At 44.8% G+C, this 144,179-nt stretch overlaps 1 protein-coding gene across 2 annotated transcripts; it reads left to right on the forward strand.

Annotated features, from left to right (window-relative positions):
- The first annotated feature begins 13,720 nt into the window (after positions 1-13,720).
- On the forward strand, positions 13,721-82,308 carry LOC138582074 (ras-related C3 botulinum toxin substrate 1-like). Of its 2 annotated transcripts, none has more exons than XM_069653023.1 (7): positions 13,721-14,262; positions 60,507-60,578; positions 60,883-61,000; positions 73,397-73,459; positions 74,535-74,694; positions 75,289-75,424; positions 80,713-82,308. In XM_069653023.1, the coding sequence occupies exons 1-6, from the start codon at positions 14,222-14,224 to the stop codon at positions 75,420-75,422; spliced, it is 588 nt and encodes a 195-aa protein (XP_069509124.1). In that variant the 5' UTR covers positions 13,721-14,221; the 3' UTR covers positions 75,423-75,424; positions 80,713-82,308. The 2 variants fall into 2 exon arrangements, with proteins under 2 accessions (XP_069509124.1, XP_069509125.1); XM_069653024.1 differs by having other exon boundaries at positions 13,762-14,262; positions 75,289-75,460.
- Positions 82,309-144,179: the final 61,871 nt, after the last annotated feature.

Raw genomic sequence — 144,179 nt, forward strand, 5'->3', positions numbered from 1 at the left:
CATTGCTTCACTCAAATGTATTAATATGCATTTCAACTTTAGCTGTTGTCCATGATCAACAGAATTCCCATGGAAAGTTGAGAATGCTGTACAACATGTGCCGTAGTGAATGAACAAACCATGCATTCCATAGTGAGCACAGAAAGCCTTACAAGTTGAATTGATCGGAGAATAATGTACTTGTCAACAACAGACAGGCAAAACGTTTACAGCCTCAGGACCACACTATAAAATATACTGGTGTGTGCTATTTAAGTTTGTTGAACAATGAGAACTGACTTCTTTAGATCAAGCAGCTTTGTGGGGGCCCCCTCCAAGGTGGGGGCCCTGGGCAAGTGCCCCTTTTGCCCTCCCATGAAGACGTCTCTGAATTATCGTTATCAAACCCAGCCGATAATGTGGGAGAACTTGCAACTAGTCTGTGGCAGCATGACCTGCCCAACTCTAGGTGGCAGGGTAGAAGCCAGTAGTCTTCGACTGATGGAGGAAGGGGCTTTGTTGGTTTCATTTAAACCGTGCATCCCATAACGATACGGTTGGAGGAAATAAGAGCTCAGCCCGGAGGATACTTTGCCAGAAAATGATTGCCAAGAGAGATGTACTCGAGATTCAAAATGTTATTAAGCCACCTCACTCCCTCCGCCTTATGATGCTCAACTGCTCACCAACTGCGCTTTGCAGGAGCTTCACTGGCGCTAGCATGGCTGGTTGTTTTGAGTAGAAGGCTCCTCCTCCACATTCCATCAATCACTGATTGTAAGTTGCACAGGCAGGCTTCACCAGCAGAAACGTACCACAACTGGTGCCCTCACACGCCAACTGAAATGTGCAAGCACTTCCTTGGAGAACATTTACATTGGAGCCATTCTATTTTTATTTATGACATTTTTTTGCCAATACCAGGTTGAAGACATTCCCTTCTCACTTTGCTATTTTGTTTGTAGTGTGAGGGTTAGGATAGAACGCTTGGACACAAGGACGGCTTTTGATTTCTGACATCCTAAAACAGACAGATCCTCAGTTTTTAGTTTTAGGTAGGGAAACTCCTCTTTAGAACAGGGTCAGAGAGACATTTTCCCAACCCGTTTAAGTTAATGAAAGTCTTCAACGGCTTTCATTTCTGACCCTTTAGACTGCACCTTTACATTTTGGTATTTGTTCCCCCCTTGTGCCCATTTGCACCTGCCTGGCCCCACTGTGTCCAGGATCGGTGGTCGTTGATAGTTTAGTAATGGAATACCACACCATCTCTATGAGTCTAAGAGCACAGTTCTCCCTGCACCATGTACCGACTCCACCCAAGATTAGCCTGATGCAGGGACATTGCAAGCACTATCAAATGTGGAGCGTGAAGGCTTCGCAAACCAGGACTCTGGAGAGCAAACTCTGGTGCAGGACCCATAGCATGGATGGTAGTAAAGATCAGGTGGACAAAGGCGGGGGAGACAAAGAGACAAGGTGACCGCTCAAGTATAAGGAAGAGACCAACACAAAGATTAGGAGAGGCATGACACAGGAATCAGGAGAAATGACTACGGGGAAGAAAAAAGGCAACACAGAGAATGAGAGAGAGTGCCACTTTATAAGGAAAGAAAGGGAAGACAGACCTGGAGGAAGACTGCCAGATAGGGGAGGGGGTTCCCAGCAATGAGGAAAAAGACAAGAGGAGGTCCAGCAACACAGGATGGGGAAAGGAGAAGGAGTATTGTGCAGAGCTCTGGCAGAATAAAGAAAGACGGATGCCCAGGAAAGCATCATGTAAGCAACAAAATGTGTCCTGAACATAACCACTGCCAGGATACAGGCCCAAATGGACAGACACTCCATAGATGGTGTATGTCCACCAAGAGCAGACACAGTGGTGAACACTGTGCTTGTGCTGAAGGTAGACCTAGGCGTGATTCTGAGCAGGCCATCTGTCATGGCAGCGCCCACATGGAGCGAGCATTGACTGCAGCAGGACCTATTAGGCGATACCATTGGCTGAACTTTGGGTCCAGAGCCAATGTGGGTGCAGCTGCCATTGCTGCCGCGGTAAGCACCAGCAGCCCACTTTGAAACAGTGTTTAACTATAGGTCCCCAGCTGTGTTTGGCCATATGTATCTCGTAATCAGCCCAACAAAACTAGAATGTACTATTTGTTCAAATTTCAGCTTGACTGGGTGGAGGCATGCGTAACGTCTGGGCGGATGCACTCGTAACCTCGAATATTGAAGGCCAGTGTGCAAACCCCTGTGTTAGGGAGAAAGCACCTCACTTCTGCACACCATTTTTTACAATGTCTTTCATCTTATACTCTCTGAAAGTAGTGAAGTTTGTAATGCAAATCATCCCAGTTATACTGCTGTTCAAATGATAAGCAATGCCCTCATAACTTTAGCTGTGCCATGGCACCCGTCTACCCAGTTAGGTTCTCAATGAACTTATCAAAACAAAGTCCTCCTCCAAAACTTCTGTAGTTTGGTGCATGACGTAAGGTACTGTTAGCATTGCATTTTAAAAGATATACAATTCTCATGTTACCTTTGTAAGTTAACTGTTTTCCTATATATTTTTTTTTCTGTTTTATTTTGTCCCTGATATATGGCCTACGGTCTTCAACCCTCATTAACTGGCTCACCACGCATTCCCATATTTGCGCTATTGTACAGGCACCCTTCATGGGAATGCCTCTCTTATTTGTGAATGCATTCTTGTGCCCTGTCTTTTTAACCTCTATATTTCTGATTACAGCAAGACTTTGAAATACCTGCTCTTCTTCAACCAAAAATGACCTCATTGAGGATGCAGTGGCTTGCGTTTGTGGATGTCCTCCAAACAGGTTTCCCCATGCTCCTCCAGAACCATCAATGACAACATTGTCTCGCTTGCCCCTTCTCGTTCTGATTTCTGCAACCACTATTTTGCTACTGGATCTTCCCCTCCTCCCTCAAGCACTCACTTATGCGCCCCCTGTGGCAAAAAACCTTCAGCAGACCAGACTTGTCCAGCTAACTACCACCCTATTTCTATTACCCCTTTCCTTGGAAAACTCCTGGAGACGATGGCCTTTGCCCAATTTACCTCACACACTGAAATGATTGGCAGTCTCCACGACCATCAAACTGGATTCCAAGCATCCAGAGGCACAGAATGCTCTGAACACCCGTGAAGAACTGCTTAGATCTCTGACCTCTAACTCTCCAGCCGTCCTCATTCTACTTGATCTCGCCTCTGCCTTTGACATGGTCAACTACTCCATCCTCGTAAAACGGCTCCCTGATACCGTGGGTATCTCAGAGTGGGCACTGGACTGGCTGACCTCCTTTGTAACTGACCGTCCATCCCAGGTTATTCTGGGCACCTTCTTCTTTCCTGCCTTGTTCTCCTCCTGTGGTGTCCACCAGGGCTCCAACCTCTTCCCCTGGCTCTGCTGGCACACATCATTTACTCCTTCTCCCCCAACTTCCAGTGCTACACAGATAACACTCAACCCTTCTTCAAACTTCCTGCTGACCCACTTGCTTCTTCTATCATCCCGGACTGCCTATCTGCTATCCAGTCCTGGTGCACTTCCAATGATCTCTGTCTCGATGCCAGCAAGAACGAGATCCTTCCTATTGGGACCCGAGCTCCCTTTCTCTTCCACTCACTCTGGCTATCCTCTATCATCAGAAGCAATAATTCTTGACGCCATCTTCGACTCCTCTCTCTCTCCTTCCTCCCTCACATTCCGGACATTGCGATGAAGTCCAGATTTCAGCTCGTCCTTCTCAAAGGAATTCTCCCTTTCCTCACTTCCCCCAGAAGCCCAATGTTACCAGGGCTCTCTTTCTCTCTAGGCTTGACTACTGCAATAGCCTACTTTTGAATCTACCCTCTTCCGCTCTATGACCCCTCCAGCTAATCGAGAATGGGGCAGCAAGCCTTATCCTTGGCCTCAAGCCCAGGGACCACATCTCTCCTGCCCTAAAAACACTTCACTGACTCCTGGTTGCTGCACGGATTAAATTCAAATCCCTCTGCATCATCCACAAGGTTGTCTGGGGCCAGGGACCACGCTATCTGCAACTTGCTATCACTAAATATTCTCCCTCCAGACCTCTATGTTCCTCTGGTACCATCTCTCTGTATGGGAAGATTTTTGCTAAACAGAGGGCCCGAGACTGATCTCTTGCTTCAGCAGGCTTTCTCTTGTGGAACAGCCTCCCCATCCCTCTTCATCTTGAACCGAACATTCTCAAATTCCGGAAACTCCCCGAGCCTTTACTTTTCACTTCCTCCTTCCCTTCTATGCTAACCTCATAGTCGCAACGATTGGTGACCAGGGCCCTTATGTGTCCTTGGGACCCTAGCCTCCCACACTCAATCGCCTCAGCTTCTGGCTACACACAGCACTTGCCTCAGCACCCACCGGCCTACCCCCACTGTAGGCCTGCACTTACCCACTTATTGCAGCTCAAGGCTCCCTAGCACTTACTATACATGCAACTTACAGCTGATGCTCACCCACGAGCACAGACATTCCGCGACCCACCACCACTCTGCCCCCCAATTCTCTCTTTGCACTTGAATGTGAATGGAGATAGCGCCGGCAAACGTGCTGGTCTTGGAAGCTAGACCACACAGAGCAACAGAGGTTTGAATCCTGGATCCGTGCTTAGAAACCAAACTCGGGTATTAAGTGTGTTATAAAAAACCAATAGTGTATATACTGTTTTCAACCCATGTTCCCTCCCTGCCGGTATACGGGCGCTTTACTTGTTTTCTAAGCGACTAACTTGTTTTCTTATTGGCCCACAGAGGGCTCTGGCCTCTCCTCATTGCGATTTAGATTTGGAAGAGTTAAAACTAAATAAGACAAAAACAAAGACAATCCAATTTCCAAGTTCCAAAAAAGTAAATCAATTTAGTTGTTGCTTAGAGGGACAGATGATTTCCCAAGTTAGTTCTATTACATATTTGTGCATTCTTATATAAGGTTTTAACAACAAACAACATGCTTGCTCTGGAACCCAGACGGAAAAGAGTACCATTAGAAATAGATTCTGTCACTATTCACTCCTCCGATTATTGAAATGTTATAATGGCAAAGTTGTACCTTGTTAAATTTATGGTCTAGAGCTGTGGCACAGGGCTGGTGGGATTCTTTTGGCAAGACTTGAAGGCCTTCTGTGGTGCTCGGTTTCACATTTGACCAACTGTGATCACACCTCAGCTATATGTTTGAACTGAATTTGACTTCCCTAAAGGCATGTATTCAATGGAATATGATCTTACTCCTCTCGAAGATAGTAATTCCTGAGAAAAAGACCATATTCTGTGACCTAAATAGATGCTGGAAATCCGGTACGAATACATGGCTTAATGCATTCGCGACACAAAGTTTAGCTCTAGACACAGACCTAACAACAGATTTTTACAGTGTTATAGATGGACCAAAAATTGTTAAACGTAAGGTATGGGGAAAGGACTGGATCCATACAAATGAAGTGCTATCTAAATCAAAATATACAAATTATTAGATAAGGAGAACAAAATGGGTTATATACCTCGATACTTACTTAAGGAAATTCCCTAGTCAATATTATAGAGACCTGTTCTTAAAATGTTGATTAAACGTCTTGCATAATAATGAAATAAAAATATAAGTGCAGGATCTCTAAAGAGGAAGTCAATACTCACTTTTTGTAAGCAACAGGAAAAATCAGAATCCTGGTTCAGAAAATCAAATCAAATTTGTCTGGTAATCGTATCCTCTTTAATAGAATCAATCGTATCCTTGGAATCTGATTGGTTTTGGTGAAAGTAACATCTGGTGAAAATACATCTTTAACACTAGCTGCAGCCAAACTTATCAAAAGGATTTTTTCAAACTGAGAATGTAGAACTGTTTGACATCATATGACTTTGAATGAGTCTAGAATACACGTGTATTTTGTACTGATTGAATTTGAGCAGTCAAATAAGTATGTCTCTCTTAACTTAATCTTTTTTTTTAATCATTTTCTTATTTAATGCTATGAAATATTTTACATTTTGATCCATAAAATGTTTATGAAATGTGATCTTTTATAATGTATTGTATAAAGGTTTATTCAAAACATTTGTACAAATAATTTTTTTAAATGTCTCATTGTACTTTTTTCTCATCGAAAATTACATTCATGTTCATCAAATATATACATATAAATAAAAACAAAATATTCAAAAACCTTTAGCTGTTCCTTGATATTGCACTGGCAACCAAGTTAAGACATGCAAGACTCAGCAACCGATTTGTGTAAGGAACGTTCAGTCATAGTGCACATACATGTACTGAGCGGCTAGTGTTTGCTTAAATATACTGTCTACAAAAGCAATGCATTTTTCAGTGCTTTAGTTGACAATACATTTAAGCAAACATCAAAATCCAGGCTTGTAGGTCCTTGCACACTGATGGCCACCAACAACAGGCAGTGCATAAATTGGTTTGACCCCAAGGTATAGCGTCGAAATGGCTGGTGCAAAAGCAGCTGTGCCCAAACACAGCGTGCCAACATCCATCACAGTGTTTAGTAAAGTAATAGCAGAGAATCAGGCATGCACATCTTACTCAGTGACCTTTTCACTCCTGGTGGTAGGCCAAAGCTAGAAAACTGCTTTCCCCATGGCATGCAGCAGTTCTGGAATACCTCTCTTCCAGACGCTGACCCAATGCTTGTTTGTGCTCCATTACTTCAAGGCTCACATCAGCCCACTACACATGGACCTGCTCCATGGAATGTGGAAGACCAGATGTGATGTTCATAAACACATGTATTGTGGAGGAAGGGAAAGTGAAGAGATGTCTTGTATTTACTGTGAGATCTAAAGCAGATTTATTGTATAGAATTGCAGAGTATGTAAGCATCATGTAGTTTGCTGTTCCTAGGAATTGAGCTAAAAGATGTGCTTAGCCCAAAATACCTATCCCAATGAGATTCAAATGCCAAGCACTGGTCATCCCCCCGTCCCCTACCCTTATTAGACATCTGGAAATTTCTTTGAAGTCTCTGTAAAGTCAAGACATGGACAAAACTTGTGCCTGACCAAGGTTTTACGGTGGTGACCCACAATGTAAAAACAAAGTCCCAGCCAATGGATGTGAACTCTAAAAAATACACATGATTAAAATTCAATTTGTGGTCCTGCCCTGGGATGACTGACAGATTACATGCAACAGAACACTGCCACATGAGTGAGGGGGCAGAGTTATGCCATGTGCTCAAGAAAGATAAGCACACAAAAGGGTATAAGCCCTGGAAGAAAGAATGTAAATTACTTTATAGCAGGCAGGATCAACAAAGAAGCAGATGGCCCAGGCTGACCTCTATGTTTGAAGAAAAGAAATGTGAGGTGTAATTGAAATTAAAATTATGCATCTGACTTTACATTACCGTAGGTATTATGGGTAAAAAATAATTGTTGATTATTTTGGGAATCATAATTCTCACAAAAATGGTTTAAATATGCTTGAAAATCGTATAAAAAGTCCCATCTGATCGTACAACTCCCCGAAAATGTGGCATGGGAACCAGAGTTACAACCTTAAATGTGCTTATAACGTCTCAGAAAAAGTGACGGAGTCGAGAGTGGGAAGATGGTAGCTTATTCAATTAAATATCTGACTGTAAAATTGTGTGATGATAATTGGTATACTTTGTGAAGAAATCAAAATAATCTGCCATTCACACCTGCCGAGATGTGACACATTGCAGTGCGACCGGCATGATTAGACACATTTAGAAATATACAGTTTATGATGTTTATCCTTAAATTGAAAAATGTGTCAAGTTGTAGATTTTAACTTCAATTGTAAAATGTTTCAGAAAGATAATGCAAATGGGTGGAGTCATACTTCCCAGAAATGTAACCTATGAACATCAGGACCAATTAAAGGCAAGAGGCTAGGTCTTGATTAAGGGGAGGACAAATAGATGTCCAATCTCAATCATGAGCCAATAAGCTGGCACCTGATGATTTAGATATTTTGGGGTGTGATTAGGGGTTTAAAAGGTGACACAAAATGGGAAAAGCGGTCCTCTTTCCAAAATAACAATTGTTTGTCAAGAGCTGACTAAAAAAAGGAGAGCTCTTTTACATTATCGGAGTTCTATAAGCTGAATGGAGCTCTATAATACGATTGGAAGAAAGACAAACAGAGGTATATTGGACCAGTAGGAAGACTAACATCTGGAGGGATCGTGGAGATGTAAATAGAGTGACGGATTCTGGAGGCCTCCATGACTGAACCTGCAGAGGCCATCTAACTAACTCCCTATCTTTCCCCTGTGATGATCCACAAGCCTTGATGACTTTTCCCGATCACCAAATCCAGAGAAATTCTAAGTGAGTAAACGTGTCGAACAGAACACAGTACTGGTGAGGTTTTATTTGAATTAATATCTTCCCCTAAAGAGATTGTATCTCGGAGTAGATCCCTAGTGTGTTCTGAGTAACTAAAAATTCAATTAATTCCCATATTTTCAAAGAACGTGGGTGTGAGCTCAGAGAAGTTTGAAATCCCTGATCCCTCTCCCAACGCTGATAAAGAATATAGACCTTTAAAGTGATTGGGCATCCCTAAATTATTCTTGCCAACCACAACATTTCCAAAAACGGAGGGGTGGATTTAAAAAACAAAATTCTCAACGGTGCAACATTCCCCAGACTATGTCTTAAAGCAGAGGAGTTTTGAATGATAAACTGTGGGGCAGAAAAGTGTCTCCCTCGTTAAACAAAGGGAAATAACAGATTGCACAGGCACAACTTCTAATGAGAGCATGAAAGAGACTCCAAATTGAAGAGAGATTTTCCCTGCCTTGTGGTAAAGAAAAAGATATATGGAGAAAAGTGTTTTGTTATTAAATGCTTGGAGATTTGAACATTGTTAGAAATAGAATGTGCGCAGGAATGTCAGAGCTGAATGGTGCTGCGCATGAAGAGTCTTTGCCAATTGAAAACGCGCTACATGTTATTTAAAATAAACCCCATGTAAAGTACATTGTGAAGTTAAATTATTCTGTCATTTCCAGGGTGCTGCACGATTTAGAGTATTTTGTGAGTGACCCGAGTATCTGAAGTATTCTATAAATCTGTGTTTCTATGCAACCACGGTGGAAAAGAAACAAAGAAGTAAAACTGTGCAGGTTGTTGGGTTAAAGAAGATGTGATCTTTGTTATCCTAAACCGACTGGTGTTTTCGATCCATGTGAAAAGTGAATTGATAGGAAATATTGTGTGGGCCTCATCACGAGATGGGCGGTAGCTCTTGAATGCGGCGGTAACATTGTTACCGCCACATTTAAGGGTCCGCCCAATCACGAGTCTGGCAGCTTTTGAATATAAATGCACCAACTTAACGCCCATTTTTGGGCACAAATACCCATTACTGCCCAACCCTTGATCTGGCAGTAATAGCGCCGGACCAGGTGGCGGTAATGGTATGATATGATATGGCATTTATAACGCGCCTATACACAAGTGTTTCAAGGGAGGGGGAACAGAGGGAAGACAGACAACATCATATTAGGCCAGGTGTCATTCAGCTTGCACAAGTGCATGGGAAGGGGTGAAGTGGGAAAGTGCGGGGGGACGGGGAGGGGGCAGTGCAGTACATGGGATAATAGAATAATAAACAATAAGTAAAAGTACGGCCAGCAGGTGGCAAGTGCAAGGGTAGTGCAGACATCACGTGTCAAGTGCTGGTAGTGGGACTGTAGGGATACAGAAACAGTTCCCAAGTGCGGGAGTTGCCAGGAAGGCAGTGCAGGTGTGTGATTGGTGGAGGAGCGGACCTGGGCCCGATATCAGAAGGTGGCCAGGTAACCAGTGCAGTTTCAGATTCAGCCAGGAAGTCATCAGGGGCGGGGAGGAGAAAAAGCAGAAGCCAAGAGAAAGGTTATGAGGGGCTTGAGATGATTCTCCTCAAGTTTCAGGGAGGCAGGGAGGCTGTTCCAGAGTGAGGCCCCAGCTGAAGAAAGAGATCTACCACCAAATGCTATTAGCCCGGGCCGGGACACCGCCCAACTTGTGATGAGGCCCTGTGTCTCGGACAGGGCAGTTTCTAGCCAACTTGGTGCCCAGGGTGAAACACCAGAATGTGCCCCCTCCCCCCAACTGGCACATGTCACTTTCAAGCTACACCTCTGTGTAGTGCGACAAAACCCCACCTCAATATGAATAAATAATTGCTATATAAATTAAGCTGGTTTCATTACATTGTAATGCAAGTACTTTACAGAAGAATTTTTATGTGAAAACACAGCTGTTGCTGTCCAAGTAAATAGTTTTACTGTCACCTGCTCTTAGGGAAGGCCTTGCCTGAATGGAGTTTGCAACTGTCCATACTGGCACACGGCGGTGTGACCAGCCTACCGGGGTCTGAGGGCCCACTGACCACTGGACCTGTGTTGTAGGTTTTCTGTTCGTACCACCTCACTTGTATTTCGCAAGGGGCAATACTACACTAACCATATCAATTATTTTCTGATGGAAGGTTATCATTCCAAATGGACAGTCTGGTACACTCTTATTGTACTCTTTCAAAATACTTCTATGAGAGTGGGAACGTGGACAAATAGCACCAGTGAGGGTTCCTGTATGCTTTGCATTAGATCACAGAGTGTTTCAGGACTATAACATTGATCAGAGATCTCTATATTGAATAAACAAGTATGTGATAAAAGGACTGTATGTGTGAATCTCTAAATTCATAACAGATGCATGGGTGGTGCTCAGCATTAAAATGTTGGTAACCATAAACCATACATACTCATTTGGACAGCTTAAGCTTTTGGATGCGAGTATAAAATGGCTGCAACATCAGCCACTCAAATGGGGTATGAGGGCTCTTTTGGTTCTTGTTGCTAAAGAGTTTTAGATGAGAAAGGGCTGGGTCTCAGTGTGAGCATGCCCAACCCCAATACAGAAACATCTTTGGGGAATTGCATCTATAGACAGCACAGGATACCATAGAAGAGAGACCCAATAAAATATGCACAGAAAGGCTACACAGAAAGGATTTTAGCTCTTACTAACTTTAGCTTGACCAATAATAAGCTGATGAAGCATTTTAGACAAAACCAGCTTCTAATGCATGGTAAAGGGTCCACAGTTCCTCAGCCAGTACCTCCTCACTATTACACAAGCTATTAGGGAGTTATTTTTACAAAAACGAGCTGGCCCATGCTTTATCTAAGAGAGCTGGCATTAGCATCTCTCATTAGTGCTGGCCAGCAGCTAGTGAAAATCATAGTGTTGTAATGTAGAAAGGGCATTTGGCCTAACGGATGTACAATTTGAGGCAACTTCTTTGATTGCTTTATGTGTTTAAGTGTGGGCGCAGTATGGCATGCTCATCAGAGCCACATACAAAGAATGTTCCAGTATGTTATGCATGGACAATGGACACATCAGACAAAAAAACAGGCATATGTGCTGTTACATATTGGAGTGCCACATATTCGCCATTAACCAACAGGGTGGTGGCTTGTGCAGCGCACACAAAATTGCTGCACACATATCACTGCATTGATTTGCCATTGACTACTGTCTACATGGTGACACACAATGAACACTATTTTCCTAATGAAGGCGCCGAGTGAAATTGAGTTGTCACCTGGTGTGGGCGCTAGACAGTGACCGGGTTGATTAGACAATTAAAAGAACTTTGATGCTGAGAAAGTAGCCACTAGAATACTTAGGCAAGAAAATGACAGTTAACCTTCCCAGGGATGCACCATATCTAACTTAAAAGTAATATACAAAAAAACAACGTTTTGGTGTGTCAAATAAAGAGACATAAACATAAAGAAAATAGTTTTAAACTGTTTTCTGCGTGGCAATTTAATTCTCTTTGAAGAATGCATAGGTTTGGTCAGCTAACTGATACGTGTGCAGGACTGGTGAATAAAAATGCCCCATGTTCAGTTTTTCACTCTGAAATGTTCAGCGCATACTGTGTAAACACAATGGCCATCACTTATAAATTGCCCCACTTGAAAAGCTGTCAACACAAAGAATGAGGGGCACATGGTGTGTGACTCCAGAGCATCTCACATGCAGTGTTTGGAATATGTATTCCTTTGATTGCATATTCTGAACGCATCGCAGTCATCCACAAGTCGGCAGAGAGCAGCCAGCCGAACATCGCAGAGGAGCACTCGCCGGCACAGCAGGCTGTTTAATCTTTTGTCCAGCAAGATCAGAGTCAGCTTTCTGGGTTGGCCCCTTACAGCACTCCCCTCCTCAACTATTTAGCTCTGTGTCTCGGGCCGTTGCTCACTTCGCCCAGGCTAAAGAACGGGGCTGGTCCCCGAATGAAGTGGCGTTTTTAGTGATCATTCTTGAGCGATATTGATTTTGTCTACTAAATAATACATATATATTCTTTCTGCACACCAGCCTGATTATTGGCTTATCTATTTCACAGAGGTGAGGGCTGATAGTGGTGTGAAATTAGTCCAAAATAGGACTACTGAAAAATCTGAAAAATTGAGTAATTAGTGTGGTGCTTTTGACTGGGGAGAAAAAGAATTGCATGCACTAATTGTTGCCTCATAAATATCTCCAGCCGTGCTATGCAATTGCTTTACAATTGCTCCTATGCATGGTCAGAAAAAAGCTGATCCCACGGCAAACCGTTGTCTGAAATAACTTGCCGGCGGGCAACAGTCTCTAAAGACCTTGACCCAGTGCATGGCAATGATGTCCTTCCTACATCATCCAGCCTTCTGGGTTGACAGGCCAGATAGCACCTAAGGGGAGGTTCTTGCTGCCATTTCCTCTCCATAAGGCCTCCCCATCCTAAGGGCCCACATCCAAAGTTGGGCACTCAGGTGGGCGCATATTTGGCATCTCAAATAACTTCTGACACCCAACTACCATTGTTTCTCTCACCTGTCCCGCTTCTCTCTCACTTCTCTTCCTTCGTCCCAACTCCCCCTTATCCCTCTCTACATTCTCTTTCACTTACTTCCATATTCGTCCCATTGGTGCCCAATTCCAGCTTCTGAAAAACACTTTCTCCCTCTCTCCCTCTTCTCCATAATAAATAGTCCCTACTCTGCTCCCCCCTTCGGCTAGCATGCCTTCCTGCTAACTCTCCCTCCGGGTTGTCTTTTCTGTTCTCACTGAAACCAACTTCCCTTCTAGCACCCTGTCGTATTCTCCTTTCCCCTCTCTCTTCATTGCCTCTTCACTGACCCCAACTCTCACTACCCACATCAATATGGTGCATTTGACAGCACATGTTTTATAATGAAAATAAAAACAAGTCATAGGATTTAAAGACAGCGCACTTCGTGTAAAATCTCAGAAACAATACCTCAACCTGCTGAGCTACCTTTGCAGCTTTCTGCTTATAAAGCTGTCACTTAACTATCAAAGAAGTTAATGCTATGTGTGGCTCTCAAAGCCAATATTTTTTGATCTGCAGTCGCATTGATACTTATCACAGTTTCATGGTGGATGTATAAAAGGAAAGTGAAAACTATAAACAGGTGAGGTTCCTTCCAGTGTTACAATAGAGAGCTTAGTGTGCAGCTGTCTCCCTTATACAGCGGCTCCTGCGGTTTCTCTGTCCTCGACATCCGTGTCCCTCCCCCGGTCTCCTGCGCGCCTGGCACTCCCGGCAGAAACCCTCCCACTCTTCTCGATGTACACCTACTTCAGGAAGTCTCAGGAGAAACATGTCCCAAGGTCCTCCAATCGGGTTCTGGGGAGGAGCCCATAACCTGTCCCCCACCCACCTCCCAGGTAGGAACGTTTGAGTCACCAGGAAGAGCAGCGGCAGCACTCCCTGCGAGGCACAGTCCCCGGACCAGGAGGCAGGTGTAAACAACCTAGCCCCCACCCGAGTCCCCGAACCCTCCCGTGGGCGGCGGGTATCCCGGTATCTCCCCCGGACACGCGTGGTGACCTCTGTGCGACCCGTTTGTCGACCCGGAAGAGTGTTCCTGCCCCCCGCCTTGCACAGTATCCCAGGCCCTGGTGTCTATTGCAGGCAATCCTTCACCTGAGCGCCCCCGTCTGCTTCCCCCCCACTCGAGGGAGCAACCTCTTCAATTGTTCCGCTCTCGCCTGCGCTGCAGCAGGCCCCACACACCTCAACAGCTGCTGAAACATCTGGTTGCTCTGGCGGTGACCCCTCCGGAGGCAGGCTATTGCGCCGACTGGACGTCTGTCTGAGACAGGGACAGCCCTCCGTCGTCAGCCGGCATGCAGGGCATTTCCATCAAGTGTGTGGTCGTGGGAGACGGGTAGGTGAAACACTCGTCTCAACGTTAATGCGAGAGTGGCGGGTGGGGCGGGTGCTGAGAGACGGCTTGGGGTTTGAGAGGGGACTGATATCTTCTGAGCTGCACCCCTGGCGGTGCACACGTGGTCTGACAGGGGGATGACAGGGAGAGGTCGCACTGTCACATAGCTCTCAACTCACGCGCTTTTGGCGGGTGGCACCCGCCTTGTAAACAGCTGACTAACCCGCCGAGCCTCCTGCGCGCCCAGTCGTTTCAATGGGCCTCTCACCGCCAAAAATAAAATCAGGTGTTTTCACCCGCCTTTGCGAAACAAATGGTTGAGAGCTATGCACTGAAAAGGGTATCCCCAGGAGCTCACAGTGAGTGCAGGTGGTCTCCTCACTGCGTGGGTGCGTTCGTGAGAGGGCCCTCCTGACTGAGCTCAAGAACACTGTCACCAGGTCACGCTACTGTACTGCTCAAACAACATCCTCTTGGAACCCTCTGTAGCACTGGAAAAGCAATGTTGGCGGGGGAGGCCCAGGCTGCTAGCTTGATATCATTGATATCAACGACTGCGTTTCTTGTCCTCCAGAATTCCCACAGTGCCATTTTGCAAGACCTGGGAAGCCAGTTAAATGGATCAGCGAGGGTAGGAGTGATTCTGAGATTTCACAATAGAGAACAATGCGATGAGTCGGAACAGGACACATGTAAAGGAATAATAATTGCTTTGCCTTCCCATCTTGCATTGCACTGCCCCGCATGTCCAAGGTGCATACCATAGTCATTATCGCACCCCATGACACCTACTACCCAGAGTACGCGCCTGTACACAAGTGTTTCCTGCACATAGAGCTGCTGCAACCAAATGTGTGGCTTGCTTGGTGTGTACATACAATCCCCGTGTACAAAATCGCTTCTGATTCGTGTCTACATGTTTTTGATTGTTTTCGCATTTGAGTTCCGTCTCTGTAGTCTTGTTTTTTTTCACTGACATGTGAGCAAATGCACATGCAAATCTGCATTCACAATGTGTGTTGACATTCCCTAAAGGGCTAAAGGTGTGCTAGAAATCACCAACATGGAAGCTGCCCATTTTTAAATATGCATCCCGAAAGGCAGGTTATTGTCTGGTCTGTGGAAAGGACATTGCAAAGAACATATTTCTTCATACTTTTTTTTAACATGAAAACGTCCATCAAATTTCACCAAACTTACCATACATGTTTGGATGCGGCCAGATCAGGTGCTCGCAATATTTGGGGAATCTTCATGGATAAGGTCAACAGTTACAGAGCAAAATGCGTCCTCTTTTTCCTCTGTGAAGTGTCATGTTCCCTTAGCTCTAGTGTTGCTTCTGACATATAGACATCTGAGTGAAAAAACACGCTTTAGAAAGAGTTAAGGGGACTACCTACACAAATATGATTAGGAGCCAAGATTAACATACACACACTCACTTCAAAGGGAAGAGAACAAACCCCAGTACTGCAAACACCGGGAATGCACATTATAAGGTAGCAGCGCACAGTGGGTCCAAATAAACACAGTCTCACATACAAAGACAGTCCATTATCATGCAATTTGAAGATACGCTCGCACTATAGCACTGCTTTACAACACCCTCGCTAGTCATAGGATGGATGTCAGCATCATACGTTTTAAAGCAAGTGTTGTGAAGTAGTGGTGTAGTGTGAGTTAAGGCTTAATCCATGTTGTGGTGGACTTGTTTATTCTTTGGAGAGAGCTTCTGCACCTTAACGCTGACATTCACAAGGTTTGTAGTTTTCTGCTTTTTGTAGGCAGTAACCTTAGCTCCATTTTCAAAACGTCTTATTTGCACACATTCCTTATTTTTAAACTGTGTTTCGCTGTTCAAGACAAATGCAACGTGTGCATTTAAACATGTGCATGCATGGCATGTGCTTGTTGGTAAGGGTCTGCGGCTACGGTGCTCCCTGTCTTTCCGCATGCCGTTTGCGCCCATAGGCCAGTCCTGTGCTTGCTTCTCCACTCCTCGGTGTTTTTACTGTGGAATGTTTTCCGTCGCATTACACGTGGACACGCCTCATCTGCAAACGCGGGTATTGGTGACTCCCGGCCTACTCTTCGTGTTTGTATTTAGTGATTTGTATCGATCTTTCTTAACATGTACATTTCTCAAGTTTGCCTGAAGTGATTTTTTTGAATTTTTGTGGCATAAACCTGTTTAACGTGGGGGTCCTGTTTGCATAGACTTGCATAATAGCCTGGCAGTTAAGGGGTTAAGATAACGGCTAGGTTAACGACCACAAATCTCAAAAGTAGAAGTAGACAATTTTGGCATATCTGTCCCGAAAGCATATTTTGGGTCTGTAGAAAAACAAATGTAAGAACCACATGTTTCCCCTAACATTCTTTTACTACATGAATACATTAATACTCATTGGCATACGTGTTTGCATGGGGGCCGCATCTGGTGGCGCAAAGCTATTAGTAGCTAATTGCGCATGCGTAGGTTTGGCCTTGTTCAATAAGTCAAATAAGCTATTTCCATCGTATGCATGGCCTGTAAACAAAGTTATCCCTTTCGCATGCCAGTAATAGATATTACACAGTGCCCCCACACCGTAACCGTTGGGGCCATTCTCTTTAAACTCCTGCATGTGCAATCCTCAATCCTAGGTGGCTGCTGGCAGGCAGATGCTTTACCCCAATATAATCATATGACCATTCCAGTTTAAATGTATTTAAACAGGTGATCCTGGCTGGCTTTTTGGTGTCTATTGACTCATTATTTCCCCAGTCCAAGTGACAAACGGAATGTTTTACCATTGAATAACTAGGACAAACACGCTATGGAGGAAGTCCTTGCCTCTCCGGTAGGGTGACCAGACGTCCCGGTTTTGCCGGGACTGTTCCAGTATTTGGTGCTCTGTCCCCCTTTCTCAAGATTATTTTTCCATTGAAAAATTCAGTGGTCCCGGTTTTTGGTATTAGGTCTTCATAGCTGACAGGCAGGAATGCACAAAATCGCACAGAGGAAATGCTGCTTTTTACGAATTGAGATTGTAGTTTGTGATACATTAATTATAATATGTGTTTATTCAACCAGTGACTCTTAAACCTCCTTCTCCTCCAACCGCGACTCAAGTGTAGTGCCTTGACAGCCACTGTGAAGAGTTAGTCCTACTTTTATGTTACTTGGCCTGTCTTGGTTTTTTACTTTTTAAATCTGGTCACCCTATGCCTCTGGGCTTCCATATTTCTCAAAGGGTCCTGATGGAAGAAACTTGCACAGCTGCGCTGTTCCATCACTGGCAAGGAAAGGTATTGTAAGATCTCACTGCTGATCTCCTGTAGTACCAACAGCTAGAGGAAACTCCTCATGCGGGGTCATTTCGCTTTAACAGAACTCTGACGAGGAACGTTCAGCTTGTGCTTGGCCTGTTGCCATGAATTTCCTGTTCCACTGGTGTTAAAAAACCATACTGTACATTCCTCACCTTCTACCGAGAAACTCACTAGCTATGCACAGAATCAAATAGTTCCTGCTTCCTTGTGCCAAAGCCCTTCAGCAACACACACACACACTCACGCGCGCACCCCCCCCACTCATAAGCCATGAAAAATGTCACAACTGCTTGATTTTGTTTTAAAAATAGGCAACATCCAGCCCGATTTTATTAACATTGGATGGACACATAAATAGGAGAAACCCTCGTCCTCCTTGGAGTGCAGCCGCTTACACGTGCCTCCAAGATGGCGGCCACCTAAGGGATGACAAAGGTCTTTTTAAAATTTCTAGGATGAATCCGACACTTGGTATGTGCCCGGAATCCTCCTACAACCCACACCAAGTTCAGTCACTCGACAGGCCATTTGTGACAAAATAGGAGCTTGCTCGCTCATCTTGTTTCTGCTTTGCTCAAAGGGCAAACCACTGAGGTATGAGAGTAGGTGCTTAAATACACAGATAAAAACGTTTTTTGACCTCTGCCTTGTTGCAGTAGTTCAACGTGCCTTGCTCTAGTGCATGGCTGAATAAAAGCGTACCAGTATGCTAGAAGTTGGTGTCACCGGGTGCCTCAACCTTTACAACCAAAGCCACCAAGATAAAAAAAACCTAGCTGAGTGGCTACTAACCAACTACCTGGACCGCACTCACTACACTGCTCTAGACAGTAGAGTCTTCAATTAATATATTATGTATAAACACTTGTCTGACGCTCCACTTTTTAAAAGAGCTTTACTTGCTTCCATGCTTGCACCACACGACTCTGAGCGAGCCTGCGCACAGATTTTTTTCTGCGTGCTCTGCGTATTCATGGATTTGTCCACATAAAGTAACGCCCACAACTCACCCCCACGCAAACCACACAACCTTTGTGCCTTCCTTTGCCCGACCATCCAGCACCCCTGAGAACTGCGTGCAAACACACATTAATTTGAAAGGACCCAAGTTACGATCAGCACCACTCAACTTGCATGAACCCAAGTTACAAGGTGCTGATCGTAACTTACAGAGGGCATGCAAGTTGCGTGATGCTGATCGTAACTTACAGAGGGCATGTGTTTGGAAAGATTTCATATATGTGCAATTTTCCCTTCATTTATGGACCCCTAATCTTTTTGCTTTTGTTTGGCTTTCCTATCCTGCCTTTTTCCAGTGGAGTCCAGCCTTCAGCTGAACTCCACTGGGATTTTGCTCACTTGTTGTGGGGAAACTGACACGCCCTTTAGACTGTCAGTACTGGGAAACTATGTATCCCTTAGTCGTTGACTATGTTGCCATTTCTTGGTAACTTTTGAACACTGCACAATGTACCTTATAGTACCGTGCGCTGGGCTCCCGTTTTGTTTTATGGCCCAAGATACCCTCAAAGGATTTTTAGGTGATTGTACGAGTGTGCCTGGGAAAAACTGGTGGCAGCAGTTACTTTTCATAATGTTTTACTTCTTTTTACTGGGTCAAACTATGTTTAGCACAAGTCTGTGGCCATGTCCGAAAATGTTTCCTGTATTTGGGCATGCAGCCTCCAGCAAAAACCGTTCTCTTTTGCGGGCTTTCTCCTGTCACGTGTATGTGCCCAGGAAGCAGCCTGGGACTGTCTAGTCCCAATCCACACTACTGGTGCCAGGTTTTCTGGAGTGCGTGAATGAATGAGAGACTGAGACAACGGTGGACCAGGATTGGTCCACATCTGGAATGCCTGCAAGAGACCAGATCTTCCATTAGAAGTCCTCGATTTTGGCGCAAAGCTAATCTTGGATAAGAGAAGGGGCTCTGCATCCATTCCAGGTCAATCACCTGTGTTCTCACCGAACTACAGAAGGAGCCAAGCCTCCTACACAAAGAAACAGACTTGTGAAACCACCAGAGACGCTTTGGAAGGTTTTGGCACCCTTCGCCCTCTGCTGTCCCATCAGACCCCTGCTTTCTTCTTCAATCAAGAAGGCCTGCCAAGGTGCTTTGCCCCTTTGGAGTAGTGGGGACAATTACTATCTGCACCCCTGTTTACGCATCAAATGAGCCCCTTCGGAAGTGTTCCTGGGCCAACCAGCGAACTGTCCAGCTCTACCTCATAGTAACCCGCAGAACCACTGCGGTCTCAAGTGCAAACCCAAGATTTGGGCCATCATCGCTTGTTTGCGGTCACGTGCTTTCTCCTGACAAATTTTGCAGACCTAGCTCCTCTTATTCCTGAATTAGTAGAGTATGCGTAACGCTGCCCGCATCCACAATCCCTGCGTCACTACTTGGTGGTGACGTCGCTATTGTTCCCTTGCTGTTCTGCTCTCCTGTACCCTGAAGCCTGCTGAACCAGAATTTTCTTCATATCTCCATTGGAAGCTGAGAAAAGGCATCTATCTTGTCACAGATGATCGTTCTCCACCAAAGCCGCTGAGAGCCGTAGCGTCGCAAAACTGCAGGACTCAAACCTACTAGCGACCTCGACTAAACTGGCAAAGTTTGGTTTGGACTGTTCCGAGGGCGGTGAGTACTTACATTACTTACCGGTGACCACCTTGCACAACCAATCCCTTTTACGCAGAAGTATCTCTTAAAGGTATTTGAACTTGACTGGGTTAGCCTGTGCTCCTAGCTATTCTCGCCATTTCGCCAATTCTCACACCTTGAAACGCTTGTGTATAGGTGCGAAATAAATGCGATATCATATCATATCATATATCATTTGAACACTGCTTTGCTGCCAAGGGCAGGGCCTTGATACTTGAATAGTGGTAAACAATTCTTCATTGCCTCAAGCCCCTTTCCAACTTGCTGCATCCCCTCCAAGAAGACCCGCTTTCACCTTGATATGCACATTTCTGGCGACGTTCTGGCGATGTTGCATCCAATTGCGTTTATTAATGAGTCCCCCCCCACTTCTTTTTTTAGGACTTGACCCCTGATCAGAACCGGTAGTCTGGCCTCACCCCATCCCAGTTCTGCAGCACATCACCCACCACCCCCTGTGTGATAGTTGTCTCGGTCCTGCAATAAGGTTTACAATCTGATTGATTTGGCAGGAATACATTAGCCTGATGCACGTGCTTCTGGAGCTGAATTGCCATGGGCCACTCAATGTTTTTCTCCACAAAGGGTCGTCTAGCTGGTGTATGTTAGACTTTTTCAATAATGCACATCACGGTCTGATTTCCGGCTAGATGGAAAAGTACACTGTTCTTCACTACTGCTCCTATCAGATGCCTCACTAATGTCTGTATCATCAATGTCCCAATTACCTCCTCCGTGACCTGCCATCTTCCAGCTCTCCTTACTTGCTCTCCTCTCTTTTGCTTCTAAGCCCCCTCTAAAATGCATTCTATGTGATCTGCCTACCTTTATTTTCTACCTTTAGAGTCCTTCTACTTTACTTGCACCCTACTGTAACCCCTGCTTTCCTGGCCCTAGACCGGGCAAGGGAGTGTTCATTCCCTATCTCAGGAAATTAATTACTACATAAGTCTAAGGGCAAGCACATTCTGCCCAGGGCCCTATATCATTTTCACACAAAACAGACAGAAAATCTTTGAGTTAATAATTTGTACCGTCTACATCTATAGTATTCTATTAATTAGTACATATCCCTGTTCAAAAGAGACTAACTATCCCTCAGTTGGATACTGTCTCCCTAGTCAGGGCTGGTGTGCCACCTGTCTAGGTTGTCTCTCACTACTTTTACTGACAACTAAAAATAAGTGAACCCTCTAGGAAGTCAAATATACCTTTTATTACTTCCTCATAGTGTGTCTTATACACTAGAAAAAGAACAACATTTAAAACAATCTTTTTGTATTTTTTTAAAAAAAATTGAAATAGTTTTTTTTTGTGTGGATCTATTGCCACAAGGATTTTTACAGGATTGGTCTGTTCACTAAAATGATATGTTTTTTCCGAGCTTGCCAAATATATGCTTGTCTCTGGGGTTCAGGTCATCACCCTGAGCCTTTTTTGTATAGTCGACCAGTTTCAACAGGATGGATGTTAATATCCACTTTATGCAGGACTTAAACCTGACGTAACTAGTCAGGCTTCGAACTTAAAACAGACAACATTATTAATTTGTGTCTAAATCTCCTTCTTCTAGTCGGGGGAGTTTTGTCTCTTGTTTCCTATGCAAGCGTCTTAGTCTCGAGACACCCTAAAAAGGGAATATAAAAAGGGGAACCATCACTGAGTTGTCCTCTATCCATTCTATCAAAACATCAATATTCATATTGCATCTAGGCTGTCTTACCAGTTCTTGATTTCTTCTTTTTCTCTTGTCTGGGGGTTTCCTTAGTGGTTATCCCCCCTGCTTCTTGTCCCTGTGAGTGGATGAATAGACCGTATCCCTGATGTCATTCGGAACTTTTTTTCCACCCTACATACTGGTATCTTGTAGATGTCATTTCATAGGGATAAACTGCTTATCAGTATGCTGTCTTCAGATCATCTGTCGGAACTTCCATCTCAGTCTAAGTGATTAGCTGTTGACTGTTAGTCCACTCTGCTTGGATTGTTCAGCCTGCTCGGAAAACAAGCATCCAGGTAAGTGATGGCATAATGTCTCATTATTCACTCTAGCATGTGTGGCTTGAAGTTCCACACATTGATAGGTGAGTTTATCACCAAGCCTTTCTTTGTAAGGTAATTGTTTGACTCTTCTTCCTAACTGATACCACTGCAAGTTGTAATACATGTGTAAACGGTCTCTAAATGTACACAACTCTCTTTTCCATTTCAGTGGTGTCGCCCTAAATTAGCCTCACATTTGGTCACCTTCCACTTGTCTTAGTTTTATAATCGGATGTGTTTGTACATCAATATTCATTCCCAAACAGTTGCGATCATCGTGATGTACAATATTTTTTACATATGACTATCTACTCGTATCACGGCTACTATTGTCAGTCAAGGTGGTCCTGCCTGTAACGACTTCTCACCTCGTATCTGTGTAATGCACCATTTTGCTTCCGTCTTGCATCTCATGAGTGGTTTCCCCATTCACTCGCATCCTGCATTGAGTCAATGGCGGCACCCGCGTAGGTAATAGCGGCGTGTTTAAGTCATGTGATCGCGAGGGCTTTTTGGATAATTGGCTAGTGCTCTTTTTTATCTATGTCTATGTGGTACTCGTACTGTAAACGAGTTTCAAATTATATACATCACGTCCATGACTATTAATCATTGTGGTCATATTGGCTGTTGGTTCATGTGGTTACCCATAATACACAGATAAAATATATGTACTGATTTTTGTACATGCAGTACGGGTCACTCTTGTTACAATAGTTGTTTTTTTCTCTTTCCACTGCGGCCCTAATGCATTCTGGTTCATGTAGTTTCCCGCATAGCACATCATTCACTTCATGCAAACCTATTTATCTACAGAGACCCAGTAAGGTATACTGTATACTTGTTACTTACTTTGGGTCCCGCCGAAACCTACATCGCTTCGGACTTCTGATACCCTACACCCAAGTATACAACCTCATTGTAAACCACCTGTAAAATTCTAAACTCTCCACCTCTTGCCTCTCAGTCGTCTGGGTATTATCAGTAGCTGCTACAACTGAATACTAGGAATCTGACCACGCAGGACACCCTGCAAGCACCAAAACCAGTAACTACTACCATAATCCCCTCCCCAGTTACCTGCATCCATAGCCCAATTACACACCCCACCCACCAATGTACAATACCCCTCAGGACAGCCCTCCCGTTATAAGAGGAACACCAGACCCAACTGACTGAACAAAGACACACCCTTGAAAAACATCCAGACAGAACAACGTAAGAGCATGAGAACCAACGGACAGAACAAAGTCCCACTGACCCAAGACCCAACTGACTGAACAAAGACACACCCTTGAAAAACATCCAGACAGAACAACATAAGAGCATGAGAACCAACTGACAGAACAAAGTCCCACTGACCCAAGACCCAACTGACTGAACAAAGACACACCCTCAAACAGACAGACAGAACAATTTAAGACAATTAAAATCAACACTAGCCTGGCATGAGGCACCACCATTGGAAACTAACCCTATAAACCTAACACCAGACCAATTCCTCCCACCTAAGACCAAAATGACCCGACACAGAATTGGATGCAGAAAAAGAGAAAAGGAACACGGTACAAAAAACTCAGATACACAAGCTCAACTGCCCCCAGCAGAAGATGCCTTCAATACAGAACACACGCCGCAAAATAATACTATCGACAGAACAAACATTGCAAGAGAAATATCCTTATACTAAACACCGTACCATGAACCAGCCAAAGAACCTAAATACTCCAACAACACCAACATTTCCATATGGAAAAAAACCTGTACAACGGAACAAAAGAAGATGGGACCCAACAAGAGAATGGGATGACACCAACCCCCTTATTCCCTACATCACAAGAACAGAACGGCACTATCAATACCCACATGAAATGACAAGAGATGAAGAAACAATAGCAGTCAGCAACCCAATTATCAATCCCACAGACCGATTGAACGACAAAGCCACCTTCACAGAACCTCTACCCCTCGGAGGCAGCATAATAGCACCCCAACTGAACACCCACAAACCAAAACCGGGAACAAAAAATAAACCAAATGACACCAAAATATACACTGCAACCTAATTAATGCAAGATCAATGTCCAAACACGCCACCAAAATATACAACCTCCTAAACCTCCTAAGTGATGGAGGCAGTCGCATCCTTTTCGTAACTGAAACATGGCTAGATGACAACCACAAGATCACCCTCAATAACTGCCTGCCCGATACCTTCAAGTGCATCCAAGTAAACAGGAAAATCAAAAGAGGTGGTGGACTGGCAATCACACCTGGAAATTAAAGCAGAAGACCCATTAAACATCAACAAATGTGAATCCCTAATCATACGTCTATCAACAAATCCCAGAACAAACCTGAAATTCATACTGATATAAAGACCACCAACGTGCAATGCAGCCTTCATAGACAACTTCATAGAAGCAATCACCAACCTAGCTATTGAGCTTAACCAACTGATTATCCTCAGAGACTTCAACATCTGGTTTGATGAAGAAACCACAACCTCACAAAAATCTCTTACCAGCCAACTAACAACAATGGAAATACATCAGCTGGTCAAAGAAGCAACCCACAAAATGCATGCTCTACCTTCCTGAACGAACCTGAGATAAACATGGGGCTTGGATATATGTTTACGGGAGGGACAAAAAAAAAACAGTCTCTGCTCTCTACAAAGTCATAATGCAGTCTCGCCCTGTAGAGAAACATACGGCCAGAAGCAAGTGGGAGCAGGATTTGGGGCAACAAATAGATGAGCAAGAATGGTCCCAGATCTGCGCATTAACCAAACAGATATCATGCAATTCCAGATTCAAACGAATTCACTATAAAATAATACATAGGACGCACTATACTCCGTCAAAGCTCAAACGAATATGACCTGCCACACTGGGAACCTGCCTGAGATTTAACATTGAAGACGCTAATATATTTCATATGCTCTGGGCATGTACAAAACTGAGGGGATACTCGACAGAGATCTGCAATGCTATAGATGGAATGGCAGATCAACCGGTGGATTGGTCACCGAGGATATGTCTGTTGGGTGCAGTGGGGAAAATAAAACCGACATGGCGTAAACTGTTGAACCTGAGCCTATTAACAGCCAGAAGAGCAATATTAATGAAGTGGAAAGACTCATACCCGCCAACCAAGTCGGACTGGGACAGAGACATGATATGGACTAATGACACAGAAGAATTATATATAGACTCAGTGCTACCCTCCTCCAGGCCCAGAAACATATGGGCAAGGTACAAACAATACTTGGCGGACATGGCAGAAATGGAGAACTCAGGCTCAGAAGGAAACTAATTGCTTATGCTGTAAAGTTGCTAAGAGGATTGTATAAATGTACGTGCATTGCCTGTGTGTGATGATAAATAAAGTTTAAAAAAAAAAGAAACAACCCACACGGCAGGACATACAGTGGACGCAATCTTCGCCAACTGAAAACTAATTACCACGGCACCACTGATTCAGGTCCTCTGGAGCGACCACCTCATCATCCCCTTCGTAATCACACTGCCCTCCCCAATAACCAAGAAACAAGGAAAACTACAAATCATCATGAAAAGAAACTGGCGAACAATAAAAAACTCCAACTTAATGGAACGACTGGAGATCACCAAACCACAATGAACAGCCATGGGCGAAGCTGACCTAGACGCTAAAATAGATATACTTCACAACTGGATCACCACAACAATTGACAAGATCGCCAAAGAAGAACTTTTCAATCCATCCCGCAAAAGAGCAACAGCAAAATAGTTTACACCACTACTAGGCGCCATGAAAAGGAAAAAACGGAAACTAGAACTAGAATGGAAGAACAATAAAAGACTGCAGAAAAAAGTTCAAACTTCAACAACATACCCGTTCATACAAAAAGAAAATACAAAAAAGCAAAAACGAAATACTATGACAACAGAATCCTCAAAGCACCACACACCCAAAAAGAACTATTTAAAATCATAAACAAAATTAACAAAACACCCAGCTGCGACAACGCTCCAATACCATCAAAGAAATTATTCAGTGACTTTGCAGAAACTTCAAAAATAAAATCATGACCATACAAACAGACCATGCAACGACAACACTGAAGACACTCACCGATGCAAGGAACATCAGAACAAACTCCAAAACTTCCTGCACATTTCAGTGGAGACTTTCATCAAACTCGTAAATCAAAGCAACAAATCGGGCTCCCCGCGGATCTCTGCCCTGCTGACATCTACAAAACAATCCTCTCACAAGGAACACCAATGGAATACTACAGGAACGTCCTCAACCAATCAATCTCAACACAGAGAGTGCCTCAAGCCTTCAAATCAGCATACATCAAACCATTCCTCAAGGATACAACAGGAAACGTAGAAGACCTCTCCACCTACAGACCCATCTCCAACATCCACTAACCAGCTAAACTCCTGGAAAGACACATATATAGAACAACCCAAGAATTCATAGAAGAACAGCGCCTATTAAACCAGGCACAAGTAGGCTTCAGACCGATGAGAGGAACAGAAGCAGCAGTTATTTTAATCTGGGGCGATCTAAAGACAAACGCAGACTCAAACAACAGCACAGCTCTGATACTTTTAGACCTCTCTGCGGCATCCGACACAGTTAACCATGACTTCCTCATCATGAAACTGGAAGAATTCGGAATCACCAACAACGCCTTACTTTGGATCCAATCCTTCCTAAAAAACAGAACAGAAACAATATGGATGAAACCTTACAAATCAAGCCCATGAGAATTGTTATACAAGGATCATCCTTCTCGCCACTACTATTCAATATCTACCTGTCACAGCTAATTAAAATCATCGAAAGACATGGCCTCACCTGTTACAACTAAGCCGACGACACACAAATAATCTACAAAATACAAGACTCACAAGACGACAACTCAACACTAGGGTACTGACTTTGTGTAATATACAACTGGATGAACTTAAACTACCTTAAACTCAACCCAGGCAAAACAGAAATAATGATCATCACAAAAAACGGAGAAGAAAACCTCTATATCCCATGGCCAACTGAACTTGGTGAAACGCCAGCCCCATCATCGATTGTAAAAAACCTGGGAGTCCTGATGGACAACAAACTCACTCTAAAGCCACAAGTAAATGCCCTAATCAAGAAATGCTTCTTTCTCCTGCCATCGGCTAAAAGGATCCTACCATTGCTCTCATTCACCAACAAAACAACTACCGTCATCGCCCTCATCATGTCCAGATTAGACTACCCCAATCTAGGCATACCTGAACAACTCCTAAATAAACTCCAACGCATACAAAATGCGGCGGCCAGGCAGCTCCTTAAACTACCTCGAAGAGAACACATCAAACCAGCGCTGAAAATTCTACACTGGCTACCCATCAAACGGGATCAAGTTAAAATCAATGGCCCTCATTACAACTCAGGCGTTAAGGGTTTAATGGCGCCGTCGGCGCCGTTAACCCTTAACGCCTGATTACAAGTGTCCCTTTGCGGGTTGGTGTTTAAATCCAACCCGCAAAGGGACTTTGGAGCTAATTACGGCACCGTAATTTACAGTGCCGTAATTAGCGCCTTCCCCATTCCCATTATGCCCTATGTGGGCAAAAATGGGAATGGGGAAGGGCAAATGGTGAATGGGGAATTACCGCCCCACTCACCTTGGAATGGGGCGGTAATTCCGCCATCCACCATGGCGGAATCGTAACCTTAGCGGCATGGACCATGGTGCTAATAGTACCGTGATCCTCCGCCAAGGTTGTAATGAGGGCCAATGTGCACAACGCACAGAGCAATCCATGACCAAGGTGCAGAGTTCTTCAGAAGAAAACTAAACGTACATCACACTACAAGGCCACTCAGATCCAGTAGCGACATCCGTTTGGAACCCAAATCATACAACAAGAGAAAACTCGAAGCAGCCTCTTTTTCTCACCTCCCCCCAAAAACCTGGAACGAACTACCAAAGAACATATGGAACACGAGAGATCACCTACAATTCAGGAAACTCCTCAAATCTTGGCTCTTCACCCCATAACCTGAAGGATTGCACATACGGACATACACAGCGGAACTAGGCTGCAAGAAGAACCTATCCTGATTCCCTAAGTCATCAACCCATATAAATTAAGGATATACAAACCTGAAACATATCCACCTATCAATTAATAGACAAACCACATCAAATCATGCCAAAGAACACCCACAGATCAATCGGAAAGGAGAGCAAGGTATGACCCAGCAATATCATCTGGCCCACCTCGTGAACACAGGCAGCATTGGACCACCGACAGTAAATAGATAGGATTGAGCGGGGGATGATAATATAACACCACTACCTAAGCAAGGATAATGCTCACCCTCCTGGGTGTACTATGCTCAATAGCCTAGCTGAAGGCCAGCCTCACCACTGCCCCTGAAACAAGACAGTCAGGAAAGGGAAGAGTAGAATGTACCTATCCAATGGACTACCGACAGTAAATAGATAGAAAAGAGGTGGTGAATGATAATATAACACCACTATGGAATTAGGGGATAATGCTCACCCAACCGGGGGTACCAAGCCCAATACATGTGCTAGAAACAAGCCATGGTATCACCCAGAAACCAGACAGTCAGTAAACTAAGAGAAAGAATATACCTAGCCTGTATGACAACCTGTTACATATAACAAAACTACAAGGATTATGAGACATACAACCCACTAACCAAAACCTCACATTTCTTACTTAATTCACACAAAAACCCACACAACCACCTCTCTCACAGCAAACTGCATGGACTTAACCACACCGCAACAACAAACAATCAAAACATAGATCGCAACAACAGCACGCGAGGACTCGCTTAGATTCTATATGAACACCCAAGCTCAGCGGACGGTGAAAACCGAACTGAAGCTGCCAACAGTACACCATCTCTCTCTTTTATATGCCATCTTCACCCACTAACCCAACCCTCACCTTTTTGTTTACAGATCCACAGTAGTGCCTGGAGACCAACTCCGTTGGTGATGGTGCGCTATATAAATATCTTTGACATTAACATTAACATTAAACAGGCATTGTTCTGTGCTGTTCCATTTGTGTCTACATTTCCTCACAAAGTCCTGCAAGGACTTCCATGGGCTCAAATCTCTTCCAGTTGTTATTGTTATGGACATACTGACTATTGGTTCATGTAATTTCTCACAGTTAACACAATTAAATATATGTACCGATTTTCGTCCATGCACTACGTCTTCACACCCAAGAGGATCAATCATATACCAAAGTATCTACAAAGATTCTCTAATGCGGGATATAGATCACAAACATTGAGGCTATGGTTCAACCTATATCCAATAAGAAATGTAACTGCATTGAGAAACCATGAAAGCAACCAAGCCACTGCATGCAGATTCTGTGGCAAGATAAAGGAGCCAGAAACTCTGGACCCAATTGCACAATGCACAGCGCTCTCTGAATTGAGAAAAACAAATTTTCACAAGTACCTCCACTTATATAGAACGTTAACTGCTGAAAGTCTGTGGACAATGATTCTAAGTGCACAACATGTATCTTTAAGCATAGCCACTATTTATTTTATCTTAAAACTGTGACTATATTAAATACCGAGATGTAACCAAATAATCTAACCAGATAATCGAAAAATAAGCATTCTTTAATCATCATTATTGCGCTCGAACTCAATCAGAACCTTCCACAGTATCAGAACGAAGGACAAGCATACGTGCAAATGCAAAGAGCGGATGCCAAATCCATTTAATCTTAAAACTAAACTGATCACAATCTTTAAAATGTATTTTATCATGTGAAAATGCAGAACAACACACACACATTACCTCTAGAAGCAAGCTCGTATGTTGTATATTTATAAAGTTGTAACTGCAAATATAAATATATATTTTTTAAAAGTGTTACTATTACATGTTTTCAACCCTTTAACTTTTCTGTTGCAAAACACTCTGGTTATGACCTCATCCATACAGGATATTGTTGGTGAGGACCCATGATTGGTTCATTAAGGTAGGCATAGCCTACACTAATCACTGTGGCCCATTTGGTTTTAAAAAAGGGCTTAGGCCTTCTTTAGGGCAGATCATCTCAAGACATTTCAAGGATTAGCAAGAATAACTCAGCATTGGACCCTGGCTGAAGGTACAGTTTGCCTTACATCTTCTGCCAGGGAAGGAAGGCCAGGACCTCCAGGAGGGAAGCAAGATCCCTCCCTCTAAACATCTCTCAGGGAACAGAGGGAGATACTGAATCAAGAGGACCCTCCAGTAGCTCCAGAACCGGTACACAGCCAACACACCGCGTGCCCTGCTAGGCTCTGCAGCAAGCTTCCTAGGTGGGAAGTGTCAGAAAGTCTCTGAACCAAACTAAGGACAAGGCAGCTACCTGCAACACTATCCTCAGCTTTGCGCCGTCTGCCTTAAAGGACCACATGAGTCCAGTGAAGCAAATAGGAGGTGTGCATCGATAAGCATCTACTAACGTTCACCTGAAAGGACATTTTCGAGCCAGTTGAGACCCTCGATCTGCAAACGACTGTACCGCTGACTGTTTTTATGCAGCAGTCGCTAATGCAGTCCGAGACGCCTCGACCAGTGCTTCAGACCCGCCAATCACCACTGAGATAACGAATCCTGACCCTGAATCACTGTGTAGGCTAGCCTACAGCCATCCATCCAGCCTCGCTCACCGACCTGCCTGCTGTCTGATACCTACAGCTGTCTCCCATCTTGAACTATGTCACAGAAGCTGAAAGGTGCCCTGAAACCGAATCGACCCTGTCAAGCACCAAAAACATCTAAAGCCCAAGGTACATTGTTGTTCTGTCCCCCTGGTCCTTCTGCAAAGGCTCCTGGTGACATTGTATGACCCATTGCTCCCTTTGTGTTGAAACCAATTATCCTCGAACTGTTCCGAATAATTAATTTACCTACTACCGCCCTGTCAGTATCCAGAGTGCACCTCTTTTCCTTCTTTGAAACTGTCGGTCCTCTGCATTCCTTTACAGGGTGGGTTGTATGCTAGAACTGTCTATTGCGATAATAAGAAGGTCGATATTTTTATACAACCTTGACTGGACAGTCCGTTTTATCACTGGGTAATTGTACTTTCGCTGTGTTGCAACTAACCAACGATCCATAGCCTTGCAGAGAGAAGCCGGCCACTCCATCCATGTTACCAAAATTGGACAAGGAGGTTTATAATTTGCTTGTGTTTCCAATCTGTTTGGATTCCTTCTGGTGTACTCGAGGTGTGGGGCTGATTGATGGTTTAGAAACCGATATTCATCCCTGGACCACTGGTGCCCCGGAAGTTGATTCGTCACATAGAGTCTGATGAATTGTCTACATTCAGGGTTACATGACAGGGCTGGTCGCTCACAGCTTCTGTTTGCTCTTTACATGGAGCCATTTCGACAACATATAATGAATGAGACTTTGATTGAATCATTCAGGCAGGAGTTGGAGGAAACTCATTTACCCTTTTATTCTAATGCTTTCTCCATTTACCAGTTACCAAGGGCACAGTTTTAAAGAAAAAGCGGGGGGTGCAATTCACCCAATTGTCTGCAAATGTGTCATGTCCTTCCAAGACCAGAATACTAAGCTTACAAATAAAGAGCTATGCATCTCTGTTTGTAAAGAATTTAGCAGAATTTTCTGTGGTTAACCTATTTCAAGACGTTGAAAGTCAATTTCAATCATTGCTGGCCAATACAGGCTAACAACATTGTTCAAACCCTGCACAAATGCCCTCCCTTGCACTGCTGCTGTATGCCCTTGGTTCAGGAGTGGGGGCACATGGAGAAGAAGGGCATACTAAGGGCACATGTAGATTGCTATATGAAAAAGGTCCCTTCTTGGCAGTTTTGGTTCTTTGCATTGCAGAGTGCAAAAGGGTGTTTACAATGGTGACAGAAACGCCTGTACACCTCCTCTTTCACTCTGCAGTGCAAACAAAATGAGTAAACACTGCCTGCCATTTAGTTATGCTGTTATGTTACGCTATGTTATGTGATTTGTACCAGGCACCACTGCCATTTTCATGGTCTCCAGGTGCTTTGGTGGATCTGAAAAGGAAGGCGGTTCGGGAGGCTTAGTTACTGGGATCAAGAAGGAGAACGCAAGAGAGCTTTGATGTGCTGTTGGTAGCTTCACTTTGGAAAACACAGTCACTGTGTGCTGGGTTTGTTTTGCTCCATAATGATTTGATGGTGTTTTGTGTGTGGTTTCCTGTAGTTGGTTTGGCTTAGGATGGATTGCAGATTTTGCATAGTTTCTGCTCTTGTAGAGGTATGTGTGTTTTCATTTGGTGTTTTGGGGTGAGTATGCAGGAAATTGGAAAGTTGTTGGTAGGGTTAGTAATGAGGCTGTTCTGTGTCCTTCTCTTCGGGGTGATGTTGGTTTGGTAGGGTTCAGATTCTTCTATGGTGGCCTACGTAAACCTGGTTTGTTTACTTGGCTATCCAGGGTTCATTAGATTTAGGTTGTTTTGGTTGTTTCTCTTGCATGTTTCTCATGGCAGGCAGTATTTACAATGTATTCTGATGGAATCTGCCTGCTTTTTTCTGGTGTTAAAACTAGGGGGATGCGATAGGAATCAATTAACTTTATGCCAGCATGAAAATGGGCCTCATTCTGAGGTCGGCGGGCAGATTGAAGCTGACCCAGAAACACAGAATCTGCTGCCTGACTTCCCGGTGCCACCAGGATATTACAAGTCCCGGCGGCGCGGGAAGTCACGCGGCAGATTCCGTAACTCCCCATTCCCATAGGACTCCATGGTAGTGGGGAGACGGAAACACCAGCACCGTTGTTAACGGTGCCAGTGCTTCTGTGAAAATTCTGTCTGCAGGGGGCGTTGCGCCCGGCAGGTCTGTGCGGCCCCTGTAGGCAGACTCATAGTATGCGGTCCAGAAACAAGGGTGCCGGTACTCTTACCGGTACCCTTGTTTCTAGACGCCACACATGGAATGAGGCCCAATGTCATGCTTGTATGGATTTTGAAGGTGGAGGGAAAACAGGAGGCAGAAAGGTGACTCCCATTTTGCCGTCCTCCACCTCAATCTACAAAAAACACAAAAATACCCCAGAGTCTGAACGCAGGGGTTAAGACAGATGTAACACCTTTTCGCAAGTCTTTTACATCTTTTTTACAATCCAGGGACTCCCTTAGTGTCATATACCTTCACCTCCCTCTGATGTCATGCACATTTTGAAGATTGAAGTACTACTACACCGATTACACTTTGTTTGTGGGAAGTGTGGTGTAGCAGTACTCCAACCTAACTTCAATTGTGCCAGAAACTATATTGCCTTCCTTTTCCAATCCTTCATAGGGACTACGGCTGGCTCCACCAAGCCAACAATCTACACCTTTCACTATATCCCTCTGTGGCTCCTCTGCTTCTTGACCTCGCTTTGACGCTTTTCTTCCCTCTTGGCCTCTGTGGCTCTCCCTTCCTCTCTCTCTCACTGCATTTCCTTCCTCTCAAACCCTATCTTCACCGCCTCCTTAACCACCTCCATCACTGTTGCTCTCATACCCTTCCTTGGTCTGCAATTCAACATCCCTCTGCACCAGTCGTGCTAACACTGTATGTCCTAGGTCCTCAAACAGATACAACCCTGTCTGCAAAAAAAGTGTGCTGTTACAGCAGCATCTTTTCCAGCACAACAGTGATAGTGGGACCAGCTGACAACACATCACCCATCAGGGGTAGGAGAAACAACTCACACACTTCCCTGGCCCCATCTGATAGGTACTCCGCAAAATGATATCTGTAGTCCACTAAGTCCCTGTTGCTTTTGCATCAACATTGTTGCCCAAAAATTCACTACCAAGGAAAACAGGAATACATTAAATAGCAATCAGATAAAAAGGATGGGGATCAAAGAGCTAACAAAAGGAAAGATTATTAAGTACAAGAGATCCCCCAAACATCTAAATGAATACAGGACACAAACAAATAACTTTACTAAAACAAACAGAACACACAAAAAATGATGCAGATTCCCTCTCTCTCTCTCTCTCTCTCTCTCTTTCTCTTTCTCTTTCTCTCTCTCTCGCACTCACTCTCTCTCTCTTTCTCTTTCTCTCTCTCTCGCACTCACTCTCTCTCGCACTCACTCTCTCTCTCTCTCTCTCTCTCTCTCTCTCTCTCTCTCTCTCTCTCTCTCTCTCTCTCTCACTTACTACCCCTCACTGCCCACCCCATGCTGTTGTGGGCCAGCTTTTCACATTCCTCACAGGTCTTTTAGAGAGGCCTAAAGCCCTTCGAAAGCTATGCGATTTGGGACTCGGATTGGGTGCCCAGAATAATATGAAGCTCAAGGGTTCAACCTGGCTCGCACAAAGTCATGTGATGACCAGCTTTCCAACAGGTAGTTTTTTGGTCAATGCAACCCTTCCTTAGCAGGTTCAGACCGCGACTACCAGAGAATACCCGCAATCTGTTTGGTATAAAATTCACAGGCAGTTTTTTTGGCAAAACTATGGGGAAAGCATAGTATTTGCCCTTTAAATGTTCTCATCCTATTCAATCATCTGGCATCAGGATATCTTAGAGAAGGCGTATTCCCTACATCTTGAAACGTCTATTAACCAAGCACCCGTGGAAGGTACCTGCATGTGAGGAATTTAACCATCCGCCTGGTGGGCGTGCGCTCAACTGGGCTTTTTTAATTTTTTAAGTAAATGGAATAATGGTAGACAGACCTCAGGAAAATGTGTGGGGCTAATCCACACACATTTTTCTATGCTCACTCCACAACAAAAGCATGGACATGTGTACTCTGGAATGGACACCACCTACAGGGACAGTTCGCACCTGTCATATTTAGTTGGAATGTGGCAGCCAAGGAGATAACAATGTCATTCCACGAAGGGGGAGGCCAAACTTTCCCCTGCCAGGACAGCCTGATTAACTGACAAAGGCTCCATAGACCACCCTGCTCTTTTGTTAAGCCCTGCAGCAGGTGGCAATAATTAACATACCAACAGGGGGTACTTCAAACAGGCGCACAGGGGGCCTGGCTGCAGAAGATAACAAAGGAGATAGGAAACCCAATACACTTCCATATGTAACTGTGTCAACCTGAAGCCAGCTCCCGCCCTCTGTATCAATGACAAGTGAACTGTTGTTTCTGGGTCTGTTATTTACAGTAGGTCACACTGCTAGGGGGACCCCATTCATAAGGTACGAGAATGTGGTTTGCAGGAGCCAGAGAGCCTGATCTCTCAGCAGCTTCAAGGGAGACCTGCCGCTTTAACAGGAACCACGCAGAGAGGACCATTAACCATAGAGAATCTTTGAACAAAACAGACAGCAGGATCGGTGGGATTTAGTAGCACAAGGGAGTGAGCCCAGAGCTGTTGCTATTGAGAGAAGGGTTCTGCCATATTAGTTCTGAGGCGCACCATGTTCCTGTTTTCACCGCTTTACCATTCTTGTTGCAAAGCACTCTGGTTATGATCTCTCACATTGAGAAGATTGTTAGTAGGGAACCCAGGATTGGTTCACTAAGGTAGGCATAGCCTACACCAATCACTGTGGCCCACTTGGCTTTAAAAGAGGGCCGGAGCTCCTGTTTAGGCAGATCATCTGACAACTTCACCAGAAGTAACAAAGAGAAACTCAACCTTGGACCCTAGCTGAAGGTACAGTCTGCCTTACATCTTCCAACAATGAAGGAAAGCCAGCATATCCAAAGAGGGAAGCAAGATCCCTTCCCTAAACTTCTCCCAGAGAACAGAGGGAGAAAAGAACTCAGAGGACCCTACAGCCACTTCAGAACCGGTACTCAGTCAACACACAGCATGCCCCGCTAGGCTCTACAGCTGGATTACTGGATGGGACCCACCAGAGTTCTCTGAACCTACAACCAAGGACAAGGCAGCTGCCTGTATCACACTGCACAGCTGTGGGCCATCCATCCGCCTTATAGGATGACACAGCCCATTGAATAGGCTGGGAGAAGTGCCTCAACAAAATTCTACTGCAGTCCACCTTCAAGGGCATGTTCAAGCCAGTCTAGTTCTTTGATTTGCATCCAGGTGCACAGCTGACTGTTGTCAATCCGCAGTCACTTAAAAACATACGAGACATCTCGACCATTTCTTCAGAACCGTCAAACCGTGATGAGACGATTCCTGATCCCAGGCCACAGTGTAAGCCAGCCTGCAGTTGTTCGTCCAGCTCCACTCGCAGAAATGTCTTGCCACTCGATAGCCGCAGCTGAATTGTGTCTTGAACTCTGTCACAGAAGCCTGCAAAGTGCCCTGAAGCCGCCTTGACCTTGTTGAGCAGCAAGAGCACCTACAGCAAAAGGTACGTTGCAGTTCTCTCCCTTTGGTCCTTCCCAGAAGGTCCCTAGAGATATTTTAAGGCCCTTTTCCTTTTCTGCTGAAGCCAAGAAACCCTAACCAACTATTGTGGTTATTAACCATGCCAACCACCTTCCTGTCATTATCCAGAGTGCATCAGTTTCCCTTCTTAGAAATGTCTGTCCTCTGCATTCCTATACTGGGTAGGTTGTATTTCGTAGTGTTGTTAGATTGTCTGTTGTCTTATAATAAAGTAGACATTTTGTATACAACCTTGACTGGACACTCCTTTTATCATTGGGTAATAGTTGTATTTTCACTGTGCTGCAACTAACCAACAATCCAGGACCTTTAGAGGAGATAAACCTGCCATTCTGTCCATGTTACCAAAATTGGACAAGGGGTTTTATAATTTTAATTGTATGCTTTTTATTCCAATCTGTTCTCATCCATTCTGGTGTATTAGATGTTTTAGCCTGATTGATGGTTTAGAAACTGATATTCACCCCTGGACCACTGGTACCCCTTGAATTTGATTCGTCACATGCATCGCAATGTCTTTGTAACTCGTAAAATGTTACCCCATAGTGCCATTCCGGGAAGGAAATTACTCATTCTTTAATGATCTCCCATGCATCCTTATTTTTTTTAAGCATTTTCCTTTTTGAAAACTTCTATTAGCTTTAGGAGACATGGATGAACGGTAATCCCTATACCAAATCTGCTGACAGTCTGAAGGAGTGTTGGCTAAAAAGTGGTTGCTTTCCAGTTTCCTCGGAACAGGGCTATTCTTCCTCTCCCCTTCACCAAGTGAGGGTATTGGTTCATTTCTGCCATAGATAGCTGCTGTCCTGAAGAAGTCACCCATGCCTCCACCCGCTCTGGGTCTCTATTGTGAGGGAACTAAGGAGATGGAGAAACACTGTTCCTGCCTCAGGTCTTTTGAACACCTGACCATGATTACTGAAACAGACCTATACAAAGATTTTCGAAAAGATTTTTGTGTTTCCCATTGAATTTCAACACAAAGCAATGATCATGTTTCGAAAGAAGGTCATCATTTTCAAATCTATTGCCAGTGTACAGTTGGTATGTTTCAACTGAAGATCAGCGAGGGTCAGCATTGTATGTGTGCCTAATCTCCCTGTCAAACAGATTGTATGGACACATCTTGGAGCAATCTGCCACTGGTGGGATTGAAGTCAATTGTAATGGTGCTTGAAATTCTCTGGGTTAAACATTAGCCCACCCTCTTGACCTGCATCCTGGAGTACTTCAGGGCAGTGCTGCTCAGGGTTGGTTGCCAGAGAGCAAGACATTTTGTCTGGACTGATCCTTTTTGGAGTAGGGGGTCTGATTGGCAATCAGTCATGAATGTAGTAAGTAGTCATCTCAGCAGGGGATGAAGTACACTCCTCATCGTTTTCTTATTTAGAAACCTCAGAATGAGTGGGGATTTCAGACTTGCCTTGAGCATCCTTCTACCCTTGAATGGAGCTTACTCTGAGGCAGTCAGATTTCAGTCGTAATTGTCAGAAGTAGGTTCAACACACATAGAAGTCTGTCCCCATTGTGAAGGAAGAGGGCATTTAGCAAAGCTTCACTCTGGGAGGTTGTTGTTTCAAAATCCTTACATATTTTAGATGGAGACAGGATTTGTACAGACCTGGTGGTCTGGTAAATTCGGCGACGGCAATTCTGTTAATCCCCATTCCTGTGGAGTCCAATAGGATCCCATGGGAATGGAGCGGACGGAAGCACTGGCACTGTGCGCAACAGTGCTGGTGCTTCCGTGAAGCTCTGCGGGCGGGTCTGTCCCGGCCGTCAGGTCTGCCCCCGCCTACAGAACTTGTAGTTTACCGGTCCGGAAACAATGGTGCCAGTAAGCTTACTGCCTTCTTCGATGATAATCTGATCCCCACTGTTTCCTCCCCTGGTTACTTGTAGATCCATTGCTGACTGTTGCCCTCCCTATCCTGTTGTTAGATCTCCACTACTTTGTTTCTTTACTCTCTAACCTATTCTTCCCCCTATGATTCTAAAGAGCTCTCTTGTTTCCCGAAACTAGGTCTGTGCTCAATAAATACCCTAATACCCTAATAATAAAGAGTTAGCATAGGTTCCTTGCCAGCTCACACTTCAAGCCCTAATGGAAATGGTCTTTCAAATTGATGTTCGGCTGCAGGTAAGGTTTGTTGAAAGGAAAAGGGAACGGCTCTTGACTGATCGTTCAGCCTTCCATTTCCCTTCGACCAAGGCACCAGAGACAAATACTCCTGTAGATGAAAAACCTATGCTTCTGGGTATGGTGAGGAGTACTGTGTGTGAAGAAGAATAACGTAGACACCATACGAATGTCTTCGTCTCTATTGCAGTGTAAAAGTGTATCTAGTGTGCAATTGTCCTCTTTGTCCTCGACGCCTGGTGGGAAATGAGAAACCACTGTAACTGAGGGGAAGAACTGTACAGGGCTCTCGAGGTGTCTTCCCCATACATATGAACCTACTTCGTGAGCTCCATTAATGGTCCTAAGGATTATCGTATAGGAAAAGGAAAATAAAACCGTTGAGGTACATGCACTACTTGATTCCTGAGCCTCAGGAATTTTCATGGATCCCCAATGCACCCAAACTAATACCTTCATTGCCTTATGTAAGGTTACTCCAGAGGCCATTCACAGTGTCGACGGTTCTTTGCTCGCTTTCGTCTTAGTCTCTACTCACAACGTTCCTTTGCATACGCATATGGCGAATCATGTGGAAAGTCATGTTTTTCAACTTATCTAAGGACCTAATTTCCCCAGAATATTTGGACAGATGTGGCTGCAATTTCACAATCCTTAGAACAACTGGACTAGTGATTCCCTATTCCTGCTGTCAGATTTCTTAACTAACACCTGTCTCGCAATAACAGGTTATTGAAATTGGAAGGGTGTGTAAGACCCTGTTTCCGACACAAAGCACATGGCGGTTTCAGCCTCTGTCGCAGCTAAATACCATCAGTTTGCTGACGTATTTGAAAAACAAAAGGTGAAGACAGTACCTCCCCAACATTGCCTGGGATTGCAACATCGAGCTAACACCCTGTGCGGTGGTTCCTTTTTGTCATATCTACTCCTTGACAGAGACCGAAAAAAAACAGTACCTCCTCACTGTGCCTGGGATTGCAATATCTAGTTAACACCCTGTGCAATGGTTCCTTTTTGCCATATCTACTCCTTGACAGAGACCGTAAAAAATACACTAAGTAAGTACCTGGATGAACACTTGCAAAATGGAATCATAGTATTAACCAAGTCACCCGCAGGGCGCCCTTAGATTTTGTGCCTTACGAAACCCAAGGCCTGTGACCCTGCATAGTAGAGTACAGAGGGCTCAATGCAGTTACAATCAATAATTGTTACCCAATACCCCACATAGATGACGTTTTGGAATCCCTGCATGGAGCATCGCTATACACCAAATTGGATCTTTGCAATGCCTATCTTCTCCTCCACATAAAAAGCAGGCATGAAAGAAAACAGCTTTTCGGAACCCTTTTGGCCAGTTCAAATACTGTCTCATGCATTTTGGGTTGACCACAGCCCAAGCATATTTTCATTGGTTCATTGATAATGTGTTGGCTGAAATGCTGGAAGTATTTGTGGTAGCATATTTAGACGACATTCTTGTCTTTTCCGCTAACCAGGAAGAGCAAGATAGGCATGTGCTTCAAGTACTGTAATGATTATGTAAGCATCATTTAGCATTGAATCTGGAGAAATGTGAGTTTGATAAGACCGTAGTTGAATACCCCAGTTTCGTAATCGTTGCTGACAGCAATCGAACAGGGCCCAAGAAGTTCATGGATGTACTAGATGGGAAGAAATCCACCAACTTGAGAGAGCTGCAATGTTTTGGGATTTTGCGAATATATACTTGCACTTCAACCCACAATACTCCCGTCTGACCCTGCCATTGACCAAGTTAATGAAGAAAGGAGTGGTGTATGTTTTGGAAGTGATACAGACTAAGCCTTGGTAGCACTGAAGAAGGCATTCACTACTGCTCGAGTCATACGAAAACCAAATAACACCAAGCCTTTTATGCTGGAAACTGTGGAGTCTGACTACGCCATCAGAGCCGTCCTCTTGCAAGCCCAAGATGACGATTCCTCCAAACATCCCATGTACTACCTATCCCGGGCCCTGACTAAGAGTGAATTAATTACTCAGTCATCAAAAAATAACTACTAGCCAAAAAGGAAGCCTGTCCCGGTGGTGGCATCTTCTGTTAGGGGCTCAGTGCCCCTTAGACATACGGACAAACCATCAAAACCTTCAAGCCCCAGAAAGCTTGCAATGCAGGAACAGTCGACACACGGACAGTTGACTTTCCATATCATCATAGTGCCTTGTAACTGTAATAGCATGGCTAATGCCCTGTCTAGAGTAGGACAACCTATTGCCCTTGAGCAACAGAATCCTCAATGTATGTTTTCTCCCAAATGATTCCTTAATGTAGTTCAGGGGTCTCTTGGTCAGTCCATTCCACATCGGCATCTTTGGAATCCTTGCCTGGAGTAGTGATCAAGAACCATATTCCATGGAAAGGTATGACTACAGTTCTAAACAGTTGCAAGATCGCCTCCATTTGTAACATGATTCACCTGCTGTGGGATATCGTGGAATACACAACACACTCAAACTCTTGAGTCGTCATTTTTGGTGGCCCTCCCTGAGAAAAGACGTTAAGGAATATGTACTTACCTGTTAAATATTTACACAAGCAAAGCGTGATGCCCACAAGCCTAAGGGGCTGCTTCAGCCCGTTTTCATTCCCAAACAACCATGGATGTGTATTTCAGTGGATCTTCCGCCATCTGAGGGAGACTGTCCTCATGGTCACTATAGACCTCTATGTCAAAAATGACAATTTCTGAAACTACCATCAGATCTGCAAATGGCCTTAATCTTTCTCCTTTTCATGGATTACCTCTGAAGATAGAGGGCCTCATTCCGAGTGCGGCGTTAAGGGGTTAACGGCGCCGGTAAGGATGCCGGTGCCGTTAAACTCTTACCGCCGCATTCCGAGGTCCCTTAGCGGGTCCCACTAAGGCCGGCTGGTAAAACCAGCCGTCCTTAGCGGGAGCCGTTAAGGGACCAGGGAGCTAATACCGGGCCCGTAATTTACAGGCCCGTTATCAGCTCCCTCCCCATTCCCATTAAGCCCTATGGGGGTTCAAAAGGGAATGGGGAAGGGTTTTTTGAATGGGGACTTACCGGGTCCTCCAAGGTTGGAATGACCCGGTAAATCCCCATTCAAAGAACCCGGACACGACTTTGGAAGCAGCCATGGTGCTGGTAGCACCATGGCTACCTCAAAACTCGTAATGACCCCCAGTGTCTGATCATGGACCACTGTACATATTACATTTTTTGGGAACTTTGAGTGAGAATGTGAACATCAAAAGAGCATTATCTCTTGGGTAAACTGCAAGAAGACACTTGCTGACCTTAATCGTTCTCCTGCACCCGCCTACTCCACTGGTGACATGTTGTGGTTATCAACACATTGGGCTTCATTACGAGTGCGGACCCATAATGAACGGTGCCGGTAAGGGACCGGCACCGTTCATTACGGGCTGCAGTATCACAAGGTCTGCAGCGGGTCCCGCTCTGGAACGCCTGGTCAGACCAGGCGTCCTAAGCGGGACCCGCTGTAGACCAGGATGCTAACAACGGGCCCGTCATTAACGGGCCCATTGTTAGCATCCTCCCCATTCCCTTTGAGCTCTGTGGGGGCTCAAATGGGATTGGGGATGTACCGGGTCCGGGTCGCAGGAAAGGGAATTACTGGGCCCTCAAAGGTCGGAATGGCCTGGTAATTCCTCATTCCTGAAACCCGGACCCGCTAAAAGCGGCATGGCTGCCTCCATACTCGTAATGAGGCCCAATATCTTCAGTCCCATGGTTTGCTTACCAAACTCTGTTCTCGATTCTGTTGGCCCTGTAAAATATCCCCAGGGCTCTGAATCCTGGTGTTGTGTGTCTACGGCTTCCTCACACCTGGAGATTTAATCCTGCGTTCCATGTGTCTCAAATGAAACCAGTTCATCCACATCTATGGCCTGTGCCTACACCACCACCTCCGATCAATGTCAGCGATGACCATGAATATGAGGTTGATGCTATTTTCGACATTAAGATAGTCCATGGTCGTCTGCATTATACGGTGTCCTGGAAAGACTATGGTGTAGCGCATCATTCTGGGAACCGGTGGAAAACATCCATGCCACGCTACTGTTAAGGGCCTTTCATCGTTGCATGCCTCTATGTTCCCGCCACTGCAGTGCCTTGAGGCGGTGTCATACAGTCACAATTTCAGCCGCTTTCTGCCCACCCCATGCCAACATGGGATTGGCATTACACCTGACCTGGCGTTCGCCCATCCCAAGATTGTGGAATAATGACACCGTTGTCATGACATCACAACGCCCAAGCCAACACTCCATCATGACGCCAGCAGCAACTCCTCCATAATTGGGGCTGCGTCACATGTCTATGCACATCGCAATGCTCCAATCTTTATCTGCCCTCCTGTCCTCGTGCTGTGCTTCATCCCTCTTGCCTCCTGTGCCACGGTGCTCCTCCTTCTTCCTTTTTGCATCTCGTGGCCTGCCCTCCTTCATGCCTTCCCCTTCATGTCTCCTGCTGCTTTGCTGTTTTGCCTTCCTCCCCAGCTGCTCCTGCTGCTTGCTCCCTTCCTCTAGTAGTTCAACCTTCCTGTGTTTCTGCCATCAGTCCTCCTGCTGCTGCTCCAGTATTATGCTCCAGTCATCTCTTGCTGCATCCTTGTGAAGTGGGAGAATGGAACAAAAGTCTCCCACCAATCCCCTCTCGCCCCTGGCCTAGAGGATCACGGCCAAGGCACCCGCCACGAGAGGAGTTTGCCGATCTACCAGACGACCAAATACCCTGGTACAGGAACATACGGATGTGCCCAGCAGCCTGCCATGCCCATGCCGACACCTGCGGCATGGATGGACTCGACTGAACCATCCAGCACTAAATCAACACATCGTTAGAGATGCCATGACGACCTAGCCAACGGTCAGCACACCCGTGCAAACATGCACACTGGATACTCCCACACCAATCCACACGAAGAACATACTCAGTGCTATGACGTAGATGACGGACACACCCACGGACGTGCATCTTTATTATTTTTCACATAGGCTTTTCAAGATGCAGAAACGCAAGACGCACAATGAACTCATCTAAAAAGCTTGCTCACGCTTCTCCTAAACCCAGGCGCCATAATGAGAAATATAACGAAGACACGATACTGGGGATAAGGCAATATGATACCATAACCTAAAGCACCTGTGTATCAAACGGCTCCACCTATACACCAGACCCAAGTAGGCCGCAAGCAAGAGCTTCCATGAACATTGAATGAGCAAGAGTTCGGTTGCTGACCCTGCAGAATGAGCATGCCGAAAGCAGACAGCCAAGGGCACAATGTTGCAAACACGCATGCCGCAAGCCAACGCCAAGGTCACACCTGCAAGTTAAACCAGGCACACAGTGGAAAAAACAATATTAATTGGGCAGAATTCTGCCTCAACCACGGTCCCACCTCACGTGACCAAGCCGAACCTGACAGGGTGCCAAGCCCAGGAAGAGGGAGGCGCCTGGATCCCCCGTTTCAAGACACAGGCAGATACAATTAAGCGACCCAATGAACATCTGCGGCGGTGGGAGTAGTCGGCCTTCCAGCATATGAATAAATCCTCACATTGTCTGCACATACCCATAGTGAAACATTGTTGCAAATGACAGGTGCACCGCGAGCTGGGAACAGCGATGGTCCCAGACTGGGGGGCTCGCTAGTGGACCAATCAGAACATGGGGCTCTTATCACTGACGCCATTAACATTGACCAATCCTCAGGGGTCCTCATGTAACAATTTTCATGTATCAAATTGAAGGGACAACCCAAGTATACCACCTGACTAACCCTTGACCACTAATAATACTATCTATACGTATGCTATACTAACCCTACCACTCGAGCAACCAATCCAGAGTGGCGATAGGTTTTTTGCTAACTTTCCCAGGTGACGCAAGTAGCGCGTCATACTAAGGTAAAAAGGGCCTGCGAGCCCCACGATTAGGAGAGAGTGTCAGGACGGACGCGTACGATCCTTGACCCATCCCTGCCGTTTTGTCTAATAAACAGCAGAACCACCTTGCTTCTTGCGTGTGTCTCATACTCTGTTGTTTTTGGGATATACGGGAGGAGTTGGGGCCTCCCTGCCCGGAGGTCCGCGGACGGCCCAGCAGACACCGGGAGAATTTCCCCCCGACAAGTTGGAGGCACTGCTGAGATCTGTTTAAGATCTGCTTTTATTTTATTTTTCCGAGTGCTCCCGTTGCGAGGAGGCCCGGCGGCGCGGCCCCCTCTGCCGCTGCCCCCTTTTGAGGACTACAGGACCATCGCGGAACTGCGAGACGACCGGACAGCGCAATCCGGATATTGGCCTTCGGGAGCCGGTTGAGAAGTATCCCGCCCGCGGTTGGCGAGTGTCCAGACGTGGTCCAGACGAGGGGAGGTGGCGAGCAGCTTGGAGGGGTGCACGCAGTCGAGCGGCCCCGCATCAGGAGAACTTGGTGAGTATGCCACGCCCAACAAGCAACGTGAAATTGTGAGGGAGGGGGGAGGAATTAAATACGGGAGGTGGGAGGTGTTGCACAGGTGCGCGGCGAAGGTTTGACAATTTAGTGTTGGCCATGAAATGAATGGTAGCCGGACGAGTGCGAGAGCAGTCGGCTACGTTATGGGAGAGAAGGGGGCGGAGCACGAAAACATCACGTGTGGCCGCTCGTAGACACTGATTGGCCTAGGTCGCGACTACGTGTAAGGGTGTGTGTGTGCGCGGTTTCCCACGATTTGGTAATTATTGATCAATGAGTAGATGAGGATCCCTATTGATCGAGCAGGAAACTCGATAGATAGATGACGTTTCCCTGTAGGCGGTAGCTAGCTGGTTGCCCAATACGGAAGATAATTGGCTGGTTAAGCCCTCCTGTCGAGGGGCGTATCACACGCGAGGCGACGCAGCGTGCGCAGTCCGATTATATTATTGATTACCTTGTTCCAGGCGTGACAGGAAGACAGCTGTGGGGTTAACGGGGGTAGATTGCAAGTGTATTAAGAACTTACCAGTAGTATGAAGAGATCGGTGACGTCACCAGTAGGGCTTTCATAGGATACCTCGAGTACAAGGCATTTTTATTTTTTTGAGAGTGGTGGGGAGGAGAGCTGTGGTAAGGGAGTGGAAACGGAGGTAAACGGTAATGAGTTGATCGGGGGGAAGGCGAAAAGGGGGACGTGGCTGCGCACGGAGAACGCCGGCCACGGCAAGTGTAGAAGAGGGAGGAGGAGCAAGTGAAAGTAGGACGGCTGTATAAGAACGTCACAAGGGGCACGCAGCCGCAGGGGGCTACGTGCGCCTCGGCCGCAGGGGGCCGTAAGGGTGTTCTGTAAAGGAAGAAAAGAAAGAAAAGAATATACAAATGTAAATACTATATTTTAATAATTTTCCTTAGCGGACTATCGCAAGTCCCCAAACTTACGGGGCCAGGTAAAGGTATAAGGCTGTGTATTGTAAAGTGTTAGTAAGATAACCGCTACCAAATAGGGGAAGGATAACAAGTGGAGCGCTACTATGTCATACGGGGCAGGATCGGGAGGGTGGGGGAACACCCTCACTACCCCGCTACAACACATATGTAAAACACTGTCACCCCATAGGGAGAAACTGATCAAGTATAGCATAGAATGGACACAGGGGACGGACAACAAAATGACAACACCATGGCCGCCTAATGGTAGCTTCGATCCATATACCCAACATTCACTATTAAACCATCTGCATAACACATACAAGGGGAAGAAGTTGACACACCACGTGGAGGCGTTTAACTTATGGAGGATGTTCCAAGGGTCCCGACCAGGACCAAACGGAATGTTCATTGTGGGGGAAACAACGGAAGAAAAGGAGATTAAGGAGGAAGGAGAGAATGGGGAAAAAGAGAGTGAAGGCACACAGAACACGGGGAACGGACAAGAGGGAGGAGAAAAGAGTAACAACTCAAAAGAAAATGAAATAAAAAAGGAACAGAGCGACGATATACCCCTAGCGAAGGTAGTGAAAACAGAGGGAGGGGGGTTGTATCTTTAAGAGAACTAGGAGAAATGGCAAGAGAACAATTAAGGGCGGCTGAGGGGTACTCGAACCCGGCATACAGCCCGCCACCATATACAGCTACAGGTGGCCACACGGGAGGGGAGCGGACTAGTACGACGGGATCAGCTCATAGGAAGATGCCAGCAGGGGAGGGGAGGACTGGAGAAGAGCAGACTGCGGAAATAGGACATGATGAGTGGGTAGCTGCGCAGATACTATTAAAATTACGAGGTTCATTAACAGGAGAAGAGAAGGAGGTAGTAAGGAAAATGGACGAGGATATTACCAGGGAGAGTGAAATGAAAGGGGAAGAGGGGAAAAGAAAGGGGGAAGAGCTGTTACGACAAAAGGAAGAGATTTTGGAGGAACGACTAGCAGAGTTAAGGGATGAGCAGAATGCACTGATCAAGCAGCTCGAGAGGGAGGAAAGAGAGAGAGCCAGGGAAAGGAAAGAAGGTAAGAATGAGTTGGAAAAAATAAGGGAACGAACTGAGGAGCAAAAGAGAGAAGCCTAAAGGGTAAAGGCAGTAGCAGAAAGGGTATCAAGAGCAGCACTGCGTGACAGGAAAAGAGAGGAAGAAGAGAAAGAAAAAGAAATGGCAATTTGGAAGAAGAGATTACTATCAGAAACGACAAGGAAATACGAAGAAGGGAGGATGTTAGAGAATATATTAGAACGGGAGAGGGTGAGATGGGAAAGGAAGAAAGAAGATGAAAGGATATTGGAAAAGATGAATAGTGAAGTAATGGAGGAATTAAAAAAGAAAAGAGAGGAAATTGGTAGAGAGATAGCGGAGAGAAATGAAGGGGAAAGAGAAGATAGGAGAGGGGAGAGTGAAGTAAGGAGGTATGTATATAGAGACACAGAAGTAGCAACAACATCAGCGCAAAGGGGAGCGATTGGTAAAGAAGAAAAGGAAGGAACGGACCTAATAGACTTAAAAACAGTAACGATTAGGGGGAAAAAGACAGATTGGGGGTTGCCATTTACGAATGAATTTTGTAGTGAGGAAGAAGAAGGAATGGAGAAGGAAGGAAGAAATAGTGAAAGGGAAAGCCTAGATAAACTATACACCACCCGGACAAATAGAGACTCACCATGGATCTGCAGGAGAAAAAATGAACTGGAGAGAAGTGAGGAGGAAGAGCAAGGAATAGCGGAAAGGCAGACACGTGAAGCCACACCGTCACCATCCCGTCCTACATGCTCCACCACCTCACGCTCATTATGTGCAACATGCCCATCTAAACTCGCGCCCTTCCCAAACGAACTGACACCCTATGCAGGTAGGCTTAGAGACCTCCCTGGACGCAGGCAGGGAGAGCGAATACACACGCCCACATTAAATACAGGAAATGATGAAAGAAGGGGAAGAGATGGAGGAGAAAGAGTTACGAGCAGGGGAAATACGGACAAAATTGACGATGTAGGAGACACGGAAGAAGAGGAGGGGTGCGCGGACTCGATTTTGTGGAACCCAAGGGGTCAAACGGGACACAACTTAATGCCACTTCTGGAGAGGGGAGGAGTTAGACCACAATACGTCCCTTGGAAGCATGCAGACAAAGAAAATATAAAGTGCAGGCTCCCATCATTAAGTGGAGGTGCGGGTAAATGGATATATGAAATGGAAAAACACACCGCAGGACAGAAACTGGCAGTGGGGGATGTAAAGGGCCTTCTAATATCAATATTAGGGGATGCAGCGGATGACATCTGAAAGAGAGCGGGCTTCCCTGGGGTCACAATAACAAACACATCACACGATGGGGCACCATTCGCAAACTGTAGACATGCATTATGGCAGGCACTGAGGGTACAGTATCCAGATACATCAGACATAGGAGCAATTACCTCACGCAAGATGCGTGAGAACGAAGATCCTGTTGATTATATCCAGGAAATTCAAGAGAAGTGGCGCATGGAAACTAGAGAACAATGGGACAAAACACCAGCAATATTCTACCATATACTAATACAAGGGCTCCCAGAAGCAGTTCAGAAACAACTGAAGAAAGTAGTGGGGATGGAAGCAAAAGCATGGCCAGAAATACAACTGACAATAGTGCATCATTGTAGGACATGGCAAGAAAAAATGAAACAAAAGGAAGAGGATAGGAAAACGGAAGAGGCTAAACTAGTACAGAAAAAACTTACTAAATACACGATGGAAGGCACACTAATAACTACACCTGCAACAATGACTCAAAGCCCCACACAAGTAGTGGCTGCACAAGATCCCTCCCAAATACAATCATCACAGACTGTAACACAACAGATGCCGCCACTCCAACCATACACGACTAACATGGGAGGAGGATACTCAACGCCAGGAGCTGGGTATTATAATTACAACAGGGGAAGGGGAGGAATGATGAGGGGGAGAGGATACGGATATAACACACAACAGCAGGTGGGAGGACTTAGAAATTCCTACCTCACCGGGCAAACAGTATACCAGGACAACACAGTAAGCTTTCCATGGCAGAACAGTGAACCACCGGTGTGTTGGATTTGTGGATTAGTAGGGCACATGTCACGCACGTGTAGAGTGAGACCAGGCACACCATCATGGAGCGAACAGGGACAACAAAGGCCCACACAGGAACAGCAGGGCATCCAGCAACAGCAGACATTGCAACAGGGAAATGAACAGCAACAACTAGTAACACAACAACAGCCACAGGCATATTCACTGCCACAACAACAGGTAGCGATAACACAACAACCCCAAGCACAACAAACACAACTGGGTAGGGTGACGGTCCTGGGACACAACCCTTACACAGGAAGTGGTCAATCATTATACCCTCAATAGGACAGCCCACAGACGGCCTTGGTGTGTCCCATCCTGTCGGTAACACCTAATAGTGCGGAGGAACCACGCATAGAGGTAACGATAGGTGACAAAAAATTATCATTCCTTGTTGACACCGGGGCGACCCGGTCTTGCATAAGGGAAGGTAAATTTAAGATGTCAGGCGAAGCCATGAACACCCAAGGATTCTCTGGGGCTAGGGGGTTGGTTCCCTTTACTGATAACATTCCCTTATCAATAGGGGATTATGACATGTCAGTCCCACTTTTATATTCTAGGGCCTCACCAGTAAATATACTAGGGAGAGACATAATGAACAGGTTGAATATAACGATCTCCTTTACGGAAGACGGCATAATTTGCTCCACTCCAGGAATTAACATGCTCACTGTACGACAAATTATGCAAGCATACTGTGGACAGACAGTGATTAGGGCTGAGCCAGTAGATGGTGAACTGTTCCAGTACGGGACAGACATGGCATTTGCATGGATGCCAGGGATAGAAGGAAAGATCTGGAGGAGGCCAGCAGCCTATTTGTTCAGACCAGAAACACCAGCCAATGAACCAGAAGGAAAGGTGATTTCAGTGAACATAGAGAGCATTATAGCAACAGCTGATTACATTGCGGTACATGCCCAAGACAGAGAAGGAAGAGCATGGAGGGCAGTGATAGCACTAGCAGAGGGATGTAGACTCACCCAGGTGTCAGATGAGGAGCTCTTCTCAGAAGAAAAAGAAGAAGGTGAAATGGTGTTTATGATGAGTGTGGAAATATGTCTAAGAGTGACGTACAAACAAGTGGCACAGAAAATTGCAATGGCACTTGAGGCACCCACATCCCCCCAGTTCCCTTCTTTGAGGAGGATATGGCAAAAGTACCCACATCATTATGGACTACTAGCCCCTATGACGTGGGGTGCATAAAAAGCACAGGGGGAGTAAGAATAAAATTGAAAAAGGGTGCAATACTCCCCAGAGTGAAACAGTACCCACTATCAAAAGAGGCAGATGAGGGCATATATGAAACAATAACGGCCCTTATAAATAATGGCATATTGGTCCCCTCAGAATCACCATGCAACACAGCTGTATACCCAGTGCGCAAGGCTAGAGGGGGGTCTTGGCGCTTCATACAGGACCTCAGGCCTTTGAACAACATAGTGGAAAAGAATACCCCATAGCTGCAAACCCGGCCACAATATTGTGCGGCATTCCAGCAGAGGCATCACGATTTACAGTGATCGACCTTAAAAATGCCTTTTTCTCAATACCACTGCACCCAGACTCACAAGATCTGACAAGCTTCACTTACAGAAACACAAAGTGGAAACACACCAGATTGCCACAAGGGTACTGCGAATCACCCTCAATCTTCAACAGAGTAATACAGATGGATTTGGGTAACATTGAAGTGGAAAGCACAGTGTTGCAGTATGTCGATGACATAATAATTTGCAGCACAAACGAAAGAAGATGCAGAGAGGACTCATTAAAGATGCTGACAATATTGGCTGAAAAAGGTTACAAGGTAGACAAGGAAAAGTTACAGTACTGTCAGGAACAGGTACTTTACATTGGTCAGCTCATATCCCAATATGGAAGAAAGATTGCACCACAAAGAGCACAGGCCATTTCAAAAACGCCATTGCCACAAACAGTGAGGGAACTGCAGCAGTTCCTGGGTCTGTGCAATTACTGTAGAGCATGGGTATTTGATTACAGCTCATACATAGGACCCCTACTTGAGGCGTTGAAAGAAGCTAACAAAGGGGAGAAAAAGTTGGGGTGGACAATGGAAATGAAAGAGGCTTTTGATGAACTGAAAGATGCAATATCAACTGCTCCGGTACTGGCCACCCCAGATTATGAACGACAATTCTTTATATTTTCACATTGCGACTCAGCAGTAATGAAAGCAGTGTTGGCTCAAAAAACAAGCTTGGGCTACAAACCAGTAGCGTTTTACAGCGGCCACTTGGATCCTGTGATGTTAGGTCATTTCCCTTGCGAACAAGGTCTTGCCGCAGCTGCCTTTGCGGTAGAGAAAGCGTCAGCAATCACCATGGGGTGCCCAACCACACTATTTGTGGAACATGCACTATTTGCAATATTGAACAAGCCTAAGTCCACACTAACCACGCAGAGGGCATCAGGTTATGAGATCATCTTATCTAGAGCTGAACTATCAATTGTTAGATGTAGCACGGTCAACCCTGCAAGGTTTTTAGCAGAAGTAATTGAGGAAGGAGACTATGCACACGATTGTACGCAGAATACTGAAATGTACTCATGTACTAGAAAGGTTGAAGAGAACGCACTAGACGGAGGTGAGCTCTTGTTCATTGATGGGTCATCAACAATTGACCAAAGTGATGGGATAAGGAGAACTGGGGCAGCGGTGGTAAAAATGACGGAGGTACCGGTGTGTGTGGCGATGAAATGTGTACAATTACCACAGCATTACTCTGCTCAAGCAGCTGAATTGGTTGCACTGATCTTGGCGTTGAAGGAAAGCTTTGACAAACGAGTGACCATATATTCTGACAGCGCATATGTCACGTCTACTGTCCACTCAGGATTGTCCAAATGGAGGAGAAGAGGGTTTAGGAGAGCTGACGGCACTCCAGTGCAACATGCTCTCTTATTGGCTGAACTAATTGAAGTAATAAATGACCCCCAAGAATTAGCCTTGGTCAAATGTACCGCACACACTAATGGAGAAGATCATATCTAAAGAGGGAATGCAGCAGCAGACGCACACGCGAAGTATGCTGCATATTTTGGTGAGATATGGAACCCTCCAGAGTCAGAGAGAGGGAGAGGGAGGGGAATAGCTAAGGAGATGTTGATAAGAGAAGGGTACACCCATCTCCCAGCCACACAGATAATGGAGCTACAAGCGGCTGCACCAATGACAGAAAAAGAAATATGGGTAAAAAGAGGATGCACAATGTCACCAACTGACGCACTATGGCGCCAGGGTAACACTGGAAAGATTGTAATGCCACTGGCACTATTGAACACCGCCCTGAGCCAACTACACCACCCAGCCCACACAGGCAAGGAAGTAATTGAAGCACGAACTAGGGAAGATTGGTTCTGCCCCGAGTTAAATTCCCATGTGTCAAATTTTATCAGCAATTGTCTCACATGTCAACAGTTCACGGCCGGTCACACGCTGAAGGTGATAAAAGGTACTATACCCCGGCCAGAGGGACCCTTCCGACACATCCATATTGACTATGTTGATATGATCAACGTATGTCAAGGAAATAGGTATATGATTGTGGTAGTATGCCCATTCTCGAGGTGGATTGAAGCAGGGCCCTGCTCACACCCACATGCATTCAGAGCAGCTAAATTCCTAGTGAGGGAGGTCTTCCCCAGGTGGGGAGTGTGCGAGGTACTGCGGTCAGATAATGGCCCGCATTTCGCCAATGAAATGTTCCAGCACATCACATCCTTACTGAACATCAAGCATAAATTTGCATGTGCATATCACCCGCAGGCCAACGGTATATGCGAACGCCTGAATGGCCTACTAAAGGAGGCAATTGCAAAAATACAGCAAACAACAAAGAAGAGTTGGTTGTATTGCCTTCCGCTAGCCCTATTTGAGCTAAGGAATAGACCAGGCTCCGACCACCACCTCACCCCTCACGAGGTGGTGACCGGACGTCAAATGCGCCTTCCTCTGACGCCAACATCAAGAGCATTCACTGATCACGAAAACACTGCAACTGTTCTTGGTGATGAAATGTACCAATATGTGTCTTCTTTGATTACTAGTGTAGTGTTTGTGTCTCAACAGCTCGAGCGCACGCGGGGCGGGTCTAAGAGTGATCAACAAGAAGACGCGGATAAAGAATTGGAAAAGGAAAGACTGTGCAAAATTGCTAAAGGTGACCACGTACTACTCCGCAATTTCAACAGAAAGTGGAACAGCCCACGCTTCACTGGCCCCCACCTGGTAGAGGAGGTATCAACGAGAGCAGTAAAGCTACAGGACAAACATGCCTGGAATCACCTACACGACGTAAAGATCTGCAAACTCCAGACCCGCCCTAGCATCACCGACAGGGCCATTGGAAGAACAACAACAGCGTCACCAACGGAGGAAGAGACTTCTACCACAGCTAACGGCCTAAGTGTCTCCATACCCTGCCACCCCCCAGATTCCCCAGAGACAACTACTGAAATAGAAAGGGGTAATTCCCATACCGCCCACCCCATGGTCACACGATCAAAGAGTAAACAGTTGAGCCCCAAACCCTCTGCCCATCGACCCCCTACCCACTGCAGTAATAACTCAACTGAAGGACATTGTCTTGCACATATACACATGTAAACACTTGAATGTTCTCTTTCTTTTCTCTCGCACATGCAGGTACAGCGTATTATTGTACTGCTAAGAAAACAGATAACTAACAGTTCACTGCCCAGGAGTAGATGGTACCCTCAGACGATAACTACCCTGAAGAATTATCACACCAATTTGTATATCACATAAAAAGGCCAAAGTACCTGAAAAGGAGGAGGGTACGTGTCTACTACACAGCATTTCTCTTGGCCATAGAACATTCAATGCCCCACCTCCACCCATACTTGCCTGTCCTAAGAGATAGATCGCTTAGATTGGCGCGGGAACAGCTCTTCGCCTGGGCACTGAACGACTACTTGATAGGGAGAGCTTGAAAACAACAACTAACATTAATAACAAGCATATTGAGAATTTTCAGGCGGGCAACTTTAACGTCGCAAGAATAAGCTGCCGGACTGCAGCAAGGTAAGAGCAAAATGCCAGTGAGATTAGCCTCTGTAATAAAGATGAAAGGGATTTTGATGATCACCGGGTTCTTGGCTGCCTCTGTATGGCAGAACAGTTATGCTATCAATATTTTTGCTGTACCCAAACCTAATATACCCCCACCCCCGGCTGCAACAGGTGTTACGTCATGTGGTACTAGCAAAATTCCACACAAGGGAAATAGAGTTAAATGCAGCACATACTCAGATAATAAAGGTATTGACAACTACATACAAAATTCAGCACACGTCTCGAACAACATGTGGTACCAACACATGACTCAAATAGGTAAACAAACAACAGAAAACAGTTGCTACGTCTGCTCACTGATCCCTTACGCCATGAGCGCTTCCCGAACTTTCGTTGCCACGGAAATAGATGAAAAGACAGCACGATGTATAATATACCTGGCACTGTTCCAAACGAAAGGAAGATTTCAATGGAACACGGTGCACCTGGTAGGGAAAACACGAGACACATACCCGTACGAAAATAACTTCCTCAAGGGTTATTTGAGTTACCACAAGGCCAGTTTACATGCTGAAGCATTCAGATACATAACAGGTGGCCCTGAAAAAGGAGAAACAAAGAAAGTAACACTACAGTACCTACCATGTGATTGGTACGCCACTGAAGTTCCTGGTAAACAAGGATGTTGGGAAAGACCACTGATAATAATAACAGGAAAGGTGTACCTGGGTGACAAATGGGACACAGGAGTGGTTGGCAGCAACATGGTAATGAGAGAGGATACTACAACTATTGCTGAACACAACAACAGATGTTGGATGACTTGGGTCAAGTACGTACCCATGCTAACGTGGATAGAGAAGGATGAAGACCCAATAATAATACTGCCGCTGACTGCACCTAAGGTATGCTACCAACATAAAGGAGAAGTGGACGTGGGATACAACACCAACTGTGCAAGCGTGACGGAGTTACCTGAGGGGACAGCAGGAACAGCAGTAGTAATGGACCATTACTGGGCCTGCGGAGAGAAGGCATACCACACACTGCCCCCTCTGTGGAATGGTATATGCACAATGGTGCACGTTAATATACCATCACTAGTGATGCCCCAGAAACATGTGAATGTGGTGAACTTCCCCAAAATGGATGAAGGGAACAAGAGGAAGAAGAGATCTGTACAGCCCCAGAAGGGGCCAGAGAACGAAAACAACTGCAACAACACTGTCCTGAATAGAAAGAAAAGACAAGGAGAACCTCTGACAGGAAATTACCTATGGGGAAGGTCGGAAACAGCACTCACTTCAATTCTGCCAGAACACAGACTATTCAGCAGAGCAGCAATGTTCTTCTCCTCAATCATACATCCGGGACTACAGGCTTACGCATAGCAAAATGGCTCCAGATAACTAGATGGGAACTAATGATGACAATTAATTCTACAGTAAATGGATTCAACGCAATAAAAGAGGAACTGCGAGCAGTGAGGATGGTAGCCCTACAGAACAGATATGTACTGGACCTCCTCACAGCAATGGAAGGAGGAGTTTGTGCAAAGATAGGACAATCATGCTGCACATTCATCCCTGCCAACGATGCTGACAATGGTACACTGACAGAAGCAGTGTCACAATTGGCCCAGATGCACTCCAAAATGATGGATGAAAGTAAAAGTCTGAAAAAGGATGAGAGCTGGTTTTCGATATTATGGTCATGGATGCCATCTTGGATGTCAGATGGACTGAAGGTTATAGTTGGATGCATTATTTTGGCTGGAGCTGCACTGATCATAACAAGATTTTGGAAGGCCCGGAAGGCACGCACCACAGACGAGATGATCGAAATGGTCGGTATGCACCCCTTGATGCCAGCAGATGACGGCCAACACACAGGCACAATCATAAAAGAGGGAGAGAAGTTGCGCAACCAGATCATCACCAACCACCGGGACCCACCATCCGTGAAGCTCGAAAACCCAAGAAACCCAAGGAGCTACATAGGGAAATGGGTATACTGCACACCTGGAGGAACATGTGTATATATGTATTGGTCATTTGAAGACCATGTTAACCACTATGGGCATTTGGGAGGAGTAACTAAAATATGGAGAGAGAGAGGAGATAAGGAAAAGGATATGTTTGTGGTCGACAAGTCGACCAGAGGGGGGGACTGAAGTGGGAGAATGGAACAAAAGGCTCCCACCAATCCCCTCTTGCCCCTGGCCTAGAGGATCACGGCCCAGGCACCCGCCACGAGAGGAGTTTGCCCATCTACCAGATGACCAAATACCCTGGTACACGAACATACGAATGTGCCCAGCAGCCTGCCCTGCCCATGCCGACACCTGCGGCATGGATGGACTCGACTGAACCATCCAGCACTAAATCAACACATCGTTAGAGATGCCATGACGACCTAGCCAACGGTCAGCACACCGTGCAAACATGCACACTGGACACTCCCACACCAATCCACACGAAGAACATACTCAGTGCTATGACGTAGGTGACGGACACACCCACGGACGTGCATCTTTATTATTTTTCACATAGGCTTTTCAAGATGCAGAAACGCAAGACGCACAATGAACTCATCTAAAAAGCTTGCTCACGCTTCTCCTAAACCCAGGCGCCATAATGAGAAACATAACGAAGACACGATACTGGGGATAAGGCAATATGATACCATAACCTAAAGCACCTGTGTATCAAACGGCTCCACCTATACGCCAGACCCAAGTAGGCCGCAAGCAAGAGCTTCCATGAACATTGAATGAGCAAGAGTTCGGTTGCTGACCCTGCAGAATGAGCATGCCGAAAGCAGACAGCCAAGGGCACAATGTTGCAAACTCGCATGCCGCAAGCCAACGCCAAGGTCACACCTGCAAATTAAACCAGGCACACAGTGGAAAAAACAATATTAATTGTGCAGAATTCTGCCTCAACCACGGTCCCACCTCACGTGACCAAGCCGAACCTGACAGGGTGCCAAGCCCAGGAAGAGGGAGGCGCCTGGATCCCCCGTTTCAAGACACAGGCAGATACAATTAAGCGACCCAATGAACATCTGCGGCGGTGGGAGTAGTCGGCCTTCCAGCATATGAATAAATCCTCACATTGTCTGCACATACCCATAGTGAAACATTGTTGCAAATGACAGGTGCACCGCGAGCTGGGAACAGCGATGGTCCCAGACTGGGGGGCTCGCGAGTGGACCAATCAGAACATGGGGCTCTTATCACTGACGCCATTAACATTGACCAATCCTCAGGGGTCTTCATGTAACAATTTTCATGTATCAAATTGAAGGGACAACCCAAGTATACCACCTGACTAACCCTTGACCACTAATAATACTATCTATATGTATGCTATACTAACCCTACCACTCGAGCAACCAATCCAGAGTGGCGATAGGTTTTTTGCTAACTTTCCCAGGTGACGCAAGTAGCGCGTCATTCTAAGGTAAAAAGGGCCTGCGAGCCCCACGATTAGGAGAGAGTGTCAGGACGGACGCGTACGATCCTTGACCCATCCCTGCCGTTTTGTCTAATAAACAGCAGAACCACCTTGCTTCTTGCGTGTGTCTCATACTCTGTTGTTTTTGGGATATACGGGAGGAGTTGGGGCCTCCCTGCCCAGAGGTCCGCGGACGGCCCAGCAGACACCGGGAGAATTTCCCCCCGACACTTGACCTGCAGAACACCACTAATACACACTGCGGTGTTGAGGTGTTATGCCTGTTGGGTTTTTCCCCAGGGACTAGATCTGCACCTTCAGAGATAAAGGTGAATTCTAGGACGACCCGCATTCATCTACACGACACACTCACCAGAAGCAAGGCAAGGTGTCGAACTCGGCCTGTCCATAAAATGTAGAAATTCCTATTTGCATATCAGTCTGGTCCTAGCCACCTGGGAAATCCAGGCCCAAATTGCTAGGCAATTCTCCACTGAACAAGAGTGCAAATGTATATTTCACCTCTGTGTAAGGTACGTTGAGCTAAAACATGGTTGTGGAACCTCCTGACCGGGCACCTACCCACTGGCTGTGTTTGCTTTCAGTAGAGGGCTCCCACACCCGTGTCAATTCTGCACTGCAATTATGTATGGAACAACAGTCAAGTATATTAAACCATGAGGGATGCTTTTTATTATGCATTTGTGAACTGAATCACTGCTTGGAAGACACATATATGCCATAGTGTGATAAAAAAACATTTCTACAGGTTCACAGGATTAAGTAGTGAATCCATCATTTCAGACCAATGTTCAATTTAGGCACTTGACCACATATATTCTCAGCCTTACTGGGTACCAACATGTGTTATTCTTTGGGCCTCATTACCCGGTAGGCGGTGAGCCATGGCGCTATTAGCGACATGGCTCATGCCGGTAAAATACCGGCACCGCCTTGGCGGAAAGGGGATTTACCGCCCCATTCCAAGGTTGGAGGGGCGGTAAATCCCCTTTCCGCCATTGCCCTTCCCCATTCCCATTTCTGCCCCATAGGGCTCTATGGGAATGGGGAAGGCGCTAATTACGGCACCGCAAATTGCGGTACCGTAATTAGCTCCGAGGTCCCTTAGCGGGTTGGATTTTAACGCCTGCAAAAAGCAGGCGTTAAATCCCCCAACCCGCAAAGGGACCTCGTAGTAAGGCGGTAGGGATTTACCGGTACCGGTATTTTACCGGTACCGGTAAATCCCTACCGCCATCCGTGTAATGAGGCCCTTTGACTTTAAAATGCTAAAATAATTTTATAAAGAGGTGACTTGAAAAGTCCACAAATAACACATATCAAAAAAAGCTAAATAACTCATAGAAACATTTTAAGCAAAACATATGTATGTGTAGCATTATTTTCACCATTCTGAATCTACGTCTGGAAGTACTAGAATGCAGTAATGTCACCCTGCACAATCTCATCAGGTTTTGTGTCTGCATCGACACGATTTAAAGACAGAAGACAACAGCAAGCAGACTATGGGGAAGGGCAACGAACTGTAGGTATTGTAAGTCAAAGGCCTCATCACGAGTTGGGCGGTATTCCGGCTGGGATAGCGCCCAACTTTATTTGTGTTAGTGCACACCCATCCGACGACATTACAGCCTGATCATGGTGCAATTACTGTTTGGTAATACTGGCAGTGGTAATTGCACCAGAAATTGGCATTTTTCCAGCTTCTTTACCCCCAGCTCTCTGCTGGTGGTAAACACGCCAGACTCGAAATTGGGCGGGCCCTTAAATGCGGCAGTAACATCATTACTGCATCATTTGAGGGCTACCGCCCAACTCGTGATGAGGCCCAAAGGCATGCAGTTTGGTAATATGCATGAAGTGAAGAAATGTGTAATTCCACAAAAAAGATGTGTAAGTCAAAGTAGCGTAAAACTAAGAAACTAAGGAAGTGGACTAGACTGTACAAAAGGAGGAATTTACTTTATCAATTAAGCACCGACTGGGGGAGTACAGGTGGAAAAGAACCTATCTACCTCTTATTAGCCTAAATTCAGCCCTGTTATGAGAGCTTGTCAGAAGAAATAATCGGTTCCCCACTCACATCTGTGTCTGCTGCCTTCCACATCAAGAGCTTCCCAGTTAGATGACCCCTTAATAACAAAGAGACATGTCAAATGGTATTTCCACATGGCAATTGCAGGCTCTGTTTACGACGAAGCCCTCAAGAGCGTGAGACTTCCCCACCGAATAACCACACTTTCTACTTTTACAGTCATGAAAATTAGAAGAATTTCATCCAAGCAAAACCTGGTCAGTGGGGCATTGCATTATCCATATGGGGGGTGCAGACGGGCTATTTATGAAGGGTATAACAATTCTTTTAAGAACTTCTCTTATGGGATTCGATGAAGTTAGAACATTAAAATGTGTTTTTTTTTTTCTTGACAATGCAACAATGAACCTTCCTTTACCTGGGATTGTCATCCCAAAAAACCAAAGACGGAGAACACAGTAATGTTTATTCAATAATATAACATGGATTGTACCTCACTCTTTCTTTCATAGAGCTGTGGGTAAAACCTGTCTGCTCATCAGCTACACCAGCAATGCCTTCCCTGGGGAATATATCCCGACTGTGTGAGTATCTATTGGTATCAGGTGGGGGAGCAATTCTATTTTATCGGACAGTGAAAAGATGTGTTTACACATTTTACTCTACACTTCTTTTTCTCTTTCTGTACCTTTACCTCTTGTCTCCCTCTCACCTAAATATGTTTCATTCTTGCTTTCATTTCTCCATCCTATCCCCTTTTCTTGCAAAAACAAAACCTCTTCTCTACGCTCTCTTTAATTATCCAATTTTGGCCACTACCCTTTCTCATTCCTCTTGCCATCTGTCCCTCTGACCCTTTACCCCCTTCCGTTTCTTGCCCCCTTGCAGATTTGAAAACTATTCTGCCAACATGATGGTGGATGGGAAAACGGTGAACCTAGGACTCTGGGACACAGCTGGACAGGACGATTATGACCTACTCCGGCCCCTTTCATACCCGCAGACAGTAAGTGCTTCCCACTTTGTCCCTTTTCCTTGTCAAAGCCCTCACGCAATGAGGCGGGCAACTATGAGGAGGGTATAAAAAGATGGCCTTCCTTCAAGCATCCACGTTTTTCCTGTCACTCAAGCGAGTATAGCCCCCACATGGAGTTAGGGTAAGTATTTCCTAGTGATTTTCTTTTTTCTTCAGCATACATATACTTAATTGCACTTCTCCAGAGTTCAAAATGTGGCGGCTCATGCTCGTCTTTGACTTGGTTTTACGGGACAACGTTCCCCAGTCCCTCCACTCATGACACTCGCTCCCTGTCTGCAGGAGAATTGCTTTTAAAGCACTTTGCATTCCCCTTCAATGCGATACGTGGACAGGCACCTGCATTCCTGCAACTTAAACTTAAAAAACCTGTCCCTAACCTAAAACCTACACCATTCCCTCGCCTGTCACTGGCAATCACGGCCTACTTGAAAAGTAAATCAAGTCCTCAACCTTCTCCAGTCTATTCCTGCACAGAGAGCCCGCCCAGGTAACTTGCGTTTGAAAAAAGACATCACACCTATTGAAGAGAGTGCCCTGTTTCCTAACACATACCGGTTTTATTATCTCTGTATTCCTTTCTGTTTCCTTATCTTGGTCCTTCTTATCTAGTATAGAATATTTCTGGCTGGTATTTCCTTCTCCAGAAAGCTGTGGCTTGTATCACTAAGCACATTTCATTTGTCATGTTCAGGGCATACCAATACATGTTTTGTGCATCTTCTCTATTTAGGAATTAAGATTGTATGAATGTGTGAACATCCCTGTTTTACCTGATGTAGGGTTGTGTGCGTCATACTTCCTGTTTATTCTGTTGAGTTGATTCTAATTGCTACAAACGATTGGAGTTGTTGACAATATGTTGTCCCATTCACTTGTGGTCCTTCTTATTCAGAGGTCTGATTCTCTATGTATGTTTTCTTCACCTTGTGGACAATTAGGTATGGCACTCTGCTCTGCTGAGTTTTCCACCTCATCCTCTTCCCACCCTCCCTCTTGTGTTCCTTGCTTTCACCTATTACTCTACCAATTCAAAGCACTGACACCTATGTTACTTTGGCTTGGCACTGCAAGATAAACACTTCTAGATTAATCAGGAGCTTGGTTTAATAACCCTATCTGGTGGAAAGGTCCTCCACCCTTCAATGGCTCACTTGAGCACATCTGAAGACCATCTCATTTTTACTGACTGTAGCACCACACCTGCATCGACTAGACAGTGGCGTCATGAAACTTTGCTTGCCATCTTGGATATCTCTTTTCGCTCTTCTTTCAGTCATCTGTGGTTTCATCCAATAACCATTGACTACACTGCGCCCCTGTGACCACGAGCATAATATTCTTTCATTGAACCCTTTGTACCTAACCGTCTGTTTGCCTGATACGTAAGGTATTACTCCTGCTTCTTTTTTATTTCCTTTCAACTATTATCCTTTTTTCCTTTCCCCCACAGACGATGATCTGGTTTTACCCCTGGTGGTTGTACCCTATGCCACCTTCTAGACATGTCTCAGCACGGTAACACCACTACAGTGGCGACCGGGCTGGTATGAAAGACTCTTAACATAACAGATCATGCAGATGAAGAAGACTATTTATTTATTAAGAGTCAGACAAGCCTGTGGTATGCACACCTATTCTAAGGGGGTTGTGGGATCATTGGGTACTTGGATTTGAATTTGAGAGCAGCAGTTGGTAACCCTGCACTCCCACTAAAAAAGCCTCCAAGGCTGTGGGCCTCATTACACAGTAGGCGGTAAGGGTTAACCGGTACCGGTATTTTGCCGGTACCGGTAAACCCTTACCGCCTTACTACGAGGTCCCTTTGCGGGTTGGAGAATTTAACGCCTGCTTTTTGCAGGCGTTAAAAACCAACCCGCAAAGGGACCAGGGAGCTAATTACGGTACCGCAATTTGCGGTGCCATAATTAGCACCTTCCCCATTCCCATTATTCCCTATGGGGCAAAAATGGGAATGGGGAAGGACAATGGGGGAAGGGGGAATTACCGCCCCACCAACCTTGGAATAGGGCGGTAATTCCCCTTTCCACCAAGGCGGTGCCGGTATTTTACCGGCATGGACCAAGGTGCTAATAGCACCTTGGTCCACCGCCGTCCGTGTAATGAGGCCCTGTGAATTTACTGAAGAGCCCTGGTGGCGACGGCTCCTCATTGCAACAGAAACATTATCGCAGAAGCAACAGTCCTTGATTTTTGTCTATTTCTAGAGATCCCAGATGTAAAATCCTCACATTCACACAGTGGTGCATATGCAATATGGGGGCACCTCTTGTGTAGGAATTGGGCAGATGAAGTGGAGGACACAATTAAGGAATTGACTGTGGTAATAACCAAGCCTTTTATGCGTATTTTGGAATGGCTAATGCTGCACAGACAAATGCAGAGAGCGGGAGAGAGAGGAAGTCATCCCTCTTGCAGTCCTTGATTCGCTATCTGTCCCAGAAGAAAGCAGGGTAAGGACTGGGAACAGTGGATCCATGATGGTAGAAGCAGAGCACCCTCCCATTAAATAGACATCAGAAGGTGATTGCCAGTTACACCAATCCGGCAGCGACCTTCTCACCTGAACAGATCCAGGCTTTAGTTAGGGTGGCTGTAAATTCTGGGATTGATCAAATATTCCTAGGAAGGATCCCACCTGTAATCCCTGTGTTGGATATGATCCTGGAACCACCCACTCCGATACTTTCCACTGTGTGCCCTGTTTCTTCATCTATTATGAACCTACTTAATGATCCCAGACCATTCCCAATGGTAGAAGAGGAGCAACAAAGAGATTTGGAAATGTTAGGGAGATAGCTTGGTAAGAGGGTGAAACATTACATATTTGCAAGCATTATTGAACATCTTAAATTACACTTGAGGGCTCTGCAGCTCTGGCATCTGCCAAGGATGTTGTAGGAAAGTCCCTAGATGCTCACACCAGAAAAAATACAACCCACTAGGGAAAAAGGCCCAATACACCTCTTGCAAGGATAACAACGTTTATTTCCATACAAAGGAAAAAGCGAACTCTGCTGCCGCGCAGCACTCTAGTAAAAATCTTTCAGTGCAACACATTGTGAAGGTGTGCAGCATCATCAGTGACATCATTACATACAGTAGAAACCAGCGCGGTTGGTTGGTGCAATCCTACACATAGGTTACCTGCTTCATAGGGAATGCCAGGCCATTGGTGCCAGCCCTGTCCGTCCATCTTCTTCCACGTTGGCGATGCTGCAGTCGTCATCTGTCAGAAGGCAGCCAAGTTGCACTCATATTGCGAACGAAACAACACATCTCTATATATGTAACAATGCACCTGGTACAAGCAGACAGGGGCTCAAGGGGAAAGCAGAGGTCATACTAACTTTCACATTTCACTCACTCCCAGACAGGCTGGCATCTCTCCAACATCTTCCACTCTCGTTCTGGGCTATAATTTCATCCCTCCCTGCACCTTGCAGCACAAGTCATGTGATCTGGGACTGAAGGTAGGAATGCCCTGCTTTCTGATCTTTTTGATTGTTCGAAGGGTCCAGCATGTTTATGATCAGTGGTCTGGGGCTGGCTAGTGCATTGGAATTCATGGGTCCTAAAGCCAGGGCAATTGGGTGATATAACTTAGAGTTGGGACTGGTGGGGATTGGAGGCCTGTGCCCTCCTTCTCGTGGGATTGTATTGTACAAAGACGCCCAGCCCCACTCCCATTAACTTGCAGGGCACATTCTTCGCAGGGCGCAATAGTTGGCAACATTTTTGGACAATGAAGGGCTTATTGACCTGTGTAGCTCTGGCCTTTCTCATCAGTGCCCGGGATACAACCTATTCCTTGTTCCTGTTCACGGCCTAGGACTGGGATGCTGGTTGCCGCCCTCCGTTTAAGCTTTGCCCTTGAACATGGCTGCTAATATCTGAGATGGATGCTATTCCCACATGTGCACTGTGCCTTATTCTAAAGCACTTCGGGGTGCGGGAAGATCGTGTCCCCTTCCAAACAATGTGTACAGTAAGTATTTACCAGTAGTCCTTGAAAGAAGTTGTGCTGCCTCATTACTAATATATATATATAATTCAGAAGAAAAGGAAGAAACTGGATAAAGCATCAGTTCCCATTTGCTGGTCAATTCCATTCTGCCCAGTACTCAGGACAATTTGTCCATAGTGGAATCATTTCCCCATCTGGTAAAGGCAATTCTGCCTTAATCAAATTCGAAAGCAGGGTTGTCCTGTTCTACATCAACATACAGGGTGGAATTAAATCCGGGTCCATATGGTGCAAGCAACGCCACAGTTCCTGTAGGCAGAGGAGACTCTTCACTCATTGGATGCCTCTTATTTGACTAGATAGCATTGTGCAGAGTTTGAGAAAGGTGTTCCCCTCTTCCACCCACTTCTCATTTTCCTACAGTCTCTTCTTGAAGATCTGCAGGAAATGTGCAATCCCATCAACAGATCAGCTTTCTCCAGATACACAGGCCTTTATTCCCACCTTCTACAGGGAGGGACCCGCAAGCATGCAGTTGGAATGTTCTGCGTTCAATTGCCTCACTGCTCCCCTTACCCCTTTCCTAAGATTCCCATGGTCTTGAAGCACATCAGGAAGTAGTGAGAGAGAGGGAGTGATTAGAATTACTCTGGGATGGGAGAGGAAGTCGTGGTACTTCCCTTTACTGAGAATGTCAGTTTCTGACCCTACATCACTGAGATGGCCTCATCTGCCTCTTCGCAGAGTTGGGATCAGACTATTTAAAACTGCAGGGGAGGTGGCCTATGAGTAAAGGTGCCATCTATTTAGGTGGAAGCCTTGCTTAAACTATCCAGTCACACGTTACCCCTAAAGAGGTACAACAAACACTAGGCTATTTTCACATCTTGAGCCATTAGCTCTATTTTCTTGATATTGTTTTCTGGGAGCCCTGGACTCCTCTTCCATCGATGGGTAAGCCATTAGGCTGCTCAAGATGTTTATATCGTTAGATACCACATCAGATCCCTTCTCGCATCATGGGATCTACCTGCATTGTTTATGTCCCTGTTAGGGCCTCCCATTTAGCCCTTGGACCTGGCTTCTCTTCCAGTCATCTCATCCATGATTCTGTTCCTGGCAGCCTGTATTTGGCAATGAGATTCCGAGAAGTAGGTGCGCTGTTTTGTAAGACCATGTCACATAGGTCACCTGCCAACAGGGAGGACTGTATTTGGGGACTGTGTACCAGTAGTTCAATCCTACATGCAAAACTGGGATCTTCCCTAAAGAACCAACAATCAGGATGGTCTTCTTCGCATAACAATGTCTCTCATCATTGCATGTGTGTAGCTAGGCATCTGCAGCCTCTGAAGCAATACCGGCATATCCCCCCATGGAGTCCAATAGGACTTCTTGAAATGTCAAATTACCAACATCACTGGCACTCATAATCCAGTCGTAATACCGCCAGACAGAGTGCCGGTAAGAGTATCACCATTTACTGGTATCCTGGCAGAATTACCGCCAGGATACTAGCAAACTCGTAATGAGGGTCAAAGTTCCTTGAGCAGATGGGTCAGTGGTTGCAGCTGAGTAGTGAGTGGTCCCTGCTGTCTACTGCTCATCCCCTTAATTCCCTTCCCCTCAAAGCTCTGATATATATTATTCCTCATACCACTGTCCGTTTATCTCTTTCACTCCCTTATGAAATACTCCAGGCCTCTGTGCAGCTTCCACTACCACCTTCCCTACCTCCTTTCCTGGTCACTTCTTGTTCAACCTCTTCCTTACTTCTCTAATACCCTGATGTTACCATGTCAGTGTTAATCCCAGCTTCTGCCAACCACGCCTCCTTCTGCACCCTGTAAGGTACTACCTCCTCTAGATGTCTTAATTGTTGAGTTTTCACATCCTCCTTTTGGGACTGTCTGGCATCTGATGTTTCCACCTGTTTCTCTACTTTCCTAACTCACACGATAGTCTTCTGTTCAACCTCAGTGTTTGATCTTTCAATTGCCACCTTGAGCTCCTGCAAGCTCCTTTTGCCAACTCTTGCCCTGTTTTTTTACCAACCCCTCACTCAGCCATTTAATTGCTACAACATATGTTTGTCCATTTCCAAGCTCAGCTCTTCAGCTTTTGTAACTTATCTCCACTCTAAATCTCTGATGTTACTACCTCCTCCTTGACCCTCTTAGGTCTCATGATCCCCTCCTGCTGCCACCTCTTCAGTCTCCCCGGTCTCTGTAGCCTTTGCCCCTTCCACTGCTCTTCAGTCCCCGATCATCACCAAATACACCATGAACGTGCCACACAAATTCAGCAACTGGGGTTGGTTGCTTTTGTACAGTGTTCTTCCTCCCACCCCCCCTTGGGTGTCACGTTCAGTGAGGGACCCTGTGACTGTTAAGTAAGTGAGGCATTGGATTGGTTGTTGTCCCCAGGGGCACTGCAGTCTACTTTTCTCTTAAATGGTGGACCAAATCTGCAACTGGCCAATCCACCAGGTTAGACGCCAGTAATCCCTCTTTGACCCTTCCCTGTGGTGCCTTTGCTGCACTGGTATCTCCTGGTTTCACACCTTGTGAAATCAATACTGAACGCTCATTGGGTAAGCTTGCTAAACACCTCCGGTTACTGAATAGTGTGTGTGCTTGGAAAGATTGCAAGACTGCATCCTTGGCAGAGGAATTTTCGGCCAGAAGAAAATCCCTCTGTAACTGTCTTTTCCCTCTGATGCATCCTATGATAGGAAAGTAGTGGACTTGCAACATTGTATCCACTGTACACCCAGGCTCATTGAATATCATCTTGGCACATTAAATTGACTTGCCTGATGCCCAGGTGAAGTTTTAAACATGTTGAAATACATGTTACCAGTGTCTAGTCAACTAAACGTTTTACATTAAAGGGAAAGGTACCTTTTCCAACATTGACACTTCAAGATTGTTTAAAAAGAGATGCAATCCCTCGCAATTCAGAAGGGGGTATTTTATACTTATCCTGCAGGATCTCACCAGGGGTTTGGTCAGGGGTAGAGCTTCCAAAACTAACCTGCCCAAGTGGCCTGCCGGATTGATGAGGATCTAAAATCCCAGGTCTGGCCCTTAGTGAGGCGTTGTGATTGTCCCCCGCCACGTGTCAGTGTCCAAGGCTGGGTGACAAGGGGTCCTCCATATGACAGTACTTGATCCAACATCCACTGCCTTGGGTGGCACCTGGCCCCTGGAATTACCACCTTATTGGTCCCCAGAATTAGGGCATAGTGCTTTCCTTATTGTCTGAGTTGCAGTCTCCCTTGGATGTGGGGAGGGCTGTTAAGGGCTTACTCGCTATGCCTGCATCATTCAAACTTTGTGACTCCATCTTTGTTTTGTTTGGACACGGGGTATGAAACCCCGGGTTGGTGTCCTACGCCTTTGGGTTAGGTTGACTACTGTATCTCCATGGCTTATGCTTCTTTTAAGGTGACACGGCAGTCGTTGCAGGGAATGTCCATCAAAGTGTGGCTTCCTCGTGGGCTCCTTTCTGAAGGTGTTTCTCTTGAAGATGTTTGCAGCATGACTATGTGGGCCATTCTGGACACTTTCTTTTCCCATTATACACTGGGTGTGGTGTGTGGTAATGTCAGCACAATGTTCCTTTGGCAATGCTGAGAGAAGTGCCATCTTTTATTAAGTTGGTCACAGTATTACAATTACCCTTTAATCATTGTCTCTTTGGTTCCATTGTTATCGTCATTGTGCATGCTTGGCATGTCCTTATTGTTTAAGGTGTGTTTTGATTACATACTGGTTATCTTTATCAAACTGATTCCTTCTCTTACTTAACAAAGTTCTATTTCACATCCTGCTACGCAGAGGTTTGGATGATTATTTAAAAACTTCGATAATTGATAATAGATCGAAAAATGGGGCTTGATAGTTTAAAAACTTTAAAAACATTTAGAAAAAGTTGAGTTTATTTGATCATTCTTACCAAGATTTGATGATATTTATTTAAAAGTTATAAAGAACCCTTGGCGCTTGGCTCACAAACATTTTCAATGATATAAATGAGGAGATGGGTGCAAGCAGGTCTAAATTGCACCTCCCTAACTTGTACATCAAGTCTGAAAACTGGAGCAAATCTTTCATATGCTCTCATGGAAATATGATTGATAAAACGTGTCAAAGGACATCTCTGAGATGCTCCAGAGATCTCCAGTTTGCCCCCATTTCTAAGCTTAGCAAATTAGCAAAATTAGCAATTGCAAGATACTGTGCGACAAAATTGTGATAGAAGTGATAAACCCTCACCTCAGTTCTAGCTCCTGACTCGGGAGGAGGACAAGTGAAAGGTCCCTCATTTCCTGGAATGCACGAGGATTTGTTCATTTGTTCAACAAGAGGGGCATAATTAAAGATGATCACCAGATCATTTGTTTGCAAGAAACCTGGCAGCAGGAGCCCCCTGTGAGTGATGGATTTATAACCTTACTTAATGCAGTGGGTAAAAACCAAAACGGTAGACCATTGTCTGAACACTTAACAATGATTAGGAATAACATCGGCCTAACTGTGATAAAAAGCACAAATACACATTTATTTGTACAGGGGACTGTACTGGGAAATGGCAATAATGTGAACATCGATTATGGTTGCTTGCTAGTCATCAATGTATACTGGAATCCAGTAAAAATAACAACAGGAAGTCTGCCTCAGTAACCAAGATGATTGACGACTGTACTATGGAATTTAGGAATCCACATATTATAATATGTGGTGACTTAACTATAAAAGGCATAGGCAAAAGGAAAGCCCAAGAATTGGAGGTAAGGCACTGCATGATACTAAATGGTCAAACTAGGGGAGATATTCTCGCCAAGCCAACATGGCACCATAATGAGTGCAAAGCCACATTAGATTACATCTGGGTGTCAGAAAACCTCCAAAACAACACAAAAGACTTTCGAGTCATGGCTATGGAAAGTAGTGACCACGACGCGGGAAAGGTGGAGAAGCACTGCAGTGATCTCAAAATAAACACAGGGAAAAATGGCCTATAACTCGATCTGAGAAGAATTGAAAACATAACTAAGAAATGAATCAACCTGAATATGCAAGAGCCGAACTACGTGCCACTACTGGCAATGTATCAATCAACAAATACAGGATTTAAGCAATGTTATCAACAACCTAAACATTTGTATAGCCAGGAAGTAGTGGCGCAGAAGAGGATCTTGCAAAGAGACAAAGGCAAAGATATTGTAATTGGCATAATTTCCTTCAGAATTATACGGGACCAAGAGCAAGGAGAGAAAATGTTAAACTCCATTTACCATTGGAATTCAAGAGAAACGTGGGCAATAATAAATGAAGGGACTCTGTCACAGAAAGCATCATTAAGTAACAGCATACATGCAGTAACGGGTGGACAAACATTTTAAAGAGGTTTCTCAAGTTCAACTAAGTCACGAGAGGAAGAAATGGAAGAGGCTACAGTGACCTGGGATTTCAATTTTAAGAAAGATATAATTGTTGATGCAATAACAAAATTAAGGAACTCAGGTGAGGCAGGACGCAATGGGGTGACTAACATCATGCCAAAGGAAAACAAGGAGGCCTGGGCACAGTTTATTAAAATCCTGTTTTGGCAAATCTCGAGAACAAGGACAATTCCATCATCTTGTAAACTGGCAATAGTTTTCCCTATCTTTAAGAAAGGTGATAGATTAAATCCAAACAACTATCGGCCAATTGCCTTGTCAGACGTAATTGGTAAGTTATTTGCCTCACTCCGACATAAAAGGTTATCTAAATGGGCAGACGAAGAAAAATCATTGATGCAAGACTGACTGGATTAACCAGGGGAGTGGGGACAGATCTAAATCTTATGCTATCGAGCAAACTAAAGCCTGAAACATTAAAATCCCATCAAACTTTGTTTCTAGTATTCATCGATCTTCGTCTAGCCTTTGACAGTGTCAATAGATCAATGCTATGGGGAAAACTAAAGTTGTGGCAGTGTCCAGATGACGTCTTACATGCCATAATTGCTCTACACACTGACACAAAAATATTTATCTCATTAATGCTGAAGGAGCTCTAACGGATGAGATAACCACAGAGAAAGGAGTGAAACAGGGCTGCCTGCTGGCTTCGTTGATCGTCAAGCTTTATTTAGCTGATTTGCCTAATATATTTAATAATGTCAACATATTTCCCCCTAAAGTAAATGGAACACCAATTTCTTGGGTCATATACGCAGACGATCTGATGTTATGGATAGGACCCAAGTAGGATTCCAGAGACAGATAAATCTTCTTCACAACTATCTTAAGAAGAAAGAGCTTGAAATAAATGCAAACAAATCTAAAATCATGTAATTGGGTGGTTAAGTGGGGGAAAACAAGGCAGACGTTTCAATGCAGAGCAGGCAAGGAAATAATCGGAACTACCAACGTTATTATATATCTGGGAATCTCGTTTAATAAATGTGTAAGAGAATGGTAATGGCTTCAAGATCTGAAATTAAAGATCAAAATGTTGTCTGCGCAAGGAATCATTCTACACCTCAAATTCACCATGAAAACTCGCTTGTTTTACACACAGAAAGTAACAGCAGCAATAAACTTCGGCAGTGAATCGGGTCTGAATTTAAGCTGGACAATATGGAACACTCTGGAAAGGTATTTCTGGAGGAAGGTCCTGCGCTTACCCATGTGTAATCCAATCGCAGCAATCCGGTATGAATTGAGGATTCAAAAGATGCAATCCATAGGATTATGGAAATCTTTGTCACTACTACAGAAAATGTGCATGTCATCGTCAGCAAAACCGTATCACATATTGGGCTTATCCTCAGATGGGGCTTATCCGGGCCTATTAAAGAGATGGTATGAAAAAATGGCAAGGCCAAATTGATTACCTAAATGTCTCAATAGACACACTAAGAGAAAATCCCTGCGCTGTTAAATGGAAGGTAATACAAAATGACTGGATAGAGACCATCAACAAAAGGTTGTTTCTCAGCTCCTTACTGAATTTAATGTGTGAAGCTAGTGCAATAAAAAGGCCTAATGAAATATCTAGTAAGATGCCCAAGCCTCTATCATCAGGACCAATTTCTTCACCCGAGACTGAACTTGTATCCAATAAAAAAAATACTGCATATGAGACATTCAAAGAAGCTCAAAGACAATCAATGCAGATTATGCAAAAAAGAGATGGAATCAGTATGTCACCTCAAAACAAAGTGTCTAAAAATTAAATCTAGTAAGTTGCTTCCTTCCACTTGGTAACATTTGCACCAGTGACACTTGAGATGGACGAATGGTGGCAACAAATCCTGCAAGGAGAAAATCATATGCACACATGTGTGACAGTTGACGTTTTGGACGAAATCCTAAAACAAGATGTGTAATTGCTTGAAGCACTATAATGAATGACTGCGGAGAACAGGAGGGTCCTTAGTCATGGCGCTTCCTTGATTTGATGCTTTTGTGGTCCTCTCTGCGCTTAGTGGACAATTATTTGCGATAAGGTAGGATTGAGGATGTATTTTAGTTCTAAGAATGGAAGGAATGTTGACTTTTTGAACTAATGGAGCATTGGACACGTAATGTAATGTAATACAAAAGTTTGTAATAAACTAATAAAAAAAAATAATAATAATATTTGCTAAAGTGTGATAGATGCAAAACGCAGGTGCTCATCCAGATTTTGGTCCCAATGCATGGTGCTTTACACGAGAGAAATCCAGTAAATGGCCTGAAGATCTAGGATTTGCTCATTCTATCTTTGACTTATTGACAAATAAAGAAACTGGGGCATCTTTGGAGCTTCCTAAAGCATTTTGGAGATGTTCATGTGTCAGAATGAGTCGCAATAATGTGCCTAAGGGCATCGCAAAGTTCCTCCAGACCGCCCCAGATTTGCTCTCAGGCTGCATGAGCAAATCTGAAATGTTCAGGCCTCACCCAAGTGAAGAGCTTTGGAAGTCAGGCCCAACGTGTTTAAAAAGCATTCTATTTTTGGCTAAAAACTCTGACTTCTGAAACGCTATATAACATTTATATTTGAATTCATAATAGATAATCACAACTTTTAAAAAACATTTTAATTACTTTCTATTTTCTTTGTTGAAAGACTTTTGCGTGAAGTGGTATTTTCAAGCATTGGGTCGGGATCATCCTTAGCTTTTTTCATTACAGCCTTTGGAGAAGGATGCCAACATATTTGTGAGATATAAGATGTATGCCTCAATTCAATATTAGTGCACATGACCAAAAACAGAAGGAGAGACGATAACACTGAACCCCATGATGATCAGGACCAAATTATACCTGTCTTCACCATATGTTCTCCGTTCCTCTTGAATTATGACGTTGTGTCTTTCTTTTCTTTCCCTCTCAGGATGTTTTCCTAATCTGTTACTCTGTGGTCAGCCCCGCCTCCTATGAAAATGTTCTTGCCAAGGTAAATTAATATTTTTGAAGTTATACCTCTGTTCATATTTGGATGCCTGCACATGTACAGAGTGCACATTTGGGGAATTTGAGTAATCCAGATGTTTCGGCTCAAGCTGTAAGAATAATACAATTGGCTAATATAAAATAATGGGACTGTACCTGCTGTGTAATATCCAATTTGATGGTATTATATTTAAGAACTTGGGAGGGGGATGTTAATCAAAATTAGAACTCTCAGTGAGTGCGTCGGTCAATCAGACTGCTCGAAACCCTGGATGAATCACATGATCCAAGACTGTCAGAGCAACCCAAGTGCTTAACGCACCCACCTTGCTGCAAGCCATAGCCAGTCCATCGCCGCCAACCCCTACTTTCTGGTTTCCACCCTCATATGCTGTCCCCCTCTTCCCATAACCCTGGCCGAGCCCCGACCTGCCTCTTCCCCCTTACCACTGCTCCCCTCAGCTTCCAGCATTACTGTTTCAGCATCTGCCATGGAAATTGAAGAGAGTCTTCAAGCAGAGCCCCGCCTTTCATCTCCATGGCAACCAGTCACTGCTTCATCTATCCAATGGCCCAGGTGCATATAGGGAGCAGCCTTTTTTTAAATTGTACATTGCTATAAGCACCCCACGGGTTGCCTTGTTGTGCTAATGGCAATAATCAGCCGTCCAGGGGACATCACCAAACGGTAACAGCATAGGGGCCTGGATGTAAGGCCCTTGCTATGCTCGGGTCTATAACCTGGGCTCTGGGCCATTGCCATCTGGGCAGGCCCCCTGAACTGGTGATATCTGCTTGATTAACTACTCAGCCTGTGCATTTTGAACACTGTTTCTTGTACTTAAGAGGGATTCCATCTTTCTTTGTGAACATGCTGTGTATTACTACTTGTATGCACACGTTTCAAGCTGCGGCAATCTACTGCTTCCATACTTTATATCCACACCCAGAGATATGTCCGTGATAGTTCCTACTCAGCATTATACTCGAGGGAAGCGGGTTAAAGTGCAGGTGACATGTAACGGAAGTGTCTTTTGCAATCCTTGCTATCACATTTCTTATTCTCGCCTCGTTCCCAGTGGTATCGTGAGGTCCACCATCACTGCAGTAACACCCCTATTGTCCTTATTGGCACAAAAATGGACCTTCGTGACAACAAAGAAACTATTGAAAAACTAAAAGAGAATAGACTTTCGCCCATCACATTCCCGCAAGGTCTGGCACTGGCAAAGGAAATTGGTAAGATTCCTGACTGCTGACTGTGTGTCTCTTCCTCTTGAACAGTATTTATTCCCTACATGACTTTTCTTGCTGAACTAATGACATCTAGTTACCCACCAATATTTAGAAATTGGGCAGCACTTTAACAGTGGGACATAGCTACAAAAGTAAAATAGTGACACTCTGAGTAAGGGGTATGCTGAGGTCTTACAAGCAAACAAGATGATCTGCAAATCTCCATATTTGAAGGGACCTATAGGGGATGTGCAGTGGGTGAACAGTCTTCATGCTACTTCAAGAATGTCGATGTACTATGTATTCGTACTATAGAAGGAGAACAATGGTGTGAGCACAGGATAATTTGCTTCCAAGCAGACCCATCTTTTTTTTAGCTCCTTTACAATTGGTGGGATTTCATGAAACCAGTTCCGCAGGAGCTGCTTCAGATTGTTGGGGAGTTCCTGAAGCTGCCACTGTTGGTGTAGCCATTTGGTCTCCTGAGGATATCTCACCATAATAACACCCTTTATATGTCTCTCTCTCTCTCTCTCTCTCTCTCTCTCTCTCTGTCTCTCTCTTTTTCTCGTGCTCTTTGTGGTTTTTTTTCTGTAGGTGCTGTGAAGTATGTGGAATGTTCTGCCATGACACAGCGTAACCTGAAGACCGTGTTTGATGAAGCCATTAGGGCCGTCTTGGAACCACAACCCAAGACAATGAAAAAGAAGAAAACGTGTTTGATTATCTAGGGGTAAAGACATGTGGCATTTCTCCACTTCAAAGTTGTGTAAGGAGGCTATAATGGTTGGCATAAGTTGTCTAAGTATTCTATTGCTTCTCCTCTGCCTTTCTGTGTTTTAAACAGAGCATTCTACTCTTCTATTGGGTGTAATGTTCTAATAGCAATAGCGTCCCCTTCCTTGGACACCTGGTACTAATGAGATGCCCTTGGAGTACACTTGCGTATTTCTATTGACTAATGGTCCCGCCTCCCTTGTGGCCTTCTAGACGCGCAAGCCCAACATGTGGATGACGATGCCACCACTGATCTTGCTAAGGCATCAGTGCAGAGACTGGCTTGCTCTATGTATCTCGGGTCAGCCTTTTGGAGGCAACACTGAAAATGCGACCTACAGCCTGAAGCATTTTCTAAATACAATTGTCCAACAGTCTGGATGCATTTCCCATCCCAAGCTTCAACGAAGGTGGGAATCTGGCTCAGGGGAGATGGACACGCAATTGACACTGCCAAAAACACACCGTCTTTCAGTAGGTTTGGACATGCCATGACTGACACGACGCCGTCCCTTCATGCCTCTGGGAGAGCAGCCCAGCAATGTTCCTTTCTCTTGCCTGCTTGCATGTCTTTTGCAGTCCCCCATTTACATCTTTCACTCTGGAATGTGTGAGGCAAGACTCTTTATGAAGGAAACACAAATCAGAAACAGACAACAACAGATAAGACATTGCAGAGGTGAATCCTTGAGCTTCCCCCTTCCAGTGCCTAATGGTATAATCTGAAGATTATGAAATCTTAATAATAAATGACTATTAGCCTAACTAAGGTTCATCCCATTGTCTTCTTTGAATGTAGAGATATATTATAATAAAAAGTTGTGCAAAGCCAAACATAAAAAACTCTGTTAAAGGGACATTATCGTTGCAGCACATTATCTAAACACCAAGTAAATGAACCAGTTATGGTAAACTACGCCACAATAACCTGTACCCCGATAAATGCACTGTTTGGATTAACCCCCAGCACATCACAGATGACATCACAAATGGCATCATCAGTGACAGTACTGATGACATCAAATATCCTAGTAAGTTGTTTTTGTTGTTGTTTTTGTTTTGTGACATTAAGCAGTTTAAACACCGGATTTGACATGGACGTACTGCAATGAAAGCATGATACACATACTATAAAGGTGCTGTATTCGTAGACTTTAACCTTGCACAATGTTTTTAGCATACTCTCTTTAGAGTTTCACATAAGCTAATGATGCACATACATGTAACAATAAGCAGGTCCCATACGCATGATGACAGACTCTAATCTTAGTTTCGTTCTCTGATCATAGTAAGTGTTTGCCCCTTACTGGAGCTTCCCTGTGTGTGCATATGATTTGTATGCATTAAGTAAACTATGGCTTTCCAGACACATGTCTAGTTATTCTTGTATACGGAGCCCTTGGCAGCAAGTTTAACATACATGAAGGTTGTGATAGCCTTCAATGTATGATTCTACTAGCACAATCTACTGGATTGAGAATGCTCCATTTCTATGGTCTATGCTGCAGTCATTGCCTGTTTTTATGTATTTTTAGATTGCTCTAATATCGACAGAACTTCATTAGAAATGCATGTTTGAATATGTACAATTTGTGATACTGAGAGGCCTACCTATCCACCTTCATGTTGGTAGCAATACTCTAATTTGAACCCCTTCTAAGGACTTTTCATGAGGATTAATAAAGAGTAGTGATGTTATTATATGTGATACATCCATGATGCCATTTGTGATGTCATATTTCATGTACTGGGTGTTAGTCTGTGCAGATCATGGCACGGACGTGAGTTATGTTGCATAGTTTACCATAACTAGTGAATTTCTTTGGTTTTTAGATTTTGCGCTGCAACCAAAAGGCCCTTAAACAAAGTTTTTTCACCTAATTTCACTGGTTTTTAGTAGAGGAACTTAAACATAACTTCCCTTTAACAACGTGTGTTCACTGAATGTCAATGCTTTTTATAACTGAAGAAGTTTCTTGATGTTTGAGCATTCGATGTAAGTCATTATAATTCCACTTTTAATATATATGGAATAACTATAACATTATTTTAACAAACAACCTTTTTGCAGTGCATACTGATGTGTATCACTTTTATGAATCACATGTTGGGGATGCAAGTCATGGTTTACATGCTATGGGCACCACCAAGCCGGCCTCAATATCCACTGCACCTAGCCTGCAACCCGGTCCAGTGTCCACTAGGGCATCAGGGCTACTGCACATGGGCTGCAGTCACTTCAGCAATATCTCTAGCCATGACAACCAACCTACAATAGAAATGGGGCAGGGCAACGTAACCATAATGCACCTTTAACAATGTTTTTTTCAGTGATTTTTAAGGCTTTTTATAACGGAAGATGTATCATTCTGTTCCAGCACGGTATGTAAGTTATCAAAAATTCCTCTTTAAGAAATATGTAACAACTATAAAAATCCTATAACATATATTTTGTGGCACCCATTGATGTGTGTAACTTTGAGCAACGCATGCTGTTTCTGCAAGTTATGGCTGAATTGACTGGGGCTTGAGGTTCAGCCATGTCCCAGGCCTTACCAAGCAACCCACAATAGCCACGAAACCTGTTGCAGTCTGGTGGGTATGCCGTAATGGGATGGTGGGCCATTGTCCACGGCCGATGAGCGTAGAATGTTCTAATAGCAATAGTGACCCCTTCCTCAGGCATCTGGACAGGTATTGAAAATCTTCACTTGGTTTGTTGATCCAATCAATGGTTTGAATCCACAATGATTGGCCCTCTTTCCCCACACTCCCGCTAAACAGTGTAAACTGGTGAAAAATCATGGAGATTCCTCACAAACTTACTCTCAAAGTTCAAAACACACAGAAGCCTATAGGTCATCCTGCAAAGAAACAAAAAGGTCTTGCAAACTAGGCAGGACATTACACCAGGAGTATATAATTGGCTTAAAAAGCACTGCCCCATAATTTTGTTACCCATATTCTCTCAGAGATTTATCTGTAAAGCAGGGAGCAATTAGTTACTTACTGAGCCTAGATTGCATATTATTACCAATAAACTCTACTATTATTATTATTATTATTATTACTACCTGTAGGAGACATTTTCTTTGAAACTACGGTGCCTTCATCAATATCTATCTGGCTTACTAGATGCTGTAAAAAACAAAGGTGTATTTAAGAAATCTCTTCCAAGCTTGAGTTTTCATCTGTAAATTATCCAAAGATCTGCAGCAAATATAAATGCAGTGTCTGGCAGAAGTATGCATAAACAGTCTTTGTAAATTCAGCAGTAGAAGGGTTCTATGTTGCAAGGTAATGGTCGTAATGAACCTTCACCTATAGGGCTTGGATTGAAATTTGCAACCGGGGCAGGGGAGCCATAATCAGGTGCCTCGGATCGTGGCCTGAATCCCACGATCTAAGCCCGTGCTCCAAGCAACCTGAAGGCAGCTCACCTGCTTGCCACCCCCCGCCCTCCCTCTGGTGTCCCAGTCTACCCTCTCAACCTCTACCCCACTTACCTGATCCATTTGGCATGCCACCACTGCTGTCACTGTTTCACGTCCTTGGCTTCCATGGTAATGCAAGAGGGGGCTCTGCATGGCGCCCTGCCTTCTATCACCATGGCGGCCATTTTAGGTAATTTTTTTGCTTGATGAACAGGACACCGAAGTGCCTCATGTTCTTTCACACAAAATACATTGTTGTCATCACGCTGGGTTTTTAGATCGAAAACACGGCGCCTGCCAGATCGGGTGGTAATGGCGCTGGGGCCCATTGTTAATACCCTCACTGAATTCGGACCTATAACTTGGGCCCCTGGCTGTGCGGATCAGTTTAATTGCTTTATTATACGACAGGGCAGCATCTAAGTTCTGAGTCTGTGCAATACGCGTTCTTTGCATTGAGCTTAATGTTACTGTAAACTATACTCTTCAACAATGTTGTAATCATGTAGTCTCACATCGGCACTCATTAGGAGTACAGTGGTAACCCGTAACACCAGATCTGGCACCTGACTTCCCGGTGTCATAGCGACATTGCAATTCGTGGCAGCGTGGGAACTCAGGCGCCGGAATTTGTAAGTCCTCATTCCCATAAAGTTCCAAAGGACTCCATGGGAATGGGGACTCGGAAGCACCGGCACCGATGCTAACAGTGCCGGTGCTTCCATGGCAACTCTCCTTCGCATGGCTGCTGCGCCCGGCAGGGTCATACCTGTCAGGCTCAATGGCCCCGGCAGGCAGACTCGTTATGTGCCGGTCCAGAACATGGGTGCCAGTAAGCTTACCGGCACCCTTGTTTCCGGACCGGACCACTCTTAATGAGGCCCATAGTGTTCCTTCTACTGCCTGGAATTGACTCCACGTATTTCGTTGTGTTCACGATGAACCAAGAACCATTCACAAACCGGAGCTGGCTACGAAAATCAAATACAGTCTCATTCTTGAGCAACACTACATGCAGATGTGATTGAAACCTGTGCAACACATTTTGAACTCCCTCTGAACAGGTCTATGTGCCCTCTAGCAATTGTCCTTTAATGTCTCAGGGCACGGGGCTGTATTTCTTTCTATTGATCTATCACTGACAGACAGGCACCTGATAATTATAATAACAATTATATTTTTCTAATGGGCTTAATACCGGAAACCAGTTTCTAAGCGTGAGACCGGGATTCGAACCTTTGTTGCAGTGCATTGTCTTGCTTCCAAGGCAAACGCGTTGTCCCTGACGACCAAGCTAAACCATCACATTGCGCCATTTAAATTGGAACTAGTGGTATCTTACAGTATATACACACACACACAGACACACACACACACACACACACACACACACACAGACACACACACACACACACACACACACACAGACACACACACACACACACACAGACACACACAGACACACACACACACAGACACACACACACACACACTGACAAACACACATGCACATACCCGCCCCCCCCCCCCACTGGGGAGTGATATTCAGAACTTAACATCGACAAATAATGAAGGACCAATACGTTTCTTCCCTTATGTAAGGCACTACCTATGCGCACCAGGTCTACCTGGAATAGAATGCCAACTAATGGAAATGCTCACATCATGTGATCTGTATGAGGACTTGGAGTGTGCACATTCATGTAAATCTAGTTTTGGGGTAAAGGCTTATATTGCAGGGGAAGTGTCTTTTTTGTGATGTGAGCTTTCTCGTCTTACTGCCCATGACGGTGTCTTCTTTTCTTCACAGGTGCTGCACTTAAAGACTCTCAACATCGTTACAGTGATTCTACTTAATTAGTGCCATTGAATATTTCACCACACATTGTTACCGTCCATTCATCCTCAGTACTTCAGTTTTTCTTGTCTGTATATCTGCTTTGTAGCTAGATTGTCTCATATGTTTACAGATTTCAGGATTGCCTGCCCTAGTCCACTAGACCTAGTTGCTTCCCAACGTTTCGATGGGCAATATTTGATCTATGCCACACACACACATGCCCACACACACACACACACACACACACAAGCACACACACACATGTGCACACTGATTAGAATGGATGAGGAGTGTTGGGCATGGTGTGGTATGCACTCTGTTGTCAAATAATCTTTGAAGTGCCATGTCATCAGTCTTTACCAATGAGGGCTGGATCCTCTTAGAACAATTCTTCTCATCAAAAATCCACCACCATGGGCCTATGTCTTCAGCGGTCCACAATAACGTGAAGAGTCAGACTGTGTCAAAACTATCATAAAATAAAAGCTAAAATGCACAGCTGCGTTGGCCAACTTAAGGATGAATTTAAGATCATATAAATACGCCTTCTCGATGGATGTTCTTTTATTTTGAAGCCAAGTTTCCATTTTAAACCTGCTGTTTCTTGATTTAATTTGCCTTTTCTTGTTTCTGCTTTTCATATGTTATTATGTCGTGGAGACAATTGAGCCTATGGTTTACTGCCACTATTCTTCCTGCTCTTTCTCTGAGACTTAATACAATACAGGGTTACGTTTATTTTTCATCTAGGAGCTTCAGATGCCATTTTAAGTGATGCTTCTCACTCCGTTTCTCTTTCGGATGCTTCCACAAGGCTGACTCAGTGATCCTATGAACCCCATATGCAGTCAGCTGGTCTGCAAAACTGCTAATCATTGCACACTAAAGCCTTTGTTTTGACTGTAGAGACACAATCTCTAGTTTATGTGTCATTCATCATTCTGGTCTTAAATGTGGTTTAGTTACAGAACTGCATCATTTAGGATATACAAGAATTTTGAAACCCATAATGCTATAGGGCTTAAGATTTTATTTTCAAAGCTAAAGAGGAATCTGACCATATAGATGGGAAAGTCTACAAAGAATATTGTCTAATCAAGGGAGATCCTATGGCAACAGGCAATCCTCATTGCCCACTGGACAGTCCGTGGAAATACTGAAAACGTTGGCATCCACACTTCCAACGTGTATTTAACTTTGATTATTTTCAAACTTTCGAGCGGGCCAATCTAATGCTGTGTCCATTTAGCTTGTTCACAAAATCTGGTGTATACGACGAATAGCATAACTTTACAGTGAGAGATGTCAACCTTCAGATCAAGTTAATTAATGAGTTACCTTCACATGGAAATGTGTTGGGAGTTAGGCTAGTGCATGTGCTCAAACCTATTGCTGTTTGGTGCTTATGTGGTCCACAATGGACAACTTCCATGCCTTCAATGCCACCATAGCAGAAGTCTTATTGATGGGTTGCTGTGCAATACACGTTAGCACTTAAATGTCATAGCAACGAGGCTCACTGGGAGCAAATAGATGGTCCAGCATATAAACATTGTTCTATTAATAGTCGTGTCTTTTTTTTACCAAACACACAGTTACATTGTCAATTTGCTTTGGGACTTTTTTATATAGTCTCCTTCTCATACATCCATACAACACTTGACGTTGCAAGTTTATTTCAGAAACTTTGAAAATCTGAACATCAATTGATTTACTAAGTTGTTCAAAAACAAATGATTGCAAACCAACTAAAACATGTTCCGTCTTGACTAGGTTCGAGTGGTATGAACGCTCCATAAAGAGATTCTGATGGAAGAACAGTGAATGGACATAGGTGTGTTCCTCACTTACAACATCTGAGCATTTTATAGGATGTCTACCCTGCCTTCGTATAGATAAAAGATATTCTCTTAGTAATACCTCTTGTATATGGTTTCCCAATAAATATACACATCTTCCAGCTAGATGACTGGGCATGTGTAGCTTTCTGACAAACTTTACCTAAGAACATACAGAGCTGTCTGTAAATCGTAAAGATACAATTTTAGGTTTGTGCCTTGAACAGATTTGTGTGGGTCATCACATGACTTCCACTTTCATTTCCACTGTGTGTGTGTGTCGTGTTGACATTGGTATTGGGCCAGTCTGAAATTCGGTATATCAGGGACGTCTTCTGGCAGAACCACTAGTCTATGAAGCTCCATATCACATCAGATGATACTGAAGGTGTTGCTAACATGGGTGTTTCATATCAAAGTAATGCTGTCAATGAGTGGTGCAGGGAGAGGAAATAAATGAAATGTAATCAACATTATTGATGAAGTCCATGGCAAATGGTTGCATGTTTAGTGATCTTCTTAAAACATTTATTGTTAGATCAGATGCCTTTGTGAGCAGTGCCTGATGAAAGTTGAAGGTCCGTCAAGGCATTACTGAAATGCAATATCTATTGTATATGTGCATGGACATAGTGCAGTTTACCATCCAATATAGGATCCATTTATATTGTGGTTTCAACGTTGGGCTCCTCATTTATTTTATTCACTAGGAAATAGATGGAAGCCATTTTCTGTCCATGATTTTCAAAAATGCCAACACTAGTTTGGACAAATTCCTCAGCATCTAATAATGGTTTTGTTTTGATTTCGTTAACACTTTTGAACTTGATTTGCTTTGTTTGAGATCGTTCAGACTTAAGCAGAACCTGATCCACATGTGGGCTGTTTGCTGTGGTCCTCTTGGGGTTGTTTGCTGTGGTACTGTTGACTTCTTAGTTGGCCATTTTAATGCAATTCTGAAGAATGTGATGCCTTTACCAAAATGGAATCGGGCTCTTAAACAGGAGACACACTTGAACACATTGATAATGGCAATAGACCTGCCTAAAGTTAAGCTTTTTGTTGAGGGCATACTGTTTCAACAGCCCTTCAGGTGTTCTATGCTTGCAATTGCTAATATAAGTATTGAACAATGTAAACTTAGTTTTGAATTGAAATCTTTTACTTCACCAATTGAGATATGTTTAAATCAAATCATGTATATTTGCACTCACTATTTGCATTTGTTTTCAAAATGTGTCATGTCCAATTGTTCCACGTGCCTTTGTGTAGGCTAATTAAGCAGCTAGTAGTAAGGTACTTTGTGGTGGTCTTTGGGAAAAGATTTAGAATAGAATAGAATTGGGTGATGAGGACAATGCCAAATGTACATGCATTTGTTGCATATATTTTAAGCCAACACTAAAGGCGTGATTGCCACAGCAGTGTTATTAAGGTTAAAGCCATTTTATGAAGACACTTGCCTTTAATTCATAACCGTGATCCATACTGTATGTGTCTATTGTGAAGAATCAACATTTGAGCACTATCTTTCAGCACCAGCGGGCCCCCAATTGTTTAAAGGAAATTTCTGTGATGGTTCCGCCTATTACACCACTAGAGAGGTATGCAGTGATAAAATCGCAGCAAAAATGTTGCCTGTACAAAAAATCACTGCAAAAATACTGTGGTTTGACCCGTTAAAGGTGTACCCCATTACACCATTTAAAGGGAGCGGGGGCTGCAGCGGTGTCCCCTGCTCCTCTTAAATGGTATAATGGGTACGGGTCTTGCGGGGGTGTCCCCCGCAACCTTTACATGGATTGCAGTGGCAAAACCACAGCCTTTTTGCCACGATATTTTGAGTCTACGGCCATTTTTGCCACAATTTTAACACATGGAACCACTAGAGCTTTGGGTGTCAAAGTGTGGGTGATGTTGCACGTGGGCAATCAGCACTTTCAAATTATGAATGTACATTTTCCTGCAGATTCTATATCGGATATCTGCTAATGGACACATTTGTATTAATCCTACATGTGTCTATGCATTTAATGAGGCACTGCACCCTGACCTACAATGTTGTACATGCACTATCCTGATCTGTTGCTAGGATCATGGGTGCCATCTTGCTTCTGGACCTTTGGCAGTTGAATTCCTTTCACTCCACTGCTGATTTGTCTATACTTGTCAAAAAGGATTTCACAGAATGTACCTTTTAACTATTATTATTGTTGGATATGATATTATTTGTACTCTGTGTCCCTGGTGCAAAATCACTTTCCTGCAATCGCTCTGAATGTAATCAACATACTTTTCATTGGCCCTCATTACGACCCTGGCGGAGAGGGATTACGCCAGCGTAATGCATGGCGTACCTCTCCGCCAGATTACGACTTTCCGTAGCGCCATGGTGATTTTTACGCCCGGATTTTCCGGGCGGAAAAATCCATGGCGCTACGGGACCTCTTGTTAATTACGCCACCGTAATCTACGGTGGCGTAATTAACGCCTTCCCCACTCCCATTATACCCTATGGGGCAAAAATGGGAATGGGGAAGGGTAAATGGGGATTGGGGACTAACCGCCCCGCCAAGGTCGGAATGGGTTGGTAAGTCCGCCAACCCCCATGGCGGAGTTGGCAGCTCTGCGCCATGGACCATGGTGCAAATTGCACCATGGTCCTCCGCCAGGGTCGTAATGAGGCCCATTGTCTTTTATGGGTATGTTTTCAATGTAAACTACACTGTTAATATAATAATAAAATGAGATTTGTATAGTACGTGTATCCAAAGCAGTGGTACAACGTTTGTGAAAAGCACCATTTTGTTTAATTGTTCGGCGTGTGTGGAGTTTGGCGAGTGTGGTACTGACAGCGTTTCTACCCTCAACACTGCAGCTTTAGGGCTTACTGCACACAATTACCCAGACTCGCTTTTATGTGGAAAAGGTCACTTTAATGTGACAGGCCACAGCTCACAAAGAAACGCTAACCTGGCTACCTGGTCTTACAGACTAACATATCCGTTTTAACAAATTGCCAGACAGTTATTATTAACATAATTCCACACGCACACATATATTTGTGAAGTGTTAAGCTTTGTCTGCTGTGTAGAAAAGCCATCCCCTTGATTCTGTTTTGCGCTCCTTTGGACAGCGAGGTTTATTGATACATCAGAGATATGTTTGCTTCTATCTTCAATCATTTATCACTGGTGAGCAAAGGCAAAGTGTGAAACTCTTTGAAGTTGATGCTGTGAACTATTGTTCCCCACTTGCTGATGGCTGGTACAATTGTGAGGTCAAATTAAGAAATGGCAATACTCTGTTATTACAATGCATCAGAGGCCTGCCCAAACTTGAAACACCAGGTGCCTTCCCAGATGATAGCCAAATGAATGCATAATGGTTGTGAAAGACAGAGTGAGACACACATGAAAGCCCATACAGTAGCATTGCCAAATTGAAGAACTAGGATATGAGCACAAAACCCCCACTGAGATCAGGGCATTTCGTTTGGAGGTAAAAGGTCCTTGGTGAAACAAATAAATAGAAGGAATTAATTTCCAGAAGCAGGGCCGCACACACATTTTTTTCATACAGCCATTCATAGATAACTAGAATGTCAGATACAGAGTTGGCAACGTTTATCGAGACAGCAGTTGCAGATGCAAGGGGTGGAAGGCCAAAGAGCCAATTACGGGGAATGGATTGTGGTGTTTCATGGGATGCAACAAAGTTTTGCCCTCACTGATTTCCACTCACTACATGATTGGCCCGTCTCTGTGGGATGCTAAAGCCTGAGCTGCCTTACGAGTCACTGTCCAATTAGGGCAGAGCTTTTTTATCAATTGCACCATGAAGAGTGCCAAACAAAGGCAACACTACATGTTGTGCTGACTATCAAATTATGTCATGAGGAGGCCACCAGGGGGCGCAGGCAAGATGGCCGCCTGAGCCGATAGCTCTGCACCCAGCCCCGGGAAACCTGCGGAGTTGAGCAGGAAGAAGGAGCCCATCTCTCAAAAGCTTCTCAAAAAAGGCCGTGTGAACCCCTGCCCACCCAGGGGGTCCAGTCCAGGAGTTTCTCCGATCACCCACGGGCCGAGTTCGGCCACCCGAGGTCTCTGTGGCCCCTCCCCCCACGGTCCTGAGCAACACGCAGGCGGTGCGCGCCAAGGCCGCAGCAGAGCACAGGAGCGGGGAAACACTGCGGCCGCCTGCGGGGGTGTATCCACTTGGAGCGAGAAGTCGGAGGCGGGGTCCCCGGAGGTTCTGCTGCGCGCTCGACATTGAACGAAGACGCCTGAGGAGCTGAACGCGTACCACATCGCCCCGACACTCCACCCACCCACAGAGTTGAACGGGCCCACCTAACCGCACACCAGAACTCCCCAGCCCGGGCCGTCGCGGGAGCGCGCCCACACTACATCCAGCTGGGGGACACTGGAGAAGGCATGTTCCAGGTGAGAGTCCCTCGGGCCAGGACTTCATGAATTGGCCCCCACGAATGCAGCTCGACTGAAGGGGACCCCCATACCTCTGCCACGGGGGACCCCACCGAACACGACCAGCCATCTAGTGGTTTCCCTAACCACGGGGGGAGGATAGACCCGCTTTCCCACTGGCGCTGAAACCCTTGAGTTATTTGGCTGGCACAACCATAGACAGTCACTCTGAGGGCGCCTCCCCACTGTGGTTGGCCCCGGACTCTCCCGGTCTCTCCCCATACACGAGTCCTACCGTGGCCGTGGGCCCTGCGGCGGTCAGTTGCCACACTCTGCCGCAACCAGCATCCCATGAGTTGGAAGGAGGCCCTTTCCAAGTACCAGTTTGCGGCCGGAGGGGACAAAATGGTCGCCGGGTGTCCATCAGTGCCGCCTACCGACCTGGGAGCCATCCAAAATAACACCCAGATGATCTTGGAGGAGATACGTGGGATTCGAACCGACATGGGTGCTAAGTTGGCCGACCTTACCACTAAAGTCACCACCCTGGAAGACCGTGTGGAGGGAGTCGAGAACGACCAGCTCTCCACGGCGATCCTGGAGACGCGAATGGAGGCCAGGTTCCAGGAGGTACATCGAAGGGAGGAGGAATTACAGTTCAAGGTGGACGACATAGAGAACAGGGAAAGGAGGAATAACTTGTGTATTTTTTCGCCTTGTGGAGTCCAAAAGGGTGAGCTCGCAGGCACTGGAAGGCAAGGTTAACGATATCATAAGAGTCGTCATGGGGGCGGAGGCCGACATCGAGATTAAACTTGACAGGGTGCATCGAGCCGGCGGAGGTGGTAGAGGCCCGAGGTCGGTGCTGGCCCGACTGCATTACTATAAGGACAAAGCCAGGATTCTGGAGAAGGCGAGGAACTTCGGTGATAACCAATACGGAGACTCTAAGGTGGCAATCTACCAGGACCTCTCGGCCCTCACCCTCGCAATGAGAAAGAAATGTGGAGCCCTTACCAGATGGTTACAGGGTAAGGAGGTCAGATATCACTGGTGCCACCCCTTCTACCTGGCATTCGAGTGGTCGGGGGAAAGACACCACCTGGTGACGGAGGAGGACATTCTGCGTGCCACTGGCGACCTGGTGGGAGACCGTGCCGGTCCGTCCGGTGGATCTGGGGTGAGGCCAGGAACCCACCGCGGGGCCCCGACAGACTGGGACAACCCAGTGGCAAGACCAAGGTCAAGGGGGCGCGCAAGTTCCAAAAAACCAGGCACCCATCATCGGCCTCTGAGGACCACCTGAAGTGACTGTAACACCACTTCACCATCTGAGCATGAGATTTCCCAGTGACCATGGCCGCTGGGGGCTATGTTGCTGGCTCTCTAGGGCCGGGGCCTGTGGACCACATGGAAGAGCGTCACGTCGGTGCTGAGCTAGGCCCGTGGGGAGTTTTGGGTCTGTCCACTGTTGTCCTTTCCATAATGTTTGTTATCTGGTTCGATGGACCTGCACGTCGGGTCCGCGCCTGGGGACACGGGGGGAGGCGGGGGACCTCGGGAGCAAGGTTACGTCTCACAAGTTTGGCTTAAAGGTTTACACACGTTCATTCTGATTTAAAGAGAATGGGTTATCCATATGTTCACACTACCCGGGGCTGGGGTAGAGTCCTTGGTGGTTCGTTGACCGTCCCCGAAGGAGATCGGGTGACATGGATGAACGCTTCAAGACGGGGGCGAGGGGGGAGGGGGAAAGGGGCAGGGGAAAAGGGGGAGAACGACCATCATCAAGGTCGAAACGGTAAAACTTAGAGGGGTTCACGGGGGGGTGGGGGGGCTAGCCAGTCCGAACAGGAATCTCCCATTTTACAGCAGGTCGCACGCAAGCATTATACTACAGTGAAGTTAGAGATGGACTACCTAGATGACAGTGGTTGAAGGCAAGATAGGCACACTCAATGTCAAGGGCCTCAATTCACAAAACAATAGGTCTCTGACCAGTAATATGTTCCGCAAACAGCAGCTAATGGTGCTGTTCCTCCAAGAAACCCATTACAGACAGGGGAAGGAATCACCCATCAGGGGGAAGGAAATCGGTGCCAACTTCTGGGCCTCCCACAGAAGCTCGAAGAAGGAAGGGGTGGGGATTCTCTTGAGCAAAACACTCCACCTTACTAATACAGAAACTAAGAGAGGCTTTGGGGGGAGGTTCCTGGGGATTAAGCGTACTTACGAAGGGGAACGCATAACCCTGGCCACCCTCTACGCTCCCAACTCAGGCCAGATAGGTTTCCTAACCCAGATCCTAGGGGTAATGGATGAATGGGCTGAAGGGGCCATGATACTGGGGGGCGACTTCAATCTCATAATAGATCCCGGGCTGGACTGGTGGACGGCAAGGGCAACCGAACCGAAAGGGATAACTAAAAATAACCTAACGTTCCAGACCCTGCTGAGGGAACACTACTGGGAGGACGTCTGGCGAGTGGCACACCCGGAGCCCGGGGGATACACATTCTTCTCCCCCCCACACCGCACCTACACCAGAATTGATTTTCTTTTGACTTCTAAAGAGGGGAGTGGGGTAGCTACAGCCCCAAGGGTTGAGGCAATAACGTGGTCCGACCATGAGCTTCTTGTGGTGGACTGGTCGCTCCCCCTGTCCCCCAGGTCAGCCCGGTGGAGGTGTAATAACACGCTCCTGAGGGACCCGGTCTTCAGGGAATTCCTGAGAGGTGAAATAGAGGCGTATTTTGAGACAAACGACAATGGGGAGACGGATATGGTGACAGTGTGGGAGGCGGCGAAGGCCACCTTTCGCGGTATCCTTATAGCCGAGGGTTCTAGGCGTAAGCAGGAAAGAGGACTCATTGAGGCCAAGATACGGACGGAACTCAAGAGCCTGCGGGGTAGGCTTACCCAAGAGGGGGCTGACAAAGAGTCCCTCCTATCGGAAATGCGCGAGAAATGCCAAGCTCTGCACACGGTCCTCATAGGGGAGGTGGTCAAGAAACTGAGATACACGCCACAAAAGTACTACGAAAAGGGGGATAGGGTGGGGACCCCACTGGCACATAGAGCCAGGGGTTGTAGACTGGAGAGGAGGGTTGGACCTATTAAAGTTGGGGAGGGTAGGGCCCTCAATAAAAAGGCAGAGATAGTGGGCTCCTTTGCAACCTTTTATAGGGACCTGTACACAAAACAAGAGGGGGAATCGCCGGAGGAGACCCGGGCCTATCTGGAGGAACACCGGGTACCCCGCTTAACAGAGGCCGAGCTGCAGGGCTTGGAGGGGGACATAGCGATGGAGGAGGTGGAGGCAGTATTCAAGAGACTTAAAGCAGGGAAGGCCCCCGGGGAGATGGGTATACGGCTGATTTCTATAAACAATTCCAGCCCATGCTCACGGAACCCTTGGCCAAATTGTTCAACCAAATCCGCAACAAAGAGACGATCCCCCCACATTCCTACAGGCCCTCATCTCGGTAATCCCCAAGCCAGGAAAAGACCCCACAGAATGCGGCTTCTACAGACCCATCTCCCTCTTAAACCTCGATGCTAAAATATTTGCCAGGATCCTGGCCACTCGCCTGGAGAAATGCTTGCCCCGCCTGGTTCACCCAGATCAGACGTGCTTCATATTAAATAGACAAGCCTCGGACAACATGCACAAAACCCTCCATGTGCTGCACTCAAGGGAAACCCGGGACGAGGAGGTCCTCCTACTGTCCCTGGACGCAGAAAAGGCCTTCGACTGGGTTAGTTGGGTTTTCATGGGGGAGGTCCTCTCGGCAATAGGGATGGGTCAGAGGTGGTTGGGATGGTTGGCGGCACTATATTCCACACCCACGGCCAGGGTGGTCGCCAATGGGATGGAATCAGAAGCCTTTCCCCTAGAGCGAGGAACGAGACAAGGTTGTCCACTATCCCCCCTGATATACGCCCTTTTCATGGAACCCTGGGCGATCTCGGTGCGTAACAACAAGGCTATCACTGGAGTACAGATGGGCGGCTCCCACTGTAAAATCAGCCTGTTCGCCAATGACGCTCTCCTCTATGTCACTAAACCGTCACGGACAATCCCTCATGTGCTGCGGGCACTGGATCGTTATGGGAGCCTCTCGGGGTACAAGGTCAATCTGGGCAAATCTGTGGCTTTTATGCGGGGTCGATTACCGGACACCGAGAGGGAGTATGTGGAGGGTCTTCCCTTCCAATTGCAGAGAGAGGGGTTCCGGCACTTGGGAATTCAAATCACACCTGACCCAAAGGACCTCTTCCTGAGCAATTTCACCCCTTTGTGGACTGAGGTCAAGAGAGATGTAGAGAGGTGGGCGGTTTCGGGGTTTTCATGGATGGCATGACTTAACTTGATCAAAATGGTGGTGCTTCCCAAATTCCTATTCCTCTTCCAGATGCTCCCCACTCAGGTCCCCGCCACGTTCCTACAGTCAATGAAACACACCATGCTCAGGTTCCTCTGGGCGGGGAAAAAACATAGGATCTCCTACGACGTCCTAACGAGGCCCAAGGAAGACGGAAGGGTGGGATTCCCAGATTTTGACACATACTACAGGGCCTCCCAGCTGAGGATTTTGGTCGACCATTTCAATCCTGGGTCAGAAAAGCAGTGGGTAGCACTGAATAATAGACTACTCGCACCGGTCACGCTCGACGAGTGGTTGTGGGTCCCTAGAACACACATCCCCAGGCGGGTTCTGGACCTCCCGGTATTGGGCGTTCTGTGGTCTGTCTGGAAGGAGGGGGGTTACTACAGATGGCTCACAACCTGGCCTTCCCCATTAAGTTGTATTTGGGCACCACCATTCCTAGCCAAGGTGGCGGAGCCGGCCGCGTATCAGAGGTGGTATGAGGCGGGCCTTGTTAGGGCATGCCACTTGTGGGTGGGCAGCTCCTTCATGCCCCTTCTGGACCTGGAGGAAGCACTGGGGCTGGGCAAGCTTTCACCTTTCCGCTACCTTCAACTGAAGGGAGTCCTCTCCGAACCCTCATGGGGGGACACACTCAGGAGGGAACTCACGGACTTCGAGAAAATGATCATCTCCACACGGGGCTCCAGGGGGGTCATATCCCGTTTGTACAAGCTCCTCCTGCTCTCGATACCCAGGGATCCCCCGCCAGCACGGACACAATGGGAAAAAGATTTGGGCACGGCAATAGATGATAAAAGGTGGACTAAAATGTGCATCCGGGCCCACCGCTCAACGACCTCCCCCCAGTACAGACACCAATCTCTAAAGGTTTTACACAGATGGCACTACCCTCCACAGTTGATAGCCAGAATGAGCCCGGGTTACGACCCACACTGCTGGAAATGCCGAAAGGCAAAAGGGGATTACATGCGCATGTGGTGGTCTTGCCCGAGGGTACAGTCATATTGGGGAGAGGTCCTATCCAGGATCAGGGGGGTGGATGGTGTTTCTAGGCCCCTCTGTCCCTGGTTGCTTCTATTCGGCATCAAGGTGGGTGATGACCAGGAGGACACCAAGGGCCATTGTTTGAACGTTTCTTCTAGGAATGGTACCGAATTGAAATGACATGTTTGTTTAATAACCTTAAAAAATGTTAATAAAAACTATATTTAAAAAAAAAATATGTCATGTTTGAGGGGTGGTATTTTTGATGGTCATTAGATAGGAAGCTCCCAGTCATAATGTTAAATGTATAGTGTTCTTAAAGGGCATGATGACGAGTAGCCAATTGAAATGCTAGGATTAGAATTAATGTTGCATTTGGATAATATTTAAATTAGTGGTTTTTCTGCCTTTAATATTGTAGCCCAGAATGGGTGTGTTCAAATGTTTTCCAGAACTGTCCACTTCTCCCAGTCATATTTGCAAATAAAAAGATGTTTTTTTTGGCAAGTTGTACACTCCATTTTTTATTACTTTCCTGTTACTTTTTGGATTACCTTGGATGGACTGCACCCTTACATTTGGAGGCCCAGTGAGATTTCCAGTACCACCAAAGAGCTAGGGGCTCCTCACCAAACACCTTGAGGATGTGGTGCTGGCCTGCAGAAACCAGTTTTGTACGCACAACCAAGAAGGCGAGCAGACTCCAAGTTTCCTGAAGGTCTGCCTGATCCCTTAGACGGGCCACTGATCGAGCGACAAGAACACATGTATCAAGAGGAGCAAGAGAAAAAACAAGAACAGGTAGAAGAGCAAAGAAAGTATGACAACAGGCAGAGAGCCACAGAAGATAGGGAGAGATGAGAAAGAAAGAGAGAAGAGGAACCCTAAGGGACAAAAGAATACAGAGGCAAAGAGAAGAGGAAGAAAGGAGAGCAGAAGCAAGGAGAGAAAAACAAAGGCAAGAGGAGGAGAGAACTAGAAGAGAGGCGAGAAAGCAAAGAGAATTCAATGAAGAGTTAGAACGTAGGAAGAGGCAACGGGAGCTTGATATTAACTTTATTAAAAAGGAGTTAATGGAGCCAAGTCCAGCAATAGAATGGGACAGAATGGAAGAGTTCCTTCTGTTAAAGGGAGCAACGTCAGAGGCTTCTAGAATAGCACTAGATGAAGAGAACTTTAATATAGAAAGTATCAGAGACAGCATCAATAAGGCCTATCAAGAATTAAAGGAAAGTAGCAAATCGGGAAGCCGAGGGAAGGGAGATCAATCCCTAGTATTTCAATTATGAGATGAAGGAGAAAATCCGTTCAGCCTCGAACACAGATCCTTATCCTTAAGCAGACTAACCTTACATAAGGATGAAGGGGGCGAGAGTCACACTAGTTGGGGACTAAACATGTCAGACAAGGAGAGAGAATCCTTCCTTGGGGAAGAGGAGAGAGGTGCATGTGTCCCAGAGGGAAACCTACAGATGGACAACAAAGTAAGATGGTCCGATCTAGAGCAACCTAAGGATAGGACACCAGATCCCATAGCGTAGCCTGAGTGTCCCAGAGGACGATCGTATAGTGAGAAAGGTGAATCACTGCCATATGTGAGCAGGTTAAGATCCTTACGAGGGAGGGGACGTCAGGGACCATTGTCCCTGCCATTGATAGGCAGGCGATGAGAAGCGATTGCGAGTTAGGGTTCACACAGTTTCCCTTATTGGAAAATGGAGGGGCAAGACCGCAGTATATTCCATGGCCACAAATGGATAAGGATAATCTAAGATGCAAACCCCTGAGTATGACATTGGGTGCAGGGAATGGATTTATGAATTGGAAAAAAAATTACGAGGAAATACATTGGCCATTCCTGGGGAAAGAGCTGATGACATATGGAGGAGAACAGACTATTGAAGTGAGACAGCACAGAACACAAAGCATGATGGAGCGCCATTTAATAATTGCAGAGCAGATGTTTGGAGGGTTCTCAGGGTACAGTATCCTGACACGTCAGATATGGGTGAATTATGACATGTAAAATGAAAGAAGATGAAGACCCTATTGTTTACATTCAGGACATTCAAGAGCAATGGATTCTTGAAATGAGGGAGCCGTGGGAAAAACCGATGCATTTTTCTACCACATTTTATGCCAGGGGTTGCCTGATCAAGTACAGAGGCAAATGAAGAAGCAAGTGGAATTGGAAGCGGAACCATGGGCTGAAATACAGTTGACGATAGTGCATCACTATCGGCTATTGCAGGAGAAAAATAAGAAGAAAGATGAGGTGAGGAAAATTGAGGAAGCTAAATTAGTTCAGAAGAAATTGTCAAAGTATGCCAGAGAAGGAGCTGTATTGACAAGCAGAGAAGGGCTGGGAGTACAGCAAGCAGTAGGTACATCACAGGCAAATAATCAGTGCTCGATGGACCAAGGAGGGAATGAGTTCATGTCACGAGGTAGAGGGAGTGCTATAGAGGAAGGGATGGATTCCAATACAATCAAGGTGGGTTCCAGAACACACAGAATGAGAATCAGAACATGCAAGAAGGAGTCAACCAAGGGAGATTAGTCCGGTGGTCTCCACTTGTATGTTGGACTTGTGGGATGACAGGGCACATTGCACGTGTATGTGGGAGCCAAGGGAATGTGCAGAATGACCCATTCTTAAGAGGGGGACAGCTTATCCTCCAGCATATATCACACAATCAAGGGAAGGATTTGTCCAAGATGGACAGTGTATCAGACACAAGCGCCATGAATGCAACAGGCACAGCAACCACAACAAGTGCAAATGAAGCCACTCCAACTGCAGTCGCAGCACGCCCCAATGCAGACACAGCAGTATGCAAACATGGGACAATTACTGACACCTAGACTAGGAGGTGCCACGGTAGTTGGAGGGAATCATTTTAGGTACAGGGGTATGCATATACCCAAAATAGGACAGGTCACAGGGCACCTTGATGTGTTCAGTACTATCAGTGACACCAGACCCCCAAGAGGAACCAGGGTTACGATAAGAGGCAAATCTTTTTCTTTTGTAGTATACACTGGGGCTACTCATTCATGTACAAAAGAAGGAAAATATCCAATGTTGGGAACTGCCATGAATGCACAAAGGTTCTCTGGAGCTAGGAGTCAAGTTCCTTCTACTGATGAATTAGCAGTCTCTATAGGAAAGTGTGACATGTATGTTCCATCGGTGTATTCACTACCTGCACTGGTTAGCATTTTCGGTAGAGATTTGATGACAAATCTTAACATGACAATTTCATTTTACTGACGGAGGGATAGTGTGTTCCACTCCTGGAATACACTACATGAATGTGGGCACATTTATACTGGCATTCACAAGGCAAGTGGCTCTGTGAGGTCTACCAGTAGAGCCAGAGGTTTTTCTTTATGGGATGGGCATTCGATTGACATGGCTACCTGACTTAGTGGGAAAGACTATGATGATACCTGACAAATGTGTGTTTAGACAACAGATACCTATGGACAAAGAAGGGGGACAGACTATCCCTCTAGACTTAGAAGCAGCCATATACGAAGGGAAATGGTGATGCTTGAAGGAACGGATGATGAGGGTAGGTCATGGAGAACAATAATAGCTCTCCAAGAAGGGTGCAGGTTCACTGACATTACTGATGATGACATGTCTAGAGATGATCCAACAGACGATGAAGTAGTGTTCTTTATGAGCAACACATACTGGATAAGAATAGAGAAGAGGGAAATCCCACTGCGAATGACAATAATGCAGCAGCGTCCAGCCATTTTTGATGAAGACTTGAAGAAGGTGCTAAGTGTCTTATGGACTACAGGCCCTTATGATGTAGCACTATTGAAGGGAATAGGGGAAGTTAAAATAAAGTTGAAGCCAGGGGCAATTTTACCTCAAGCAAAACAGTACCTCATTCTCCAGAGGCTGATGAAGATATATTCAAGACTATTTCAGCATTAATGAAACAAGGTATTCTGGTGCCATCAGAATCATCGTGCAATACCGCGGTGTATCCTTTGAAAATCGTAGAGAGGGTTGTGGAGATTCATACAGGACATGAGATCGATTAACCAGATTGTAGAGGCATAATTTCCTTTAGTCCCTAACCTGGCGATGATGCTATGCAGTATCCCAGTGGAAGCACGTTATTTCACGGTGATTGATTTGAAACATGTATTTTTCTCAATCCCGTTGCATAAGGACTCGCAAGACTTGACTTAATTTACGTTCCACCAGACTCACTTGTTTGCCCCAAGGGTAATGTGAGTCCCCATCAATCTTTAACAGAGTCCTACAGATGGACCTTGGCATTATTGATTTGAAAAGTGCTGTGATACAATATGTAGATGACATTGTAATATGTAGAGCTACAGAAGATGAGTGCAGACAAGACTCGATTCAGTTGATGAGTATTCGAGCAGACAAGGGTTACAAGGTAGACAAAGAAAAGCTACAGTATTGTCAAGAAGAGGTGTTAAACATAGGGCATAAGGGAAAAAAGGTGACACCTGAAAGGGCTGAGGCGATTATGAAAACCGCGAAACCGCACACAGTGACACAGATGAGACAATTTTTCGGGCTATGCAATTATGTTAGAGCCTGGGTGTTTGATTACAGTTCGTAAACAAGACCCCTTTTGCAGGCTTTAAGGAAAGAACAAGTGAATGGTGTTACGATTGAATGGACTGAGAAAATAGAGGAAGGATTTGAGGAGTTGAAAAGGGCAATTTGCACAGCTCCTGTTTTGGTAATCCCAAATTATGCTGAGGAGTTTTTCTTATTTTTGCACACGAATGGGACAGTCATGACAGCAGTGCTTACACAGAGGACTACATTAGGGTACAAACCTCTAGCATATTACAGTGGGATTATAGATCAATACAATAATGGGCTGCTCTATGATGCTTTTTGTGGAACATGAATTGTTTGCCATTTTAGAGAAACCCAAGGGTACATTGAAATGCCAGAGATCTTCTGCTTACGAAGTAATAATTTCGAATCCAACGATCAAAATTGTCAGATATAAAATACGGAATCTTGACACATTTGTAGCTGAGCCAGTGGCAGAGAGTGAGCATGTGCATGACTATGCAAACTATGTTGAATTCTATGATGACATACCTTGTATAAAAGAGAATGCCTTGCCAGGAGAGGAAATTTGTTTTATTTATGGGTCTTTGAAAATCGATCAGACAAGTGGAGAAAGGTATTATGGCACAGCTGTAGTGAGGCATAGAGAAAACAACGAGTTTGAAATTGTAGCAAGTGCAAGACTACGGGCCTCATTACACGGATGGCGGTAGGGATTTACCGTTACCGGTAATGGAATACCGGTAACGTTAAATCCCCATGCGGATCACGACCCGGCACACCGCTATTAGCGGCATCGCAAATTACGGTGCCACTAATAGCGGGCAGGCCGTGTGCGCGCGACCCTCCATCCCGTAAATTACGCCATGCCGCTATTAGCACAGCATCACAAGGCCAGTGGACATGCTAATAGCGGCATGGTAAATCCACCCAAACCCCTTACCGCCATGGTGCTAATACCGGCATCGCGGACCACCCGTTAAGAGGAATGAGCAGTGTTCCCACCTGCCACAGGTGGACACAATCAGCACAGGTGAAGGCAATGGAGACTGTGGCAGCTCAAAAGGAGCACACCACAACCCTTCCCACACCCCTTCCCACACAAAGATGGTTCCAATACTGGCAGCAATACATGGCCTGGGGGACCTCATTGCAGCGCAGCTGATACTACAACAGGCAGCACAAAGGAGACGCAGGAGGAGGAGGAGGAGGAGGAGGGCAAGACAGGCACAGCAAGCACCACAACGGCACCTATTGATACCACAGAGGCACCCACCAATCCCCAGGATCAGAGCCAGTCCATTCAACCTAACCCCTGAGCAGATACACACCCTGTACCGTCTGGACAGGGTTACCATCACCAGCATCGTGGACATGATCCACGACGACATTGTGAGCCTCATAGACATCAGAACTGCCATTCCCCCGCTACTGAAGGTGGTGAGTGTGCTCCACTTTCTGGCCACAGGCACCTACCAGCATACAGTGGGACACATGCATGGCATCTCACAACCAGTATTCTAATGCACGCTGAACCAGGTACTCGATGCACTCCTGAAGCATGCACCTGAACACATATCCATGCCAGGGACTGCCCAGGAGATTGCAAACACAAAAGTTGGCTTCTATTCACTGGCAGGCATCCCAAGTTGCATTGGGGCCATCGACTGTACACATGTGGAATTGGTGGTCCCACATCACAATGAAGTAGTGTACCGAAACAGGAAGCAATTCCACTCTATCAATGTCCAAATGGTATGTGACGCCAACAAGATAATCACACATTGCTGTGCCAGATTTCCAGGATCAACACATGATTCCATGGTCCTGCGGAACTCAACTATCCCACGCTACATGGAGCGACACCCCGGACGTTTGTGGCTACTCGGTGAGTAGCAGGGCAAGCACATGGCAACGTGATTGGGGGGGGGGAGAGAAACATACTGCAACTGGGAGTGATTGGGGGGGAGATACATACTGCAACTGGGAGTGATTGGGGGGGGAGATACATACTGCAACTGGGAGTGATTGGGGGGAGAGATACATACTGCAACTGGGAGTGATTGGGGGGGAGATACATACTGCAACTGGGAGTGATTGGGGGGGGAGATACATACTGCAACTGGGAGTGATTGGGGGGGGGAGATACATACTGCAACTGGGTGTTGACTGTCGTCCGTAGGAGAAATGGACATACAGATGTACACCAATGTGCATCCGGGAAGGCCACGATGTACTTGAGAAGAACCCACATCCAATTTGAAGCTGCACAACATCGACAACAATGCAGGTTGCTAAATATCACACATCCATCCACATTGAACATCCTACCATGCCACATTTCACACGAATCTACAACATGGCGTCAAGATAGTAATACACAATCAGCGCAGCACAACATCAATCCAGCAATGCGCACTTGAATGCATGCAAAGGGATCACCCCTAGACATAGCACTGAACCACACACCTATAGCACCACTGAAGTGATGCCTCACAGCATGGCCACATTGGTGTCAGAATGTCAGTACACTCGCAGTGTGGTACCAAATTTGCCTGGGACAGGGACACCTAAGACCTGGCCTCACCCAGGACATGTCAAATACTGTTGGAGGCATTAATGTTGCATTACTACTTGCAGGGTCAACCTCCCCCTTGCACGTTGCTGCCACACAGACCATCTGCATGTATGCTGTCAATTCAGTACTTGAATCACAATGCAATGTCAATTAGTGTGATGTGAACAGGCCGCTCTTGAGGTGAACAGTAACAGGACCCTGTTCATTCCCCCATACAGGTGATGCGGGCTATCCCCTGAAGACCTGGCTCCTCACACCTGTACAGAACCCACAGAACAGGCACGAGGAGGAATACAATCGTGCACATACCCGTACCCGCATCGTGATCGAGCAGACTTTTGGACTTTCGAAGTCACGTTTTAGGTGCATTAGCAGGTCTGGTGGTGCTCTCCTGTATGGACATGAGAAGGTGGCCAAGATCACCATGGCATGTGTCATGCTGCACAATATGTGTATCAGATGGAATGTGCCACTGCCCCCTGATGTTGAAATAGAAGCACCTGATGAGGATGATGATGGTGATGAGGACGGAGGTGAAGGGGATGCAGGTCTTGCAAGAGGGGATGGGCAGGAGGGACGTGCTGTGAGACAGCATCTGATCAACCAAATATTCTGAGGAACATGTTTTCGTACTGTCACATGGTAATGGGGAGTAATGCACTGGTGTATGTTTTCGAGCACACAATGGACCCTGTCCCCAATAAAGTACACACACACAATGAAGTTGTCCAAGCCAGTGTTTAGATCAGAAACCAGTGTATTGAGTAACATTAAGGTGTGAAAGTGCAAGTCCCAAAACATCCCACCACCCTTCCCCCCACCCCCACAACAGACCCATAACACCCTTCCCCCCACCCCCACAACAGACCCATAACACCCTTCCCCCCACCCCCACAACAGACCCATAACACCCTTCCCCCCACCCCCACAACAGACCCATAACACCCTTCCCACCCCCCCCCCCACAACAGTCCCTCATGTGTTTGCCAAGTTTGCCCTGGCCTATGCACACATAGGGATCTCTATCGACCCCCTATTTTCAATAGTCCTCGGGGGGATTCAGAGGGCTGGCAGATGTGCGCCTGGTGGTGCGCGTTGAGCGACAGAGGGGGCTTGTTTGTCTCGACCCAGAAGATGAGGATGGGGCAGACTGGCCTTGTTGGGAAATGTGGCAGTCCATAGTGTCAGCCATGCGTACCAGGACCTCCCTGAGCCTCCCTATCTCATCGCACAGCCTGTTGGTGTTGGCGTCCATCCGCTCAACGCCTCCACGATGTTCTCACTGCGATTGGCAGCCTCCTCAACATGCTGGCCAACCAGCACAGACAGCTCTTGTTGGCGCTGCAGGATGGTGGTCAATTTGAGGCCAGTGCTGGGTGACTGTGCACTTGAGGCTGTGCCCTCGGATGCATCCACTACAGCCGGTGATGCCAACATGGGGGACATGATTGCAGGGTTGGTGTCCTCAACTGTGGAATCAGACGCAGGGGTCTGGAATGGCACTGGCTCTGGTGATCCAGGGGGGCTTGGGGTGTGCATCTCCATGGCCTGGTCTAGGGTGTCCTCCAGATCGGATAGGGGGGCAGTGGCGGCTGCCTCACCAGTGGAGCTTGCCGCAGCTGATGGTGGGCCCTCGGTGGCTGGCATCGGTGCGGGTGGGTTCACCACCGGTGGTGGGGCCGCAGTTGGTGGTGCAGCTAGTACTGCCGTGGCAGTGGCACTCCGACGAAGTTTGGCACTCGTCTGGTGGGGCCTGCCCCCCTTGCCCCTTGATGTTGTTGGGGTATCCGCCGGCTCCTGTGCCCTTGGCCTCTTGCATGTAGCTGTTGCCTGTGTTGCATCAGCGGCATCCTCCCCATCTGTATGTGAGCCTGTCAGGGACGAGACGGGGGATGGCATTGGTTGCGTTTCAATATACTTGATGCAGATTACATGAATGATGCAGTCGTGGCAATTGGGACTTAGTGGTTGTGGATGCAGGTGATGTGCCAGTTCAGTGCCTCATCCATGCATGGTTGTGTTTGGGACTTGTCTGTGGTGTTGTGTGCATGTGTGTGTGTGTGGGTCTGACACAGGCATGGTGAGGGATGGATGCATGTGTGGATGTGTGTCCATGCATGAGAGGAGTCTGTGCTCACATATGGGGGGTACAGTACATTCACATCGCATCCTGTCATGTGTACACTCACCTCCATCAGAAGTGGTACCCACGCCGAGCTCCATGCTGCCTACTCCCTCTATTGACTCGACGGCAATCATGTTAGCGCACGTCTCCTCCCATTCCTTCATCCGGATTGGGGATCCATCTCCACCAGCACTGGCAATGCGGTGGTTCTCAGCCAGGATGCCCCTCACCCGCAGCCTGAGGTCGTCCCACCTCTTCCTGCATTCGCAGACAGTGCGCGTGCTGGTGCCCACTGCACTGACTTTGGCAGCGACCTCCTCCCAGATGGCTTTCTTCCTCAACAGGGTTGGCCGGCGCATGTCATTCGCGAAGACCACCTCAGCATTCTCCGCAAGGGTCTGTGTCAACATCACCAATTCCTCATTGGTGTATTTTTCTTTGCGCTGCCTGTCAGTTGATTTCTTGAGTGCCTTAGGCATGATGCAGGTGTCCACAATTGTTTGGCACGGCTCACGAATCAATACAGGTCCAGGGGGCAGAGGATGGCAATGGATTGTGTTTTTAAAGATGGCCGCCCGGCTCTTTCCCGTTCCGGCGCGATGACGCTATTTCCGGTTCCGCAATTTTACGGTCACCGCTAATAGCGGTGACCGCTAATGGCGGTCACCGCAATTTGCATGTAGCGTGAGGGCGGAGGTGCTATCTGCACTTTCGTCAAAGCCGGTAAGGGACTTTTTTGGGACTTTTGCGGCATGGCGGTAGGGTCATTACCGGCATGGCGCTATGCTCGTGTCCGCGTACTCGTAATGGTACGTAATTAGCGCCCTCTTACGAGGGCGGACACGTTAATAACGCCATGCCGCTAATATGCAGTTTTTAGCGCACAACGTGTAATGAGGCCCTACATCTCACTTTTCAGCGCAAGCAGAAGAATTGGTAGCGCTCATTGTCACGGTCGAGAATCATAAAGGGCAGGAAGTGTAACGCTCACCTGATTCTCGCAGAGGCGCCGGTCTTGACTGGGCGACTACCGTATCTTCAAAGGTGATGTGTAGCACCCGGTTGGCTCTTTGGGCTGGACCTCTGTGCACTGTATGCCTGACGTGTAGAGTAAGATGTCAGCAGATAGAAAATATGGGGTTAATGAACTGGGGTTATTGGGGTGTCCCTATCTCTTTCCTCTTCTCCTCTCCTGTAGACCCCCAAAGGTTAACGCTCTCACCTTAGGTAAGTGAATGCCGAGCTCTCCATCTGCCTCGGGGCAGGGTGCTGTAACCAGTTTCTTCACTGGATAGGTAGCGCAGGCCTCTTGACTTCAGAGGACTGCTGTCCGTCGTTTACTGCACGAACGGTAAGTTTCGAGTCATTCAAATGTCTTTAAAGTCTTTAGTAATGATGTCTCTTGTTTTGCAGGGTTCCGGCGATGGCGGATGACGGGCTGAAGTGAGTTGAAGATGGAGCCCGTGTGATGAATAGAAGCGCCTGGAAGCACGTAAGTAAGCGCTTGTTGCCTGCTTCACTATGCGCTCTAACTGTCTTTTTATTTTGCAGGTACGAGTTCGGAGCGGCTGCAGGGTGCCGGAATACCCACTGGATTAGATGTGGAAAGGAGTAATGGCACGTGAGTATTAAAGTTCCCCAATGTCTTTAAACGCACCTTGTTTTGTCTTTCAGATGCGGGATGCAGCGCCGAAGGCCTCCGGAGCGTGCGAAGAGTTGGTAAACTTTTGTCTTTCAGATGCCGGAATGCAGTGTGAAGACCTCCGGAGCGCACGAAGAGTAGGTAAGCCTTTGCCTTTCAGATGCCGGAATGCTAACCTGTTCTTTCTTGTCTTTATAGGTGTTGCTGAAGACTGGATTCAGGATGGTAAGCCTTTGCCTTTCAGATGCCGGAATGCTAACCTGTTCTTTCTTGTCTTTATAGGTGTTGCTGAAGACTGGATTCAGGATGGTAAGCCTTTTTCCTTAGGCCCAGGACCGGATGCAGAAGACACGATGAGCGTTCTGCTGCAGAGGTTGCAGAATAACGCAAAGCAAGATTCATCCACCGGGTGTGGTTTAAATAGCCTCCTGTAGTGCTTAGGTGTCTCCTTCCACAGCCACGCCTAAGTAAGAAAAGAGTTCCTGGTAAGAAAAGAGTTCCTGCCTTCCAGAAGAGTTCCAGTGTTCTGAATCTAGGGAGTGGCTCCAGCCCCACCCAACAGGAAAAGTAGTTCCAAACAGAAGAGGATCAGAGGCTCAACTGGCAGGCAAGTAAGCAGCATGGTCTGCTGAAGGTAAGTCCACCCAAGCATTATGAGCCCGGCGCTTCCAGCGCTGGGACTGGGCATATTTATGAGCCTGGTGCCACTGGCGCCAGGACTGGGTCCAAAAGGTCCCAATTGGGACTGGTTGGCACTCGGAACCTGGGTTATGGATCTGCTTCCAAGGGAGTTGGGAAAACCCTGACCTTTTGGAAGCAGAGATCATGACAGGAAGGGACGGTTTACAGCGACTCCGCCTACGTGACGTCAACCGTAATTGAACATGAACTTTAGAGAAATACTGGTGTATCACGATTATGCCTTAACGACAAAACTTGATTAAGAATTGGAAATGAGAGCGGTACCCGGACTCGTTTCTCACTGAGTATGCATTTGTCTAGCTCTATGGTCCTCACAGATAGTGATGTGCATCGTCTTGTGCTTGCTGTTTTTGACACAGTCGTGTCAACTCTTTTCCTAGTGTCCAACACACACACTGTAAAAGCTGTGTAATTAACTACACCTTGTTGAATCTTTCATTTGTCTCAATGTTATTCCTCACTGATTTATGAAGGGTTTATATATGTCTTGTATTGTGATCCAAGCTAATTATCTTAGGTGAACACCAATGTATCATATGTAGATACTATTTTTTAATTGATGAATGTCCTGTAAATATATTTTAACTCAAATATAATTTTTGTTATTTATTAAATTGTTGAAAAAAAGGAAGACCATTTAGTTCATGCTTACGTTCTGATACTGTTGTTCATTTGTTTGTTTTAATTAATCATTACCAATCAGCCAAATCCCCTTGTGTTTTCTTCCTATAGTAAAGCTGCTGTTGAGTTGTTTCCATGGGCTGCAACCATTCTGTTAAAGAGACAAAGGAGGAGGGTTGAGGAAGATAATGATGGGATAAACACTTATATAGATAGTACAGTATACCTGGGGTAGCAACATGTGGTAACATCATATGAAAAAGGTAGGAGAGAGAACATGTAAGTAGAGTTGCTACATCTGCGCTCTCATACCCTATGCCATAAATACTGGACAAACTTTCATCTCTTTAGAAATTCCGGAACACAATGCCAGATGTCTTTTTCATCTTGCAGCATGTATGACCAGCGGACAGTTTCAAGGAAGTTCAGCTGCTCTGCGATGGGAAGCTAAATGGTTGTTTCCATTTTAGGATGATTAAATCAACAAGACTACATAGATGGAAAAAGAGCCTGCATGGAAAAACAAAATGCTTACATATCTGTCGATAGGTCCAGAAGTTTAAGTCGTTAAGGAACTGGAGAAACTGAACTGTCCTGATAGAACAGAAATACCTTGGATGCCTGGATGCTGGGAAGAGCAGATGATCAACACTATCATAACGAGATTCATTGCTATCAGGGAGGAATTGAGGGACATAAGACTGATGACCCATTAGAATAGGTATGTCCTTAATATGATCACAGCAATGGATGGAGGAGTGTGCGCTAAAATCGTGCCATCGTGTTGCACATTCACACCTTCTCATGATGATGAGAATGGGATCTTGACAGGGGCCATAACGTTGCTGATGAAACTGCACAATCAGATGGAAGATGAGACAGAAGACATTACAGATGAAAGTTGGTTTGCGTCTATCTTCTCATGGGTTCAACAATGGATGGCGAACATCTTCAAGTTTCTTGGAGCAGTATTAGTGACAATAATGTTTGGATTGGATTCTGTGTGATCAGGATACTAATTACACAGTGCAAGAAGACAAAAAGAAGGCAGTAGGAATGAAGATCATAATCAATGTTGAATCAGGGTTTGTACCCAAGGAGTTGACAGATGAAGATATCAGAAAATATATTGAGGTCAGCATCTTAGCACCTGAGAGAAGAAAGTTCCTGCATCCAAGGAATCACAAAATGTGGGACAATGGGTCTTTTATAATCTTTATAAGAGTACTAGACCCCTCCACCTCAAACTGAATACAAATAGCATGTTAGGTTGATAAATGGCTCAAGTATTGCAAACATTAGAATCACAGCGCTTTTATTCTAAGGTAAAAGGTCTATTTTAGGTGATATATTTTTAGGGTCAGAATGACCCAGGAACTGGACTGGAGGGTCTCTCAGGTATTACACGCACATCATGAATATCTAAAGATCTAATCTGAAAACCGGATAGAAAATGAGTTATGCTCAAAAGTAAATTGGTTTACCGTTTGTAGTCTGAACATCTAGGCTGAACAGGCTGAGATATTTTCTAAAATGGATGCCAAATATAAAATGGTGTCTTGGGGGCCAGGTGTGCAAAGCCCTTACTCATGCTGATGGTGAGTAATTCTTTGGCAGCAGTTCACTGTAGGTAGGTAGGTCTGGGATGGTATATTTAACATGTCTTGGCAGGGAAAGTAGACAATGATTAATAGTAAATCAAATAAAGGCATCGAAAGGCTACACATTAGGCAGAACAGCTGCTTACTTATCACCAAATAAGATGAGCTCATGAGGTTTCCCACAGTATGAGCTGCCAAGTAAATTTGGCAGGACCTCGAGAGCAGATTTCTTGGCAGGGGTTTAAAGATGTTTAATTATGTTTAGCGGAGACTGGAATGGGCTAATCAGTCTATCTGTCAGTCAAAGCAGCCAAACATGAGCTAATGTCGCATGGTGAGCAACAGTTAAGCCAACCAATCAAACGCAAGAAGGGGTTTATGTTTGGCTGAAGGGACCAATCAGATATGGATTCTGAAATTGTATGAAATGTTGCATTATTCTCAAAAGTCCTACAAAAGGCAAGCTGATTGTAGGAGTTCAGAGCTGCTTCCAGTGTCTTCTGAACCTGTATTAAAGATGACTGTGAATTTGTGCCCGGACGTCTGTTCCTGTGTTCTTGTCTCCAGGGCCAAAGTCCACAGATGTCAGCGGGCTTTAGGGGATGCAGAGGGTCCCCCTTTACACATGGCAACTGTACGAAGGGACCCTAAAGATCTTTCAGGGACAAGAACCCAGACCTGTGCTGACAGAGATAGGAGATGCCCAGGAGAAGTGACAGGGTAAGTAAATCTGCAGTGTGCCCTTAGTTATCAGAGAAGTCTCCCTTTGGCTGTCATCATAGAGTGGCACACTTTGACAACTGTGGATTATGGTATGTATTGAAAGTAGACAGGAGTAAAGGAAAAACAACATGTTATGCATATATTAAAGTAATCAATAAGTAATTAATAGGTAATCAAAAAGTAATTAAAAAGTAATCAATACATAATCTGAAAGTAATAAATAGTTAAAAAAGTAATCAGTAAGTAATCAATGGTTTAAAAAGCAACAGGGTAGTTTAGATTACTAATGGGGTGATGGGGTGTATAACGGGGGGTTGTTTAAGAAATAATGAAGAGCATTTATTTTTATGTGGACAGCTTTAAGATACCAAAACGTCTTGAACGATAAAATTCTGCAAAGCGCCTCATGCAACCGAAGAACAGATAAGAAAGGACATGTGAAAGAAATTAATCTAGCCTCAGACAGGCATCTACGCAGCTACGAAGAAGGGATAAATAGGGGTTTTAAATCAAAATGACACTAAATCCGATATCAGGTTCCCTCCCACTAGCCAACAATGAAGCTAATATGATACATGACATGTTTTAAAAATAAAATATCACAGAGATATGATCACTTTTGTATGCAATACGCAGCTAACAAAGGCTACCGGCTACCGCTGACAGTGCACAATGAAGACCTATGGTCAAAACCACGCTGAAAATAGTTAAAAGCTCTTGTTCAAGGTTGAGAGATAACAGTTGGCATAGTCGGGAGAATAATTAATGGTTGTTGAAAAGAAACAGAAGCTGCTTTTGAAGTTGAAAAGCATGGTGAGTGTTGCTGGCGATAGTTGCTTCACTTTTTTTGAATTCAGTCCTTATTGTGTTGGCCCCGATATCCTTACCAGGCCCCTTGGCTTCCCGATCCCACCCCGCACCCTCTTCCTGATTCCCCATCCCTCCCACCTCCCAACCCGCCCCCCTCCTCCCATTGGTCCGTGAACATTGTGCTTCGAGTCTAACGACTCGTTTGTCCCCACCGGCTCCTCTTTCCATCTGGAGCACGGTGAGTGTTGCTGGCGATAGCTGCTTGACTTTTGTTTGAATTCAGTCCTTATTGTGTTGGTCCGGAGACCCTTACCAGGCCCCTTGGCTTCCCGATCCCACCCCGCGCCCTCTTCCTGATTCCCTGTCCCTCCCGCCTCCCAACTGGCACCCCCTCCCATTGATCCGTGGACATTGTGCTTCGAGTCTAACGACTCGTTTGTCCCCACCGGCTCCTCTTTCCATCTGGAGCACAATGAGTGTTGCTGGCAATAGTTGCTTGACTTTTGTTTGAATACAGTCCTTATTGTGTTGGCCCTGAGACCCTTACCAGGCCCCTTGGCTTGCTGGTCCCACCCCGCGCCCTCTTCCTGATTCCCCATCCCTCCAGCTGCCTGACCCGTCCCCCCTCCTCCCATTGGTCCGTGACCATTGTGCTTCGAGTCTAACAACTTGTTTGTCCCCACTGGCTACTCTCTCTATCTGGAGCAAGGTGAGTGTTGCTGGCGATAGTTCCTTGACTTTTGTTTGAATTCAGTCCTTATTGTGTTGACCCCGAGACCCTTAACAGGACCCTTTGCTTCCCGATCCAACCCCGCGCCCTCTTCCTGATTCCCCGTCCCTCCTGCCTCCTGACACGCCCCCTTCCTCCCATTGGTCCGTGAACATTGTGCTTCAAGTCTAATGACTTGTTTGTTCCCACCAGCTCCTATTTCCATCTGGAGCATGGTGAGTGTTGCTGGCGATAGTTGCTTGACTTTTGTTTGAATTCAGTACTTATTGTGTTGGCCCCGATACCCTTACCAGGCCATTTGGCTTCCCGATCCCACCCCGCACCCTCTTCCTGAATTCATGTCCCTCCTGCCTCCCGACCCACCCACCCCACCCTGATTGGCTCTCCCTACTGCTCTTTACTAGCCCTACCAGGGCAGCCCTCTGCCCGGCAGCCCCCACGGCTAAGGACCCCGAGGCAAAGGATGGCTCTTATGGTGACGGCTCCAGATCGTACCTGCAGGTATCCGCAGGTGAAGCAAGAAGCCAGTAGCTTGCCGTCATCCAGACACAACCAGAAAAGTGAGTGTGGCTAGGGTAGGGACTGAAGCAATAACTTCATAACTGAAAGCCTTACCACTTCTACCTCATTAGCATCACTGTGCAAAGTTGAATCTAGAAAGTGTACCTAACAGCATCACTGTAGTATTGTTGAATTTTGAAAGTGTGCCTTACAGCATCACTGTGGTATTGTTGATTTAGAAAGTGTGCCTTACAGCGTCACTGTGGTATTGTTTAACTCAGAAACTGTGACCAATATCTTCACTGTGCAAAGTTAAATCTAGAATGGGTGCCTAATAGCCTCACTGTACACAGTAGAACCTAGAAAGTGTGCCCAATAGCATCAATGTGGTAGTGTTAAACTTAGAAAGTGTGCCCAATATCTGCACTGTGCAAAACTGAATCTAGAAAGTGTACCTAATAGCGTCACTGTGGTACTGTTGAATTTAGAAAGTGTGCCTTACAGCTTCACTGTGGTATTGTTGAACTTAGAAAGTGCGCCTAACAGCATCACTGTGGTAGTGTTAAGCATACAAAGTGTGCCCAATATCTTCACTGTGCAAAACTGAATCTAGAAAGTGTGCCTAATAGCGTCACTGTGGTACTGTTGAATTTAGAAAGTGCACCTTACAGCATCACTGTGGCATTGTTTAACTTAGAAACTGTTCCCAATATCTTCACTACGCAGAGTTGAATCTAGAACGGGTGCCTAATAGCCTCACTGTACAAAGTAGAATCTAGAAATTGTCCCCAATAACATAACTGTGGTAGTGTTAAACATAGAAAGTGTGCCCAATATCTTCACTGTGAAAAGTAGAATCTAGAAAGTGTGCCTAATAGCATCAATGTGGTATTGTTGAATTTAGAAAGTATGCCTTACAGCATCACTTTGGTATTGTTGAATTTAGAAAGTGCGCCTTACAGCATCACTGTGGTATTGTTGAATTTAGAAAGTGCACCTTACAGCATCACTGTGGTACTTTTGCATTTAGAAAGTGTGCCTAATAACATCACTGTGGTGTTGTTGAACTTAGAAAATGTGCCTAACAGCATCACTGTGGTAGTGTTAAACTTAGAAACTGTGCCCAATATCTTCACTGTGCAAAACTGAATCTAAAAAGTGTGCCTAATAGCGTCACTGTGGTACTGTTGAATTTAGAAAGTGTGTCTTACAACATCACTGTGGTATTGTTTAACTTAGAAACTGTGTCCAATATCTTCACTGTACAAAGTAGAATCTAGAAAGTGTGCCTAATAGCATCACTGTGGTTTTGTTGAATTTTGAAAGTGTGCCTTACAGTATCACTATGGTATTGTTGAATTTAGAAAGTGTGCCTTACAGAATCACTGTGGTATTGTTAAATTTAGAAAGTGTACCTAACAACATCACTGTGGTATTGTTGAATTTAAAAAGTGTGACTACTAGCGTCACTGTGCAAATTTGAATCTATAATGAGTGCCTAAAAACCTCAATGTGGTACTATTAAATTCAGAAACTGTGCCCAATATCTTCACTGCATAAAGGTGAATATAGAAAGTGTGCCTAATAGCATCACTGTGGTATTGTTGAATTTAGAAAGTGTGACTAACAGCATCACTGTGGTATTGATGAATCTAGAAAGTGTGCCTAATAGCGTCACTGTGGTATAGTTGAATTTAGAAAGTGTCCCCAAAATCTTCACTGTGCAAAGTTAAATCTAGAAAGTGGCCCCAATATCTTCACTGTGCAAAACTGAATCTATAAAGTGTGCCTAATAGCTTCACTGTGGTATTGTTGAATCTAGAAAGTGTGCCTTACAGCATCACTGTGGTATTGTTTAACTTAGAAACAGTGCCCAATATCTTCACTGCGCAAAGTTGAATCTAGAATGGGTGCCTAATAGACTCACTGTACAAAGTAGAATCTAGAAAGTGTGCCTAATAGCATCACTGTGATATTGTTGAATTTAGAAAGTGTGCCTTACAGCATCACTGTGGTATTGTTGAATTTAGAAAGTGCACCTTACAGCATCACTGTGGTATTGTTGGATTTAGAAAGTGCACCTATCAGCATCACTGTGGTAGTGTTAAACTTAGAAAGTGTGCCCAACATCTTCACTGTGCAAAACTGAATCTAGAAAGTGTGACTAATAGTCTCAATGTGGTACTGTTGAATTTAGAAAGTGTGCCTTACAGCATCACTGTGGTATTGTTTAACTTAGAAACTGTGCCCAATATCTTCACTGTGCAAAGTTGAATCTAGATTGGGTGCCGAATAGCTTCACTGTACAAAGTAGAAGCTAGAAAGTGCGCCTTACAGCATCACTGTGTATTGTTGAATTTAGAAAGTGCACCTTACACCATCACTGTGGTATTGTTGAATTTAGAATGTGTGCCTAACAACATCACTTTGGTATTGTTGAATTTAGAAAGTGCGCCTAACAGCATCACTGTGGTTTTGTTTAACTTAGAAACTGTGCCCAATATCTTTACTGTGCAAAATTGAATCTAGAATGGGTGCCTAATAGCCTCACTGTGGTACTGTTGAATTCAGAAACTGTACGCAATATCTTCACTGTGCAAAGTTGAATCTAGAAAGTGTGCCTAATAGCATCACTGTGGTATTGTTGAATTTAGAAAGTGTGCCTAACAGCATCACTGTGGTATTGTTCAATTTAGAAAGTGTGCCTAACAGCATAACTGTGGTATTGATGAATCTAGAAAGTGTGCCTGATAGCGTCACTGTGGTATAGTTGAATTTACAAAGTGCGCCTAACAGCATCACTTTGGTATTGTTTAACTTAGAAACTGTGCCCAATATCTTCACTGTGCAAATTTAAATCTAGAAAGTGTCCCCAATATCTTCACTGTGCAAAACTGAATCTAGTATGTGTGCCTAATAGCGTCACGGTGGTATTGTTGAATTTAGAAAGTACACACTTACAGCATCACTGTGGTATTGTTGAATTTAGAAAGTGTGCCTTACAGCATCACTGTGGTATTGCTGAATTTAGAAAGAGCACCTAACAGCATCACTGTGGTATTGTTGAATTTAGAAAGTGTGCCTAACAACATCACTGGAGTATTGTTGCATTTAGAAAGTGTGCCTAACAGCATCACTTTGGTATTGTTTAACTTAGAAACTGTGCCCAATATCTTCACTGTGCAAAGTTGAATCTAGAATGGCTGTCTAATAGCCTCACTGTACAAAGTAGAATCTAGAAAGTGTGCCTAATAGCATAACTGTGGTATTGTTGAAGTTAAAAAGTGCGCCTAACAGCATCACTGTGGTATTGTTTAACTTAGAAACTGTGCCCAATATCTTCACTGTGAAAGTTGAATCTAGAATGGCTGTCCAATAGCCTCACAGAACAAAGTAGAATCTAGAAAGTGTGCCTAATAGCATCACTGTGGTATTGTTCAATTTAGAAAGTGTGCCTAACAGCATCACTGTGTTATTGATGAATCTAGAAAGTGTGCCTGATAGCGTCACTGTGGTATAGTTGAATTTAGAAAGTGCACCTAAGAGCATCACTTTGGTATTGTTTAACTTAGAAACTGTGCCCAATATCTTCACTGTGCAAAGTGAAATCTAGAAAGTTTCCCCAATATCTTCACTGTGCAAAACTGAATTTAGAAAATGTGCCTAATAGCATCACTGTGGTATTGTTGAACTTAGAAAGTGTGCCTTACAGCATCACTGTGGTATTGTTGAATTTAGAATGTGCACCTTACAGCATCACTGTGGATTGTTGAATTTAGAAAGTGTGCCTAACAACATCACTGGGGTATTGTTGAATTTAGAAAGTGCGCCTAACAGCATCACTGTAGTATTGTTTAACTTACAAACTGTGCCCAATATCTTCACTGTGCAAAGTTGAATCGAGAATGGCTGTCTAATAGCCTCACTGTACAAAGTGCAATCTAGAAAGTGTGCCTAATTGCATCACTGTGGTATTGTTGAATTTAGAAAGTGTGCCTTACAGCATCACTGTGGTATTGTTGAATTTAGAAAGTGCGCTTTCTAGCAACACTTTGGTATTGTTGAATTTAGAAAGTGCACCTTACAGCATCACTGTGGTATTGTTGAATTTAGAAAGTGTACCTAACAGCATCACTCTGGTATTGTTCAATTTAGAAAGTGTGCCTAACAGCATCACTGTGGTATTGATGAATCTAGAAAGTGTGCCTCATAGCGTCACTGTGGTATATTTGAATTTAAAAAGTGCACCTAACAGCATCACTTTGGTATTGTTTAACTTAGAAACTGTGCCCAATATCTTCACTGTGCAAAGTTGAATCTAGAAAGTGTCCACAATATCTTCACTGTGCAAAACTGAATTAAGAAAGTGTGCCTAATAGCATCACTGTGGTATTGTTGAATTTAGAAAGTGCACACTTACAGCATCACTGTGGTATTGTTGAATGTAGAAAGTGCAACTTACAGCATCACTGTGGTATTGTTGAATTTAGAACGTGTGTCTAACAGCATCACTGTGGTATTGTTGAATTTAGAAAGTGTGCCTAACAGCATCACTGTGGTATTGTTTAACTTAGAATATGTGCCCAATATCTTCACTGTGCAAAGTTGAATCTAGAATGGGTGCCTAATAGCCTCACTGTACAAAGTGTAATCTAGAAAGTGTGCCTAATAGCATCACAGTAGTATTTTTGAATTTAGAAAGTGTGCCTTATATCGATCACTGTGGTATTGTTGAATTTAGAAAGTGCGCTTTATAGCAACACTTTGGTATTGTTGAATTTAGAAAGTGCACCTTACAGCATCACTGTTGTATTGTTGAATTTAGAAAGTGTGCCTACCAGCATCACTGTGGTATTGTTGAATTTAGAAAGTGCACCTTACAGAATCACTGTGGTATTGTTGAATTTAGAAAGTGTGCCTACCAGCATCACTGTGGTATTGTTTAACTTAGACACAGTCCCCAAAATCTTCACTGTGCAAAATTGAATCTAGAATGGGTGCCTAATAGCCTCACTGTGGTACTGTTGAATTCAGAAACTGTACCCAATATCTCCACTGTGCAAAGTTGAATCTAGAAAGTGTGCCTAATAGCGTCACAGTGGTATTGTTCAATTTAGAAAGTGTGCCTAACAGCATCACTGTGGTATTGTTCAATTTAGAAAGTGTGCCTAACAGCATCACTGTGGTATTGATGAATCTAGAAAGTGTGCTAATAGCGTCACTGTGGTATAGTTCAATTTAGAAAGTGTCCCCAATATCTTCACTGTGCAAAACTGAATCTAGAAAGTGTGCCTAACAGCATCAATGTGTTATTGTCGAATTTAGAAACTGTGTCCAATGTCTCCATTGTGCAAAGTTGAATATAGGAAGTGTGCCTAACAGCATCACTGTGGTATTGTTAAATTAGAAACTGTGCTCAATATCTGTGCAAAGTTGAATCTAGAAAGTGTGCCTAAGTGCAAAGTTGAACCTAGAAAGTGTGCCTATTAGCGTCACTGTGGTATTGTTTAACTTAGAAACAGTGCCCAATGTCTTCACTGCGCAAAGTTGAATCTAGAATGGGTTCCCAATCGCCTCACTGTACAAAGTAGAAGCTAGAAAGTGCGCCTTACAGCATCACTGTGTATTGTTGAATTTAGAAAGTGCACCTTACACCATCACTGTGGTATTGTTGAATTTAGAATGTGTGCCTAACAACATCACTTTGGTATTGTTGAATTTAGAAAGTGCGCCTAACAGCATCACTGTGGTTTTGTTTAACTTAGAAACTGTGCCCAATATCTTTACTGTGCAAAATTGAATCTAGAATGGGTGCCTAATAGCCTCACTGTGGTACTGTTGAATTCAGAAACTGTACGCAATATCTTCACTGTGCAAAGTTGAATCTAGAAAGTGTGCCTAATAGCATCACTGTGGTATTGTTGAATTTAGAAAGTGTGCCTAACAGCATCACTGTGGTATTGTTCAATTTAGAAAGTGTGCCTAACAGCATAACTGTGGTATTGATGAATCTAGAAAGTGTGCCTGATAGCGTCACTGTGGTATAGTTGAATTTACAAAGTGCGCCTAACAGCATCACTTTGGTATTGTTTAACTTAGAAACTGTGCCCAATATCTTCACTGTGCAAATTTAAATCTAGAAAGTGTCCCCAATATCTTCACTGTGCAAAACTGAATCTAGTATGTGTGCCTAATAGCGTCACTGTGGTATTGTTGAATTTAGAAAGTACACACTTACAGCATCACTGTGGTATTGTTGAATTTAGAAAGTGTGCCTTACAGCATCACTGTGGTATTGCTGAATTTAGAAAGAGCACCTAACAGCATCAGTGTGGTATTGTTGAATTTAGAAAGTGTGCCTAACAACATCACTGGAGTATTGTTGCATTTAGAAAGTGTGCCTAACAGCATCACTTTGGTATTGTTTCACTTAGAAACTGTGCCCAATATCTTCACTGTGCAAAGTTGAATCTAGAATGGCTGTCTAATAGCCTCACTGTACAAAGTAGAATCTAGAAAGTGTGCCTAATAGCATAACTGTGGTATTGTTGAAGTTAAAAAGTGCGCCTAACAGCATCACTGTGGTATTGTTTAACTTAGAAACTGTGCCCAATATCTTCACTGTGAAAGTTGAATCTAGAATGGCTGTCCAATAGCCTCACTGGACAAAGTAGAATCTAGAAAGTGTGCCTTACAGCATCACTGTTGTATTGTTGAATTTAGAAAGTGTGCCTACCAGCATCACTGTGGTATTGTTGAATTTAGAAAGTGCACCTTACAGCATCACTGTGGTATTGTTGAATTTAGAAAGTGTGCCTACCAGCATCACTGTGGTATTGTTTAACTTAGACACGGTGCCCAAAATCTTCACTGTGCAAAATTGAATCTAGAATGGGTGCCTAATAGCCTCACTGTGGTACTGTTGAATTCAGAAACTGTACCCAATATCTCCACTGTGCAAAGTTGAATCTAGAAAGTGTGCCTAATAGCGTCACAGTGGTATTGTTCAATTTAGAAAGTGTGCCTAACAGCATCACTGTGGTATTGTTCAATTTAGAAAGTGTGCCTAACAGCATCACTGTGGTATTGATGAATCTAGAAAGTGTGCCTAATAGCGTCACTGTGGTATAGTTCAATTTAGAAAGTGTCCCCAATATCTTCATTGTGCAAAACTGAATCTAGAAAGTGTGCCTAACAGCATCAATGTGTTATTGTCGAATTTAGAAACTGTGTCCAATGTCTCCATTGTGCAAAGTTGAATATAGGAAGTGTGCCTAACAGCATCACTGTGGTATTGTTAAATTAGAAACTGTGCTCAATATCTGTGCAAAGTTGAATCTAGAAAGTGTGCCTAAGTGCAAAGTTGAACCTAGAAAGTGTGCCTATTAGCGTCACTGTGGTATTGTTTAACTTAGAAACAGTGCCCAATGTCTTCACTGCGCAAAGTTGAATCTAGAATGGGTTCCCAATCGCCTCACTGTACAAAGCAGAAGCTAGAAAGTGCGCCTTACAGCATCACTGTGGTATTGTTGAATTTAGAATGTGTGCCTAACAACATCACTTTGGTATTGTTGAATTTAGAAAGTGCGCCTAACAGCATCACTGTGGTTTTGTTTAACTTAGAAACTGTGCCCAATATCTTTACTGTGCAAAATTGAATCTAGAATGGGTGCCTAATAGCCTCACTGTGGTACTGTTGAATTCAGAAACTGTACGCAATATCTTCACTGTGCAAAGTTGAATCTAGAAAGTGTGCCTAATAGCATCACTGTGGTATTGTTGAATTTAGAAAGTGTGCCTTACAGCATCACTGTGGTATTGCTGAATTTAGAAAGAGCACCTAACAGCATCACTGTGGTATTGTTGAATTTAGAAAGTGTGCCTAACAACATCACTGGAGTATTGTTGCATTTAGAAAGTGTGCCTAACAGCATCACTTTGGTATTGTTTAACTTAGAAACTGTGCCCAATATCTTCACTGTGCAAAGTTGAATCTAGAATGGCTGTCTAATAGCCTCACTGTACAAAGTAGAATCTAGAAAGTGTGCCTAATAGCATAACTGTGGTATTGTTGAAGTTAAAAAGTGCGCCTAACAGCATCACTGTGGTATTGTTTAACTTAGAAACTGTGCCCAATATCTTCACTGTGAAAGTTGAATCTAGAATGGCTGTCCAATAGCCTCACAGAACAAAGTAGAATCTAGAAAGTGTGCCTAATAGCATCACTGTGGTATTGTTCAATTTAGAAAGTGTGCCTAACAGCATCACTGTGTTATTGATGAATCTAGAAAGTGTGCCTGATAGCGTCACTGTGGTATAGTTGAATTTAGAAAGTGCACCTAAGAGCATCACTTTGGTATTGTTTAACTTAGAAACTGTGCCCAATATCTTCACTGTGCAAAGTGAAATCTAGAAAGTTTCCCCAATATCTTCACTGTGCAAAACTGAATTTAGAAAATGTGCCTAATAGCATCACTGTGGTATTGTTGAACTTAGAAAGTGTGCCTTACAGCATCACTGTGGTATTGTTGAATTTAGAATGTGCACCTTACAGCATCACTGTGGATTGTTGAATTTAGAAAGTGTGCCTAACAACATCACTGGGGTATTGTTGAATTTAGAAAGTGCGCCTAACAGCATCACTGTAGTATTGTTTAACTTACAAACTGTGCCCAATATCTTCACTGTGCAAAGTTGAATCGAGAATGGCTGTCTAATAGCCTCACTGTACAAAGTGCAATCTAGAAAGTGTGCCTAATTGCATCACTGTGGTATTGTTGAATTTAGAAAGTGTGCCTTACAGCATCACTGTGGTATTGTTGAATTTAGAAAGTGCGCTTTCTAGCAACACTTTGGTATTGTTGAATTTAGAAAGTGCACCTTACAGCATCACTGTGGTATTGTTGAATTTAGAAAGTGTACCTAACAGCATCACTCTGGTATTGTTCAATTTAGAAAGTGTGCCTAACAGCATCACTGTGGTATTGATGAATCTAGAAAGTGTGCCTCATAGCGTCACTGTGGTATATTTGAATTTAAAAAGTGCACCTAACAGCATCACTTTGGTATTGTTTAACTTAGAAACTGTGCCCAATATCTTCACTGTGCAAAGTTGAATCTAGAAAGTGTCCACAATATCTTCACTGTGCAAAACTGAATTAAGAAAGTGTGCCTAATAGCATCACTGTGGTATTGTTGAATTTAGAAAGTGCACACTTACAGCATCACTGTGGTATTGTTGAATGTAGAAAGTGCAACTTACAGCATCACTGTGGTATTGTTGAATTTAGAACGTGTGTCTAACAGCATCACTGTGGTATTGTTGAATTTAGAAAGTGTGCCTAACAGCATCACTGTGGTATTGTTTAACTTAGAATATGTGCCCAATATCTTCACTGTGCAAAGTTGAATCTAGAATGGGTGCCTAATAGCCTCACTGTACAAAGTGTAATCTAGAAAGTGTGCCTAATAGCATCACAGTAGTATTTTTGAATTTAGAAAGTGTGCCTTATATCGATCACTGTGGTATTGTTGAATTTAGAAAGTGCGCTTTATAGCAACACTTTGGTATTGTTGAATTTAGAAAGTGCACCTTACAGCATCACTGTTGTATTGTTGAATTTAGAAAGTGTGCCTACCAGCATCACTGTGGTATTGTTGAATTTAGAAAGTGCACCTTACAGAATCACTGTGGTATTGTTGAATTTAGAAAGTGTGCCTACCAGCATCACTGTGGTATTGTTTAACTTAGACACAGTCCCCAAAATCTTCACTGTGCAAAATTGAATCTAGAATGGGTGCCTAATAGCCTCACTGTGGTACTGTTGAATTCAGAAACTGTACCCAATATCTCCACTGTGCAAAGTTGAATCTAGAAAGTGTGCCTAATAGCGTCACAGTGGTATTGTTCAATTTAGAAAGTGTGCCTAACAGCATCACTGTGGTATTGTTCAATTTAGAAAGTGTGCCTAACAGCATCACTGTGGTATTGATGAATCTAGAAAGTGTGCTAATAGCGTCACTGTGGTATAGTTCAATTTAGAAAGTGTCCCCAATATCTTCACTGTGCAAAACTGAATCTAGAAAGTGTGCCTAACAGCATCAATGTGTTATTGTCGAATTTAGAAACTGTGTCCAATGTCTCCATTGTGCAAAGTTGAATATAGGAAGTGTGCCTAACAGCATCACTGTGGTATTGTTAAATTAGAAACTGTGCTCAATATCTGTGCAAAGTTGAATCTAGAAAGTGTGCCTAAGTGCAAAGTTGAACCTAGAAAGTGTGCCTATTAGCGTCACTGTGGTATTGTTTAACTTAGAAACAGTGCCCAATGTCTTCACTGCGCAAAGTTGAATCTAGAATGGGTTCCCAATCGCCTCACTGTACAAAGTAGAAGCTAGAAAGTGCGCCTTACAGCATCACTGTGTATTGTTGAATTTAGAAAGTGCACCTTACACCATCACTGTGGTATTGTTGAATTTAGAATGTGTGCCTAACAACATCACTTTGGTATTGTTGAATTTAGAAAGTGCGCCTAACAGCATCACTGTGGTTTTGTTTAACTTAGAAACTGTGCCCAATATCTTTACTGTGCAAAATTGAATCTAGAATGGGTGCCTAATAGCCTCACTGTGGTACTGTTGAATTCAGAAACTGTACGCAATATCTTCACTGTGCAAAGTTGAATCTAGAAAGTGTGCCTAATAGCATCACTGTGGTATTGTTGAATTTAGAAAGTGTGCCTAACAGCATCACTGTGGTATTGTTCAATTTAGAAAGTGTGCCTAACAGCATAACTGTGGTATTGATGAATCTAGAAAGTGTGCCTGATAGCGTCACTGTGGTATAGTTGAATTTACAAAGTGCGCCTAACAGCATCACTTTGGTATTGTTTAACTTAGAAACTGTGCCCAATATCTTCACTGTGCAAATTTAAATCTAGAAAGTGTCCCCAATATCTTCACTGTGCAAAACTGAATCTAGTATGTGTGCCTAATAGCGTCACTGTGGTATTGTTGAATTTAGAAAGTACACACTTACAGCATCACTGTGGTATTGTTGAATTTAGAAAGTGTGCCTTACAGCATCACTGTGGTATTGCTGAATTTAGAAAGAGCACCTAACAGCATCAGTGTGGTATTGTTGAATTTAGAAAGTGTGCCTAACAACATCACTGGAGTATTGTTGCATTTAGAAAGTGTGCCTAACAGCATCACTTTGGTATTGTTTCACTTAGAAACTGTGCCCAATATCTTCACTGTGCAAAGTTGAATCTAGAATGGCTGTCTAATAGCCTCACTGTACAAAGTAGAATCTAGAAAGTGTGCCTAATAGCATAACTGTGGTATTGTTGAAGTTAAAAAGTGCGCCTAACAGCATCACTGTGGTATTGTTTAACTTAGAAACTGTGCCCAATATCTTCACTGTGAAAGTTGAATCTAGAATGGCTGTCCAATAGCCTCACTGGACAAAGTAGAATCTAGAAAGTGTGCCTTACAGCATCACTGTTGTATTGTTGAATTTAGAAAGTGTGCCTACCAGCATCACTGTGGTATTGTTGAATTTAGAAAGTGCACCTTACAGCATCACTGTGGTATTGTTGAATTTAGAAAGTGTGCCTACCAGCATCACTGTGGTATTGTTTAACTTAGACACGGTGCCCAAAATCTTCACTGTGCAAAATTGAATCTAGAATGCGTGCCTAATAGCCTCACTGTGGTACTGTTGAATTCAGAAACTGTACCCAATATCTCCACTGTGCAAAGTTGAATCTAGAAAGTGTGCCTAATAGCGTCACAGTGGTATTGTTCAATTTAGAAAGTGTGCCTAACAGCATCACTGTGGTATTGTTCAATTTAGAAAGTGTGCCTAACAGCATCACTGTGGTATTGATGAATCTAGAAAGTGTGCCTAATAGCGTCACTGTGGTATAGTTCAATTTAGAAAGTGTCCCCAATATCTTCATTGTGCAAAACTGAATCTAGAAAGTGTGCCTAACAGCATCAATGTGTTATTGTCGAATTTAGAAACTGTGTCCAATGTCTCCATTGTGCAAAGTTGAATATAGGAAGTGTGCCTAACAGCATCACTGTGGTATTGTTAAATTAGAAACTGTGCTCAATATCTGTGCAAAGTTGAATCTAGAAAGTGTGCCTAAGTGCAAAGTTGAACCTAGAAAGTGTGCCTATTAGCGTCACTGTGGTATTGTTTAACTTAGAAACAGTGCCCAATGTCTTCACTGCGCAAAGTTGAATCTAGAATGGGTTCCCAATCGCCTCACTGTACAAAGCAGAAGCTAGAAAGTGCGCCTTACAGCATCACTGTGGTATTGTTGAATTTAGAATGTGTGCCTAACAACATCACTTTGGTATTGTTGAATTTAGAAAGTGCGCCTAACAGCATCACTGTGGTTTTGTTTAACTTAGAAACTGTGCCCAATATCTTTACTGTGCAAAATTGAATCTAGAATGGGTGCCTAATAGCCTCACTGTGGTACTGTTGAATTCAGAAACTGTACGCAATATCTTCACTGTGCAAAGTTGAATCTAGAAAGTGTGCCTAATAGCATCACTGTGGTATTGTTGAATTTAGAAAGTGTGCCTAACAGCATCACTGTGGTATTGTTCAATTTAGAAAGTGTGCCTAACAGCATAACTGTGGTATTGATGAATCTAGAAAGTGTGCCTGATAGCGTCACTGTGGTATAGTTGAATTTACAAAGTGCGCCTAACAGCATCACTTTGGTATTGTTTAACTTAGAAACTGTGCCCAATATCTTCACTGTGCAAATTTAAATCTAGAAAGTGTCCCCAATATCTTCACTGTGCAAAACTGAATCTAGTATGTGTGCCTAATAGCGTCACTGTGGTATTGTTGAATTTAGAAAGTACACACTTACAGCATCACTGTGGTATTGTTGAATTTAGAAAGTGTGCCTTACAGCATCACTGTGGTATTGCTGAATTTAGAAAGAGCACCTAACAGCATCACTGTGGTATTGTTGAATTTAGAAAGTGTGCCTAACAACATCACTGGAGTATTGTTGCATTTAGAAAGTGTGCCTAACAGCATCACTTTGGTATTGTTTAACTTGGAAACTGCACCCAATATCTTCACTGTGCAAAGTTGAATCTAGAATGGCTGTCTAATAGCCTCACTGTACAAAGTAGAATCTAGAAAGTGTGCCTAATAGCATAACTGTGGTATTGTTGAAGTTAAAAAGTGCGCCTAACAGCATCACTGTGGTATTGTTTCACTTAGAAACTGTGCCCAATATCTTCACTGTGCAAAATTGAATCTAGAATGGGTGCCTAATAGCCTCACTGTGGTACTGTTGAATTCAGAAACTGTACGCAATATCTTCACTGCGCAAAGTTGAATCTAGAAAGTGTCCCTAATAGCGTCAAAGTGGTATTGTTCTATTTAGAAAGTGTGCCTAACAGCATCACTGTGGTATTGTTCAATTTAGAAAGTGTGCCTAACAGCATCACTGTGGTATTGATGAATTTAGAAAGTGTGCCTAATAGTGTCACTGTGGTATAGTTCAATTTAGAAAGTGTCCCCAATATCTTCACTGTGCAAAACTGAATCTAGAAAGTGTGCCTAACAGCATCAATGTGTTATTGTCGAATTTAGAAACTGTGTCCAATATCTCCATTGTGCAAAGTTGAATATAGAAAGTGTGCCTAACAGCATCACTGTGGTATTGTTAAATTAGAAACTGTGCCCAATATCTGTGCAAAGTTGAATCTAGAAAGTGTGCCTAAGTGCAAAGTTGGACCTAGAAAGTGTGCCTATTAGCGTCACTGTGGTATTGTTTAATCTTGAAAGTGTGCCCAATTGAGTAACTGCACCAAAGTTTGCACTTAGAAAGCGTGCCTATCAAGCGGAACAGTGGTAGAGCTGAATTTGGAAAGTGTGCCTAACAGCCTCACTGTGGTATATTTGAAGCTAAAAAGTGTGCCTAATAGCGTCACTTGGCCAAAATTTGACCTTAGAAAGTGTGCCTCATAGCGTAATTGTGATATAGAAGAATTTAGAAACCCTGCCTAATTAGAGTCACTATGTAAAAGCTGAATATAGAAAGTGTGCCTAATAGCATCACTGTGCTAAAAGTTTAGTCTCGAAAGTGTGCTTAATATCATCACTGTGCAAAAACTGAATGTAGAAAATGTGCCTAATAGCGTCACTGTAGTATAGTTGATTTTAGAAAGTGTGCCCAACTAGCGTCACTGTGGTATAGTTGAATCTTGATATCATAACCAAGCCCTATTTCCGCCCTCACCACGCCATGAATCCATCCTGCCCAGATAGGTCCAGAGAAAGAGCCCCACTCTGGCGTGCCTCCCTCGCCCCTCCACCTAATTCCCGCCCCCTCCTGTCCAACACCATCCGACCCTCCACCACACTCCCAGCCCACCCCATATCCAACTCTCAAGCCGGTAGAAGCCCCCCTTCCCAGTCCATGCCCTCATCGCACCGCCGACCGAACCATCAAGCCAGAGGAGCCCGATGGCACACCGAACATCCAAAGACCTCTGTTCCTCCAATCCCCTCCACCCATCCACTCCCCAGCACCCCCGCAACCCTTGTCCCACCAACAAACCACCTGCTGACCCCCCAGACCCACCTCGTCCCACCACCACCCCCTGCCCTTTCTTCATGACAACTCCCCTTAACGCCCTCCACCAATCTTATCCCTTCCCCTCCCTAAAAACTGCACGTCTCGTCCTGGCAAGAACAGTGGCCGCATACCCATCGCCCTCCGGCCCCCTACCCTCTCACTCACACCATCCGCAGTAAAAACCCTAAAAAAAGGAAAAGATCCTGGTCTCCTTCAATCTCTCACTACTCCTCGCCCCTCCTGTCCCGACCCACAATCTCAATCCCTCAATCTCCACCATCACCACCCTCCTCCCATTCCACACCCTGCTTCGAACCCCTCTTCCTCGAATTTTCACCAACCACACCTAGAACCCCCAACCTCCTATGCTTCAGCCTCGAATCACCAGCCTCAAATCCGTCCTCTCACCTCCCGTCCAACCCCATCCTCCCCACACCCACTTCCTCCTCCGCCCGCCTACTCTTCTCTACCACCATCGACCAACTCGCCTCCCTCACCTCCCAGATTCCGCTCACTCCCCTCACTCCACACCCCCACACCCCACACGCCACACCTCATAGCCTCCCCACCACTACCCCTCCAACCTCCACAACACCCCCCATGCCGAAGTAAGATGCATCCTCTTCAATGCCCGATCTGTAACAAAAAACAGACACAGCATCTTCGACCTTCTCGCCTCAGAAAAATCCGACCTAGTCTTCATCACAGAAACCTGGTTATCCAACGACTTTTCCCCCCATCACCCATGTGTGGAATCAGAAAATACAATATTAAGGCTTTTACACCTTGCAAAGAGAAATACACCAACACAGACTTGTAAAGATTCCCAGAATCTTTATTGCAACACTGAACAGTTTACAAAACAAAGTACACAAATAGCTATTTGGCCATCAGTACTTCACAGAGACCACCAGCAGGTTCAATGTGAGCAGTGAACAGGGATTGCTAGCTGGACATCAGCATATTTATACAGTTTCTTCGTAACGATGTCCAGCCTCTTACGAGTTAATCATGTACTGGGCTAGGGTTCGCGCCAGGTTCATTCCTAATTTACATATCTCGTGCATGTGGTTTACTTCTTAATACATTTACTAACAAGTACTACTATTCTCTGGATGTGACTTTACACTCTTTACACATTTGCTTCAATGCAGGTCAAACAGATGTTTCGCATATCATGTTTAAATAGCATTATTGTTCTTGTATACTTGTAGGTTAACATCGCCGATTCAAGTAATCCCCTGATCCCTAGGTCAAGAAAGGACAAGGTCTACATGACTCTAACATATAGCCTGCAGGCAGGTTGGACATTAACTCGCCTACAGAGGTTGAAGAGGTTAAAGTGAAAACAAGAGGACACAGGTCGGCCATTTTAGGCCACAGGGTGACTTTGCACGATAAACCACAATGGCGGTCTAACCTAAAATGGAGGCTTGATTAACTTAAGGTCACGACCTTGCAATACGGATTTCCTCGCAAAGCGACTGGGCATAGGCCAACATATACAATGTAGACGAAACAATATTATATCAGTTTCGACAAACCCTCCTTTTGGCCTATGCCAAGCGCTAAACTACCTTCGATCACTTTACGACTAACTCCACATTTCAACGTCTATATACCCCGAATCATTATCAGACATATCTATTGCCATTAGATCAGACACTAGAGTTTCTTTCAACATGTACTCCTTGGAAACCTTATCTGGGGTGTATATTTTATGTCCTAATACACTTGTTGCTTGCGAGCAACATCCCCCTAATACCGAGCATATACCAGGGAGACACTGTATACAACAACAAAGGAACAGTAAACTACCCAAGATAATCAGCAGGGCCGAAAACAACTTTCATCCCCATGACTCTAGGAGGTCCCAAAACCATGCACTAAGTTCGCAGTTTCCCTCAGGAACATGCACTTCCGAACTAAGAACATGTAGATTTTGGATTGCCCTAAAGATCGTTGGAGAGGAGTCTGGTACGTAAACGCAGCAAGCGGACCCCACTAATTTACATACTCCTCCACGCTCAGTCAAAATGACATCTAATGCCATCCGGTTCTGAAGAGCTACTAATCTTATCGCTTTCTGTTCTAACGTCATATTATAGAGTATGTCATTGGTCCGGTTGATGGTTCTCTCCAGTACTATCGCTAGTCCCCTGATATCTTCTGAATTCATAATTTGCCCAAAAAATGGCACAAAGGATTAAATTATGTCCCCTAGAGTTTGTGCTGGGGTATCCCCCTTCACATCTCGCCGTGGACGAGCCTTCGAGATTTCTGCAGTACTGGCAATAAATACCCCAGGTAATAGGATCCCTAAACAGCAAGTTCCCTGCCACTCCCTAGGCAACCATGGAAATGCCACATTACCGCAAACAAAATAGACAGGCTCACCTACATGAAGAGGTCTGTTCTCACTAGTCAAGTTTGCAACGTTCGCACAATTTTTAAAATCGCCCATTGACCGTGTTCCATTCCTCTGTATGCAGAAGGACACTGAGTCGGAGCTATGGTTAACAGAATAAGATGGAGGCGTGGCATCCTTATTGCCTATAGGAGCCATTTTGAAAGAGATCAAAGACTGAAAGGGACGAGACAATCTATCAGAGGGCCTAACAGAAGCAACGTTTGGCTTAATCCTATTTGCAAAAAGCGAGCATCCCAGGGGCATCAAAACACGTTTTTCAAAAGTATTCAAATTTGTACCATCAAAGTTCCCTGAGATGCTGTCATTCCAACGGCCAAAGAATTGTGCTCTAAGAGAAGCGTAGCAAGCAGTTGTCAAAGGTAAAGGATGAATGTACCAACCTAGCCCCTTATCCTCATGTTGCGGCAAATGTGAGCAGATCCAGCAGTTGGTCTTATTGAAAATTGCATGCGTGGCATTCATTATTAACAAAAGAGTATTATTCTGATAGTTCCGTCTATGCGAAGAATCTCTAGGAAGACAAGGTATGCAATTGCACGGAAGGAGTGGGTATAACAGATACATTTTCAACAGGTAAAAAGTCCTCTAGCGTATATGCTTCCTCCAGGTACCACAACCCAAAACCAGTAGTTACCAAAAATCCAGTTATTATTACAAAAAGGCAACAATGTTTGCTCATTGTCTCTGCTAGTCACATATTTATCTAAAAGTTCGGTACGAGCGGTAGCGGGTGCAGGCATCATAGTCTTCAATCGAAAAAAACGCCAATTGTTTGTTTGTTGGCGACTCCAGTCGCGCGTCTTCTTAATGTCTTTCCCACAACCCTTAGCCAACAGAATCCTTTCGTATAGTCGGGCCAAAAGGCAAGCCCTCAAATGATTTCTCCAATTGCACAGTCAAACCGTACCGTAGGTCTATTTTCTTGGACGTAAATTATATTTCACATTTTCCGGTGCTGAAGGATCAGAAAGCAAGGTGTCGCACTTCACATCGGAGGTGGCGAGTAAACGGAAATGGGATCAGAAAATGGATGATCCGGAAGTACCACTGTTGGAGAGTGCGGAGACAAGATGGCCGTTTTGTCTGGCCTTACGAATTCTGGAACGGTCTCCGATACTCTCTTGTCGGTTGTTGCTGTTTCGGGCACGTTGGTTACAGCATTGTAAAGGGATTCTGTGTCTTTTGTATCGTATGGCACGGGCATCGGGATCCGTTTGGTGTGCGTTGCATGTATCCAATTCTTCCACCCCGCTACCCGCACCGCAGTCTGGGTGACTAGCAGGACCTGGTAGGGACCCCTCCACCGAGGCGCAAGGCAAGACGACCTTTCAAAAACTTTTGTGAGGATCCAGTCTCCTGGTCGTAGACTGTGACCGGGTCCCTCGTATCGTAAAGATAATGCCTCTCGCACCTGGTGATAAATTGAAAATAGATTTTTAGTCAACTGGTTACAGTAATCTGAAAGAAGCACATTCTCTACATCCCGCAATGAGCGACTCTTTGGCATACCCCAAATATTAGCAGGCCTCCCCATCACCAGCTCAAAGGGAGAGAGCCCAGTCTTAGTTTGAGGGGTTGTTCTCATCGACAGAAACACGATCGGTAAGGCGTCCGGCCATTTTAACTTGGTGCCAGCACATGTCTTAGCAAGCTTGTTCTTTATAATGCCGTTATGTCTTTCCACTAATCCGGCACTTTGGGCATGTCTGGCAGAATGGAAACGTTTATCAATCTGCAATCCTTCACATATTTGTAGGATTACAGCAGCGATAAAGTGTGGCCCATCATCCGACCAGATGACTCTCGGCAGCCCGAACCTAGGAAAGAACTCTGTCAACAGAGTCTTTGCCGTGGTTATGGCCATTGCATCTCTAACAGGGAAGGCCTCAACCCACTTGCTAAATGCACAAATGACGACCAACACATATTTAAGATAGTTGCAACGTTCCATCTCAATAAAATCAAAGTGGATGACCTCAAACGGAACAGAAGGTGGAGCAAAACTTCCTCTAGGAGTCGAGGTACCTTTTCCTACATTGTGCTGCAAGCAGACCATGCACCCTGGACAAAGCGCTCTGCAATTTTGAAAATGTTATCATTGGCCCATACACTGTGTAACATTTTAGTCAATTTACGCGCACAGACATGGGTCGGACCATGAGCCATAATGACCATCATTGTAATATAGGCGTCAGGGAGTAACCATTTTCCTTCAACATTGTCCACCCAACACCCATCACCATCCAATCTCCCTGCACCCTCGACCCATTTCTTGGTCTCCTCTACAGTAGCATCTGCTTGAATGTCTTTTACAGAATCAATACTTTCACCAAAAGTGCAAACATTTACAGTTTGCCTTACGGCATACATTTCTGAGCTAAAATCAGTGGCAGTTTGTTTAGCTATCTGATCAGCGAAAGCATTCCCTTTTCCTATATCATCTGTAACCTTCTGATGTGCTGTACATTTTACAATGGCTAACTGAACAGGGAGTGCGAGCGCTGAAAGTAATCGCACTATTAAAGTGCCGTGCTGTATTTTTGTGCCATGTGAGGTCAAGAAACCTTGTTCTTTCCAGAGTCTACCGAAGTTGTGAACCACCCCAAAGGCATACTGGCTGTCGGTATATATATTTACTGTAAGCCCTTCAGAAAGTTCACAAGCTCGAGTTAATGCTATAATTTCTGCTTCCTGCGCAGAATTATGCATGATTCTTTTGGTTTCCACAATCGTGCTCAAGGTAGTGAAGGCATAAGAAGCCGTGGATGTACCATTCGGAAGTTTGAAACAAGAGCCATCACAAAATAGCTCTCCTTGTGGGCTATTCAAAGGCGTATGTTTCAAATTGATTCTACCTTTAGTCTCTTGTTCTGTAGTGTAAAGACAATCGTGTGACGTTTCGTCACCATCAACAATATCTTGCGGGACAGGTAAAAGTTCAGCCGGATTTAATACACAACACCTCTGAATTTGAATGTGGGGAGCAAACAAGATCAATTCGTATCTTGTCAATCGTGCGGAAGTAAGGTGTTGCGTTTGAGTTCTATTTAATAGAACATCTACAGAGTGAGGTACCATTAGGGTTAACGCATGACCCAGGACCATTTCCTCGCTCTGTTTTACAGACGCAGCAGCAGCAGCGACAGCTCTCAAACATCTTGGCAAAGCGCATGCAACAGGATCAAGGACAGATGAGAAATAGCCGCACAGCCTATTCTTCCCTCCATGTTCCTGTGTTAACACAGCCAAAGCACATCCATCACGTTCATGCACATATAACACAAAGTCCTTTTCATAATTTGGAGTTCCTAAAACCGGTGCCGAACACAGCGCGGTTTTGAGTAAATCAAATGCTGTCTGGTGTTCCAAAGTCCATGGCAATGGCAAAGAAATGCCCTTCTTAGTCAAAGCCAGCATTGGTTTAATCGTTAACGAAAAGTTAGGGATCCACAATCTACAGTAAGAAGCCATACCTATCAGGGCTCTAACTTCCTTCTGCGTATTTGGAACAGACATGCCAGAAATAGTTTTTATTCGTTCAGGTGTCAACCTTCTTCCCTCCTTTAACAGGAGATAGCCTAAATAGGCGACCTCCTGGCAACAATATTGGAATTTTTTGAGTGAAGCTTTATGGCCATGTTTTGCTAGATGACAAAGCAACAACATGGTGCCTTCTTTACAGGCACTCTCAGAATCAGCAGCCAAGAGGAGATAATCTACATACTGTAGTAACGTGCAAGTAATAGGCAACTCGAGAGTATCGAGTTGCTCTTTCAATGCTCTACTATAAATACTTGGGGCCTCATTACACAGTAGGCGGTAACCATGGCGCTATTAGCGCCATGGTTGCCGCCGGTACCGTACCGAGTCCGCCTTGGTGGATGGCGGAATTACCGCCCTACTCCAAGGTGAGCGGGGGCGGTAATTCCCCAATCCCCATTTACCCTTCCCCATTCCCATTTTTGCTAGGGCATAATGGGAATGGGGAAGGTGCTAATTACGGTACCGCAAATTGCGGTACCGTAATTAGCTCTGAGGTCCCTTTGCGGGTCCCGTCCTTAACGCCTGGAAAAACCAGGCGTTAAGGGAGGACCCGCAAAGGGACCTCGTAGTAAGGCGGTAAGGGTTTACCGGTACCAGTGCCCTTACCGGTACCGGTAAACCCTTACCGCCTACCGTGTAATGAGGCCCTTGGACTCTCAGTGTACCCTTGTGGTGCACGAGTGAATGTGAACGAGCATCCACCTAGGGTAAACGCGAACAAATACCTACTATCCTTGTGTATAGGAATACTGAAAAACGCATTTTTGAGGTCCAAAACGCTAAAGTGAGTGGCAGAAGCCGGAATCATAGTTAGTATTGTTGTTACATCAGGTACAATGGGAAACTGAGGAGCCACAATTTTGTTAATAGCACGCAAATCAATTATAAACCGAAAAGGAATCGCATTATCACCTTTTTTGTACACCGGCAAAATCGGGCTGTTACACAAACTATCTGTAATTTCCTCAATTACTCCACGATGTATAAAATCAGAAACTATACATTTCAAAGCCTGTTGGCCTTCAACTGAGATCATATATTGTGGAATGCGAGGCAGTTTTACTCCATGTTTCAGAATAATTTTAACAGGTTCAGTTTGAAGAATGCCCACATCATTATCATCAATTGCCCATAAGCATTCCGGAATGTTACTGAATTCTGGTGGTAAAGGTCGAGTCAAAAACTGAGAGGCGAGTGATTACTGAGGTGAAATTGTTAACTGAACTCCGTCCGAGGAGCAATGTATTACTGCATTCAATTCCTTCAACAAATTTAACCCCAGCAAATTCTCTCCACAGTTTGTAGTAAGTAGAAATGGACACTGCTCTGTGAAGGGACCCACTGTTATCGGTACCGGCAAAGAGACTGGACAAACTACAGGTGTGCCTGAAAACCCTACGGAAACGTTGGATTGCCCTGACAGGGGAATGTTTGGAACCCGTGAATGGTCAATGGAACACTTTTGTGCTCCCGTATCTACTAAAAATAGATGCTTGCTATTTCCCTCCACCATCTCAACGTAGGGACCTTTCTGATGAACGGGAACAGGCGTTGGTTCAAAATCCTGCTTCGGGCAATCCTAACGAAACAGAATGTCATCAAAAGGAAGTTCCTCAGAGAGGTATGCAGCAGAAGGATGATCAAAAATGTTTCTATTATCCACACTCGATACTTGTTTATCCTGTGAAAAAGGTTGCTGTGATTCTGGCGTAAACTGACAGTCTACCCATGTTCCCAAATGACCTTTGCTGCAAGGTCAGACATTGGGCCTCATTACGACCCAGGCATTAAGGGTTAACGCCGTCGTTAACCCTTAACGCCTATTCTGATTTTAACGGCTGCTTTTAGCAGCCGTTAAAATCCATGGCGCTAACCTGCCATGATGCTAATTACGCCACCGTAATTTACGGTGGCGTAATTAGCGCCTTCCCCACTCCTATTATGCCCTATGGGGCAAAAATGGGAATGGGGAAGGGAAAATGGGAAATGGGGATTTACCACCCCACTCACCTTGGAATGGGGCAGTAAATCCGCCATCCACCATGGTGTAAACGTAGTGTACACCATGGTGGTAAAGTTGGCGCAATTAGCGCCTGGGTCGTAATGACCCCCATTGTGTGCGCCAGTGACCTTCCTGTCGACAATAGGCACACTGGTTAATGGTTACCAGAGCCAGGGGCATACTTCCCTGTGGAACATATTGATCTCTAAATTGCGTACTACCCCCTATGGGGCTTCTAACAATCTGTTGTAATAGTACTTTTGTTTTCAGGTCACCTTTTCTTTTCTCAAGTTTTTCCTTTTCATTATTCACACGATTTTCATAGTACTGAGCCATGTGCAGTACTTCTGATTGCGACTTCGCCTGCCAAGCGCTTTTGGAGGACATAATCTGCAACTGGATGTCAGGCAGCAATCCACATACAAATTTGTCAACAAACAGCCTTTTCCCTGACTCTGTGCCTTAGTCTTGTCCACTGAAATCCGAAAAAACTTGTTCGAACCGATTAAAGAACTCGGTAGCACCTTCAGACTTTCCTTGGACACAGGCCGTAAGCTTGTCCCAAATGATTCTTTTTTCAGGAACTATGGTTTTTAATTTTACAATAATCCTATCAGGCAAAGTTATTATCACTTGAGGCGGTCTCTCGCCAGCTGGTCTTTCTCTGTCGAGCCTAACCATATTATCCCATGTATCTCCTAACCCAGGTACATCATCTACAGTCCTAATCTGTTTCCACAAATCAACTGGCAGGAGTACGGGAAATAATAAATCAATATCACTTAAGGTGAATACCGATGATTGTAAGACTGACTCTATTTCTTTATAGAACCCCGTCGGATTCTTTCTTATATCAGGAATAGATTGCTTTATGGTGTTCACTTCCTGTCTCGAGAACGGGACGTGAACAAACTGTGATACATAATGTGCGGGAATGTCCACAGCGACTATACCTCGTGCAGCATCGGCCGCAATCTCAACCTTTGAGACAAATGTCGGAGGGACCTCTCTCATAGGCAACTGAGAAGTAGGTAGCTCCGAACGCTTACTAAGCAACAGAGCCAAATCAAGCGCTAAGGCAGTCGAAGAGGTATCAATCGAAAAGGCTCTCTTATAAACACCCAACAATTCTGCGGGACAACAAATCTTTCTTTTTACACACTCATCCTGCAGGTATTCTACCATAACCTGTATCACTTTCTTTTGCATTTCTAACGTATACTGACTATACGTGTCATATACTTCGGCTGGAGTTATCGACATATCCGAAATCCATCTTATCGCATCCTTTGTACAAATTCACACTTCCTCACCTATCAATTTGTGGCGAGGAGGAAACCGTTTCTATAAGAATACAGTGCCTAAACTATCACCATCTGCTTCTTCATTCTGTAACTCTTCCAACTCCTTCCTATACACAAAAATCCTCTTGACATGCTCATATACTTTCTCCGCAGTATCTCTAGACAACGCTAAGGTGTTCAAATCCCGTAACCCTTGTGGGAGATCTACATCGTTTAATCTATTCCACATTATGCTCAAATTAATTCCTAGTCCTTCAATAAAAACATTTTTCTCAGGGATACTTTTTAGATTTTCGAGTGTGGAAAAAACATCAGCTTGTTCACCCCTCTCCATACAATGTTTAGCCCAAGCAATCAATTCATTCTTTTTATCTGGGGACACAGTATTACGAGTCACAACCCTTGATCCCATTCCCTGGTCTACTAAAAGCGATGCGGAATCACTTGGAAGAGGAAGAGTAGGCACATTCTGAATGTCAATAAGTGGAGGCAAGGGAGCAGGCAAAGGAGCGACGGGTGGAGGAACAACAGGAAAAACTATAGGAAGGACCGGGGGAACTGTAGGAGGAGGAATAGCGACAGGAAGGGGCAAAGCACCAGGAGGAGGAACGTACGGGGGTGGTGCAGAGGCATCAGGCCTTCGTTCATGCAAAGGTCTGTTAATCAATTCATCGGACGTATGAAAATCTTTCGAAGGGTAAATTTTCTGAATGCCTAATTGAAATGCTCTGTCTGTGTTCCTAACTGATTCCATGGGCCTCATTAGGACCCTGGCGGATTTCGCGGTGCTAAATGCACCGCGAAGCACGGCGGAAAGCCGTCGATAGCGCCATGGGGGTTGGCGGATTTACCGCCCCATTCCGACCTTGGCGGAGCGGTAAATCCCCAATCCCCATTCTGCCCTTCCCCATTCCCATTCTTGCCCCATAGGGTATAATGGGAGTGGGGAAGGAGTTAATTACGCCACCGTAAAATACGGTGGCGTAATTAACAACGAGGTCCCGTAGCGCCATGGTTTTCTCCGCCTGGTAAAACCAGGCGGAGAAAACCTCCATGGCGCTAAGGGAACTCGTAGTACGGCGGACGGGTCCGCCGCGATTAGCGCTGGCGGAAACCCACTCCGCCAGGGTCCTAATGAGGCCCCATGTGTTTATTTTGATCATATAACAGTGCTTTTTCGGCATTCGTCATATGTTGACGCATATGTTTCTCTCTACTCTTTTGTTGCTGCAAAGCTTCTGTTTTCCAACTGTGCAATGCGTCAAATGCTACAGGTCTAGCCTGTTTCTTTACCAATACAAACTCTAAATATTCTAACCGAGGGATTTCAAAGCTACCATTGGTTGGCCACCGAAGACTAGGGTTATGTCTGGTCTGTCTGTGCCAAATATCATTAAATGCTATACTACCAATGCCTTTCTTACAGTACATAGTACATGCCGCCGACCCCTCCTGTGGTGCGGGACGGCTAACTTCCAAAGATTGTCTGTCACTGCGGAATAATGCCCTGAAGCAGGCAGACAATTTCCCAGGCATATCTGAATTCTGGTGTTACCTGGTCAAATAATTGTGCTCGCGAGTACAATGCGCCAAATTCAAATTGTCAGTGTTAAATTAAGAAACGGGTCATGATTCACCTGACCAAAGGACTGGGAGGCCCGATCGGGTTACAAAGGACAATCTAAGGACCCACGTGTCTGGTGATTTCGGCAAATCTACCCACCTCGATATATGGGCGCTCGTCAAGACGTCGTCTCGGGCTACAGCTCACCGTTCAGGGATCGGATCGTGCTGTTCTGTCGAGGAATTCGCTTCTCGTCCAGAGGGGCCTTTTTGTTGACACCGTCCGATCCCGGTCCGATAGCTGAGCCAACCTTCAACGAGACAAAGTCAATCTTGAGGGTCCCTATTCGGGCGCCATCTGTGGAATCAGAAAATACAATATTAAGGCTTTTACAGCATGCAAAGAGAAATACACCAACACAGGCTTGTAAAGATTCCCAGAATCTTTATTGCAACACTGAACAGTTTACAAAACAAAGTACACAAATAGCTATTTGGCCGTCAGTACTTCACAGAGACCACCAGCAGGTTCAATGTGAGCAGTGAACAGGGATTGCTAGCTGGACATCAGCATATTTATACAGTTTCTTCGTAACGATGTCCAGCCTCTTACGAGTTAATCATGTACTGGGCTGGGGTTCGTGCCAGGTTCATTCCTAATTTACATATCTCGTGCATGTGGTTTACTTCTTAATACATTTACTAACAAGTACTACTATTCTCTGGATGTGACTTTACACTCTTTACACATTTGCTTCAATGCAGGTCAAACAGATGTTTTGCATATCATGTTTAAATAGCATTATTGTTCTTGTATACTTGTATGTTAAAATCGCCGATTCAAGTAATCCCCTGATCCCTAGGTCAAGAAAGGACAAGGTGTACATGACCCTAACATATAGCCTGCAGGCAGTTTGGACATTAACTCGCCTACAGAGGTTGAAGAGGTTAAAGTGAAACCAAGAGGACACAGGTCGGCCATTTTAGGCCACAGGGTGACTTTGCACGATAAACCAAAATGGCGGTCTAACCTAAAATGGAGGCTTGATTAACTTAAGGTCACGACCTTGCAATACGGATTTCCTCGCATTGCGACCGGGCATAGGCCAACATATACAATGTAGACTAAACAATATTATATCTGTTTCGACACATGAAGTCTTCCCCGCGTACTACTCCCTCATCCCATTCAACCGTCCCTCTAGAGGAGGAGGACTAGCAATCGTTTTCAAGTCACACTTCTCAGCCTCAATCATCGACTCCCAGACAATCATCCCTTCCTGCGAATCGCTCTCGTCAAACTATCCCTACCCGCATCATTCTCCCACAGCTTCTTAATAATCTACAGACCCCCTGGCTATGACAGACAATTCTCAAGCAACCTATGTGATTCGATAGCCACCATCCAATTAAACCATCCCACCCTCACTCTACTAGGGATTTCAATATCTGGCTCGACATTCCCACCAACCCCATGACTCACTCACTGGTCGACACCCTAGATGCGCTTTACCTCCGCCTTCACATGAATGGCCCAACTCACTCTAAAGGACACACCCTTGATGCCATCTTTACCTCCCACGACCAGATACATCTAAGCCCCCCCTACACCTATCATCTGGTCTGATCACTTCATTGTGCCTTTCACCATTCGCTTGCCCACCCCTCCCCCATTCCTGAACCAGAACTCCCAAATCTATGCAAATGCTGGAAGAAACAAAAAATCGTCCCTGACGTACCCGATGCACTACTCCAAATTCCTCCCTCAACCACCCCACGTAATGAACCCTTAACCACAGACACCTTTGACTCACATCTCAATATCTCATTAATCCTGCTCACCCCCACTTGCCAATCCTGCACTCGCCGCGACCCTTATCCCAGATGGTTTAGACCAGAACAGAAGACAGCAAAACAACTGTATAAATCCCTCAAACGCAAATGGCAGAAAGATAAAACCAACCTAAGTGGATCCAACCTGGCCAGGTACCATCGCCATTACAAAGCTGAAATCCGGTCCACTACAACTTCTGAATTCTCAACTGTGAAAACCCCAGCAAGAAACTCCACAAAATCATTTCTGAATTCACCAGCCCAACCTGTACCTCCACCCAATCGACCCCATCTCAGTCACTCTGGGACTCACTCTCTCTCCACTTCTACACCACTGCTCTCGACAGAACAAATTACTGAACAACAAACTAGCCGCCATGTCCCTGCCAGGTAATCCACCTGCCCTACCAGTCACCCCCACGCCTGCCTCACCAAGTACAAGCCAACCCACCTTCAACTCATTCACACCAATATCAGGAGACCAATTTCTTAACCTTCTCTCTGCCTGGAGACCATCTAGGTCCCCCATAGACCCTTGCCCTGCCTCAATCATCAAAGAAATATTCTCATCCACCTGCGCAGGAGAGTACGCAAGAACCATCATAAATGACGCCCTTTCCTCAGGAATCTTTCCCAATGCCTTCAAAACTGCTCATGTCAAACCTCTTCTGAAAAAACCATGCCTCGGCCCTCTCGACCCCAAAAACTACCGCCCCATCTCAAACACCTGGTTCCTTGCTAAACTCACCGATCGAACTGCATACTCCCAACTAAATGCCTTTGTCGAATCCAACAATCTCCTAGACCCTGCAAAATCAGGCTTCAGACCTCGACACAGAACCAAAACCACTCTGACCTCAATCTGGGATGACCTTAAAATCACTGCAGACTGTGCGGGATGCGCTGCACTAATCCTCCTAGACCTCTCTGTCACCTTTGACACAATCAACCACTCAATCCTCCTCGACCGCCTCCATTCCCTAGGAATCTGTGGAAACGCTCTCAAGTGGATAGCATTCTTCCTCAACAATAGGAAACAAATAACCCTCCTTTCCACCTTTGCTTCTGCCACCCACCAGTCAATACCGGAGTTTCACAATGAGCATGCCTATCAGCCCTCCTGTTCAACCTCTATATGGCCACCCTCCCAGGAATAATCCACCCGCACAATATCCTGTGCTATAATTATGCCAATGACACCCTATTAATCCTAAAACTCCTCAACTCAAACCCCAACTGTCAGCCCGACCTCGCAGCCTGCCTCCTTGACATTGATCGCTGGATGACCATAAACCACCTCCTCATAAACCCCACTAAAACCGAAATCATGGTGTGCGGCAACACTGAGCTTCTCCCACATCCTCCACCATGGCCATCATCCATGGGCAACCCACCCTCCACCTCGACCACAGTAAAAAACCTTGGATGCACTCTCGACTCTGAATTAACCCTCTCTCGCCAAATCAACAACGTCTCCAAATCCTGCCATTACCACCTCAGAATTCTCAGACACATTTTTCCGTACCTCTACTTTCCGAACAGACTTGCCGCTGTGCAATCTATTGTAATGTCAAAACTGCACTATTCCAAATGCCTCTACCTCGGGGTCCAAGCATACCATCTCATTAAACTACAAAGAGCACAAAACGCTGCAGCCAAATTGCTTTTAGCACTGTGCCAAGAGACCACACCTCTCAGAACTCTCCACTGCCTCCCGGTTGGAAGAAGGGTAACCTTCAAAATCCTATGCATCTCACACCGAGCAGTGAATAAAACGGCCCTCTATACCTACAGGACAAGCTAAAACCCTGCCGCCTACCGCACACTCTAAGATCAAGTTCCGCCCTCCTTTTAGTGAGACCAAACACCAACTCAGTCAAGTTAGGAGGATCATCATTATCAGCCCTGGCCCCCTCCCTATGGAACTCGCTTCCACCCCACATTCGACACACAGCGGACTACCTGTCATTCCGCAAATTACTGAAAACATGGGCCTTCCCTTAAAGAATCAATGAATATAGCAAATGGAATGAATAACCACAACAAACAAAAATCCAAGGTCGCTTAAACAAAGAAATAAACGTGTTGAGCAAATGGAATGAATAGCCACAACAAACAGAAATCCAATGGTTGCTTGGACAAGAACATAAAAGAGCAAAGAGAGCCGGTCACACGGATAGAGTAGATGAAATGGATAGAGTAGATGAAACGGATAGAGTAGATGAAACTGATAAAATAGATGAAACGGATAGATCGCATTGAGTGGATGGAATGGATAGAGTGGATGGACTGGATAGAGTGGATGGAATGGCTATAGTGGATGGAATAGTTAGAGTGGATGGAACGGATAGAGTGGATGAAACGAATAGAGTGAATGAAACGCATAGAATGAATGAAACATAGAATGAATAAAACAGATAGAGTGTATGGAACAGATAGAGACGATGGAACGGATGGAGTGGATGGAACAGATCTGACGGATGGAACGGATGGAGCAGATGGAACGGATGGAGTGGATAAAACAGACAGAGTGGATAGAATGCACGATGGACGGAGTAGATAGAGTGGATGGAGTGGATGCAGTGAATGGAGTGGATGCAGTGGATGGAATGGATGAAGTGGATGGAACGGATGAAGTAGATGGAACGAATGAAGTAGATGGAACGGACGTAGTGGATGGAACGGACAGAATGGATGGAACAGACAGAGTGGATGGAACGGACGTAGTGGATGGAACGGACGGAACTGATAAAACGGATGGAAAGTATGGAACAGACGGAATGGATGGAACGGGTGGAACAGACGGAATGGATGGAGTGGATGGAGTGGATGGAACCGATGGAGTGGACGGAGCGCACAGAACGGATGGAGTGAACGGAACGGATGGAGTGATGGAACGGATGCAATAGACAGAACGAACAGAGCAGAATGAACAGATGGAACAGATGGAACGGATGAAGGGGTTGGCACGGACGAAGTGGATGGCATGGATGAAGCGGACAGAACAGATGAAGTGTACGGAATGGATGAAATGTACTGAACGGATGGAGAGGATGGAACAGATCAAGCGGATGGAACGAATGAAGCGGATGCAACAGATGAAGTGGATGGAACAGATGAAGTGGATGGAACGGATGAGGTAGATGGAACGGATGAATAGTACTGATTAGACTCGATGAAGTGGATAGAAAGATAGAGTAGACAAAGGACAGAGTGGATGGAGTAGATGGAGTGGATAGAAATGACGGAAAAACAATGGAAAGTACGGAATGGATGGAAAGAATGGAATGGATGAAGTGGATGGAATGGATTTGAACAGATGGAATGCATGGAACGGATGAAATGCACAGAACGGATGGAGTGGATGGAGCGGATGTATAGATAGAACGTTTGGAGTGCATGGAAAGGATTGAGTGGATGGAAAGGATGGATTGGATGGAAAGGATGGAGTAGATTGAATGGTTAGAGTAGATAGAATGAATAGAATTGATCGAACGGATAGAGTGAATGGAACAGATTAAGAAAATGGAATGGATGAAGAGAATGGGAAGGATAAAGGGAATGGAACGGAAGAAACGGATGGAACGCATGAAACAGATGGAACAGATGACGTGGATGGGACGAATGAAGTGGATGGAAGGGATGAAGTGAATGGAACGGATGAAGTGGATAGAACGGATGAAGTAGTTGGAACAGACAAAGTGGATGAAACGGATGAAGTAGATCGAACGGATGAAGTAGTTGGAACAGATGAAGTAGTTGGAACGGATGAAAAAGATGAAATGGATGAAGTGGATTAGAACGGATGAAGTGGATGGAACGGATGAAGTGGATGGAACAGATGAAGTTGATGGAATGACGGAAAGGACAGATGAAATGGATAGATGGAGTGGATGGAGTGAATGAGTGGATGGATATGAGCGGATGGAGTGGATGGAACGGATGATTGGATGGAATGGATGAATGATGGAATGGATGAGTGGATGAATGGATGTACTGGATGGAACGGATGGACTGGATGGAACAGATGGAGTGGATGGAACAGATGGAGTAGATGGAACAGATGAAGCGGATAAAATGGGCGACGTGGATGGAACAGATGAAGTGGATAGAACGGATGAAGTAGTTAGAACGGACGAAGTGGATGAAGTAAATGGAACGGATGAAGTAATTGGAACGGATGAAACGGATGGAACAGATGAATGAATTTGATAGAACGTATGAGGTAGATGGAACGGATGAAGTGGATGGAACAGATGAAGTGGATGGAACGGATGGAGTGGTTAGAACGGATGAAGTAGTTGGAACGGACAAAGTGGATGAAACAGATCAAGTGGATTAGAACAGATGAAGTGGATGGAACAGATGAAGTGGATGGAAGAACAGAAAGGACGGATGAAATAGATAGATGGAGTGGATGGAGTGGATGAGTGGATGGAACGGATGGAGTGGATGGAACGGAGTGAGTAGATGGAATGGATTGAGTAGATGGAGTGGATGGAACACATGGAACTGATGGAGTAGATGGAACGAATAGAGTGGATAAAACAGATGGAGTTAATAGAACGAACAGAGTGGATAGAACAGACGGAGTAGACAGAGTGCATGGAGTGGTTCCAATGAATGGAATGAATGCAGTGGATGGAACAGATGAAGTGGATGGAACGGATGAAGTGGATGGAACGGATGAAGCGGATGGAACGGATGAAGCGATAAAACAGATGTTCTCTCGTGCTTGGTCGCAGGCGCATTACCAATAACCACCATATCACACTGTTACGCGCACTCTCCCCTATACACCATCAATCAACTAGAACACAGCTATGCTATGACACATTCAGCCTAGCTGTTCTCATACTAACATGACCCACGAACACCTCATCATCCTAATAAAACACAGCCAGCTCAGTACATACCGGCTAGCTTAGGCATCTCCTCAGGCCTAACGCAGCCAGAACTCAGTCTGGGTGTCCACCCTCCAGACTGAACACATTCCAACTGATTTCCTCAGCACCACACCTACCGCTATAAAGCAGCTATCATGGAACAACAACACCAGCTGCACACATATCGGGTGCGCCCACGCACCATACGACACTCTCTCTCTACTGACTTGAACTGCGGTTCCCGAAGGCGTTTAACCTACCAGCGCTTTGAGGTCATACCAATGATACTTAAGGTGCTAAATAAATGCCAAGTAACATAACATAACATAACATAGGGAACAGCAACAATAAATAAGATAAAAACACCTTTGTTGGCGAAAATATTGGAAGTGCATGTATTGATGCAAACATTTTATTTAGAATGAGGAAGCAGTGGGTAATGAGGGGAAGTGCTCACAAGGCGCACTGGGACTAAGGTCACACACAATATGGACGAAGGGGCATGGTATATTTAAACAGTTGTATTGAGAAAACATTAGGTTAAAAAAGTATTTTTTATAGAAGCAAACACCCTGATGGTCTGACTTCTAAGAATAAGAAATCCATTATTTAGGGGTTGTTGCAGGGGTTTGTTATATGAAAATGTAGTTATGGATAAGTACAAGCAGGCTTAGCACTGATAAAAGGAAGAATAAGGGAGGCTTGGCACAATTATTGAAGCATGACATGGATTATTATTATATGTGATGAATTGATTTTTGGGGAAAGAAATAGAGATGATTAAGTTTAGAATCTCTGTCATGCTAGGCTTACGTGAAGTGGGGGAGAGACACATATACATGCACACACACATGCATACACACATGCATGCACACACACATGCATGCACATGCACACTCACACATGCACACACACACATGCACGCACATGCACAGATGTGCATACACACATATGCAAACACATACATGCATACACACATGCATGCACACATACACACAAGCACACACATACACACATGTACACATGATCTTGTGAAAGTATAAGTAATCAATGGATTGCAGGCTCAATGCACATGAAACATACACAGGTAGTCAGAAGAAGGAATTCAATATTGCAATGAGAACACGGACAGGATGCTTTTTGTTTTGACATTAAGAGTACTAGATGGGAACATTATGTTTTATTGAAGCGAAATATAAAAGTAGCTATTTTTTTTTAAAGAATATAAATAAAAGAGGATGAAGATCCGCTTGCTTACATTCAGGAGCACTGAACTATTGAAACGCACGAGCCGAGTGGAAAAACAATGGCAGTATTTTACCACATTTTCTGTCAATGATTGCCTGGGCAGGTACAGAGGCACTTAAGAAGCAAGTGGGAATGAAAGCGAAAAAATAACCTGAGATACATTTGACTATAGTGCGTCACTGTCAACTGTTGCAGGAGAAAAACAGGAAAAAAGGTGATGTCAGAAAAACTTGAGGAATGTTTCAGTGGAGCCAGAGGTTTTATTTTATCGTGGGGGGAGAATTTTATTAAAATTGCTGTTTGGCCTAGTGGAGAGAATTGTGAGAATATTTGATGAATATTTATTTGAACTATAGGTACCTAAGGACAAAGAGGGGGGACAGACTATCCTTATAAAATTAAAAGCAGCCATAGTATGAGGAGAAATGACAATGCTCAAAGGAATGGACAATGAGAGTAGACCATGGAGGACAGTGATAGCTCTTGAAGAAGGGTGTAGGTTGATTGACTTCATTGATAATGGCATATTTAGAGAAGACCAAACAAATTATGAAGTGCTGGTTCTTTAGGAGTTCTTTACTGGATAGAAATAGAGAGAAGAGGAAATCCAACAGCGAATGATAAAAATGTGGTAGCACTCAGCATATTTTTAGGAAGACTAGGAGAGAGTGCCAAATGTTCCATGGACCACAGGCCCTTATGATATGGACCTAGTGAAACAAATAAAAAAGTATACACATGAACGTGATTATAATATGAAACATATGAGGGTTTGCATTGTAATAAGACTAATTAATGTAAGCTAATCATAAATACAAAAGGATAAAAACGCCGAAGTAAGAAGTTCAAAATTAAGAGATTGATGACAATTCAGGGGGTGAGATAAATAAATAATTAAATGAATGAATGAATGGATATTAAAGCAGCGAAAAGCACAACTGGATACGATATCCCGATTTGTAAACAAAGAGCACAATTGTTGGTGCTGGTTATAATTGAGTAGTGCAGTGTAGTTTAATAAAAATAAAATATGATTAATAAAAGGCCAAAGGGGTCTGATGGCCAAGACTGATCTGATAATATGACATAAGGTTTTAAAGCTACACCAAAGAACATGAGAGTAAGTAACAACAACATTATTTGTATGCATATGATGGTATTGATTTATGTTTTACAGATGAAAATTAGTGTCACTGTTGAGCATGGGAGGAATGTCTACATAGCCTTAGCAGAGTATAGCAATATATTGGGAAGAAACTTTATATTATGACAGAGGTAAGTGCTAGTGGACAAGAAGAGATAGAAGAGGTAAGTATCGGTTCACACAGCAATTGTGTGAAACAAACTATTGATCATTATTAGGAATAAGAGGAACCAGGTGAGTACAGAACAAAAAAGGCAGTAAGGCATACAGTCCTTTTAACAAAGCAGCATTTTCCCAAGAAAGGTGCAAACAGGTGGGAGCACAGAATAGCATATGTACATACAAGTATGCCCACATTTAACAACGTGAATGAAGAAGACTTTGGATAGAAGGTGGAGTAAGCTTTTTGTAATTCTGGTATTGGTTAAATGCCAAATGGGTACATTTGGCAAAATGCATGAAATATTTAGGATAGGCAAAACAATGTATTTCTTATAAATCACACTTGCATGCACTTAGTAGAATCAATGCTGGGATCCCAATAACATGGGTAGGCAAGATTAGAGTAGGTAGGACAATAAAAAAATGTCAATTATGTCTC

This window comes from Ambystoma mexicanum, chromosome 3q, assembly GCF_040938575.1.
Source record: "Ambystoma mexicanum isolate Mex_15411 chromosome 3q, UKY_AmexF1_1, whole genome shotgun sequence".
Lineage (NCBI taxonomy): Eukaryota > Metazoa > Chordata > Amphibia > Caudata > Ambystomatidae > Ambystoma > Ambystoma mexicanum.

What these genes read in the sequence shown, in the direction of transcription:
- LOC138582074 (XM_069653023.1), top strand. Translation starts at nt 14,222, where the DNA reads ATGCAGGGCATTTCCATCAAGTGTGTGGTCGTGGGAGACGG. An exon ending in CCCTTTCATACCCGCAGACA is followed by an intron (nt 61,001 to 73,396) that starts GTAAGTGCTTCC and finishes TTTCCCTCTCAG; the next exon opens with GATGTTTTCCTAATCTGTTA. An exon ending in ATGAAAATGTTCTTGCCAAG is followed by an intron (nt 73,460 to 74,534) that starts GTAAATTAATAT and finishes CCTCGTTCCCAG; the next exon opens with TGGTATCGTGAGGTCCACCA.